The sequence below is a fragment of the Lemur catta genome, chromosome 21, assembly GCF_020740605.2.
Source record: "Lemur catta isolate mLemCat1 chromosome 21, mLemCat1.pri, whole genome shotgun sequence".
Classification (NCBI taxonomy): Eukaryota; Metazoa; Chordata; class Mammalia; order Primates; family Lemuridae; genus Lemur; species Lemur catta.
The window spans coordinates 18,974,184-19,096,079 of NC_059148.1; the positions used below are offsets into that span (position 1 = coordinate 18,974,184).

The 121,896-nt window shown below is 47.3% G+C and overlaps 4 protein-coding genes across 9 annotated transcripts; 3 read left to right on the top strand and 1 right to left on the bottom strand.

Moving 5' to 3' along the window:
- The first annotated feature begins 53,557 nt into the window (after positions 1 to 53,557).
- LOC123625913 (2'-5'-oligoadenylate synthase-like protein 2) lies at positions 53,558 to 66,614 on the top strand. Its single transcript, XM_045534647.1, has 6 exons — positions 53,558 to 53,969; positions 59,217 to 59,505; positions 60,518 to 60,693; positions 63,051 to 63,292; positions 63,767 to 63,908; positions 65,405 to 66,614. The coding sequence occupies exons 1-6, from the start codon at positions 53,772 to 53,774 to the stop codon at positions 65,876 to 65,878; spliced, it is 1,521 nt and encodes a 506-aa protein (XP_045390603.1). The 5' UTR covers positions 53,558 to 53,771; the 3' UTR covers positions 65,879 to 66,614.
- Positions 66,615 to 71,126: 4,512 nt separating this feature from the next.
- Positions 71,127 to 86,623, top strand: OASL (2'-5'-oligoadenylate synthetase like). Of its 2 annotated transcripts, none has more exons than XM_045534648.1 (6): positions 71,127 to 71,535; positions 75,526 to 75,808; positions 77,080 to 77,255; positions 79,882 to 80,123; positions 82,982 to 83,129; positions 84,814 to 85,937. In XM_045534648.1, exons 1-6 carry the CDS (start codon positions 71,338 to 71,340, stop codon positions 85,300 to 85,302), a joined length of 1,536 nt encoding a protein of 511 aa, XP_045390604.1. In that variant the 5' UTR covers positions 71,127 to 71,337; the 3' UTR covers positions 85,303 to 85,937. The 2 variants fall into 2 exon arrangements, with proteins under 2 accessions (XP_045390604.1, XP_045390605.1); XM_045534649.1 differs by lacking the exon at positions 84,814 to 85,937 and adding an exon at positions 86,217 to 86,623 and having other exon boundaries at positions 71,213 to 71,535.
- A 1,173-nt stretch (positions 86,624 to 87,796) lies between these two features.
- Positions 87,797 to 98,163, top strand: C21H12orf43 (chromosome 21 C12orf43 homolog). 4 transcript variants are annotated; one of them, XM_045534656.1, is made up of 6 exons: positions 87,797 to 87,966; positions 92,363 to 92,405; positions 92,588 to 92,686; positions 95,476 to 95,549; positions 96,053 to 96,143; positions 96,708 to 98,163. In XM_045534656.1, exons 1-6 carry the CDS (start codon positions 87,816 to 87,818, stop codon positions 97,063 to 97,065), a joined length of 816 nt encoding a protein of 271 aa, XP_045390612.1. In that variant the 5' UTR covers positions 87,797 to 87,815; the 3' UTR covers positions 97,066 to 98,163. The 4 variants fall into 4 exon arrangements, with proteins under 4 accessions (XP_045390612.1, XP_045390613.1, XP_045390608.1 ...); XM_045534657.1 differs by having other exon boundaries at positions 96,711 to 98,163; XM_045534652.1 differs by having other exon boundaries at positions 87,811 to 87,966; positions 95,439 to 95,549.
- HNF1A (HNF1 homeobox A) lies at positions 97,660 to 118,636 on the bottom strand. 2 transcript variants are annotated; one of them, XM_045534651.1, is made up of 10 exons: positions 118,086 to 118,636; positions 110,430 to 110,629; positions 105,669 to 105,855; positions 104,954 to 105,195; positions 103,415 to 103,566; positions 103,101 to 103,302; positions 102,183 to 102,374; positions 100,884 to 101,005; positions 100,650 to 100,794; positions 97,660 to 99,359 (listed from the first exon to the last, which is right to left on the bottom strand). In XM_045534651.1, the coding sequence occupies exons 1-10, from the start codon at positions 118,409 to 118,411 to the stop codon at positions 99,232 to 99,234; spliced, it is 1,896 nt and encodes a 631-aa protein (XP_045390607.1). In that variant the 5' UTR covers positions 118,412 to 118,636; the 3' UTR covers positions 97,660 to 99,231. The 2 variants fall into 2 exon arrangements, with proteins under 2 accessions (XP_045390607.1, XP_045390606.1); XM_045534650.1 differs by having other exon boundaries at positions 103,101 to 103,305; positions 118,086 to 118,507.
- Between the last annotated feature and the right edge of the window lie 3,260 nt (positions 118,637 to 121,896).

Here is a 121,896-nt window from a genome sequence, read left to right on the forward strand (position 1 = left end):
CGCCTAGGGTTTTTCTTCTCCCTACCCATCTTGCAGTATGGAGAAGGTCTACTCTGCGAGTTAATGGGGAAAATAGCTTCTCCCAGCACCTTCCCCATCTGTCTTAATTTTTTAAATTATACTTTTATTAAACCCTTAAGGAAAATGGACTTGCCGAGTCCTCATTAAACAGGGAACTATGCACTGCGTAAAACAGAGCGATGAATTCTGTTTGAAAGCTACCCTCACAATTTCCCTTAATGAATTCTCCCTCTGCTGCTATATTACAGAGAGTGTGCAAATAAACAGAGCACTTTGTGAGTGGTGGATGGGCAAATGGATATTTAAGTAGATAATCATAGTTCTTGTAGCCTCCAATTGGGATCTTTCTTCCCGAGAACTCAAAGTACTTGGTGCATTATGGCAAGCTCCTCTCTTCCTGAAGACTAACCTAAATGCTCAAGTGGGAAAGCAACACATCTCTAGAACCAGTCCTGGAAGAAGAATGATGCCCACACAACAGCCTCGGGGGAAGGTGTTCCAGGAGTCTGCTTTCTGGGAGAATACACAGTGTTCACTGAGCACCTGTGCTAACTTGGGTTATTGTCCCCAACTCCACAACCTAGCTCTTTGCCATGTGACTTGTCAGTGCCTTCCACTGTGGGTAGCATCTACTTCCTTGCCCAAGTGTCACTAAGCATAGTCATGTGACTTGCCTTGGCCAATGGGAGGAAGTGATGGTGTGACGGTTCCAAGCTGAGCTTAGAGAGGTGGCACATGTTCCAGTCTCATCCCTGCCATCACCATGATAAGGGCATGTCCCAGATAGCCGCTGGTCTCAGAAAGAGAAACACAGAGCAGACACACACAGCCTGGAGCCAAGCCCAGTGAATCAAAGCCTGACCCATCCACAGACATAGCAGTAAGAAAAATGTTTGTTATTGTAAGCTACTGAGATTTGGGAGTTACTTGTTTCATAGCATTATTGTGGCAGTAGCTGACCAATATATCAACTGTGCATCAACATCACTTGGGGAGCTTTCAAAAAACGTTCACGCCTAGACCCCATCCTAGAGATTCTGACGCAGTTGGTCTAAGGTGACTCAACGTGTCCCCAGTGAGTCTAATGTGCAGTCAGGATGGAAAGCTACCAATCCGCAGTCACATTTAATAATCTCTACAATCCTGTGAGGTACGGCTTGGCCACCTCACCTTACAGGTGAAGAAACTGAGTCTCAGAGATCAGTAGTTACCTGGAGGCCTCCCAGCCGACATGCAGCAAAGCTGGCACTCGAGCCCAGATCTAACTCAGAGAGTCTCCAAGTAACTGGGAAGGTTGTTAAAATGTGCATTCTGGGGCCCCACTATGCCTACTAAATCAATTCTCTGGGCTTTGGAACTAAGAAATGACTTTTTAAACTGAATTCTACGTAGGCAGAATTCTGAGATGGCCCCCAAGACCCCTGCCCCTTTCTGCACCTGTGTAATCTCCTCACCTTGAATGTAGTTGAGACCTATAAATATGATAGTTCTCACTCTTCTGATGAGTTTACAGCAAAGGGAACGGGATTTGTAGATGTAATTAAGGTTCCTAATCAGTCGATGTTAAGTTACTCAAAAGGGGATTATCTTGGGTGAGCCTGACCTAATCGGGTGGGCCCTTTCAATGAGGATCTAGAGGTCAGAGATGGAAGAAGTCAGAGAGATCAAAGTAAAAAAAAAAAAACTATTTTTGGCCTTTAAGAAGCAAACTTTTTGTTGTGAAGAGGGCCACGTGGCAGAGAACAGTGGGCAGCCACTAGGGACTGAGGGCCTTTGTCAAACAATATCAAGGAACTGAATTCTGCCACCTACCAGTGAGCTCAGAAGATCCCAAGTCCCATCTTGCCAATACCTGGCTCTCAGCCTGGTGAGATCCTGAGCACAGGACCCAGATTCCTGCCCCATGGAAATGGTGAGATAATAAATTTGTGTTGTCCTAAGCTAAGTGTGTGGTGATTTTTTTAACAAAGCAATAGGAACTAATACAGCTTCCCAGATAATTTAGATAAAGGCAATTGTCCTTGGGCCACACTTTGAAAAACACTGAAACTACCTTCCTCTAAGCCTATATACAAAAATGGAAGCCAGTGAGATTAACCAGATCAAAACTAAACTAGACCACAAACAAAGTATATCTGGATTAGATTTGGGGTTTTGCAAAAGCAATCATAAGCAAAAAGAACATATTGGGAGGCATCAATTTACCAAACTTCAAACTATACTACAAGGCTATAGTAACTAAAACAGCATGGTACTGGCACAAGAACAGAGATATAGACCTTTGGAACAGGACTGAGAATCCAGATATAAAACCATCCTCATATAGCCATCTTGTCTTTGACAAAGCAGACAAAAACATACACTGGGGGAAAGAATCCTTATTCAATAAATGGTGCTAGGAAAATTGGATAGCCACATATAGAAGACTGAAACAGGATCCACACCTCTCACCTCTCACAAAAATCAACTCACGGTGGATAACAAACTTAAAACTAAGACATGAAACTATCAGAATTCTAGAAGAAAATGCTGTAAAAATTCTTGTAGACATTGGCCAAGGGAAAAAAATTATGAAGAAGACCCCAAAGGCAATCACAGAAACAACAAAAATAAACAAATGGGACCTGATCAAATTAAAAAGCTTCTGCACAGCCAAGGAAACTGTCATGAGACCAAACAGACAACCTACAGAATGGGAGAAAATATTTGCATGCTACACATCTGACAAAGGGCTGATAACTAGAATCTATATAGAACTAAGGAAAATCAGCAAGAAAAAAATCAAACAACCTCATTAAAAAGTGGGCAAAGGACCAGAACAGAAAATTTTCAAAAGCAGATCAACTAATGACCAAGAAACATGGAAACATGCTCAACATCTCTAATCATCGGGGAAATGCAAATCAAAACCACAATGAGATATCACTTAACTCCAGTGAGAATTGCTTTTATCAAAAAGTCCCAAAACAATAAATGTTGGCATGGATGCGGAGAGGTAGGAACATTCATACACTGCTGGTGGGACTGCAAACTAGTACAACCTCTATAGAAAGTAATATGGCAATACCTAAAAGAGCTAAAAGTAGAACTACCATTTGATCCAGCAATCCCATTACTGGGCATCTACCCAAAGGAAAAAAAAGACATTCTATAAAAAAGACATCTGCACTAGAATGTTTATAGCAGCACAGTTCACAATTGCAAAGATATGGAAACAATCCAAGTGCCATCAATACATGAGTGGATTAATAAAATGTGGTATATGTATACCATGGAGTTCTACTCAGCCACAAAAAACAATGGTGATCTAGCACCTCTTGTATTATCCTGGGTAGAGCTGGAACCCATTCTACTAAGTGAAGTATCACAAGAATAGAAAAACAAGCACCATATGTACTCACCAACAAATTGGTATTAGCTGATCAGCACTTATGTGCACATATGGAAGTAACATTCATCACATGTCGGGCAGATGGGAGGGGGGAGGAGAGAATGGATATATACACACCTAATGGGTGTGGTGCACACCCGTCTGTGGAATGGACATGCTTGAAGCTCTGACTTGTGCAGGGCAAAGGTAATACATGTAACCTAAACATTTGTACCCCTATAATATGCTGAAATTTAAAAAAAGAAAAGAAAAAGATTAGGGGTTTTGTTGTTGCTGTTATCGTAGGTTCTCAGTTTCATTTGGTTTGAGGGTTGCTTATTTGTGACATGAAATGTTGATGACTGGGTGTATTCACAATGAAAATATCCCAAATAAGGTTTAGACCAGTGCTTCTTGTTAGGTCGGAGCCAAGAGGGAGACACCCAAAGCCTTGGGTGTAGCAAAATGCTGTTTATTTGAGCATCTGGGTGCAGATGGGTGGAGGCTGAAAAGAGTGTCCACCCTGAGGGAGAGGAAGCCTTGGGTTTTATAGAGGGTTTTTTTCCCAGGGGGAGCCGGGTAACTGGGCCAGAACTGCCATAGTAATGAATTCTTATCAAACAGCTAGTTCCTGGCACCACTGTGTTGGTCACATCCTGCAATTCAGCATCGGTTACTTGTTAGCAAGACAGTATATTTTCTCAGTCCACTTCCTTATCAGGAGGGACCTTTGTTCCCCTCTTGCATTCCATTCCTTTATCTCCCTAGAGGGGTCTGGCAAAGGTTATATGCCTGATACTTCTCAAACTGTCCGGGGTGAAGGAATAGCTTTTTTTTTCTCCTAATACATCATGGACCGATCGTGGTTCTACTAGGACCAGCTGGCACCACAAGCAACTCACCAGTGAGTTTCAACATCACTTGAATTGGTCTACACCCTGTTTGACAAGACACTTGGACTCCATGCAGTACTGAATTGCTATAAAATTTCTAAACAACAGTTCTCGATGTCTGACTGATCTTGTCCTGAACTTGTAACCAACAGCTCACAGACACACAGCTTGGAGACCACATTTTGAGAGACTCTAGCTTAGACTTGGCCGCAGACGATGCTGAGATGCTGAACACTCCCACATTGTGCACATCGTGCTTTTTTCCATTCTCAGATTTCTAAAAGTCCAGCTAACGTGGGAAAAGTCTTCTGATCTGGGGAGATTTGCATTCAAGGTGGGACCCCACAGGAGACTGGTAATCAGAGTGAATTTACCATGAAGTTTATGAGGTGTAAGTTTCAGGACCCCTTGCTTGAATGCACCTGCTAAAAAAAATATATACTTCCATATTTAAGTTTTATTAATAATTTTGTGTTTTTTAAGAAGGTCATCCTCATTATATGTGTCAGCCCCTCAAAACCTGATCTGCCCCTGTTGGGGACTTACACCTAAGTTCACCAAGCCAGTATCCGCTAAATGACCCTGCACACATTCTGCAGCTCTTCAGGCAGTGATGTTGTACCCTCACTCTACCTGCCTTCCCAAGGAGGAAGTTTGGGGTGTGTAGTCCGAGAGCCCTGGAAAGGAGCCTCAGTAATGCCATCTACTCCCTGAACTTGGACGAGCAGCTGTACTTCCCAGAGCCTCAGTTTCTTCATCTCTACAATGAGGACAAAAACAGCATGCTTAAATGTTTAGTGAGCATACAAGCTAATGGGCCCAGCGCAGAGCTGGTTGTTTAGCACAGGCCGTATGTAATGACTTAGCACTCAGTCTTTGGAGAAGAAAACCCGGGGTTCAAATCCTGACCCTGCCATTGACTAGCTGCGTGACTTTGCAAGTTACCCCGGTTCCCTCAGCTGTGAAATAGGGGCTGACAGAGAAACTCCATCCTGGGGTCACTCTGGAGATTAATAAGATGATGCATGAAAAGAATGAGCAGACTCCTTGAGTGAGTGATCGTCAATGGCAACTACTATTATTTTGCAAACACAGGTGATGGGTCTGGCCTGAAGCATATAGGGAATATAGCTGGGAGCAAAGGTTAGGGTCAAAGGATCCCATGACCCTGGAGCTGAGTTAAGCCAACAGGCCACTCAGGGCTCAGACCCATATCTCCAACTCTTTGGTACAGAAGGAGCCCACCCCACCCCTCAAAGCCAGCCTGCCACAGGCCACCAAGCCTGCCTCCCTCTGCAAAGACCTGGCAGCCACGTGCAGACACTCACCCGTTCTCAATCTGCTCCCGTATCATTCCCCAATATCTCCCTGGGGGCTGACTAATGGCGACAGGCAACAATCTATAGCTGTGCGACAGAATGTTTACTACCAGCCCTCTAGGAAATGATTACTTTGAGGTAATTTTGAACCTCTAGACTATGATGCAGTGTCTCATATATTAAACTGCAGCGAGCAGTGTATAAAAGTATTACAAGGAGACCTTGTATTTCACAGCTTATGGGAAAGGGGCAGGCAGGGGCAAATTGATTCCAGGGGAAGGCAAGCACAGAGGTTTTCAAATTCTTTGCATTTAGTCTTATAGATGCAACAGAGAACTAAGCTTCAAGTCTACACGGCCAAGGGCAATGCCCACTTTATACCTCTGGACTGGGGTATAAAATGGGGAGACACTATGGCCAATACCACAGAGGCCCGAGACACTCTAATTCATACCACTAAGGATCTAGAACCCTGCCAAAGCTACCTCTAGAAGCTGGGTGGATTTTTCTCTGCCTCTCCCACAACCATCACTAAAAATGGATACCTTGGGGGTACCTCCTGCTTCACAAACTTCTTTTTACAGGAAAGTTCCCTGGAGGTGAGATATATAGACCAATGGAACAAAATACAGAATCCAGAAATAGACTCATATCTATAGTCACCTGACTTATAACAAAGGTATCATTGCAAGTAGAAGGGAGTGGGTGTTATTTTCAAATATGGGTTCTGGGCTCATTGGATATCCATAGATGGAAAAAATTCACCTTGAACCCTGCCTCACACCATACACAAAAATCAATGCCAGCTGGATGATACATCTAAAAGTAAAGAGGAAAACAATAAAGCTTTTAGGCAAAAACATGGGAGAATATCCGAATGGCCTTGGGGTAGGCAAAGATTCCTTAAACAGATCACAAAAGTGCTAACTAAAGGGGAAATGTCGACAAATGGGACGGCAACTACAACTATTGCTAGAAATCAAACGATACAATGAAGGGAATGAAAAGACAGCCAATAGAGTAGGAAAGGATATTTGCAAAATCAAAAAGGACTTTTATCCAAAGTATAAAAAGAACTCCTACAAATTAATAAGAAAAAGATGGACAACCCAACAGGGAAAAATAATGGGCAGAACACATAAATAGGAAGCTCACAAAAGTCACTATCCAACTGGCCAATAAATACATGAAAATGTTCTTAGATATCAGGGAAATGCAAATTAAAACTACAATGTAATATCTTTCACTACCATCATAGGCTAAAATTAAAAAGACAGTAACACTAAATGTTAGAGCATTTGGAACTGTCGTATATTATTGACAGCAGAATAAATTGGTGAGTGCTTGTTATTCCATTCTTGTGATACTTCACTTAGTAGAATGGGCTCCAGCTCTATCCAGGATAATACAAGAGGTGCTAGATCACCATTGTTCTTTGTGGCTGAATAGAACTCCATGGTATACATAGACCACATTTTATTAACCCACTCATGCATGGATGGGCACTTGGGTTGTTTCCACATCTTTGCAATTGTGAATTGTGCTGCTATAAACATTCTAGTGCAGATGTCATTTTACAGAATCTCTATATAGTAATAACATTCATCAGTGTTGAGCAGATAGGAGAGGGGAGGAGGGGATGGGTATATTCACACCTCATGGATGCGGTGCGTACCATCTGGGGGATGGACACGCTTGAAGTTCTGACTTGGGTGGGGCAAAGGCAATATACGTAACCCATTTGTTGGGTTTTTATTTCCTTCTCTATTAAGAAAGTTATTAATTTAGGTGATGCAAAAAAGAATAAATTGGTATAAACACTTTGTAAAATGGTTTCACAGGATCTGCTAAAGCCAATCATGTACATAACCTATGACTCAACAACTCTATTCCTGGATATATGCCCAAAAGAAATGCATACATGTGTTCACCAGCAAACATGTATAAGCATATTCATAGCAGCCCTACTTGTATTAACTGAAAAATGGAAACAACCCAGATGCCCATCAACAGTTGAATGGGAAAAAAAACCTGTGATACAGTCATACAATGGAACACATACTTCACTGCAATGAGAATGAATGAACTTCAACCACAAGCAACAGCACGGATGGATCTCACAAACAAAATGTTGAATCAAAGAAGCCAGATGCAAAAAAAAAAAAACCCCACATATTGTTTAATTCCATTTGTATAAAGTTCAAAAATTAGCAAAACTAGCCTGTGCTTTAGAAGTCAAGATGGTAGACACTCTTGGTGAATCATAACTCAAGGGAGCTCAGCAAGGTCTTCTGGGGAGCCGGTAACGTTGTTTCTTGTTTTAGGCACTGGTTACAGGAATATGTTCACTTCACAAATATTTTACAAGCAGTATATTTATGCTTTGTGTGATTTCCTATGTGGATGCTATTCTTCAATAAAATATTTATAAACATGAAAAAAAAATCAAATCATCTGAATAGGGACCCAGTGTTGGGCCACAAGATGACCAGGGAGATGATAAAGCGAGTTTCTAGCTTTTTCCTTGGGGAGGTGGGACTTCTAACAAGGAAAAATTACTCCCCTACCTGGGAAAAAAAAACATAATGATGCTGGTTGGTCAAAAAGCATAAAAAAAATGTTCACTAGAGCGGATAGAGGGAGTAGAGGAGAAGATCTTCCATTACTAAGGGCCAAGCCGTGTACTAAGTGACTCTGCACACATTTCTTCAACCAAGCCTCACCTCGGCTCATGAAGCAGACACTGCACCATCCCATGTTACTGCTAAGGAAACTGAGGCACAGACGGGGGCCAGAACTCACACCTAGGTCTCAATGGCTCCAAACCTGCGTTCCCAACCTCTGTAGGTAGCCCATAGCACGGGGTAATGCATGCTGTGTGTGGGAAGCTGTCATTCCAGGGCTCTGTGTCTCAGTGACCTCCCAGCACAAACGCAGGGACCACAGCAGGCGAGAGAAGGCTCCGCTTCTCAGCAGGCTCGTAGGCACTACCCTCCTGCTCAACATCCTCTCCGCCTTTCATTGGCATGACCTGCTCCGCAACAAGGAAAACATTTACAGTGTTAACAAGGCAAACTGTTAATTAAGAGAGCAGTACCTTCCAGGGATTTTAATTTAGGGTAGGCACCAACTGGGATAAAGAAGATGTTCAAGCCATTGAAATTGTGCGGTTTCTACACCCAACTGACTGCAATGTGGAATTTAATAAAGATGACTTCTACTTTCTAATTATGACTTCCAAACGCCTGCAAATAAGGCCTCTGCTGTCTCAGAAGGGTTTGGAGCCTGCCCTTGGAGTGCTAATAACTTAGAAAGGGAGGATATGTAAGGAAATGAAGAGGCTGGTGGAGGGTTAAGCTGCCTGGTTCAAATCCCAGCTCTGCCACTTACCAGCTGTGATGACCCACCCAACCTCTCTGTGCCTCAGTTTCCTATGTTATAAAATAAGGACAATATTCCCAGCTAATAAGGTTGTCGAGATTATTAAATTAGAATATATATGTATATATGTGTCCTGTGAGAGGCAGGACAGCATGGCGGTTAAGTGCACTGGCTTTGGAGCTAGATGGTCTGGGTTTGAAGCCCATCTCTGCCACTTACTAGCTGTGTAACTTCAGGCAAGTCACTTAACCTCTCTGAGCCTCCACTTCTCCATTGAAAAATGGGGTAATATAGGATATACCTTATACGGTTGTTGTGAAGATTAAATTAGGTAATATAGGTAAAGCACCTATAACAGTGCCTGCCACATAGTAGTTATTTTACAGGTGTTTGGTCATATTTTATGTTACCAGAGGGCAGTTCCTCAGTTGTCGGCAGAGCCCTGCAGTGGTTCACATCTACTTGGGTGTAGATAAGGATACATCTGAAAATGCTCACAATCATCTCCTGATGCACAAAGGAATTGGGTATGTGTGTATTTATTAGGTGCCACAATGTGCTGGGAACTGTGCAAGTTGTGTTCACCTGTATTTTCTCATTTAATTCTTACAAAAGGACTGGAATATAGGTTTATTAGCATTTTACAGATGAGAAAACTGAGGCTCTGGGAGGCAAAGTCACTTGACCAAGGTCGTATAGGTAAGAAGTGGCCTGAATTTGAAGCCAGGTCTGTCTAAAACCAGAGCTGCCATGGCCGCCCACTACACTCTGCTGCCTGCTGTGAATCGGAGAGGCTGCCAACCCCACAGGATGCTGAAGAGAAGCAAGCCTTGTGTCCCTTTCACCTGCTGAGAGAAATAATCCCCCCAAATCCATGCCATCACACCCCCAAAATTCTTAAGAAAACCTCTCTCAAACCAAAATATCCCCTAGGTCCTGCCCAAAGCTTGCAGCTTCAAGTAGCAGCCGACACCAAGTTCTCTTACTGTAAGAGATTTAAACAATCAGAGGCTGCACTGGTTCATTCGTTCAGTGAATGGGTGGGTGGGTAACAGGAGCCATTTAGGGGGATCATAGGCAGGACAGTGACAAAGCAGTAGCCCTGAGGTCAGGTTATGAGACTTGTTTTACAAACCAAAAGACCGAAATTCCCAGTGAAGAGGTGACTTGCCAAAGGACACGCAGCCAGGGAGGGGGCAGGTGGACTTCACACCCAGCCTGTCTGCTTCGGGAGCCCATTCCTCACCACTCTGCGAGCTCCCCTCCCCCTTGCAACCCTCTACAGGCCCCTGAGCCCCTCCTTAGTCCCGTTCCTGAGTCTCCTGGCCTTTCTCTGAACTGAACCTTGACACCACCCACGGGGACGACCCCAACCTCCCTCTGCAGGCTACTGTCTTCAGACAGGCAAACTCAAGAACATTCCCAGGCAATGCATAAACACCAGCAGGCCTGGGAAGGATCCTGGCTCTGTCAATTGCCAGTTGGGTGGCCTTGGGCAAGAGACTTAACCTCTCTGTGCCTTAGTTTCCTGGGGACAATAATAGCATCTACTTTGTAGGGTTATTGTGAGGGTGAATGAGTTGATATATGTCAACTTAGAATAGTGCCTGCAATACACTAAGTGCTATACAAAATTTTGCCAATAATAATAATAATTGATCAGGAAGAAGGGGCTGAGAATGGTGACTCACTAAACAAATGTTTATTGGACACCCACATTGTGCCAGATCTGCCTGGGCTTTGGACACTTAGCAGGGCAGAAAACAGATGAGGGTCCCTATACTCTGGGCCCTTTGTTCTGGGGATGACACATCAATCCCCTATAACATGTCTCCTCCATTACTATGTGCCTGGTGCATAGTAGGTGCTCAATAAATATTTGTCGAGTGAATTGAGCACTTACTATATGCTAGATGCTGGCGAAGTTGGTACTTAACAAATAATGCTCTTGTTTTCATTATTCTTGTTGTCTTTATTATTTAATCTTCTCAACAACTCTATAAGCTGAACATGACTGTCTTCCCCTTTTTGTAGGTGAGAAAACTGAAGCTCAGGGACTTCAAGTCCACCATTCAAAGTTACACTGTTAGTAAATTGTAGAGCAAGATCCAAACCCAGGCAGTCTAAGTCCAGAGCCTGAAGTCTTAGCCCTTTGGATGTATATAAACCACAAAGCCCACATCAGGGCACACAATCTGGGCTCCCTTAATTTCAGAAGGCTCTCAGAGCCAGGCCTGGGCATCTGCACTCTTCCCTGTACATAACAGGAAGCCCCCAAAAAGTACTGATCAGAGAAGCAGATGTGATTTAGCAGATAATTTTGGCTCCCATGCAGGGCTGGGACCAGGGCAAACTTAGTGAGGTACTCATCTCAGGCACAAAACTTAAGGGGAAGCCAAAATCATCCCAGTTATCAAGACAAATGAAGACAGGATCAGAATTACTGATTTTTCTTTTTGCCTTAGGCTCTACTATGGCTCATCAAAGCACTGTTACTAGCCATGTCTTTATTTGGAATTTTGATATTTTGTTCCTCATAGGTTTTTTGCAGAACTTTAAAAAAATATTGCATTAAAATACTATTTTTCTTAATTACTGAGTTCTTGGATGACCCCTTAATATTGTGCCCAAGGCAAGTGCCTTACTTGCCTGACTTAGTCCACGCTTTTGTCCCATGACCTGTTTATTTACATTTGCTCAAGGCAAGAAATTGCCAGTCCAAGTCTCAGTTTCTACATCTGTGAAATGGGAATCATGACGCCAACCTCTCAGAGTTGCTGTGAGGACTGGATGCACTTCTGTAGGTACAGCCTGGCTTTGTGAATGACGCAGGGTATGACTCACACAGGATGTTCTCTGCTCTTACACAGCCAGGTCACCCCAGCAATACCCCTGACTCCCAGCTTGGCAGAACTGAGAGTCATTCAGGACTTTCCCTCTAAACCTTAATCCTTGGGCACACTCTTCCCCATCCTGTTCCCTCCTCCACCACCTTCCGACCCTACTGCCTCCCCTACCCAGTAAAGATAATCACACGGAGTAACTTATTCCTAAAAAAAAAGTTCTTGAGCCAGAAAAATCCTCCAAGAATTCACTGCAAAACGTGGCCTTGTTCTTTGGCAAAATCCATCCTGAGCTAGGCAGTTGAAAACAAACACTGCTTCTTCCCCCGGTGTCAGAAAACCATACATTTTGCTCCGGGGACTCCTGGAAAGGATTGAAATATTCTTTTTCTCGGGGGAAATGAAACTCGGCCTCATGCACTGCAGTTGGGACTGTTTCCAAACGCACTTTCAGGACATTTGCTATTCTGATTGTATAAGCCCCAGTCAGGTACACATGCTGGGATTTCTGAATATATTTACAAGGAAATCAGCATAATGCACAGTTAATATTCAGAATGTGATTAATCCAAAAGCCCCATTCCATATTCCAATTACATCCACTGCTCCCCTACGTGGGCTGGGTTTTGCTTAAATGCATATGGAGTCAATTGGAGCGCCAGATTTATGGAGGCTGCCGAAAGCCTGGTGCTCCCACAGTAATAAGTTATATTCCTATTATGTGGTAGGCAATAAAAAATCTGATATTTATTCTGCTGGATTTTGAGAAACTCTTGGAAAGAATCTAGGCTGCTGGAACACTGTGACATATTTCACAAACAAATGTCCCCTCTGCAGTTTGACTATTTGGAGGAGCTGGGGCTGCCTTAGAAACTCAGTGCCTGTTTACTTGAAGAGGTCAGCCAGTGACCCCACCACTGCTGGTAGTTTCTCACAAGATAGGTACCTGCTTCTCTACTCCTGGAAAAAGCACACGCTATGGGACCTTAGGCAAGACCCTCGGATGTCTCTCTGCCTCCTTTTCTCCATTTGTAAAATGGGAATAGCCATAGCAACCTGAAAGTCTGTTGAAAGAATTAAATGCAATAATAAGCATGCAAGTGCCTAGGCCAGTGCCTGACACATAGGAAGCAACTCATAAATGATTTCAAAAGAAGAAATCGGATTTACCAATGAATAAATGGACCAAAGTTAATTTTTTTCAACTCATGAAGGCACTACTTAGAACAGTGTGTCTTCAAAACGTGGTAACCACACCACTGGGGGTGTAGGGAATGATTTTTGATTATATATGATAGCGATTTTTATTTTTAAAGTTATGCACTTATTTTAATGTGTCTTGGGGGAAATAAAAAAACACATCTATCCCACGATTTCATGATTATTATTGCTTGGGACAAGGCCAAAGAGAACTGACTATTAGAACAAATCTTAAATTAAAAAATAATAAGGCATAACTAAAGACAGGGCAAAAATCTTCAAAGTAATATTAAAGGGTTTGGAAAACACTGTTCTAGAAGGAGAAAAATGGTGACATAAAAAATTGAGGGGCTAGCAAAGGCCTTTTTAAACATTTTTTAAAAATCGGGAACGATGAAGGGTCAGATCAAGTCATGTGGGTATTCCAGGGTTATGTGGAATTCCACAGATGGCGCCCACCGTCCATTCCTTCCCATCCCCCACCTACAGGAAAGCACATATGAAAAAATGGCATTGAAAACACTGTCATCACAGAGATAAACCTGAATGTTCTCAAGTTTATCTTTTAATTCTATTAAATATTTTTCTTAATGATACATAATGGATGAACATTTTTCAGGGTAAATGTAGTCATTTTATACATTCATATAATTTGTATATCATTCCTTTGTATATATTATTCATATAATTTGTATATCAAATCAGGACAACTGGGACACCCATCACCTTAAATATTTGTATTTTCTTTATGCTAGACACACTTGAATTATTCTCCTCTAGCTATTTTGAAAAGTACAATAGATTATCATAACCTATGGTCACCTGACTGATCTATCGAACACTAGGTCTTATTTCTTCTATCAAACGGTATATTTGTACCCATTAATCAACCTCTCTTCATCTCCCCCTTCCCTCTACCCTTGCTGGCCTCTGGTGATCACCAATCTACTCTCTATCTCCATGAGATCCACTTTTTTAGCTCCCACATACGAGCAAGCACATGCGCTATTTGTCTTTCTGTGATTGGCTTATTTCACCTAACATCATTATGTTCTGTTCCATTTAAGTCTTTAATCCATTTTTATTTTCGTGTGTGTGTGTGTGTGTGTGTGTGTGTGTGTGTGTGTGTGTGTGTGTGGTGAGAGATAGGGGTCTAGTTTCATTCTTCTGAATATATCCAGTTTTCTCAGCACCATTTATTGAAGAGACTGCCCTTTCCCCATTAGATGTTCTTGGTGCCTTTGTCGAAAATGAGCTGGCTGTCATGGATTTACATCTGGGTTCTCTATTCTGTACCATTGATTTATGTGTCTGTTATTATACCAGAACCATGCTGATTTGGTTATTATAGCTCTGTAGATTTGAAGTCAGGTAATATGATTCTTCCAGTTTTGTTCATTTTGACTTTTTTTGTCTCAATTTACATATTTTATATTGCCTATCTCTTAACAGGTTCCTGTAGCTATTACTGTTTTTGATAGATTTGTCTTTTGGGCTTCATACTAGAGTTATGAGTAGATTGCACACAATTACAGTATTAGAGTATTCTGGGTTTGTCCATGTATTTAATTTTGCAATGGTTTATATACCTTCAAATGTTTTGTTTTCGCACATAATTTTTTTTCTTTCAGATTGAAGAGCTCCATTTAGCATTTCTTGTAAAACAGGTCTGGTGGTAGTGAATTCTCTCAACTTTTGTTTGTCTGGGAAAGACTTTATCTTCCCTTTACCTTTGAAGGATAGCTTTGCTGGAGACAGTATTCTCAGATGGCAGGTTTCTTTCTCTCAGCACTTTGAAAATGTCATCCCACCCCCTCCTTCCGGTATGGTTTCTGTTGAGAAGTCTGTTGCCAGATTAATTGGAATTCATTTACATGTTATTTGATTTTTTTCTCTTGCTTCTTTTAAAATCCTCTCTTTGTCCTTGACCTTTGAGATTTTGATTTTATATGTATTGAGTTCATCTTATTTGGGTCAAATCTGTTTGGTGTTCTCTGACCTTCCTGTACCTGGATATTTGTCTCTTTCTCAAGTTTTGGAAAGTTTCTGGTATTATGTCCTTGAATAAGTTTTCTACCCATTTCTCTTGCTCCACTCCCTCTTGAACACCAATAATTCTTAGATTTTGTCTTTGGAGGCAATTTTCTATATCTTGTAGGCGATATTCATTACTTTTCATTCTTTTTTCTCTTCTGTGTATTTTCGAATAGGCTGTCTTTGAGCTCACTGATTCTTTCCTCTGCTTGATCCATTCTGCTGTTGAGAGCCTCTAATGAATTTTTCAGTTCAGTAGGTATATTTCTCAATTCAAAGATTTATAGGGTTTTTTTTTTATTATTTCAATCTCTTTGTTAAATTTCTCTGATAAACTTCTGAATTACTTTTCTGTATTATCTTGGAGACCACTGAGTTTCTTTAATACTGATGTTTGAATTCTTGGTCAGAGAGCTCACATATTATGATTTCATTAAGGTTCATTAATGGTTCTTTGCTTTGTCCATTTAGGAAGGTCATAGTTTCCTATTGTTTCTTGTGGATATACATCTAAATCTTTGCATTGAAGGATTAGTTATCTATTCCAGTCTTCTCTGTCTGGCTTATTTTGGTTTTTATTGGATACGTTTTCTTAGAGATTTTTTGTAATTTACCTGTTTTATTTTTCCTTCTAGATCACTGCCTTCTTTTCAGCACTAAATGGTGCCTAAGCCCAGGTTTTCCTTGGTTCTAGTTAACAATCAAAGTGCTACCTGCCCCAAAGGGGATATCCCAGTAGTGTATGAAGGCTGACTAGGGGTTTGTGCCCATGGGACTTGTGGAACAAACCTTCTTTCTATAGAGTGGTACTGCTGATCAGCTACTCTGATTTGGCATCTCCTTTTGGCCAAATTACAGAACAGAGTTTCGAGGTCTGCATAAGACCTCCCCCGACCTTTGTCTCTGCTGTTCTCAGGGATATTTCTCCCTTCAGGCATTCCCGATGCTTCCTGTGGGTTGAGACAGGGACAGGTCTGCTGCTAGGGAACCCAAGATGGTGGGGAAGCTGGTTGTCCAACTCAATTTCACTTTTTCCAGTGTAGAAACTGTGAGTTGAGGGGAGGAGGAATTTTCCATGCACTTGGTGCCACACAGATTAGAGGAGGGGCATCGTGGATATGGAAGTACAGTTCTCTTGCCATCTGATTAGAGTTTTCCATTTCTATGTGGCCCCAGGAACTGTCTCACCCTCATATTTGAGTTCCAGAATATTGTGGGTGATAATCTTGGTGCTATATATGTGTGTGTGTGTGTGTATATATATATGCGCTTTGGGTTTTCTGTGGTGGGGAATGAAGCCAACTTGCTTCTACACTGCCATTTTGGAACAGGAAGTCTCCTTGAATTTATTTTTTAATCAAATAATTTTCCAACTCTGGTATTTAACCAACAGTTCAAATTATTTTCCAACATCCATGATAACTAAGGGTCACTGTGCAATGACACAATGCAGTAGCTGAGAACTATTGGTCTCCAGAACCGTCCCATGTGGGTGAATTAAAACCCCCCTGGGTATCAAGAATCTGAACCTGGATTAAAAAAGGAGAGTTGGCTCCAGCTTTGTAGTTAGAATGCCAACAGCTAGAGAGCTGCTAAGTCCTTTGTCATCTGCAATCCTAATTACAGAGTTCTCTGCTCCCTGGAAGATAAAGCCATTTTAGGCTGGAAACTGTGCAGAAAGACAAGTTTCTAAAGCAGCAAGCATTGGATTTGGTTGGTTGGGGGTGCATCTATTTTTGCACAAATTTCTGAAGTTCTCTTATGCACATGGAAAAAGGGAAAGCTATTATGCTTTGGCAAATGCTAAGGAGCTGAAGGCTTTTTAGATGCCAATGACAGGAGTTCTCACCCAGAACTGTGGGTAAGATTCAGGAGGTCTGTGGAGCCCTTGAAGTTATAAGCAAACCAGTGAAACCTCTGTGTATGTGTGTGTGTGTGTGTGTGTGTGTGTGTATGTGTGTGTGTCTGCATGCACGTGCACTGAGCATATCTGGGAGAAAGCCCATAGCATTCATCAGATTGTCAAAAGGTCTAGTTTGTCACCTGTCTGGAGCTTTAATGACATAGAATCTTAAGAGGAAAGGGAAAGGAGAAAGGAAAGAGGTGCATTCATTAAGAACAGAAGAAAAGGTTTGGCATGAGGCTGGGATCCAAGGGGTTGGGAATAGCTGTGGTATGTGAGGGAAGAGGTAGCAAAGGTAAAGGAAATTTAAGAAATATTTCTGTTGGCCGGGCGCGGTGGCTCACGCCTGTAATCCTAGCACTTTGGGAGGCCGAGGTGGGAGGATCGCTTGAGGTCAGAAGTTCGAGACCAGCCTGAGCGAGACCCCGTCTCTACTAAAAATAGAAAGAAATTATATGGACAGCTAAAAATATATATAGAAAAAATTAGCTGGGCATGGTGGTGCATGCCTGTAGTCCCAGCTACTCACTCGGGAGGCTGAGGCAGGAGGATCGCTTGAGTCCAGGAGTTTGAGGTTGCTGTGAGCTAGGATGATGCCACGGCACTCACTCTAGCCCGGGCAACAGAGTGAGACTCTGTCTCAAAAAAAAAAAAAAAAGAAAGAAAGAAAGAAATATTTCTGTTGACTATGAGTCCCCTTCATAGTGTGGAATAATTATTATACAATAAGTGAATATGAGTTACTTCGAAGTTATTCCCAGGATTGCTAGACTGTGTTCTTCTGAGACCAACAGCTTCTCTAGACTGGGCCAAATGGATCCCCCACCCCCCATTAAAAGCACTACATAGACACTTCCTTTCAGGTGTCAAGTCTCCTACCAGATGCAAATCTCCTAGAGGGCAGGAGATTCAACATCACATCCTCCTCTACCACCAAAGGTGATACTCAGTAAATACTTGCAGAAGGAATGATTGCACCTGTCTTCGGGAATGATGAGTCAAAACAGCATGGGCTTTGCATCCAAAATGACATGGATTCAAACTGTTATCTCCATCACATAGTCAGAATGTTACCTTCATCACGTAGTCAGAATGTTTTCTTGAGCAAGTTACTTACCCGCCCTCATCCTCAGTTCCCCATCTGAAAAGTGAGAGTGAAGATTCCTATTTTTGATGGTTATTGAGATGATTAAATAAATAAGTGGGTTTCATGTGTTTAATCTTATTCCCAGCACATATAAGACATGTAGCCAATCATAGTTATTGCTCTACAAAAACATTTGTTTGAAAGACTGATCCTACTTGATTGTTTAAAAATCATTTAGGGTCAGCAGCATAAATCTCAAATCGCCACTAACTTCAACAAAACATCCCTTCGTGAAATAAAGATTTGCTGAGATCCTTTTATGTGCTTTCTATGTGGGGTTCCAGTGATGAGATTCTTACCTTCCATGAGAGGAAGGACATTGTCTGATTCACCATTTAGTGCTTAAAACATTGTTTTTCATTGTAGGTTCTCAATAAGTCCCAAATAAATGAATGAATGAATGAATTGTTGGTATGAAAACAAATGAATATCGACCAAATCTGAGGGGTGCTATGGCTGAGGATCTTCAGCCTCACAGCAAGTCTGACACCTGTGACGGGATCAGGTGAGTGTGCCCCACCCCACACCTTTCCCGTTCACTCCTTCTCTCAACTAAGCAACCCACTTCTATATTCATACAGCCCACACTGGGGCTCACCCTTGATATTGTCACCTCTCAATAAAAACAAATATGTCTCCTGAAATGGGAACGTGGGGGTCTATTAACTCAGGTTTACACACACTCGTAACTGGAAAAACGCAAGTCAGAGCCCTCGCTCTAGAACAGAGAGCACACACACGTGAAAAATTTTAAAACTCTGGTCATTGGCATCAACTCTGGTCTGCTGAGAATTTTGCACTGCACTCATGCATAGCGCAGGGCTGCGTATTGGAAAGGAGATTTATCTCATGATCTAAATGTTGATCCTTTTTTGATATGTCTCCTAAGCAGCTACAAAGAAAAACTGAAGTGAGAAAGGGGAAGAGAGACAATGGAGAGCTATTTTTCCCAGTGTTTTCAGGTCACTGATTGCATGTGGGCAATGAGTGTGAATGAGTAGATGTGACTCCTCCTCCATTCCCACTGTGTTTGAGTGAAGTATCTGATCCACAGTCTGGGTTTGAAAAACACATGCTATTTTATTAATAGAAACTTAGTTTTTCTGGTTCCCAATGACGGAAAAATACTGAAGAATAATTATAGAAAGGGTGCCAAAGTGGGAGCTTGCCTAGGTAAGTCACAGGCCTCAGGTGGGCTCAGTGTCTAGTTGAGACAAGGTCTGAGTGGTGGTGAGCTGCTACTGTCACTCTGGCAGTAGTGATGGTGGCTGTCTGACTGGTAGTCCACCACCCCCACAGAGTCATTCTCTGTATTTAAAAGGAAGAAGTCGTGTGTCCACAGACCTAATTTCTCCAGCCCACATGGTCTGATGGGGAGGAATGCAGTAGGGGCACAAAGTCAGAGGCTGATTCTCACCAAGAGACCCTTGCCATATTTTCAAAATGGAAATACTTAGTGTTCCGAATCAGACCTTTGTGTCCCATTCAAAGTAGAACTTTCCTCTCCTAACCTGCAGTTGCTACACTTCTCCAGCAGCATCAGGGCAGCCATGGCACTTGCTCCAATTGCTGTGGAAAACCTGATTTCTAATCCAGAAAATCACTGACTAATCATAAGGTCCAGGAATTAGAGATTCTGATTAATCAAATTTTCCAGTCAATTGAGCGCTCATCAGAAAATCTTTGGTTTCTCAACCCCTTTGGATGGTTATCTTTCAGCAAGTGCGATGGTTCACTCTTCTTCTGAATCCAGGCTCTGTCACTGAGGAATTACGCACTCCTGGGCAAGTTACCTAATGTCTTAGTTATCTGTCACCACATAACAAGTTACCTCGAACTTAGTGTCTTAAAACAACACATACCTACTACCTCACAGTTTCCGTGAGTCAGAAGTCTAAGCATGGCTTTGCTGAGTCTTCGTCTTAGTCACCCAACCCCATGATCAAGGTGTCAGTGGGCTCCTTCCTGAGCTCAGGATCCCCTTCTAAGCTCACATCGTTGTTGGCAGAATTCAGTTCCTTGCATTTGTAGGGCTGAGGTTCCCATTGTCTTGTTGGTTGTCAACTGGGGTTGCTCTAGGATGCTAGACAACATCCCTAGTTCTTTGTTAATGTGCCCCTCTCACGACATGTTAACTTACTCAGCATTAACTTGTTTAGTGTCCGCCATGATCTCTTGAAGTAGATGAAGTTATTGTTCCTACTTAGCAGATGGGGAAACTGAGGCTTAATTAAGTACTGTGATTGGTACAAGGACATCCGTCTAACAAATGTCTGAGACCAAATCAAAGTCAAATAGGTCTGGCTTCAAAGCACACGTGCATAACCACTACAAGATGCTGCTTCCTGTCTGTCAACTCAGTTGAGTTTTATTTTGTCTTTTTTTATTTCAGAGCATATCTCTTCCACAGTGGACATGGTGGTTCTTGGGAAAAGGAGCCACTTCTTAGGCACATGTGTGCCAGGTCCACAGCACAAGCTCTGGCACATAATGAGTAATTAATAAATGTTTGCTTAATGGATGGATGGAGTGGGTGGGTGGTAAATGTTTAAATGGATGGATGGGTAGATGGGTGCCTGGGTAGGGAATGGTGAATGGATGCTGAATGGGCAGGGTTGGAGGTAAGGTGTGTGGTTAGTAGATGGATGCATAGGTGGAGTGAATGGATGGATAGATGGGTTGATGGATTGGGTAGGCTGGTGGGTGGGTGGTGAGGAAATGGATGGATAGATGGGTAAAGAACATGTGGGTGGCTGGAAGACTGGGTAGTAGGTGGTGAATGGGAATTTGGCATATGGGATAGGTAGATGAATGGGTGGAATGGAGGTTTCATAGTTGATGGGTGGGTAGGTAGATGGACGAGGTGAGTGGATAGGTTCAAAGGGGAATGGGGTGGAGGGAGGAATGGGTGGATGAAGAATGAGGTGGTTAGTAGGTGAGAAATGGAGTGGACGGTGGGTGGAGGGATGAATAAGTAGCTACCTTGGTGGTGGACAGAGGTGGGTATGAAAAGTGGCTGGAAACAAACAGTAGCTTCTCTCCCATTTGAACAGCCTCCTAGATAGTCTCTGCTTGTCTTCTGCAACCATCTTATACTGTACATACATATCATTCATCGACAGGACTCAGATCCCAAATTCACAAATGAATTGATACATATAAATGTACACTTAGATTTAAGAATTCACAAATCTCAGGCTGTTACAGAGATTGGAAAATATCTGTTTCTCCAGAATGGAGTGAACTGAGCGTCTGTTTAATAGGTGGATGGCACCAGAACAGAAACCACCAATAGGCTGATCCTAGGATAACTCCCCTGCCCAGTACAGCTCAGCACCCTGGAAGGCTGAGGGATGCCTGAGCTTCTGCCTGTCTCAAAAGGAGAAGAATTTTGCTTCCCCAAGAGCTGATGGAATCCCACTGACAGAGCTGTGCACAGCATTCCTGATACCAGGGCACTGTGGCCCCAGCTAGGGCATTCCGTGCCCTGTCAGCCCCATTCTAGAGTCAGTCTCTCCCCTAACCTCACTTAGGAAGTGGGTAGTAACTAGTTCATTGAGCATCAACAAAGTACCATGCTAAGGGCATTAAAGTACATCCCATTTAATTCTCAAAAGTGGCCCAAGGATCTGGTGCTGAGATTATCTCCACTGATTCAGGAATTAGGTGAGGTCACCTGCCCAAGGTCACTCAGCTGCTAAGAGAACAAGTTGGGCTTTACAACCACTTTGATCTGACTTCAAAACTCTTGCTCTACACTTTTGTGCTAAACTGGTCCTGTCCAGGTCCCTTGACTAGCAAAAAGTGTATACACATATATACACACATATATATGTATATATATACGTACATATATATACAGGGGAGCCCAGAATGGAGCTGGATTCTTGTGAAAGATACCCTAGAACATATGGCTTTGCTAAAGACATTGGGAAGCAACAGGAGGAGAAAGTAAAGGGAACAGACTGAATAAAATATTCCCTGAATCTCCCTCTCAGCCATGATTATTTTGGGAACTCCTCCTGTTTGGCTGATGGATTGGGGAGGGCAAAAATTCTGAAATAATTGCAGGGTTACTCAAGAAAACTTGCTGGCTAACTCCACTGAGCTTCAGATCCCAAAGAATGCTCCCAATGACCAGGCAGGACGAGGGAAAACCAGGAGGCCAAGATAAGAGTTGGGCGGAAGATACCAAAGGGCTATAGATGGGGCCCCTGTGCAAAGCTCTTAGTATGGCGATTTGTTAATATAAGAGTCCTATATATCCTCCTTCCTTCTTAATTGCACTGTATAATTCCCGGTTACCCTTCCACACCCACTCTCCATCCTCCTCCACCATGTGCTGTGCCCCAGGGGGCTGGTCTTCAGTGCCTCTATCAGTGGCTCCCTTGCTCTCTGTTTCCGCTTGAGTTCAGCCAGTGGCAGCCCCAGGAGCAGAGAGAAGGGAGAGAAGGGAATACGGGTGAGCTGTTTACTCCCCTCTATGGAAAGCCACGGCTCCTCTCAGGCAGCCCAATCCAGACACTGCACCTCCCTATGCCCCTTCTAATCTGGACATGGGTATTAGTCAGTTTTCACCATATTACAACCTCAAAACCCCAGCGGCTACAGGAGCAAACATTTGGTTTTTTGCTCAAGGATCCATGGGTGGGTTTGGTGCTGTTGGTCTCAGCTGATCTTGGTCCAGGCTGCCAGTTGGGTTCAGATCTGCTCTATGGGTCTCCTCATTCTGAGGCCATCAGATCCCAGGAACATGTTCTTTGCATAGAAGATGACAGAGTGCAAAAGGGTGAGCCAAGCCATGCAAGCACACTTCTAACCTCTGTTGGAATCATTTCTTAATTCATATTCTATTGACCTAAGCAAGCCACATGGTCAAGCTCCAAACAAATGAGGTGGGGGATGTTCATTCTTCCTTTTCTACCGGGAGGTATTGCAAGGTCACGTGGTTCCAAAAGAAAATGCTGAAACAAACCTCTCGTCTACTCCACAGTGGTCATGGTTCCCCATTGGTGTAGCTCTGACATTCAGCACTTTCCATGTTGACTTGACAATGTCCCACCCACGCATTTGTAAATAGTCCCTGTAAGTACAAATTTTCTTGGCTATTTTACTATTTAAATATGTTTTGGTGTCATTAATTTTTTTTTATTAAGCTCATCTCAAATTACCCAATTTGGGGCTGTCATCTGTTTTCTGAAGAACACAACCCTTCAGGCAATTGAGCCAATATTCACTGACAGCCTCCTCTGTGCCCAGCTTGGGACAGAGGAGAATCAGATTCACAAAAATAATGACCTCCTCTTGCTGATCTCACACTATATTCTGTGCATTAGGCTAATTTATCTTTCTGTGCATTATCTAATTTAATGATAACAACCACCCTGGACAGCGGCTTCTGTTATTATCTCAATGTAAGGAAACTGAGGCTCCAAGTGGTGGAATGACTTGCCCAAGGTTACTCAGCTGGGACGTGACAGAGACAGTATCCCCACGGCCACCTGACTCCACAGCCCTTTTCTCTCAAACGTACTTGTCAGCCTCATGCTGCAGTAAAACAAGTACTTTGCAGATATAGCCTCTTTTTACCTTCATCTCTGCAACAGGTTATTTGCCCAGCTTTCAGATGAGAAAATCAGATCTCAAGGAATCGAGCCCAATTTCCCAGAGTAGAAAATTGCACAGGTGAAATACAAACCCAGTCCTACCCGATTCCAAAATGAATTCCCTTCCTACCACAACTCTCTGTCAGTCAAATCTACTCTCTCACCAAGACTCTGTCCTGAGCAGGTCCCAGTGGGAACCCTAACCCTAACCCTAACCCTAACTGGCTGGCTCAGACCACAGCGCACTGGACAGAGGTCAGCCTCTTCTACCCTCTACTTCCTCTCTCCTCCAAATTGGCCTCTCTCCAGGCTCCCAAGCTCTCCATTCCCATGTCAACTGCTTTTGGGGACTGCCTGTCACCCATGTTTTACAGCCCTCTCGATGAAGAGCAAATTCGTATTGATTTCAGAACAACTTGAGCTGTAAATTACCGGTCATGATCGGCTTGGTCACCCCGAGATGAGAATCTATTGACTGGACCAGGGGCCTAAATCTAATTATCATCCCAGGAAACCCATTGGCAGGGCTAGCCAATGTCTGTGTGGAAAACAACTATTAAAACGGCCACGAGCTACCTGCAAAAATACATAGCACGTAATGTAGAGCTGTCCGTGGTCTTTGTCTGACAGATCGAAGTCCAGTGGCTTCCTTGGCCATTGAGTTAAGTGTCTGAGAACTGGCCTTGAGCCATTGCTGTTACTAATAATTGCAATAATGATGATGGAGACACAACAACAACAGCTAATATTCACTGACCCCTTTGCATACCTTATCTCTCTCTAAAGCCTCCCAGTATCCCTGTCATTTACTAGCTGTGTGGTCTTGGGCAAGTTACTTAGCTTTGTTGTGCCTCTGTTTCCTCATCTGTAAAATGAGGAATAATAGTAACACCTACCTCATCACAAAAAAAATGGTAAGGGTTAAATGAAGTAATTCCATAAATTGATAAGCTCAGGAGCTAGATGTATTCTTACCCCCATTACTCATGAAGAAACAGAAACTCAGAGATGTCAAGGGACTTGTCCAGGGTCACACAGCTAACACAGGGTTCTGTCTGGATAACAGTGTATTGATTTTAAAGTGTTGCCTAATTGCCAGCATTTTTAAATGGAGCTGATTTTCTACTTCTCTTGAATATTTGAAAAAACCAGCAGCACTGGGTTCCCATTTCTTCCTATTACACTCACAGTTAACCAAATCTAGTCTCTCAGTTCAGCTGAGCCCAATGGTGCCAAAGCCCACCCGTAGACTCTTGAGCAAAGAAACAAATTCTAAGATTTTGACAGTAATGGCCTGGATCAAAGGCCACAGTGCCCTGGATCCGATGATGCAGACCAGCAGCCCCTATAAATGGGGTTTTTACTCCCTGGGTTACTGTAGGGCCCCCCCACTCCCCACTGCCCTGCACCTGACCCACGTCTCTCATTCACCATCCTGCCTGGCCCCTGTAGGCATCTGAGGCTGTTGGAGAGATTCACACACTCAAGTCTCACATCAAATCCTCGAGGGGTGTACTGCCATCATCCCCAGTTTACAGATACAGAAATAGTGTCAAAGACACAGTGACTTGCTCAAAGTCACACAACCATCAAGGGACAGAGCTGGGATTTGAACAGAAGCCTACCTACCCCCAGAACCAGCCTTCTTTGCCCCTCGCCGAGTTTCCTTCCCAGGCTCACAGGCTAAAAATTCCTGCTAGCAGAGACAAGAAAGAAAAATCCCCATCAATCTCTCGCACTGGGGACGAAGGATAAAAAGAGAGAGCGCTCACGTCTACTCTCAGGTCTGAGGGCTCCTCTGCAGCGACTTTGCCGTTTCCAGTGGCTACTGGCTCCATCAGCACCGGACCCTTAGGGGGGACAGCACAGAGCTTACAAGTGTCCCTGTTCTGTGACCATCACAAAACAGACCATCATTCTTCAGACCACCAGGGAAAAGCAAGAGGGAGGGAGGACTGTGGCCGGCAGCGACCCCACCCTGAGTCCCCAGCCCAATAGGTGACAGCACCGAGGCCCCACCGCCCAGTCGGCCACTGTGAAGACACAGTATCCCCCACCCCAATAAAGCAGCTGGGGTGGCCCAGGGAGAGAGATTTCATTTTCTCTCCCTCCTGCAGGGCTGACAGCTTGGACAGTAGCTTCCCAGAAACAAACTTTATTCTCAGGCAGACAGACATGTCTGAGCCTTGAACGTTTCCATGAATATTTACGGATTTTCTCCCTGCTCCTGCCTCTGCCTGGGCCATTGCACGGGGTTCCCGTTCGCTGCCTGTGGGGGCGTCATCGCTGCTCCACCGGCTCCGCTTCCCTGTGCCCCGCGCCGGGGGCCACTAGGTGGCGCTGCGGCCTCTGGTTAATAATGACGGTGCTTCCGGATAAAGTCAGACACTAAGCGCTTTACACAAATCAAATCATTCCATCATAACAACCCAAGACGGAGGCAGTGAGGCACAGACAGATAAAGTTGCTTATTCAGGGTCACACAGCTAGGAAGTATTGGAGACAAGATTCAAATCCATAAACCAATATCAGAAGTTTTCTGCAGCAAAATTGTTTCAGCGTAAGGCTACCAACTATCCCCACCAGCCCAGGGCCAGTTTTTGTTTTGTTTTGTTTCTGAAGTTATGTCCTTCCTAATATTTAGGTATTAAGCTGATCTTTCTTTTATGAAATGATGAAGATCATGGATGTGTGTATGTCATTTTTTCCTTGCCTTTAATAACCAAAAATAATAATAATAATTGCTATCCTGAGTCCTTCCCCTCCTCCAGCCTCCAAGCCCTTAGAATCCAAGATCTAGGACATTCCTCCTGATGATGAACATACAGTGGTGAACTAGGAAGAAATTCAGGTTCCTACTAATCCAACAAGAATTAGGTTGGTAACTTTCCATCTCTGGTAATGTTTTGTCCCATTCCAAAAAAAATTCAAATATATATTGAACACTTACTATGCCTCATGTATTCTAATAACAAGTACTTATAAAGCATCAACTTTGTGCTAAGCCTAATGCTAGCTCCCGGAAATACAAGGTCAAGCAAAAGAGACACAGTCACTCCCTCAAGAAGCTTATAGTCTACTGGGGAGAGATGAGAATGAATCACACACACACACACACAGAAGCCATTCATGCACTAAGACCTAAAGGGAGAGCAGGCATCAGTAAATAGAACAGGGGCAGGAAGAATATTACAGGCGTTAGGGAAGAACATGAGCAAAGGCCCTGTGGCCTAAGGGAAAAGGACAAGTTGGAGGCCAGAGAGAAAGCCAGAGGGGCTGGAGCAGAGAAAGTGGAGGGTACGTGGGGAAACATGAAGACAAGAAGCAGGCAGGGGCAAAGTTTTGTCCTCTGGGGCTTGTTCGGGGGTTTGCTCTTTATCTCAGCAACACTGGAGAGACACTGACAGGTTCAGCCCTGGGCAGCTGAGGGTTATTGATCAGATTTGCATTTTTAAAGGTTCCCTTGACTGCAGTGCGAGGGAAGAGGCCAGAGGGGCTGCGGTAGGTGAGGGGCAGACAGATCAGGAGTCCACTGGAAGATACCGACCTGACAGCCACATAGACAAGGACCAACATTTGAACTGAAAGCCAAGGTGCTCAGGGTCCTTCCAAGAAGAAGACTATCTGGAATAGACAAGAATCGGGTCTCATGCATAGTGCTCAGATGAGCTGGTGAGCAATTGTGATGCCATTTGCAAAGACCTCACCCACCTGCGCCATTTCAGGCAGGGAGACCAACTCGCCCCAATTTTCCCAAGACATTATCACTGAAAGTCCCAAGTCAGGGAAAACTCCTCTTGCCATCCCAGGCAAACTGGACGGTTGTCACCCTAATTTCAGGACCACATCTGTTGTATCAATCAGGATACAGCTGCACCTTGCTCTACTCAGCATGTCATTAGAATATACCAGGGGACCCTCATGAGCTGAACTTGAGATTTTTGCCTTTATCATGCCCTGCAATATGTCTTGAAATACGTTCTCTTTGCAGTGACGGGGGTAAGTAGAATTATAAGCAAGATGCATTATTACCAATAGGCTTTTCTATAAACTGGGAATAGGATGCTTGAATGAGTCAAATACTCCAAATAATATTTATATCATGTTTATAAAGGAATCCTACATGTTAAAGTATTCTATTACAATAAAAAAAAATCGCACTTTTATTTTTCTAAATGTACTTGGCAAGCTTTACGGTTACATACTTGAGCTGGAATGCCAGGCTGCCTAGGTTCAAATTCTGGCTTTGTAACCTTGGGCTTATCTTGACCTATCTGTGTCTTCGTTTCCTCTTATGTAAAATATAGAGAATAATAATATTTACTTCTTAGGATTATCATGAGAGAAGCCACATAAAGTGTCGGGCATTATGCCTGTCCCTACACTAAGCACTCCATAAATGCCACCTCTTGGTATGGGTCAGGGAACCTTAACTAGAGAATCGTATGAAATTGATTATACTAGAACTTCACTGTCCAGTAGTCACTCCCCACGTGCAGTTAGTGAGAACTTGAACATCTGAATTGAGATGTGCTATGCTATACAAACATTCTTTGAAGATCTATTAAGAGAAAAAGAATGTAAAATATCTCCTTACTAACTTGTATATTTACTGCATACCAAAAATAATAACATTTTGAACATAGGTAAAATAAACTATATTATTAAAATAATTTTGCCTGTTTTTAAAATATGGCTGCTAAAATTGTTAAAATTACATATGTGCTTTCCATTTGTAGGTCACGTTGAAGTTTAGAGGCCACGGGACAAGAATAACAAATGAAGAAGGAAGATACGCTACCACGCCGGAAACACCCTTCTGGAACCACACAGCCTGCGGTACCCACATTCCGCTGATGTAAAATTGTGCACTGCAATCACACCCTCCCCTCCTGAACAAGAAGATCCCTTTCATCACACATCAAATCATTCCATGTCCAAGTTTTGATTTCTTTCCAGAATGCTAGAAAGCAAAGGAAATCACAATAAATGACACCATGGAGTACAAAATTTTCTCTGGTGGTTGGTGGAAAACAATGCTGTTCTTCAGCCAAAAACAAATGTACCCTTTCACATAGATAATCCCATTTATGCTCTGAGCCTTAGGAGAGTGGAATCTCTCTCTCTTCCCATTTCAGTGGTGAGGAAGTGGGGACCCTCCAGAGTTTGTGGATGACTCCCAGGCCTGGGATGAGGACCTCAGTGGGAAGAGGCTAGGCACTGATTCTGTCTTTTGGTGCAACTCCAAGTCTCAGAGACATGCACAGCATATTAGCTGTGAACACAGATAAGGGACCTACTCTCTTTGGGCCTCAGTCTCCTCATCTGTAAAATAGGGATAAATATAGTAACTCAGTATGTTGTGGTAAGAATTGAATGAGACAATGTGTGTAATTTGCTTATCACATTATCTGGCAAACCATAGGTACTCTTTTGTGTCTGGTTTCTTTCACTATGAGATTAGTCCACATTCTTGCATACAATTGTTGTTTGCTCATTCCTAAAACTATGTAGTATTCCGCTGTGTGAATATACAGTAGTCCACCCTTTTCCATGGGGGATATGTTCCAAGACCCCCAGTGGATGCTTGAAACTACGATAGTACCAAACCCTATATATACTATGCTTTGTCTATACATATATACCTAGTATAATGTTTAATTTATAAATTAGGACAGTAAGAGATTAACAATAAATAATAATAAAATATAACAATTATAACAATACACTGTAATAAAAGTTGTGTGAATGTGGTCTCTTTCTCTCACTCAAAATATCTCATTGCATGGCACACACCTATTTTCAGACCAACGTTGACTACAGATAACTGAAACTTCAGAAAGCGAAACCTTGGGAGATAAACTATACCACAGTTTATTCTATTGTGGATGGGCTCTTGAATAGTTCCACGTCTGCAGCTGTTAGGAACAGTGATGCTATGGACATTCCAGTTCATGTGTATTTGTAGACACACGTTCACACCTGTAGTGGGGCTGTCCAGAGGGGAAGCTGCAAGTCCAAGGGTATGAGTGAATTCAGTTTTAGGAAACATTAATACATAGTTTTTGCAGTTTTGTATCAACTTATCCAACCACCAGCAATGAATGGATTTCTAGTTCCTCCACATCCTCAGGGACATGAGGTATTGAAAACTTTCACTTTAGTCAATCAGTCTGGTGAATGTGCGGTAGCATCACGTTGTGTAGTCAAGTTGCAATACACTGAAGACTAATGAGGTTGGGTGCATTTTCATTTTTTTTTTTTTTTTTAGCAATGTGGATATCCTCTTTTGAAAAGTGCCTATTTATGTCTTTTCCCCATTTTCTCTTGTTTTTCCTAGATACAAGGTGTTTATTGGATATGTGTATTGCAGGAAATTTTCCACTCTTGCTTCTCTTTTCAGGCTCTTAATGATGTCTATTGATGCACAGGATTTCTTCATTTTAAAGTAGTCAGGTTTTTTTCCTCCATGGTTACCACCTTTTATCCTAGTTATGTAGTCTATGCCTACCTTCCCCCCAAATCATGGAAATGTTCTCCTTTATTTTCTTCTAAAAGTGTATTGCCCTACCTTGCACAATTCAATACATAATAAATCTGGAACTGGTTTTTGAATGTGAAGTGAGTTCGGATTAAAGATGTCCACGTGGGAAACTGACCCAGAATCACTTATTGAAAAGCATGGCCAATTAATTTCTGAGAGTGGGGTATTTCAATTGCAGTCGTCTTTCTTGTTCTTTGCATTCTGACTTTTCCAGTGAGCTAATTCTCCCCAAGCTGCGAGGGTAAGAGAAAGCTGAGTCGGGGCGTACCTGGTTGCGGCCGTATGAGATGTATTAATGTGGCTGACAGTTACTTCTCTGTATGGTTAGGTTATTAGTCATCATCCCAGGGTAGGAATAATGTCCAGGAAGACTGCTTCAATTCACTATCCTGACTCTCCATGTCACAGCACAAAGGGGCAGGGCCAGATGCTGTCCAGCGGTGCTCTGTGGATGTGGGAAGTGGAGGAGAAATGAACTTTGAAACCAATGGCAGCAAAGGCTCCCTTTTTGTCCCCATATCATAAGATGTATAAAATCATAAGAAGCGGACTGTAATCTCATCCACGGTGAGTCAATTGGGAGTTCTCTCTATTGGAATCCACTTGATAAAGCAATGTATGTAATTACAAATGCACCAAACGATGAAAACTATAACAAAAGTTCTCCTACCATACCCAAAGCAGAAATTCGTGAAGAGGAAGAGACACATTTCAAAATAGAATCAAAGATTAGGCTCTTGGATGGTTTGATAATCAAATTAATGAAGAGAAATAAATCTTATCAACACAGTGCAGGGATGATATAAAGTTCTGACTGATTTAACGTGAAATGAAGATAATGTAAAACTCTTCACAAATTTATATTAGTGACAGATTGGCTAATGAGTGTCATTACTTCCAAGAGTATGTAAGTTTAACCAGTTCTCACACACACACAACTCAGAATCCCCAGAAATCTGACAGCTCACATTTGTGAGAGTGTTGATAAAGCTTGCCCGAATTTGACAACAATCCCAAAAATTAACACAATATTACAAATAACTATATGTGAAACCAAGATTTTTTTTTCTAAACTCTGATTAAGAGAGAACACATCTCTGACTGGGTGCTGTGGCTCACACCTACAATTCCAGCATCCGGCCTGTCCCCAGGAGTGTCATCTAGATCCTGGGAGTGGTGGCCTCTGCAGGCCCCGGCTGCCTGGTGGAATAAATCCTTTCTGTTTCTGCCCAGTCCTGCAAGGGGCACCTTCCAGCCTTTCTCCAGTAGGCTGTCCTCAAGGTTCCCAGGGGAGTGGACACATGACAAACTGCCCATGGAATGGGTCTGTCTTATTCATCTCTGTCCTCTCTAAGCCTCACCAAATACCAAGCATAGTAGGAGCTCAATAAATACCAACCTCTATGGGCAGCAGGATGATATTGTGTCACTGGCATTTAGACTTACACAAGAACCTTTGTTGAATCACAGCCTGTCCAAGTACCTGCTGTGTGACTCTGAGCAGGTCACACCACCTCTCTGAGACTCAATTTCCCCACATGTAGGATGTGAACTTACATTGTCGCATGGTCTTGTGGGGGTTACAGCAGCTAATCTGTGAAAAGAGCCCGGAACGTGCTAAGTGCTGGATAAGTTATAGCTATCGGAGTTATTGTCACCCTAATGTCAAAGGGCCCTCGTAAACACTGTTGTCTCCATTCTGCCCCCTGGGAAATCGGAAGGGCTGAGCTGCTCACCTGTCTCTGCCAAAGTAGGATGCAAGGAATGAGACGTGGTGGTGTCTTAGGTGGGTGTAGAGCAGCATCTAGTGGACCACAAGGGAAATTGATGCAGTGTCACAATGATGTTGGGAAGACGAAGTTTTAAGGCTGGCTGGGACAGAGGTTGGCAGAGAAGCTGGGGAGGTGGTCTGCATGTGCTGGGTGTCCCCAGCAGGGAGAGGGGGGCAGACGAGGTCCCTAAGCAGTAACCAGGACGCCAGGCCCCCATGTGCTAACTAACTGAGGGGGTCCCTCTGTCTCTCCCAGGCCTCCCTGGGTGCTGGGTCTCTGGGTCCTGTGGGTCAGGGGGCTGATTTCTCATGTTCTGCTCCATCTGTCTGTGTCCCACTAAGGGTACCACCTCTGTGGTCTTCAGTCCCCAGTGCTCATAGACCAGGGCCCTAGAGGGCTCCGTGCCGGGGCACAGCCACAGTGTCCTCCACAGCTCCGGGCCCCACGTCATCAGCTGGGCCCCACGTCCCTGTGACACCAGGGCCTGGGGCCTCCGGCTCTGCTCTCTCTGCTCAGAGGCTCCATTCCAACCACGCGGCTCAGCAGGGAGGGACACCAGTAACGGAGACCCTTTAAGGCTCATGTGTCCCCCCGAAACTGTCCTTTGGGCCTCAGAATGAAGTTACTGAGAGGACCCCCCGCCCCATGAACAACTTTTTAAGGGTTCATTCCCTCTTTCCTACGGGATCGTGGGGAAGGGGCTCACCTAGAAATAAGGGATTGAGGAGGTACGCCCAAATCCCAGTGGGGAGGGCCCCCCGGTTATGGGATTAATTTTTATGGGATGGTTTTTATTTTGTTCCTTTTGTACATTTGCAATTTCTATACTTTGTACCATGAACATGGATTGCTTAAATAATGGAGGAGCAAAACAACAAATACAGGCTGTATTTTTGCCTTTGCTCTTAGACAATGAAGAGCTTGGTCAATCCCGGGCCTCAGGACCCCGCGGGCTCAGCCCAAACCCCTGACCCCCTCACCCCAGGCAGTCAGCACCTCCTGACCCCAGCAGCAGATGCTATCCGGCCCCCGTGGGGGGTCGGAGTCTCCTTCTCATGCGGTGGGTAATGGGGAGGCCAGTTCCAGGACACTCTGGGAAGCTCCCAGGCTGAGAGCCTGCTGGGAGGCCCGACGAGGCGGTGCATAACCCCCATTGCCCAGCCATTTTGCTGGCTGCCTTAAACAGAAGGAGAAAATTCCAGCACAAAAAATTCAGTTTCAATTTTTGAACATCAAAATAGCAGGAAGTATCTGGCAGGTCACTTATGGCAGCCCAAGGAGTGAGGATCCAGCTGCTACCTAGAGGGCCCCCCCTCCAGCCCTCTCCACACCCCAAGAAGGGGAGGACAAGTCCCTTTCTGCCTCACACTGTCCCCTTCCCCTTCTGCAGTCCTTAAGCCTGCTGGAGAAAGGCTGGAAGGTGCCGCTTGCAGGACTGGGCAGAAACAGAAGGGATTTATTCCACCAGGCAGCCGGGGCCTGCAGAGGCCACCACTCCCAGGATCTAGGTGACATTCCCGGGGACTGGCCGGACGCCTTCCTGGAGCACAGCCTGCAGGGGAGCTGGAAGGAGGAAGTGAAGGACGCCGGGCAGACAATCCAGCAGTGTTGCAGGCCCTGTGCTTCCACGATGACGTTTGAAAGCAAAAAGCGTACCATTGTTTGGGGGGCCCAAAGCATGTAGATAGAACACACGTGACAGCCATAACACAAAGAGTGCAGGTTAAAGGAGTTTAGGTGGCTGTCAGGCTTTCACATGCTACCAGCACTGGTAAGATACTCCTCTAACTAAACTGGAAAGCATGGTTTACATATTGTTATCCCCAGAGCAACCACCTAAAAAGAATCCCAAACACATTCAAGAGGAAATGGAAAAACTGAAAAGCCCTGGGTCTAGGAGATATGAATAGAGCAGCTAAAAGCATTCGCATAGAGGTTCGAGGCGAATGAACATTCGCACAGAAGTTTTCATTTTACTTAGGTAAATACCTAGGAGTAGGATTGCTAGGCCAGAGGGATGTCCCTCCCTGCCCACCACCAGAGACCCCACCCTGGCAGGATCTGTGTGGCCCCCAGCTTGAATTCTGAGCAGTTCTCCCCAGTCCCCCTGGGGAAAGGGCAGGCCATCTCGAAGGAGCTGACCCCAAAGCTGCCGCCTCAGGTAGGTGCTGGGGAGCCGAGCGGAGGAGAGTCGGCTGCACCTCCCCATAAGCCTGCATCCCTCATGCCCAACGCCTTCGACCAGCAGCAGAAAGTCCAGAAGCTCCAGAGGGTTCTAGCAGCCTCGCTGTCCCTTTTCACCCAGGAGCACGTCCCTGGGGCGATCTCCGGGCACATGTGCCCATTCTTGGCTCACACGTTGCAAAGGTGCATCCCAGCCACAGGCCAGTGTGGGATGTGCCTTTGATGGAGTTGGCAGCCAAGGAGCACTCTCTAGCCTCGGGCTGTACCGCAAACACCTGACTTTACACAACCGCTCCCCATTGGCAATTACCTGAGACGCTGTGCTCCACAGCGCCTCCTGCAGGGGACAGGGACCTGCCAGGGGCAGCCAGCTGTGTGTCCCTGGGTGGGAAGTTTCTTGGCAGCCCCTGCCTCTGTCCCTGAATCAACTCCGAGGCCATCCTACCAGAATTCAATGACTTTACATTGGCTTTTCTTACAGCCTCTTGGAGACAACATCCTAAGAAACTGCAGACTCTTTGGAGTTCCGGGGTTCTTGGCCCCCTGCCACCTAAGTGGACTCCCCCTCTCTGTTTTCTTCCCAGAACCCTTGTGTGTCCTCCACATAACTTAAAATAAAGCTTTGTTATTGCCCCTGTGGATAATCCCCACGTGTCTGCACTTTGTAAATCAAGCGCAGAGAGAGTATCGACTTGTGTGAGTGGTGACAGATTCAACTGATTAAGTTTCCCGTGGCCTACCTAATGGAGCATGGAAAGTAGCACAGCTGACGGGCTACAAGGACTGAATATTAAGCGGTGTTTAAGTGATGGTTTGGGTATAAGCCCAGGGTCAAGTGGGCCCAGGGGAGGGATAGACAGGGAGACCCACCCCTGCCTGTTGGAGCTGCTGCTTCTCACCCGCCTCTCTCACCGGGGCGGGGCTGGATCACCACCACCACCACCCCAGCCCGTACTCTGCGCTAGTCCTTTTCAATGTGGCCTTAACGTTTTTCACTTTTGCTTTTTCCAGACTTAGGCAAATCACTCACACGTACTTACAGCTCACACAGAGAGCATGAACCTAGCACCAGGTGTCCTGGGCTGGGGAAAACAAGGAAAGAAAATTCACTTCTGCTCTGTCATCACTTCATAAACTCTTGCATGTGACACAGTCCTGATTAATTCTTGTCATCCTGCTAAAGAGAAGCAGAGGACCTCTGAGTATACATCTTCCCTTTTTCAGAATTAGGAACAGAAGGGAACGATTTGCAGAAGGGGGAGATACAATTCATTATAATTTAATTATAAAATAAAGCAAAAAATTTCACGCCCACCGTAATACTTTTACAAGTGAGGCACAGCCATATATATCTCAGGTAAGTTGCCTGAAGCCACCAAGCAGTTAATGACAGATCTTGGGTATAGATAAGCCTGACTCTAGTCTAAACCACTGCAAATATCAAACCACTAGTGTTACAGTTCCCCCAAAGGGGAATGACTCAAAGCCCAAACCGTGTGTCTCCACCCCACCCAGGTGCTGAAAATCCAACCCTTATAAACCATGTCACCTTGCACAGGGTGGGAAGAGGCAGCCACCAGGCATTGCTCTCTCCTCTTTGCATCACTTTATTAAAATATTTATTAAGGAATGACTCTGTGCTAGCCCGTGTGCTGGGGACTGGGCATGGACAGACAAAAGACAAGTCTTTTTCTGGAGGTGACTACAATCTAGTGGGGGAGATGGAACCAACAATGACAACTTGAGGCTGGGCGCAGTGGCTCACGCCTGTAATCCTGGTACTTTGGGAGGCCAAGGTGGGAGGATCGCTTGAGGTCAGGAGTTCAAGACCAGCCTGGGCAATAGCGAGACCCCATCTCTACAAAAAATTTAAAAAACTTAGCCAGGTGTGGTGGTGCACACCTATAGTCCCAGCGACTCAGAAGCTAAGGCAGGAGGATAGCTTGAGCCCAGGAGTTTAAGGTTGCAGTGAGCTATGATGACACCATTGCACTCTACCCAGGGTGACAAAGTGAGATTCTATCTCAAAAAAAAAAAAAGCAATGACAACTTGAAGAGTACACACTAGAGGGAGATCTAACCCAAGCCAGGGAAGTCAAGACTTTCCCTGGAAGTTAAGGAGGAGGAAGCCGCTTGGTGGTGAAGCTATTTTCAGGCCAAGTTGGAAACAGCCTGTGACGGGCAAGGAAGGAAGAGGGAGCAAGAGTCAGCAGGACCCTGCACAGAGCACTTTGGGCTCTCAACAGATACCTACTGAATGAAGGAAGGAATTGAATGTACAAAAACAAATGCATAGCGACCAAATCTGAGAGGTGCTGAAGCCTCGGTTCTTCAGCCTCACAGGGAGTCTGTCACCTGTGTTAGAGGCTCAGGTGAGCACTGCCCACCCGAGCTCCCTGCTTTGCTTCTTCCCCTGGAAGCAGCTCACTTCGACTTTCATATGCACTACACTGGGGCTCACCCTTGAAAGGTCACCTAATGGTTTAGGGCTCACAGGGCAGGTCCTGCCCACACAGATGGTCCTTCTGAGAGCTCCCCAGGAACAGAACTCTCTAGAGGGGACACAAGACCACTCTGCTAGGCTCACCCTTGGCCTTGTTGGAAAACCAGCCACATGTAAGAACGTGTCTACCTTCCAAAGAACTCTCATAACTCAACAACAGGCAACTCAATTTAAAACATAATTTTTAAAATAGACAAAGAGGCATTTCTCCAAAGAAGATACACACATGGCCAAGAAGTACACAAAAAGATGCTAAACATCATTAAAGAAATGCAAAATAAACCACAATGGGATACCAGTGCGCACCTACTAGAATGGATAAAACCAACATAACAGAAAAATAGCCCAAGTTGACGAGAATGTGGAGAAATTATAACCCTTATATATGGCAGGTGTGAATGTAGAAAATAATACAGTCGCTGTGATGAACAGTTTGACAACTCCCCAACAAGTTAAATATATAATAGGTATGACCCCGCAATTATACTCCTAGGTATATATCCCAAAGAATTGAAAACAGGTATTCAAACAAATAATTGTATAAAATGTTCATAGCAGTGCTATTCACAATAGACAAAAGTTGGAAACAACACAGTTACCCACCACTGCAAGACTGAATGAACAAAATGTGGTATATACATAAGATGGAATATTACTCAGCCATAAAAAGGAATGAAGTATTGTCTTAGTCCATTTGGGCTGCTGTAACAAGTGCCATAGACGGGGTGGCTTATAAACAACAGGAATTTATTTCACACAGCTCTGGAGGCTGGAAGTCCTAGACCAGGATGCCAGCCAGCATGGTCAGATTCTGGGCGGGGTCCTCTTCAGAACTGCAGACTGCTAACTTCCTCCAATTGTGTCCCCACATGGTGGAAAAATAATGAGAGAGCTCTCTAGGGTCCTTTTTAGAAGAGGACTAATTTCCTTCATGAGGAGTCCACACTCATGACCTAATTACTTCCCAAAGGCCCCGCCTCCTAACACCATCACATTGGGGGTTAGGAATTCAATATATGAATTTGGGGGGCAGGGGGAATTTAGTCCACTGCAAGTACTGACACGTTACAATGTGGATGAACCTGGAAATACCATGTGAAAGAAGCCAGACAAAAAATAATACATACAGTATTGTTCCGTTCATATGAAATATCCAGAATAGGTAAATCTACCTCGTCTGCAGAGGCAGAAAGCAGATTATGGCTGCCAGGGTCTGGGGGATACGACTGCTAGTGGGTGTGGGGTCTCCTCTGAGGTTGATTAAAGTGCTGAGGAACCAGATAGACGTGTTGGTTGCACAACACTGTGAATGTACTCCATACCACTGATTGTACTCTTTAACATGGTTAATTTTACTAATATGTGAATTTTGCCACAATAAAAAAATTCAACAACTTCAAGTATTGATCTTATTTCCAATGGTTGTCACAGAGTTTTGTTTACACCAGTGTCACCTTCTCCAAAACAAACTAATTGTATGGAGCAAAGCCACACAAACGATGTTACAGCTGGGGAAAAACCCCGGTGATTCCTCCAAAAGAGCAACACTTCATTCGAACACGATAATTTGTAAAGCAACATAATCTATTCTAATTCCTGAAAGGCTACTTTAAAATCAAAGCTATCAATCTATAGACAGACAGGTAGGAAGGTAGCTAGATAAATAGATGAATGAAGTGGAGGTCACTTAATGCAAGCATAAACCAAATCATAAGATCCAATTAGATAAGAACTGCATGCAGACAGGTCTTTCGCAAATGGCATAAGTCAAACAAAGTTTCTCACGGTTTGCAAAAGCAAAGGTGGACTCACAGAACCTTTTGTAAATTTGGAAGTTGAACAAACTGCCTGAAATCAGTGGAAGATTAACCATTCAAAGGTTTACCTGGGGCTTCTTAACTGAATTCCTCCATTTCTTTTAAGAAAAAAGTGTCTTAATTTATCCCTCAGTCTATTCAAAGGGGGAATAAAATCTCAATTCCAAACAGATGCGGTTCCAGTGTCTGGTTTGTTTAGCAAGCTATGGCTGTCTTCTCAACTGGTCTCCATAAAACACAACACTCAAATATCAAGCTTCTAAATGTTCCTTGCTCTCACTTAACAAATGAACTAAAAACGGAGTGCTGCTGTCATTAAGTTCAAGCCCCACTCCAAAATCATCATTAAGTCCACTTATAATAGTATCTGTATTAATCAGCTACTTACCTTACCAGCAATTGTCTCAGCAGAAGTGTTACAAGTATCCAAGTAGAAAATAAAATTTCAGCTTAATTAAAAGATTCTCCTCACATTTTGATCAACAACATTGCCAATAAGAAGACGCATTGGAAACACATATCAAACTTGTTCCCCAAAACATCCCTCTCCCAACTTCTGTATAACGTGATGATTTTATTGTTTAATATTGTATTGATTTGGCCCTTAAAGTAAAATTCAGAGGTTTAAAAAAAGTGTCATGAGTATCTCTAAAACACAAAAGAGTTGAAAGTTTTCCCAAGTAAAAAACACCAAAAGAGAATGGGAAACATTACTTTGACAGAAATCCACTTCACTGTAACCACTGTCACAATCCCATGGACCATTATGATGAGATGCACCCCTATGTGCACAGCTGGGGGGGGCATCCACTTCCCCCACTGTCTCTAGCAGAGTGGACACAGCTGTAATGTGACCCACATCTGCGTCTGCACCAGCACTGAGCCTCATCACTGGAGCTCAGGACTCACCAAGCTCACTTTCCTCCTAAAAGCTAACAGAAAACAACTGCTTCTGTGCCGTCTTCGTAGTTTTTTTCCCTTCATTATTTGCCACTCTGGGATTTTTTGATAAAGCAAGTGCAGATTTTGATTTGCAGGATTCATGGTCAGGCAGCAAAATGCACCAAATTCCTTTCTAATCTCCCACCTTGAAGCAGGCTCTTGGGGGATAAAGTAGAGAGAAGGGAGGACTTGGAAGCCCACTGAATTTGAACACACAGATCCACTTTCAGTAAAGATCCTTTATGTCTACCACTTGTCAAAAACCTAGGATTGTCCAGACTTCTTTTGGAACATTATCTCAAGCCCTTGTTGCATTAACTCATTTTTCAAAAAAAAAAAACCAAAAAGTCTCAATCCTCATGACTTTATACGCAAAAAAGAAAACATTATCTTCCATATTTCTACCCATTTAAAAATATAATTGTTTCTAAAACTTTACTTTGGAGCAAAAACATGAACTGTTTTTAAAACTGCACTCCGAAAGAAAAACTTTTGTGAAAAATGGATGATTCTGAACCAAATCGTAAAATTCCTCTGCCTGCCCGTGCTTACAGTGGCATTATAACAATCTTTGTCATCCACAGAGGGCAGGCTCAGAACAGACTTCACCACTGTGTTCAATGACTTCCTGCTAGAGAAACACTCAGGGGGTAAGCCTTATATGACACTCAACGTCAACTACATCAGAATGTAATGGCACCATCAATCCAACAGTTCTTGGTGAGTGGCCAAGCTCTAAAGTCAATCAATTATGGGAAAAAAATATATAGAGAGACTACCAGAGGGTGTCTAACAGAATGGAAGGTGAAGTTACTTACCTTGTGCAGACGCAGCACAAGGAACACTCCTCCTCCACTTGCTTCTATGATTATGGCAACAAATGTGGAATTGACAGCAGGAAAAGGAACTATCCCGGGTCACACATGAAACCTGGATGTCATCATAGCACTGGTCATTTTTCGCCTCTTGTCCAGAAACATGCTGAAACTTGCTCTGTCGTACCACTGGCCTCATCGTGTCTGCAGAGGAAGATGGAGAATTAATTATGTTCGAATTATGCACCAAACTGAAAGCTTTACTTTTACAAAACAAAAGCCCCAAGGAGGAAAAACAGGAATGGTACAGTATTTTTGTCTGCTCTCCTAAAAAGTAGCCAAATGGCAAATCCAAATTTCCTTGAATCGCAGATACCCAGAGACAACTGCAAAAGACATCAGGGGCAGAGTTATACAGAAACGGAAAATTCCTAGAAACAGCTCATCATTTTTAATTTCAGGAGCTGGATCAAGGGAAAGGATGGAGGCAAGTTAGCCTTTGAGAGCTTGGCAAAAACACAAAGATAATCTGCTCCAACCCTGTGCTTCGAAAGGTAAGAAAACTTCGAAGCTAAGAAGTTTTCTGGTGGATTTGAAGCTGAAGAAAGCCCAAACACCTGTTATGATTGTGTGACTTTTTCCCTCAGCCTGACAAGGTAAATTTTCAGTTTTTAAACATTTTTCCCAGTCATTGGCACTCTTCTGCCTGAGAGCCATGCCTGATCACCAGTGTTCCCACAAGAAAAATTACACTTCGTGGGGGTTCAAAAGAGACACAAGCAACCACTCTTGTCTTCAAGAGCCTTCCAGTCTTCTCCTAACATAGGGTGTCTGCCCTGCCTAAGTTTCCCATGAGGCCACACACGTCCTCAAACAATTGGGCCCAGTCCACTACACGGATAATTCCTTAAAGAGTGACAACTCCCCTCTAATTAGCAGTGAATTTCCCAAATCCATTCCAAATTTTAAACTCTCTCTTTTTTTATCCACTGCTATACTTTTGAGGCAATTTATCATCCCTATTTTTAGAATAAGAATTTTAAAATAACTCTGATTTTAATTACTAAAAATAATGTAAGACTTAAATTCCTTTTGGCTTTGGAATAGGGTCCCTTATATTACTTATGTCTACAAAGGAATATTTACATTAAAGCACTACTGAGGCTCATTTCCATAGTACAGTAGTGCTATTTGGCTTTGATTGTTCTCACTTGGGTTTTACCCAAAAAGGCATCACAAAAAAAAAAAAAAAAAAAAAAAAAAAAAAAATCCCATAAAAATGCCAACTAGAAAGTCATGAACAGAGCAAAGGCATCAAAAATAAAGTCAGGCACTGTCCAGCAAGTATCATAATAAATAGCTCATCTGCAGAAAATATTCTGCTGTTGTTCAGCTTCAAAAAGTAAAAACCTAAAGTCTAACTGGTCATATCCATAATACTTCACAGGCTCATCTAAGAAAATCAAACAGATCAGAAAGTTTCATTACATGTTGGGTGAACATCTCAACCAAAAAAAACAGTAAAAATAAGATCTTATTTGATGTAAGGACTTATTTCAGAAGTGAAAGCAAAATGTTTGCTAAAATCCTTCTCAGAATGTGATTTCTGTCTCACAGTTAATAGTCCTCAGCCTTCAAGGAGAGTGTAAAGCATGCTTCTTATGTACTGGCAAGTCAAGTTACATCTAGAAAATTTAATTTACAGGCCATACAAGAAATGTGTTGGGTCTTACGTAAAAATGTAGATAAAACAGAGTGTTTATATCGTAATAACCCAAGTAAAATACACTCAAAACACCGGAGTAAATATTACTATATTTTTCTTGATTTTTCCCTGGCTACTTCCATTAACATTAAAAATAAAATGATCATAATTTTGCCATTTTCCTGTTTATTGAGAAGTTATCTGTTTAAAGATTCTAGCAGATATACTTCTATGGTTCAGATAACCTTCAATAGGTTCATACAAAAGGACATGTATACATCCTGCTAGGAACACATACAGGAAAACCCCTACTAGTAGCAAAATTCTGCTCGGCTCATTTGCTGAGACCATTCCAGAGTGTCAATTACTCCAGTGCTCAGTGGGGCTAGAATGTTCCTTCAGCCAGCAGCAACCACAGGAAGACTCCAAAATGTCCCACTAGAGAAAGGACATGTTCCTTCTAAGCTGTTGTTCTTATGGCAGGCACTTTTTAATGAAGAAGAGATCAGATGTGTTATTTAACAGAAAAAGGCAAGCTAGATTAAGATAGATGAAGAGACACATGTTCTACAATCAGCTATAATGGCAATTTCAACAAAAAATGTTTTAAGTTGGAAATGTAATACGTAAACCTACATAGAATACACTTTTTTTTTAATGAAACAAAGTCTCACTCTGTCACCTGGGCAAGAGTGCAGTGGCATCATCATAGCTCACTGCAACCTCAAAGTCCTAGACTCAATCAATGCTCCTACCTCAGCCTCTCAAGTAGCTGGAACTATAGGCCCGTACCATCATGCTCAGCTAATTTTTCTATTTTTTGTAGAGACAGGGGTCTTGCTCTTGCTCAGGCTGGTCTCGAACTCATGGCCTCAAGCTATCTCCCTGTCTCAGGCTCCCAAAGTGCTAGGATTTCAGGAGTGAGCCATCACACCCAGTTGAGAATACATTTTCACCACAAAGCAGATCCCAAAGCAAATATGGAAACTATTCAGATTACACACAGAAATTCAGTATTCATCATTTCTGGGTATGATATGACTGAATGTTTACTAATTTTCTTAAATAAAAAATCCACCAGTAATACTCCAATATTTCATCTAAAAAAAAATCACACGTTTTTACTGCATCCACCTCCTTAACAGATTTCATACATGTGACATTTCAACAAAAGGAATTGCCTAATTTACCTACTTGAATACAAGCTGTTTAAAAAGGAAGAAAAAAAGACCACATGCAACATTTGCCATAAACCACAGCAGTAAGTCAAATACACGACAAACCTCCTCATACTCCACTGATAACATGGAGGTGTTGAAAAAAATGGGTTTTCTAGAAAACTTGCTGACTACCTGAGATGACTGACTGCAATTATGGAATCACCTGATGTTAGTTAAATTTATCTTAACACCAAAGATGGTAAGAATAAGAAAAAAAAATTCACATGCATTATAGCCTTCCAAATAGTTTCATCCTAGGTAACAGGTAAAATGCAAAGAATGAGGCATGCCAATAAAAAAAATTCATTTTGCTTCAATTCAATAAGCATTTAGTTTCAAAATGTTCCTAGAGATAAAGAGAAAATACAAATAAAGGCTTCACAGAAGCCTGGAGTGGAGACAGTTCCAAAGCTCATCAATTCCAGGCCCTTTATTTTTCAGCCTAGAGACATCATATGACTTGCCCAAAGATAAAGAACTCCTGGGAGAAACACAATGACCTCCAACCACAAAGTACAGAGCAGTTCAACTCTCTAACTCCTGAACTTTCATACTTTTCCAATGATAAATCCCACATCACACATACAATTCAGCTTCCCCACATCAGCCAACAGCTAGCACTCAGAGCTCTGTTACAGGGGTGCTGCCTTGACACCCCATGGGTCCACCTGGCCAGTTTGTATAATCTTTAAATACAGAATTGCCTTTTCTAAATGTAAGTGAATAATGAAAAAAAAAACTTTTTTAAAAAGCAGACACTGGTAGTGAATATTCCAAAATACTGAGACAAACATTGGAAGGAATTAGTTATCCCCGAAGAAGCAAATCTTTACTTCTGTTTGAAAACCCTTAGGCTTAAGCCAGAGGACTATGTGCTCAATTGTCCCCAAAGAGACCAACAGGAAAGAACGTGCATAAACACACACACACAGACACACACACACACACACACACACACACACACACACGTCCTCAATGCATCCCCCAAGCCTCTGCTGTTCCCGCCGTAACTCCCTGGTGAAGGAGTCTCTTCATGTGGGTCAGCCCTTCCCTTGTCCCCCACTCCGTCCACAGGCCCTGAGGCCTCACAGTCACCTGCACCCATGTCCCAGGTGGGTGGGGAAGGCCCGGCTGGGGGCCAGGTGCCTGTGAGGACGCAGCTGTTCGGCCCAGTGAGGAGTGAGCAGTGATTGCAATTATGGAATCACCTGACATTAGTTAAATTTATCTTAACACCAAAGATGGTAAGAATAAGAAAAAAAAATTCACATGCATTATCGCCTTACAAATAGTTTCATCCTGTTATTTATCCAGGTAATTGGTAAAATGCAAAGAATGAGGCATGCCAATAAAAAAAATTCATTTTGCTTCAAAGGATGAGGAACAAGAAGAGTCTGGGTCACTCCTCAGTGCACATCTCCGGCCCTCACCCCCAGGGCCCACCTCCTCACTATGCCCAGGTGCCAGAAGTTCTTGCCGAGAACCGGGAGACGCCTTCAAATGGAGGCCGCGGGAGGCAGGACGCGGGAAGCCGTCGCCCCGCCCCCGGGAACAGGCCCCGCCCCTGGGCCACATCTCGACCAACCAGTGTCAGAGGACGAGGGGTGGCCACGCCCACCGCTCCCCGCACGTCACTCAGGCTCCCCACCCGGTCTTAGGGTCCTTGTTGAGCAGCTCAGCTCCTACTTGAGGTCCTGGGGGAGGAGAGAGACCCACCCATTGCTCCCAGCCCAGCCCACCATGTCCATGTCCTGCCTGTGTCTGTGACTCTGCTGTCACCTCTGTCACCAGCCCCTGAGTGGGGGTGGCCCATCCAGCGTCTGAGCATCTGAGGAGGCCCCTCAGACGATCTCAGCCAGGTCAGCCCCACAGAGCAGCACCCCTTGCTCGGGGCTGAGAACCCATCCTAAGGGAAGTGGTGGAGAGAGAAGAAAGTGAGCTTGAGTTCTGAGTGGCCCAGAGGTAAAATCACTCAGAGAGGCCTGGGGTCCAGGCTAGGACCAGCTCCTGAGAACAGCCTGGCCAGGCCCAGACCCTCTGCCCATCTTCCCAGGCACAGACCCCTGACTTCCCACCCCTGCCTGCTCCCAGCACTACAAAACCTACAGTCTCACATTACACAGACCTTCACCATCGTCAGTGAAGCTGGACAAAGCCGGGCTGAGAATGGGCAGTGGCTGTGACAGCACTGAGTGGGCAGAGTCGCTGTTCATTTCTTCCTCATGTAACTTCAGAGTCTACTCTACAAACTCTTATTCCATTACTAAGCACTGCAAGGGAGGTGGACAGACTCCCTGAGGATCACCCAGACCCTCCTTCCCTCTGTCACCAAATGTCCATTCCACTCATCGATGGCACTGTCCCTTCTCACCACTCTCCCAGGCAGCAATCAAAGAGCTGAGTTCTATCCTCATCAACTCCATGGCATTGCCAGTAGAAAATCCCAATCTTTCCTTTGAAACCTCTCAGAATCAAGTTTGCCAGCGTATGGTGCTGGATTTTAGCAACACTATCCAGAAGAGCTGGGCTTTTAATCCACCTTTCTTATAATGCCTTTTCCTCAGTTTCGTATCATGATTCTCCTGAAGACAGGAAAGCAGTGTAAGTGTGTTTCCTCTCTGTCTAAACTCTGGAAGTGTACATGCAAGATTGGGCTTATTTACATTTAAAATGCTTGATAGACTCAGAGGGAAACAATGCATGTGGAAGTTTGCATCATGGAAAAATATTATTTGTACAGCTTTGTTTTTATCTGATGGCTTTACAGATTGCACAGTGCACTATTAAACATATGGCTTGCTGTATTCTTGTAAACACTTGTGTTGCCACCATGTAGATACACACTTCTAAAACACCCTGGCATCCCCTTTAGCCAGCTCTTAGTTACTAACCCCCAGGGGTATCCACTATTCTGACGAGGATGAACATACATTAAAGTATTTCAACCTGTAAATGGAAACATACAGTATGTACTCTATTGTGTCTGGTTGAAAACTAACTATATGTGAATGAAAATATTATCTGAATTTCACCTATGTTGCCTTGTGAAGAAATGCTTGTTATTTTACATGGCTGTATCAGTGTGTAACATTGTAAGAGGATAGCACGAGGTGACACCCTCTGCATTTTGCATTCACTCTGCTGTTTCTCATGACAGTGGCTTGGAATGACGCCACTGTGAATGCTGCAATGGGGCCCCAGGCAGGCATGCACATCCTTGTCGCTTGGACACAGGTGACAGGAGTGGGATTGTGGGGTTCACGGGTGCAGATCAATGTAACATATACTGGAAAACCATTGATCGTAGTGGCTGAAACAATGTATATTCCCACAGTAACCCATGACAGTTCCATGTCCTCCACATCCTCACTGACTTTGGTATTTTTATCCCTGAGAATGTGTCCATTCTGACGTGGTGTGGGAGGGAGGAACCCTAGTTTTCATATGCATTCTACTAATCATTTCTGATTAAGTGCATTTTCATAGGTTTTACTATGCTGAGCCTGCCAATGTTTCCATGACTTGGTATAGAAAAGTGATACATAGGTGATTATTTATCTTTCTCAGAAACCACATACCTTTAAGAGATCCTGCATGACTATTCAAAGTGTTTTGTTCAAAGAAGGATCCACTCGGTCAAACAGTAGAGGGATAGAGCACGGTGGAAAGATATTTGCAAGGACAATCTATCCAGAATTCAGGGGGAAAATGGAAAAGACAAATCAAACGGAAAGCAATGGAAATGGACAAATAACACACCAAAGCAATTCACAGAAGGTCAAATGTGAATGAATAAAAGCTACACGAGCTTTTGTTACAATCCATCGGAGGCAGGAGGAAGGGCATGAGCTCCACAGTGAGGAGTCGTGGAGGGAGCCCAGCGCGTCTGCCGGGAGGAGCTGCCCGGGAAGAGCCGGGCAGAGGAAGGGGCTCAGGGTGGAGCAGGACAAGAGGGGCCAGATGTTGGTGCCCCAGGGACAGATGGAAACATGATCTGAAATGGTTACATAGGTTAAAAAACAAGACAAACCTAAGAGAAGCGTCTAGGTGGCTGGTGATGAGGGCGCGGAGACTGTCTGATAAACACGCTGTGCAGCTGTGCTGACGCAGCTGGAAGAGAAGCTGCCGTGGCCCTTTGTAGTGAAAGGGACAGCCTTCAGCCATGGCCCCCGTCGTTTATAATTCCCAGCTGTGCTGAGAGCCTCTGGCATCATGAGCAGCTTCAGAACAGACGGTCAGGTGAGCTTCAGAAAAGAGGAACCCAGTGTCCCTCTAAGTGGAATGTCCAGGTGTGTCAGAGAGACAGGGAGGACTCGGGATCTGAGGGCAGGAAGGGAGAGTCAGGGACACTCCTGAGACGGCCCCACCCCGCTGGGAAACCTCTCAGGGCCTGCAGGGGGGCTCAGCCATCAGTGCCTTTGCTGCACTAGGTTGGGGCTGCAACACTGACCTGCCAGGACACGGGGGTCATAATGAACCAGGCCACCTCCACCCACAGGGTCAGCTCATCTCCTCTTCTCTTTGCCCTGCAGACCTGTGAGTGCCCAGGGCAGGGAGGCCCAGCAACAGCCAGAGGGGAAGGACTTCTTGGAACGCAGTGGCTCTGCTCCTGCGAAGGTTTGGGGAGATGTAAGGAGATGGGGGGAGCTCAGTCTCCAAATCGGAGCTTTAGGAACCAGAGTGTGAGTCTGCACCTGACCTGGGCTCCTCACCTGGGCTCCTCCCGCCCTCCTCACTGCACAGGTGAGGGTGGACCTTACCTGGGGGCCCCACACCCGGCTCAGTTCCACGCCCCCCCACTCTCTGGCTCAGGGGGATGTGACCCTGACTCACAGTCCTCTCTGTCCCCTGTACAGTGTCTATGGCCCGGGCAGAGCCGACTCAGCTGCCCTCAGCATCCAAGGGCTCTGGACAGAAGACACAATTATCTGCACCGGGAACAGCAACCACATTGGCAGTGGCAGCCACCAGGGCCAGCGTTATACCTGCTTCATACAGACACACTGGAAGTACTTTCTGTCATTCTGGGCTTTGCACAGTCATTTTCCTGAAGGGAACTTTTGCTGTGCAGACACTCTCAATATTTGTATCAACCAATTTCTATTTTTTTCTGTCTTAAGAGGATTATTTTTGTGTCTTCTTTAAGATAACATTGTCTATTCCAAAGACATAAAGATATTTGATATATTTTGGCTAGGATCTTTATGATTTTACATTTTATATGAAGAGCATGGCTCAAATCAAATTAACTGCATATGAGATCAATTTTCATTATTTCCATACAGTAGTCCTGTGATACATTTAAGGGGGGAAAAAAAGCTTTTGCTAAAAGTGCAACGTGTATTTGTAATTTTAAAAGAAGCTCTTCCTACATTAGAAATGAAAAGGAAATTCCTAAACCTGATGAGACACGTTTAAAAAAATCAAAGACTAAAAGGTAAATCACCCCAATGTTCCCATAGAAGAAGTGCTCCATTTCAGTAAGAACAAAACCAACCTCACTCATCAAAGGAAGACATCTGACAGCCACTGAGCTTACCTTCCTTAAGTCCTTGCCAGGGACTAGATGACAAGAGCTGGGCACAGACAGGAGCGCCCAAGTCTGTCTGTTCCAACTGCTGTTTTGGTTCCTGATGACGCTCTTCCTCATCCACGTGAAATATGAAAATGAAGCTTGTTTGCCTTTTTCTCATTTATTCATGGAGACCCTGCTTTTGTTGCTGTCGTCACTATTGTTTTGTTTATATGTTTTATTATTTTTGCCCTTTTTTGTGCTGCTATATTCTCATTACAAAGTTTAATTTTTTCTTTTTGTAAATTTTTCTTTCAGAAGGTTAACTTCACATGCACAAGCATTCTAGAAATGCACGATTTTTCCTTTTAAATCAAGAATAAAACATATAAAACCCCAAATGCAATACTTGACATTTATAATTCAATATTAGATTAGCAGAATATTAAAAATTTATAAAACTGTATCTTTCCCAAATGTTTGTAGAGCTACATGCAATTCTATAGAATTGACCAAAAAAAAAAATGGCTGAAACCTGGGAGAATGTTCCTTCATTCCTAAACACAAAATATGTCCAGTAGAAGCTGTGAAAATTTTTCAGTACACAAGAGTCTGTTTCAGTCCCAAAGCCTGACATTTTGCGCATGTGAGAACTTCTGCATGTGACGAGGGCTTGTCGCAGCGCAGTGAGGCTGCAGTGGGGGCCGATGGACGCTGCTCCCCTCGCTCTGTGGAAAGGTTGGCAACATTGACTGGGGGCCTTAACCAGCACAGTAATGGTTTTCTAGAATACCGTGAATGTTGATGTCATTCAGACCCTTGGGACTTTGTAACAATTCAGCCTCTTCAGAACCCATGGCTGTAAATGTCACCTGACTCATTTTGGGGGGAGTCACCTGCACTTTGGAAAGGACAGACGACCCTGCTCAGTTTGCACAGGACCCTTCCGTGCTGTGGGGGTGGAGTTGGGCAGAGAGATGGTGTCCCTCACAGCCTTGGCAACCTCAGCATCTGATGCCATCAGCTATCAGGATGTGAAGGAGCCAGGCATGAAACCAAACACCAGCGAGCAGGAAGAGTGGCCGGAAGATGACAGGGAGCCCCGAGGCTGCAGCCCAGTTCCCGTCTGGCAAGTGCCCATGAGCAGCGCGGGAGACAGCCGGTGGTAAAGCCTAGATCACCTGTGCTCAGGTGTGAACCTCAGGATTGAGATAAAAGACAGCATTAACAGATATTTAGTTATAAAAAGTCATAATGAAGAATATACTTATCAAACTACATTTTCATCGTATATACATATATGACTGTGCACTCTGTTCTTTGTCAAGCTCTGTGAATTCACGGAGGAATTTCTCTATTGATATGTATGTAAATGGCTGGCCATTCACGGAGTAATTTAGGGGAAAAATGTCACTGTATTTTCACCGGTGCATCTGCTGAAGAGTGAACAGCCTGGGTGAGTACCTATAATTAAAGTGTTTCTGGATGCAAAATTTTAGATAACTTTCAAAATGTAGAATTTGCTGGGTGTTCTGGCTGATAAATTGACGCACAGTCACACATATTCTTCTGATATGTTGAAGAAAACCAACCGTGGAAAGGAAAGTTTATGGTCAGCTTTTTGAGAAACTGAAGAACTCTTTTCGAAATTGGCTGTACCATGTCACATTCCCACCAGGATACACACTGATGACTACAACAGTGAACTGCAAGTTACAGGCAGTAAGAAAGAAAAATGTGTGTGTGTGTATATATGGGAAAGAAAAGAACGCACACTATCTGGGTGATGCGCACACCGATAACATTGACTCAAACTGTACAAAAGCAATCCATGTAACCAAAACATTTGCACCCCCATAATATTCTGAAATAAAAAAAAGAAAGAAGAGAATAAGATTATCATTGTTGTTAGTATTAGTACCCAAGTCACAAACACAAAAGAATCTAAGAATAAATTGCTGGAGTTAATATCTGTTTGACAAGGCAGCTGAAATTAGAATCATATCATGGTTGTATGTTTTTTTATCACCAACAATGAATCAGAAACTTTATTTGGAGAAATAACATTTTCAATAACGAAAAATGTTGAGAATGCTAAGAATAAACATAAATTTTCAAGCTACTTTTGACCATTTAGATGTCTGCACAAGGCTTTGTAGGCAAATGACAGTCAATAGAGCATTTTTTTTTTTTTTTGAGACAGAGTCTCACTCTGTTGCCCAGGCTAGAGTGTCATGGCGTCAGCCTAGCTCACAGCAACCTCAAACTCCTGCGCTCAAGCAATCCTTCTGCCTCAGCCTTCCGAGTAGTTGGGACTACAGGCATGTGCCACCATGCCCGGCTAATTTTTTCTATATATATTTTTAGCTGTCCAGATCATTTCTTTCTATTTTCAGTAGAGAAAGGGTCTTGCTCTTCCTCAGGCTGGTCTCGAACTCCTGACCTTGAACGATCCTCCCACCTCAGCCTCCCAGAGTGCTAGGATTACAGGCGTGAGCCACCGTGCCCGGCCAATAGGGCATTTTAAACAGGGAAGTGCCAAGGCCCAATCTGAGTTTTCAAAAGATCTCTGGGCTTACCATGCAACTCCATGGCAGGAGCACAAACCCCACGTGAGGAAGATCCTTAGGTATGTGTGCAGATGGTGAAGGGGTGTCAGCTTTCCTCAGATCTAGAGAAGACACGGTCCTGGTATGACCTGGAAATGCACAGAGGCTGAAGTTACTGCAGGTGAGGGCACTGGTGGTGCCCAGGGGCAGGGGAAGGACCTGGGCAGGCGTGTCCTGTGCAGGGTCTTCAGGGAGGAAAGGAGGTGGTACTGGGAGATGTACAGATGGAGCTGGGAGGGGCAGGAGAGGGAGTCCTTGGCCCTGTGGATCTGGGCTGGGGGCTTCGCCCTCCTCCTCTCCCCTTCCCCACTTATTTCTACCTCCAAGGCAGGCTTCTTTGATCTTAGTCTACAGCTGTCTCAAGGGGTTAAATCAGCCCTGGCCAATTCTCAGGGGAAAAAGAGGGCAGTTGGTAAGCCCTCTCTCCATTCTTGGCAGCTTAATTTTTTCCAAAAAGTTTTTTATTTGGAGATCATTGTACATTTACATGCAATTGTAAGAAACAGTAATTTCTATATACGCTTCCTTCAGTTTCCCTCAATGGCAGCATTTATATAATTATACTATAATATATCGCAGGCAGGAAATTGGCAGCAGTACAAGCCTTCAGCATTGTTCAGATTTCACCAGTTTTACATGCACTATTTTGCGTGTGTGTGTGTGTGTGTGTGTGTGTGTGTGTGTGTGTGTTTGGTTCTATGAAATATGTCCATCAGTCCAACAATACAATGGTTCAGTCTAATAATGAAATCTTGGTGAAATAATCAATGCATATAGGAAATGGTATACTAAGAAGATATCAAAAAGAATGTAACAGACATCTATGTATTGATAATGTGGCAAACACCAAGATATTTTGCTAAGTAAAACAAAGACTCATGCAGAACAGCGTGTCCAGTATGTACCATCTGAATCAAAAACTGATTACAGTCAGAATTCCATATCCGTGGCTTCCACATGCTCAGATTCAACCAACTGCAGATGGAAAATACTCAGGAAAAAAATGATAATATAACAATAAAAGTCATACAAAGAAAAAACCATACGAGGCTGGGTGCAGTGGCTCACACCTGTAATCCTAGCACTTTGGGAGGCAGAGGTGGGAGGATCACTTGAGACCAGGAGTTCGAGACCAGCCTGAGCAAGAGTAAGACCCCATCTTGCAATAGCAATATACATAACCTAAACTTTTGTACCCCTATAATATGCTGAATTTAAAAAAAAGTAAAACATGAAAAAAAAAAGAAAATAGAGTCAATCCTGAACCCTGGGACCCCTCAGGCTCAGCCCAAGCCCCCCACCCCGTTACCCCAGAGAGTCAGTGCAAGGGTCAGCCTCGCAAAAATACCAGGAAAATAACCTAATCCCACAATTTCCCCAGTAACACTTAAAGACCAATCCTGTGAGTTCTCCCACTAACAGGCACCCTGTAGGAGTTCCATTTTGCACAACTTCTGGAAAGAACTGAATGAACAGAAAGGAGAGGTAAATCTCTCTCTTTCAAAATTGTTTTTTGAGAATCCGCTTTTACAGAGTTCCAGAGTGAACAGCCGGAGAACGAGCTACAACCTCAACCATATGTCAAGGACACAGTCGCATCTCCTGGGATAATCCCTTCTCCAAGGAAGGCAGGAAACCAAGTCTTGCACCTTGACACCCTTGCAGCTTTTTTTATCTGCCTGCTGCCACTTTTGTTCTCCACTGACAGACTTTGTTATTTTTTTTTCTGTTTGTCCCCCTTAAATCCAGCGAGCCACTTGTCCTCCCTGCTGGCACTCCTTCTCTTTCTTTGGGATGCCACGCTCTCTCTCTCTCTCCCCCACCCCTCTCTTTCTCCTCTAAGAAGGATAAAATAAACTTTTTTACTTTGATATCTTAATCTCTGCATGAGAAATCTTTCTCCACCTGCGGTGAGCGCCTACTAGCCTTTCCACCCTGACAGCAGCTCCCCACACCAGGGGCACCCGCAGCAGGAAGCGGGAAGTGGGCAAGGCCAGCTCCAGGGCACTTGGTGAAACTCCCAGGCTGAGAGCCCACGGGGAGGCCCAAGGGGGCACTCGGCCCCCTCTGCCAGCCGTCTTTCCTGGCAGCCTTAAACAGAACGAGAAAATTCCTCTTTCCTCTTTCAAAGTTCAGCAATGTTCAGTTTCCAATTTGAAAGAAAGAAAAGCTCAGTTTCAGTTTCGTTTTCCTAGCGGCAGGAGGGCTGGGCTTCTGAGTTGCTGGCAGCTCAGGGAGCCAGGATCAAGCTGCTGCCTGGAGGCCCGCACCCCAGCCCTCTCTGCACCCCAAGAAGAAAATAAGTTCCTCTCTGCCCCACACTGTCCCCTTCCCCCTCTGCTGTCCTTTAGCCTGCTGGAGAAAAGCTAGAAGGTGCCGCTTCCACGGGGCTGGGCAGAAGCAGAGAGGATTTCTTCCCAGTCCTGCACAGATGGCGGCTGCCCAGGACCTGTATGACACCCCCGGGGACAGGCTGGACGCTTTCGTGAAGCACGGCCTTCAGCCCCAGGGGGCCTGGAAGGACGAAGTGAAGGATGTCTGGCAGAGAATCGAGCAGTTCTTAAGGGATCAGTGCTTCTATGATGAACTAATCCTGGACCAAGAAGTCAGGGTGCTGAAGGTGGTCAAGGTGAGCACTTGGCATGCCAGGGGTTCAAATCCCAGCTCTGCCCCTATGGGACCGTGGGACTTTGGGGGATGGGTCACTTCATCTCTCTGAGCATCAGTCTCCTCCTCTTTGAATCTGGTCTGTTATGAGCAATAAGAGGGATAAAGCATGGAAAAATACTCTTAAGCAGTAAATTGGTCTCCAGATCCAAAGGGTAATGAGGATTATCATTATTATCATCATTATTTCTTGGGTTCCAGCTCTCTGAGTGCCAGGAAGTCATGTGGAATATGGACAGCAGGTTTCTGTAAAATTTATGCTTTTTGTTTCTTGTTTAAGAAACCCCACTTTACACCCAAACTCATAAAGAGGATCGCCTATATTTTTCTTTTAAAATGGCACTGACTGGTTATGTTAGAAGCTATTTAGCAATTAAGTAACACCAGAAGGTACTTTGTGGGTTCAAAGGGTTTTTAGGGGGTGACCATGTAATTCAACACCTGCTTATAGCGTGGTTTCACTTGGGAAAGTACTAAATTGTAATTCAATATTTAGCATATCACCCTAAATCAAAAGCGTCTTGACCATAAGCCACAGATTTTGTTCATTTTGCTAGGATGAAAGACATCTATCATTAATTTAAGTAAATCAGGCTTTATCTGGGAGTGGGAACAGCTGCCAAGAATAAGACTGAAAAGGCAGGGTATGCAGCTTTACCGGATTCTTAAATAAACAGTTGAACCCAAATACTCAGGGGCATTACCACCACACTATGAGCTTCAAAACAGAAATTCAAGACATTCAAGCTGCTGCAGTTGCTTAAAAAGATACAACTTTGCACATCGGGGCTCTGATTCTTTCATACATTCGAGCTTACTATAGGGAACCTCTGCTCTAGAGCTATGTCAGCCTCTTTGCTTTCAGAATCTGCGACAAAAACCAAAAGGAACTTCCCGTGAGAACCAGAAATGGGATGTATATCCTCTTAAGGATGGGTCTGAAGGTGTTCAACTATTTTAACAGATGTTCCAAATAAAACTGTTCTACAGATTCAAATGTGCTGTCTCTATGGGAGATGTGTCATTTACGTGACTCCAAGTACCCATATCTTGAAGTCCCTATTCCCACCTTTACAGGTATATGTGTCAAGTGGAGACTGTTCATCTGTATAAGAAAAAAATGTATTTTACGTTTCCTCTTGCTCTCAATGATCTCTATTTCCAGAAGCTGAAACACCCCTAGAATAAACACCTCCACCTGTTTTGAGCAGCACAGAAAATACCCAGAACAATGTTGCTATGCAGCTAAAGCCCCTATTTGAATAAACATTAGTAAACAAGCAATAAGGTCACATCTGCATGACATTTTGTTTCTCTAATAGGAGGAAGAGGGTACATTGCACATTGCACATAATTCAACATTTGCTTTCTCTCTGCCTCTGTCAACCCTTTTAAGTGCTCAATTTTCTTAATTGCGTCCAGTTTTCCTGATTTCGTCTCTCCATATTAGGATGAGCATACTGTATTTTTCTAGAGTTAATTATGCTGATTCCATTTGATTTCTGACCATTAATGGCTGGAGAGTCTTCTAGGACCAGTAGTAACTTGTGCAGGGACATCTCTTCCAGGACTTAATCACCAATTCCATCTGACACCTATATTCTTTCTTTTCAACTATTCTGTGTCCTGTGATCAAAGAATCCAATGTCTAAATTAAGGATCCATAAAGCTCTGAAGTCGATATTGCTACATGATTCTTTTTTAATTATACAAGTAATACATTGAGCCACAAAAATATAGGAAAATACAAAATGAATAACCTTACTACTCATAGATAAATACTATTCACGTTTTAGTGCACTATTATCACATGTTAAATGTTTATAAATCACCAAAAAATCATTTTCTTTCATATGTTTGTATACGTATATTGATTTCAAAAGAGATGGTAAACTTCTGATGCCAGCTAAAATGATATAAACCCTTACGAATGACCTCTCTCACACGTTACAAGTAAAACTCTAGGCAAACATCACAAAGCAAGTCCTTCAGGACTTTGGAAAAGTAAACAATGGCAGGTAGATTGGGGACCAAAGCCAAACTTGAGTAACATGTAAGAAGATTATGGTAGAACAAAATGGTAAAACACAACATGAGGAGCCTGGGCGCGGTGGCTCACGCCTGAAATCCTAGCTCTCTAGGAGGGCGAGGCAGGCGGATCATTTGAGCTCAGGAGTTCGAGACCAGCCTGAGCAAGAGCGAGACCCCACCTCTACTAAAAAATAGAAAGAAATTAGCTGGACAACTAAAAATATATAGAAAAAATTAGCCAGACATGGTGGCGCATGCCTGTAGTCCCAGCTACTCGGGAGGCTGAGGCAGAAGGATCGCTTGAGCCCAGGAGTTTGAGGTTGCTGTGAGCTAGGCTGATGCCACGGCACTCTAGCCAGGGTGACAGAGTGGGACTCTGTCTCAAAAAAAAAAAAAAAAAAAAAACACAACATGGGGGAGGGAGATTAGAGAGAGGCTGGTCAACAGGTAGAAAGCTACAGTTAGGAGGAACAAGTTCATCTGTTCTATTGTACGGGGGTGACTATGATTAACAACAACATATCATATGATATATTTCAAAATGGCTAGAAGAGAGAATTTTGAATGTTCTCACCAGAAAGAAAGAAATGTTTGCGGTAATGGCTATGCTAATCATCATGCAATGTACACATGTATTGAAACATCATACTATACACCATACATATGTATAATTATTATGTATCAATTAAAGACACACAAAAAAACTTTTAAAAAAGACACCCCACAACACGGGGTGCTAAGTGGAGGGAAAAGGGCCAAATTCTCCAGGTCACATAACATATGATTCCAATTATATAACATTCTCAAAATGATAAGATAATAGGGACGGAAAAGAGATTGGTGGTTTCTGGGGTTTAGGGGTGGTGGAGGGAAGGGGGAGGGAGGCGTAACTCTGAAGGAGCTACTAATGTGTGAGGAAGATCTTTGCAGTGATGGAATAGTTCTATGTCTTGATCACAGCAGCAGTTAGAAGAATCTCCACATATAAAATGTTACAGAACTAAATAGGCACATTGCATCAATGTCAATTTCCTGGGTCTGATATTCGGCTATATTTGTAAGATGTGACCATTGGGGGGAACAGGGTGAAGAACATACCAGATCCCTCTGTACTCTCTTTGCGACTTCCTGTGAATCTATCATGATTTCAAAATAAAAAGTCTAGAAAATTTTTGTACATACACACAAGAATCTATACATACAAAATATATGTGTACAAAATATATACACAAAAATATGTTTGTCTAGGTCAGAGCCATCCAGTAGGACTTTCCACAATTATGAGAAAGTTCTATAAATAGTGCTGTCCAATATAATAGCCGCTGTCTCTGGTCAGCTATTGAGCACTTCAAACAAGGCCAATTCATTTCAATTGAATTAGTTCAAATTTATTTTTTTTAATTTCAGCATATTATGGGGGTACAAATGTTTAGATTACACGTATTGCCTTTGCCCTGCCCAAGTCAGAGGTTCAAGCATGTCCATCCCCCAGACAGTGCACACCGCACCCGTTAGGTGTGTATATACCCATCCCCTCTTCCCCCCTCCACCTGCCTGACACCCAATGAATGTTATTACTATATATGCCCGTAAGTGTTGATCAGCTAATACCAATTTGATGGTGAGTACATGTGCTGCTTGTTTTTCCATTCTTGTGATACTTCACTCAGTAGAATGGGCTCCAGCTCTATCCAGGATAATACAAGAGGTGCTACATCACCATTGTTTTTTGTGGCTGGGTAGTACTCCATGGTATACATGTACCACATTTTGTTAATCCACTCATGGATTGTTTCCACATCTTTGCAATTGTGAATTGTGCTGCTATAAACATTTGAGTGCAGATGTCTTTTTTATAGGTTGTCTTTTGTTCTTTTGGGTAGATGCCCAGTAATGAGATTGCTGGATCAAATGATAGTTCTACCTGTAGCTCTTTGAGGTATCTCCATAGTACTTTCCACAGAGGTTGTACTAGTTTGCAGTCCCACCAGCAATGTATGAGTGTTCCTATCTCTCCGCGTCCACACCAACATTTATTGTTTTGGGACTTTTTGATACAGGTCATTCTCACTGGGGATAAGTGATATGTCATTGTGGTTTTGATTTGCATTTCCCTGATGATTACAGATGTTGAGCGTTTTCTCATATGTTTGTTGGCCATTAGTCTATTTTCTTTTGAAAAGTTTCTGTTCATGTCCTTTGCCCACTTTTTGATAGGGTTGTTTGATTTTTTTCTTGCTGATTTTCTTGAGTTCTATATAGATTCTAGTTATCAGCCCTTTATCGAATGTGTAACATGCAAATATTTTCTCCCATTCTGTAGGTTGTCTGTTTGCTCTCGTGACAGTTCCCTTGGCTGTGCAGAAGCTTTTTAATTTGATCAGGTCCCATTCATTTATTTATTTATGTTGCTGTGATTGCCTTTGGGGTCTTCTTCATAAATTCTTTTTTTGTTTTCTTTTTGAGACAGAGTCTCACTCTGTTACCCTGGCTAGAGTGCCGTGGCGTCAGCCTAGCTCACAGCAACCTCAAACTCCTGGGCTCAAGCAATCCTTCTGCCTCAGCCTCCCGAGTAGCTGGGACTACAGGCATGTGCCACCATGCCTGGCTAATTTTTTTTTCTATATATATTTTTAGATGTCCATATAACTTCTTTCTATTTTTAGTAGAGACGGGGTCTCGCTCTTGCTCAGGCTGGTCTCGAACTCCTGAGCTCAAACGATCCACCCGCCTCAGCCTCCCAGAGTGCTAGGATTACAGGCGTGAGCCACCGTGCCTGCCCATAAATTCTTGAATTAGTTTAAATTTAAATATCCACATGGGGTTCTTGGCCACCATATTGGATAGTGCAGGTCTCGGTGTAGAACATTTATATTAATAGAAGACTATATAAGAAGCTGGTAACTGTGGTTGCTTCTGGAGAGGGGTTGAGGCCTGGGAAGAAATGGAGTTCCACGTTTCATTTATATCCTTTGACTTGCTTACCAGGTATTTAATTTTTCTAATCAATTAAAAGATGTAGTAATACCCATAGCAAAGGCTACCAATATATGGTGGAGACCAAGGGCTCCTTTGGGACCTATGTAAACAGCCTCACATGGGTGCCTCCGGCTTCAATCTCAACCTCAAAGCATCAGATCTCAGCGGAGGTGAAGCTTAACATTGTTGTCCTCCACAGGGTGGCTCCGCAGGGAAGGGGACCACACTGAACTACAGCTCCGACCTGGACCTGGTTCTGTTTCTGAGCTGCTTCTCCAGTTTCCGACACCAGGCACAGCTCCGAGGAGTCATCATCAGCTTCATGGAGAAGAAATTGGTTCACTGTAGCAGAAGCCTAGCCTACAAAATCACTGTGGCCCCATACAGGGGAGGGACCAGCGCCCCTCGCTCCCTGTCCCTCCAGGTCCAGTCCAGGAAGAACAGTGGAGTCGTCAGGGTGGACTTGCTCCCGGCTTTCAATGCTCTGGGTAAAGACAGCCATGGGGTGGGCTAGAGAAACTACTGGGACCCCTTCACCAACCTGGCCTCCAAGGAGGTTTGGGGAAATGAAAACCAGTGAGGAGAGAGTGGAGGTTGCTCTTTGACAGGGAGATGGGACTAGAGCAGTACCCTGAAGATTAATCCTCCCGTAAATGCATGTGTTGCCGTGTCCCATTGTGGCCCGAGGAAAGGGGACTTCTCCCAAATCATGGATTCCCACCCAACCCAAGAAGGCGATTCTTCTTTGAACCTCTGGGAAACACCAGGTCAAACAAGTTCTTCAGGGTCTCTGGAGTCAGACAGAGCTGGATTGGAATCATCTTTAAGGCAGGGCTCTTGCCAGCCATAGTGGCGTACACCTGTCCCATGTCCTAGCTACTTGGGAGGTTGAAGCAAGGGGATCACTTGATTCCAGGAGTTCAAGGCTGTAGTGTGCTATGATCATGCCTGTGAATAGCCACTGCACTCCAGCCTGGGCAACATAGTGAGACCCTGTCCCTAAACAAAAGCGGGAGAGGCCCTTAATGACTTCAAATTTGTGCTCTAAGACTTACTAGTTACACGACCTTGGGCAAACTATTTAACCCTTCCAAGACTGAGCATACCAACTTGCTGAATGGGACAATAATCTTAAATTTGAGTGACCCATAGGAAACTGACAATATTTGACCTTGTTTGATGCACAAAAATGGCAATTTCCTGTGGTTCCACTTAAGCGTACCTACCTCACGGAGGTGTTCTCATTCCATGAGCTTAGCCCAGTGCCTGACACATGGTAAGTCTTTGGTCAATGTGAGTTTTTAAAAATCGATGTGACATTTGAGTGTACTACCAAACCATCTAGGCCTCCACTTACTTAGTTGTAAAATGGGTAAAATAGTGCTACAGTGAGGATTGCATGGGATAATAATTTATGCATATTCTATGCTCAGCAGTTGTTTTGCCATCTTCCCACCTGGAAGGGTAAATCTTCCTAACCATGTATTTTTCTCCTCCCAGGATCCTTTTGCCCAGACTCTAAACCAGCACCGGAAATCTATGAAAATTTAATCACCAGCGCCGGCCGCCCTGGGGAGTTCTCATCAAGCTTCACACAGCTGCAGAGACACTTTGTGAAAAGCCGTCCTCCTAAACTAAAGAGCCTCCTGCAGCTGGTAAAGCACTGGTACCTGCAGGTGAGAGTGTGGGTGCCAGGCTAGAAGGTACAGGGACACGGGACAGGGGAGAGTGGGTACATCCCATCGTTTTAAGAAGAAAAAACTGGAAACAACCTGGTTGTCTAAGGATAAGAGGCAGGTTATGTAGCGTAGGTGAAATAGCATAATTGCAAGCTATTTGTAAAGTCTAGAACACTAGCCAGTGTTAGGGATGGCCATTATTGGTGGTGGTGGTGTTGTCACTGCTGTTTTGTACTCCGTTGTTTTCTGAAGCGTAGTGTCCTGCTTAGAGCCTCCTGGCTCCAATGACACGTTCCTCAAGGGCAATGAAATGGTTCCAGCAGAAGCATAATTTCCAGCAGGCTTCAGGCCTCAGGCGTTCCAGAGGATAATAAAAACAACAATAATAGTAATAAAGCTACCATTTACTGAGTGTTAATTATGTTCCATGATCTATGCTAAGCACTTCTGCATAGTTTTCCTCATCCAGTCTTTCCAACAACTGTATTAATGCATGTATTATTCATTATCCCCATTTCTGAGATAAGAAAACTGAGACTCAAAAGCTAAAGCGGAGCTGAGATTTGAACACAAAAGCGTCTGACTTCAGAACTTGTGCTCTTAACTGACAACACTATTTTTCATAATAATAATAAATTGTTTTTTCTGATTATCAGAATATTAGAATGGACTCATTATCAAAACAAAAAAATTCAGAGCCAGTTGTGGTGGCTCATGCCTGTAATTCAAGCACTTTGGAAGGCTGAGGTGAGAGGATTGCTTGTGGCCAGGAGTTCAAGACCAGCCTGGGCAACACAGGGAGACCCTATTGCTACAAAAAATTTTTTAAAAATTAGCTGGGTGTGATGGTGCAAGCCTGTAGTCCCAGCTATTTGGAAGGCTGAGGCAGGAGGATCACTTGAGCCCAGGAGTTTGAGGTTGCAGTGAGCTACGATTGTGCTGCTGCACTCCAGCCTGGGCAATAGAGCAAGACCCCTATCTCAAACAAAAAAAAAATTTAAACAATACAAAAAAGACATAAGAAAGATGGTAAAATTTACATGAAATCCCTGAGACAATACCAATAACACTGTTTTCTCATGCCTCTCTTTACATTTATATTCATATAGCTCATGCACAGAGCTTACATAAATAGAATCATGTCATAGTGATTTTGTAGACTACCCTTAAAAAAATAAATTTGCTTATTGACCTTTGAACTTGAACTTTTGGGAGTCTAATTTACGTATTTTCCCACTGTTTGATTTTTTTTCAATTATAAGACCTCTTTGTAAATTGTAAGTATTTACTATTATTTCTCATATTTGTTGCCAATATTTTTACCAATATATCATTCATCTATTGACCTTAATTATACTATCTTTGGCAATATAATGATTTCTAATTTTTTACAAAGACGAATATGTCTGACTTTGTTTTATAGGTTGTAAGTTTCCTATCTGACCTGCTATATATATATTATATAGATAGATAGTCTCTTAATTTTTTTCTAATGTACTTAATAAATACTTTAATTCCATGTGTAATTTATTTTGGTATGTGGTGTGACATTGAGATCACTTTTATTTATTTTCTTCCAAACGGTAAACAGGCTACGCCAGCATCATTCATTGACTTATGCATCCTTTTCCCTCTGAACCGAAACACCACTTTTATCAATTATGAAGTTCTCCTTTCCACGGGGAGCTAATTCTGGGCTACTGGTTCTGTTAATAAATGCTTTATACCACTTATTCCTATGCCAAAAGCATAGTGTTTTGGGTTACAACTGTTTTATACAATATATCTGAGAAGACAAATAATCAACCTCTCTTTTTCTTTTTTCTCATTTTGTTGGCTTGTCCTAGGCATTTATTCTTCGATATGAACCTTAAGATAATTTTATCCCATTAAAAACATCACTGGGATTCTAATTAAGATGGCAATAAATTTCTAAATCAATTTTGGAGGAAGTGAACATTTCACATTATTACTCTTTCTCCTTTGTCTTTCAATTTGTTCTGATTTTGTTTTACATTTTCATTGTGCAGATGTGTTTTAGTTTTCTTTGGTTATTTCCTAAATTCACTATATTATATTGCCTCCTCCATTCCAACTGAATAACGTGGATTGATGATGCTCAGAATGTTCATAAGACATCCCAGTTTCCTCTTTTTTGAAATCTTGATGGCCTTAGGACATAAGTCTGTTTAGACCCCCAGCCATTTCATGGCTTCCGCTACATAATGCAGCAAAGTGACCTACATAATCCAGGAAAGTCCCAGGGCATCAAGCATCAGTCTCAGTTTCTCTTTCCCTCTCTCTCTCTCTCTCCCTCTTTCTCTCTTCCTCCACTCCCCACCCCCTTTCTCCAGTGCTTGAAAGGTAAATATCGAGGAGTGGCATTACCTTCCAAATATGCACTGGAGTTACTGACCATCTATGCCTGGGAAATGGGTACAAACGAAAGTGAGAACTTTGACATGGATGAAGGGCTTGTGGCTGTGATGGAACTCCTCAGAGATTACGAAGACATCTGCATATACTGGACCAAGTACTATAATTTCCAAAATGATGTTGTCAGGAACTTTATCAAACTAAAGTTGAAGGAATGCAGGTGAGTGTGTTGGTTGCATTATTTTCAGCTTTAAGAAACAGAAAACCCAACTCAAACCGCTTAAACTATTAAGGGAACTGATTGTAACTTTTGTAGCTAAAAAAGTCCATGCATAAAAGCAGCTTCAGGTATGATGTGATCCAGATGTCTGCTATGTCATCAGGGTCCCGTCCTATGAATTCCTTAGCTCTGCCCTACCCAGGGTTTTACCATTGGATTCAGGATAATTCCTTCATGGCTGCATCAGTTTTAGGCTCATCGGGGCACATATTTTCCAGTACATAATGAAACTTTCCAACCAAAATCTCTGATTCACTCTGATTGGGCCTGCTTAGGTTACATCTCTGATCATGAACAAGAGCTCCATCTTGCAGGGAGGCCTCCCTATACAGAGACATGCACAATCCCGTAGGCTTGAGTGCCAGAGGCCAGAGTCCTGAGTGTGACGGAGACCCACTCCCCTTCTCTCTCCAGGCCCATTATCTTGGACCCAGCTGACCCCACCAACAACCTGGGAAGGCAGAAAAGATGGGACCTGGTGGCCCAGGAGGCAGCTTACTGCCTGCAGCAGGCTTGCTGCAGGACTGTGGACCCCCACCAGGGCTGGGACGTGCAGGTATGAGCCCCTCCCACCCCATAGTACTGACTCAGTGCTGACCTCCTTTTAACCCCACATGAACCCCCCTCCCAACTCTTGCATCGCATCCATAGGTCCTGGGGACAGGAAACCCCTTCCCTTAGACATCCCCGCCAACCAGATGTGCAGTTCTTCCCCTTCTGCTGTAAATGTCCAGGCCTCAGTTTTTTCACCTGTAAAATGGGCAGGCAATTTCTACCCTGCTCTGCAGCCATTTGAGGTATATAGCAAAGAATGTACTCACATACACATGAATTTTCCCACACAGATCACAGTTCCAAAGTCTGAGCACTAAGTGGGAACCCAGGGACCAGAGCTCTGCTTGTGAGAACTCCCTGAAAGATCTAATTTCCCCAACCTGGTACTCGTGGAGAAATCTTGTCACCAATCCTGCATGGAAAGTCAGAGTCTGGCCTCAGAGGCTACCCTGGAGCAATTGAAGCAAGGCAGATAACTAAGACATCAGAGGGACCCACCACCTAGCCATGTGCCATTGGCTGGGAATGTCCAGTGTATCGGGGGGGTCTTGGGAAGGCAAAAGAAAAAGCAAAGCAAATTATTTAAAAGGATATACAATTAAAGTAAGTGTCCCTCCCTCCTATCCTGGCCCCCGGTCTCTCAGTTCAACCCCCTCCCAGACATCCACTTGTCAATCACTCCTGTCGCCTCCTGTGAATATGCTGTACACACAAAAGCGCGTGTCTGTGCCTGAACATACACCCTGGGGGCTTTTTGCATTTTTACTTCATTCACTCAAATTATTATTCAATGGGTTAATCAATTACTAAATTAAATGATCTTAAAGACAATTCCATATCCACACATGTAGACCTCATCAGCATCACCATATATAACGTAAAGTCCAAATTGGGACACTTCCGAGCATAAAATGGGGTGGTGTTCATCATGCCAGCACAAGGGACATGCACCAGGACTGCCCTGGACAAACTGGAACATAAAATCACCCTAGATCCAATCAATCTTTTCAACAGTCTATCATAATTCAGTGAGAATGAAAGTCCTTTAGTGTGCACAACCAGGATGCTTTCAGACTTTTGCCATTACAACGAATACCCTTGAACATACATGCTGGAGCCTGAAATACGTTAAAGCACTGGAGCTCCCAACAGCACTGTGATGCGCCTATGGGGTAAGTCTAATGTTATCACCAGACGACAGGCAAGGACTCTGAATAGGTCTACACAGGAGGAGTATTATTTGGAGAACTGTCGCCAGTTGTTACTCCAGTTGGGGTCAGTCAGAGGACAGTGTGACCCGATGATTCCATAAGCCGAGGATGACCAAGTAGTCTCCGTTCCCTGGGACAGTCCTGGTTTATGCGTGTCGTCTCGCGTATTAGTTTTAGAAGTATCTCAGTAGGCGATACATTATATTAGCAGCAGCCAGAAGGGAGGCTTTGGGGACAACAGATAGGACCGCCCAGATAGATAACCTTATCTGCTCCTCCCTTCCAGCGAGCGAGGGACGTCCTGGTGACAGTGAAACAGACAGGGGAGGAGGCCTGGACACTCTCGGTGAACCCCTACAGCCCCATCTGGAAGATGAAGACAGAGATCAAGAGAAAGTATGACTTCAGCGGGCAGCAGCGGTTGTCTTTCCAGGAGCCGGGAGGGGAGCGACAACTTCTCAGCAGCCAGCGGACCCTGGCGGATTATGGGATCTTCTCAAAAGTGACCGTCCGGGTGCTAGAGACCACCCCTCCCGAGATCCAGGTCTTCGTGAAGGACTGTAGCGGCCAGAGCCGGCCTTACGCCATCCACCCCGATGACTCCATCCGTGACTTGAAAGAGAAGATCGAGGAAGCCGGAGGACCTCACGTGGAGGATCAGATACTGAAGGTCGAGGGGCGGAAACTGGGGGATCGTCGCAGCCTGGCAGACCTGCAGATCGAGGACTGTGACACCATCACGCTCATTAAGAGAAGCTGAGATGGTGGGGACAAAGACAGGACAAGCGACCTGTATTGGGTGCCTGTGGTCAGGTTGCCCATGACGGTCCTATGGTCCTGTTCCCCGCCCCTGCCCCTCTCTACCCAGACAACTTTGCTCTTTCTGAAGCATAAATATGAACATACCCCCTCCCTTGCTTAAAGTCCTCGGATGGCTCCCCATTGCCCACAGACTAAAGTTCAAGTTCCTTTGCTTGGCATCCTGGATCTTTGACCGTCTAGCCCTTGTTCATCCCTCCGTCCCTTCCCTCCATGTTCTCATCCTTCAATCCTCAACCTCCTAAGTCATTGATTCTCAAAGCATGGATCTCAGACCAGCAGAATCAGCATTCCCTGGGAACGTCTTAGACGGGAGAATTCTCAGCGACATTCCCAGACTTAACCTGAGTCAGATTCTCAAGTCGTGGGACCCAGAAGTTTGTCTTAACAAGCCTCCCGAGTTGATTCTGATGCACATTGAAGTTTAAGAACTACTGTGCTAAGCCTCATACTGCTGCTCAAGTCATCTTCTGCCCTACTCTCTCCCTACACCCCCATCAGGCTTCTGTGCAGGCACCTGGAACCCTCGTTGTGTCTCTTTGTCGGATCATTTACCTCCCCAGTCTAATGAGACTTGACAAAAATTATGCCTTATTCCTTGTGTCCCCATGGTCCAGAATGGCACCTGCCTGGTGCAAAAACTTGGCACTTGCCTGTTGAATAAATGAATGAACCAATGAATGGCTTTGAATTCTTGACTCTTACATTCATGAAGGTCTCAGTCCAATGCCGTTTTGGAGTCCATGTTGTTTGGCGGGCCTCCCGGCCTATGTCTCGTTCTCTGAAAATGCCCACACTCGCCTACGCAAGCCCCGTGCTGGCAGAGTAGACCTGGTCCCCATGCTCATAGGCAATACCTTCACCCCTGTGTCCAAACGTTGTTAGACCAAAGGTAGCCAAGAACTGGTAGAATGGGTTTCAGGGCAGGGCAACAAGAGTGGACGCTCACTTTAGAAGGCTGTTGCAGTCATCCCAGGAGAAGCGATGGCGGTTTGGGCTGGAGGTGGGAGTGGAGATGGGAAGAGGTAGATGGATTCAAAAAGCCTTGATGGTGGGTGGAATGTGGGATGTGAGGGAAAGAGGGACAACCGTGTCCCAGTTCTTACCTTTAGGGGGTTGTTGATCAGGAGAGGATTTAAGGAGCCTGCTGGGATACTAGAAATGTTCTGTTATCTTGATCTGGATGGTAGTTACAGGGGTATATGCAAATGCAAAAATTTCACCCAGATGTCTCAGGCTGGGTTCCCAGGGAAGCAGATTCAGAGATGGAGCTCACGTCATCGGAGCATCATAGCAGCGTTAGTATGTAGGTACTATCATCAACCATATTTTATAGGTAGGGAAACTGAGACACAGTTGGTTTAAATGACTTGTACATTCACACAGCTAAGTTCAGATTCGAACCCAGCACTCTGGCTCCAAAGTTCATGCTCTGACCACTTTGCTGTTGTTAACTCAGCAAGGATGGAGGACTCTGTCTTATTCACCACTGTCTCCCAGTGCCTGGCATAGGGGCTAACACATAATAGGTGCTCAGTAAACATGTGCTGGATGAATGGACAATTCTAATAGGGATTATCTAATAGGGATCATAAGGACCTTTCGGATTGCAAGTGACAGGGACACACTTCAAACTGGTTTAAGCAAAAATAAGTAGAATGTCATGGCCCATGAGAGTCCAAGGCAAGCTAACATCAGGCACAACTAGATTGTATTAGTGAGGGTTCTCCAGAGAAACAGAACCAATAGGATATAGAGATAGCTACAGAAGCAGGGACTTATTATGGGAATGGGCTCATGGGATTACGCAGGCTGAGGAGTCCTGTGATATGCTGTGTCCAAGTGGGAAACCCAGGGAAGCCAATGGTGTGTTTCAGTCTAAGTCTGCACATGTGAGAACCAGGGCAGCCAGGAGTGTAAGTCCCAAGAAAATGGAGTTCTGATGTCTGAGGGCAGAAGATGAATGTCCCAGCCCCAAAGAGAGAGTGTGAGTCACCCTTCCTTCACTTTTTGTTCTTTCTAGGCCCTCAAAGGATTGTGTGATGCCCACCCACATGAGTGAGAGCAGATCTGCATTGCCCAGTCTACTGATTCAAATTCTAATCTCCTCTGGGAACATCCTTACAGACATGCCCAGAAATAATGTTTTACCAGCTATCTGGGCATCCCTTAATCCAGTCAAGCTGCCACCTGAAATTAAGTATCACGTGAATCAAGGAGTCCAAACGATGCCAGTGGGTGTGTCAGTTTATATCACTTAATGAACCACCCAACAACACCCATTTATTTGCTCAATGAGTCTGTGAACCAGGTGATCAGGTTTTCTGGTCTGATGTGACTTACCTGCAGCTGGAGGTCTACACCAGCCCCACACACATGTCTGGCAATTGGTTCAATATCAGCTGGGAAAACAGGGATGCCTTAACCGTGTGTTTCTCATGATCCAACAGGCTCACCTGAGCTTGTGCACATGTCTACTGGGTTCCAAAAGTGGCAAGAAGAAGGCCAAGTCCCAACAGGCATGCACTTTTTAAGCCTCTGCTTGCATCATGTCTGCTAGTGTCTCTCATTGGCCAAAACAAGCTGCATGGCCAAGCCGTGATTCAAAGGATGGGGAAATCGTCTCACCCCTTGGTGGAAGGAATTGTAAAGTCAACATGGCAGAGGAGTGTGCATACAGGGTCGGGGAGAATTTGAGAGCATCGTTGTATCCATTGGTATTATGCATTTTCTTTGATAATCTCCCTCCACATGGTAGGGGAAATGTCCCTGCTTTCCACCTAGGCATTCTCTGCTTTCTCATGAGCATCTGTGGGCGCCTACTTAGCCCCTGATACATGAGCAAACCTGGACGTTCAAGGGAGTTACCACCCCATGGGGCAACCCTTAACCAGTGGAAAGGCAGGAACCAGCGGCCCCTCTTCCACCTCTCAGGTGGACAATTTTAAGGCACATTCTACACAGCTTCTCTGAGGGTCCCCACGGGATTGAGCCCCAGTTGCCCACAGTTGTAATCAATGTAATGACGCTCCTTGAATTGGCTTTCTCTCCTTCCCATACCCCCACACTTGTGCCTTGGGATCATTTAGAACAAACCACCTTCATGCAAGGCCTTCTCTCATGCCCTGCATTGCAGGGAATCCAAGCTAAGATAATACCCATCTTTATGTACCTTCCTCCTGCCCAAAACCTAGCTCACTCCCTTCTGATCCCCTGGCCCTTCTCCCTCCCTACAGAAGCATGCTCCACTGGGTGGTATTTTGACAAACTATAATGCCAACACATTACTGACTCCATGTTCCCTTTTAAAATCTTCTAATGTTATCCATTGTGTTAAGCGATCAAATAATTGAAAGCTGCTTAACTCCTAGAGATTTCATGAAGCTGAATAAAAAACTAATATGGAAGATCTGAATGTTCGTTGTTTGAATAACTTTTCTATTACCTTGAAGTTAATTGTCTGTCCTCACAAACATATGGCAAATGGGTGCGGTCTTACCCTACCATTGACTTAGCTTTGCAAAACTGTCACTGCTCTTTAAACTGTCATAATATGGTATTGCTTGAGGACCAGGTACTACCAAACACTGGAAATCGGGGGACTTTTAGAATCTAGGTAAGAAAAAAAATGTGATGGTTTCCACTTAGGGTTAGCCAGTTTGATAGTTTAAATTAGAATGCAGCGTGGCTGATGAATTTCTTGAGAGGGTTAGCTACTCTCCTGGTCTCCACGCCCCTCATCTCAGACCTACATTTCTTAACTTCTCAGAAGCACTAGGCAATGTGGATGACTTCATTCTCTGGCTTTGTCCCCACCTGTTTGGCTGGTACTGCCTAAATGTCTCTTCCTCTGTTCATCACTTAAATTTTGGTGTGACCAGTTGGTACCAATGGCCACCTGTGTGCTAAGGAAAACCAAATTTGTCTTCACGTGGAGCAGCTCATCCCTCCTTAACATCCATGGGTACCTCCAAGTTGTCATCAAAGATACTCCTAAATATCCCCACACCCACACCCTCCTTCTCTCTGTGTTAACAATGCCACCACTGGAGTTTCCCCCTCTTAGACGCATGGCTCACTCTTCACCTCTATGTCTTTGCCCAAAAGTCTCCTTTTCAGGTAGGTCTTCTCTAGCCACATAACGTAAGACTGAACACCTGAACACATGCCACGTGCGTGCACACACACACACACACACACACACACACACACGGGATGTCTGAACCCCTTTTCTTGCATTATTTTCCTGCTTAGCACTTACCACCACCTCATTTACTATAATTGTCCTTATTTATCCTGGTCTCCACTACCAGAGGGCAAGCACTCTGCAGGCAGGGATTTCTGTCTGTGCACTGATGTATCCCCAGCACGTGTCTGGCACAGAGTAGACGCTCAATAAGTATTTGTGGAATGAAGGAATGAATGAACGAACGGCACTCCAAGATTCAACTCCTGCCCACCTGTCCAGGTACACCTCTCACCTCTCCCCTCCTCGCCTTCCAGGTATATAGCACACCTGAGTCCCTGGCTCGCACTAGCTTTTACCTGTGCTGTGACCGCTCCCTCCCCTCATCTTAAGCAGGTGTCTGCTGGCACCACGTGAAATTCTTCCACCTGGCTTCCAGTTTTCTATGCCCTTTTTTCTACTGAGCGCACATCGCACCTGACTCTTAAGAGTCTCCTTTTTTATTTTTCTCCCCCACCGCTCTGGGAGCCCCTCGGGACAGGAATCTTGTCTTACTTTGTCTTCTTAGCACTATGTCCAAGCACCCAGCAGGCACTCGGTAAACGTTTAGCAAGTGGCTCATACTCGTTGAACCCACTTTGTGAGTAGTGAATGCGGGGGCTTAGACAGGTCAGGGCCTGGCAAAGGGCAGGCTGGAATTCAAGGTCCGCTCTGTCCCATCCCAGAGTCCTCCTCCTCACCCCCACCTCCTCACCCTCACCGGGAGCAAGTCCCTTCTCTTTCTGAGCCTCAGTTTCCTTACAGGAGTTGGGATGACTCACACCATCCAACGCCAACATGCTGGGCGAGTTGCCTCCTCTAGGGTCAAACACGAGCCCGTTTCAGTTTCCAAATGTCACGAAAGGGAAACTCTACAAGTTGAGAATCGAAACCAATAGTAGAAAAGTTGACGAGACGCCAGGCGTGTTAAGGTGGCTCCGGACGGTCCAGCCTCAGCCCAGTGTCTGTGTGCACCCCTGTCCCAGCAAGGGGTCTCCAAGAAGGAGAACCCCAGGTCAGCTCAGTCACGCCTGGTCGCCTCTCTGCTCTGGTCCTTTAACCCCCAGGGTGCTGGCGGTCAGCGGAGGAGGAGGTCCCTTAAAAAGGGGGTGTGTGCCGGGAGCTGGGCCAGTGCCTGGCTGTGTATCTGTGGCAGTGGAGCTCTCCAGACAGAGATGGCAGGGACGCAGGAGCTGTTTGATACGCCAGCCTCCAGCCTCAACTCCTTCGTGAGTCAGTGGCTGCAGCCATGCCGGGACTGGAAGGAAGAGGTGCAGGAGGTGGTGAGGACCGTGCAGCAGTTCCTGAGGCAGGAGCACTTCCAGGGGGAGCACGGACTGGACCAGGAGGTGCGGGTGCTCAAGGTAGTCCAGGTGAGCCTGGGCCCCTCCACCACCCCTGCCAGCGTTGAGCCCATGTTCCTGAGGATGCTGGGGACCCCTGGGCTCATTATCCCTAGCGTGTGATGCTGACACACGCCACCCCACCTAGCTCTCTACCCCCCTCCACACTGCTGCCTTGAGCAGAACAAATCGAATAATAACAGCTCACATTTGGGGGTGCACTAGCCTAACCCCTTAACGTGTAGTACCTCTAATTCTTGGACCCCATAGGGCAGGTACTTTTCTTTTCCCAGTCTACAGATGAGCAAAACGGAGACTCAGAGGGTTAAGATTTATATCGGACAAATGTAATGCAAGGACTTTGACTGGATCCTGGTATGAATAAACCACCTGTAAAATACAGTTTGGCGGCTACGGGGGAAATTTTAATATGACCTGGATTTTAGATAATATATAAAGGAATCATTGTTGATTTTGTTAGGTAGAATAGTAATTTTGTGATTACAGGAGAGAATGTTCTTCTTTTATGGACACAAACTCTAAAGTATTTAGGGACAAAGTTCCTTGGTGTCTGCAATTTACTTTGAAGTGGTTTAGATGAAGCAAATGTGGCAAGCAATTTAGATTTGTTGAATCTTCCTGGTTGGGTACATGGGTGTAATAGTGGTCATTGTATTTTCTTTCTATTTTTCTATATGTTTGAAATGTTTGATAATAAAAAGATTTTTTAATAGAGGCTCAGAGAGGTGAGGTGACTGGCCCAAGGTCACACAGCTAGTGCTGAACCTGACTCCGCAGCCAGGGATCCAAGCTCCCACTCTGAGCCTCCAAGCCTGTTAGAGCCGGTTCCTCTCGGCCCCGGGAACAGAAAGACAGAGTCACTGAGGCTGCAAAGGCAAAGGAGTTTTATTTTGACTAGCTCGAGCTAGGGTCTAGGTCCCAGAGTACCAACGCAGTGGTCTCTTTACGAACCAGGACCCCGACCTGGGGTAAAAATAAAGCTTTTATATATATATATATTTTTGCTGGAGTCTGTTGCTAGTTATTTTTGATAAGAGACTCTTTCCCAAGAGATTCCCTCCCAGGAGATTCTCTCCCCAAGGACACTCGCCCTGCACAGCCGCCTCCCTATCAGGAAGCCACCTGCGGAGCGGGTTTTTGTTTTTTTTTTTTTTAACTGCATTTGAGCATGGTTTTAGCTCTTTATCGTAATCAAGCAATAAGCAAGCAAGCTTTGTGCACAGAAGCGGAATTTGGCTGTTAGCTAAGAGCAAAAAAAAACAAGTCATCATTAAACAAACTAAAATATTGTTTTAGTCCTACTCTACAAGCCCTTCTTCCTTCAGCTGCTTCCTGCCACCTCCTGTGCTAGACAGGGTCGAAACTCAAGAGAGTCAGAGCTAGAAAGTCCCTGGAGAATCAGTCTCAGCCAATCCCTCTCTTAAATATTAAGAAAACTGGAGCACAGAGAGGGTGAGAGATGTTCCAAGATCGCACAGCAAGTTGGTAGCAAAGGCAAGACTAGAATTAGGACTCCTGACTCCTAGCCTGGTGCTCCATTTGTCTCTAGGGGCAAACCAGTCACAAAGGAAATCTCTGAAAGCCCCAGGCCCCCATCTCTTCTTCCGCACCTAACCCCAGCATCTGGAGCCCGAGGCTGCGTGATTGAGACGTGAGAAACCACAAACTTTGACATCAGACAGTCTCTTCACTTCTCCCCTCCCCTCAAGCTGTGTGGCCTTGACTTTACTACCATCCTCCCTTTCAAACCCTCAGTCTTCTCATCTGTGATCGGGGATGCATCACTGTCGCCCTCATCATTTCTCCCTCAACAAGCAAAGGGGGCCCTACAGGCTAAATGACCGGTGCACGGTAAATGCTCAAAAACCGGAAGCATCATTGCAATTCGTGCCCAAGCTTGCTTCTGGGCCTGGGGCACCAGTCTGACTCAGGCAGACCCTCCCAGACCACCCTCCCCCACAATAACCCTGAGAATAAAGTAGACATCATGGGGGTGTCTAAAAAGAGGAGGATGCTACAAACAGAATGAGATTTAACGGCAGGAAATGATATTTTACTCAAGCCTCAAATTCTCCCTGCCGACTCTAGTCACCTCCCCCCCTGAAACCACTAAATGTAGTGATACCCATGTGCGATGACTCACGAGGAATAATACAGTGTATTTAGATTCTGAACTCTCCCTCCTCCCTCCCCGCTGACGATCGAGCAAGCTGAGCTAGTCGGCATGAGTGAATGCTTGTCTTCAAATGAAGTGGGCATAAATAGGTTCAAACCAAAGCAAGTCGGGAAGCCTGTTCTGGATTGTTCTTTCCTCTGTGCCTGGATCTTACCCCTGGGAAAGGCAGTGTAGACTCAGCCTCCAGGGGGATGTGCCCTTCACCCACACACAGGGTGCCGTTCCCACCCCTCCTGTGGGCTAGACACGCTGGGTCTGAACGCTGGCGGGGAAGAGAATAGGAAAGGAAGGGAGAATGTTGGGGGTCTCCTCCCCCTTGGGAGCAGACTGGGGTCACAGGGAAGAAAGAGGCGTAAGAACCACCCATTACCTGCATTCTGACCCTTCCTCAACTCTGAGACCCTGGCGAGCTGATTAACCCCCGACTGCCTCAGTTTTCTCATCTGTATATGGGGGATAATTATCCCAGCAACCGCCTCAATGCGGGTGTGAGGATTGAAAAGGATAATATGCATAAAGGGCTTCCAGGGGTGCCAGACACTGGGAGTGCTCAACCTGTGACGGCTGGATTATAATGTCTGTGCAGGGACTCCGCCCCCCAGGAAGGGCAGCCCACCTAAGGTCTGATACCTGCCTGGCAGGTCCACCTCCGACACAGAGTGAGTCGTGGGGCTCACCGTGTCCCAGAGGCAAAAGGGCGTGGAGAGCAAGTCTAGGATCCCAGAACATCCAAAGGTCCTCTTCAGATCAGATGTGTCCAGGCTCAGGCTCCTGTTACAGACGGGGACACTGGGACCCCGGCAGCAGGAGGGATTGCCTAAGTCAACTACATCAAGAGGAGGAAGAGAAATATATTGCTGAGTTGCCTGTGTGCCAGGCGCCTCGCCAAACTGTTGGCACGTGTTATTTTGTCTGATCCTCCCAGGAACCCACTGACTCACGTTCCACCGTTACTTTCATTTTACAGATGAAAGACTTAGGGCTCAGCTAAGAAATGATTACTCAGAGGGCCGGGCGCGGTGGCTCACGCCTGTAATCCCAGCACTCTGGGAGGCCGAGGCGGGCGGATCGCTCGAGGTCAGGAGTTCGAGACCAGCCTGAGCAAGAGCGAGACCCTGTCTCTACTAAAAATAGAAAGAAATTATATGGACAACTAAAACTATATATATAGAAAAAATTAACTGGGCATGGTGGCGCATGCCTGTAGTCCCAGCTACTCGGGAGGCTGAGGCAGTAGGATTGCTTGAGCCCAGGAGTTCGAGGTTGCTGTGAGCTAGGCTGACACCATGGCACTCACTTTAGCCCGGGCAACAGAGCGAGACTCTGTCTCAAAAAAAAAAGAAAAGAAATGATTACTCAGCTAAGGAACAGGGCAAAGGGTCAAGATCAAAGTCAGGCTGTCCCCATTCCACAGCCCATGGCTCTTGTCCACCAGGCAAACCTACTCCCCGCTTTCTAATGTCATGAAATTATTCAGACTCCCAGGAATCCTTAAACAGCCCCATGGAGTAGGCATTGGCATTGGCATTGGCACTGGCATTGGCATCACACTGTGCGTGAGAAGGCTGCCCGGAAGCAATGCAACGTGGCAGACAGGAAGCCTGGGCTCTAGAGTCGGGCTGGAAACTGTGGGACTACAGGCGAGTGACTCATCCTTTCGACGGCTCGGTTTTCTCACCTGTAAAATGGGGCTGTTATGCGATCCACCCATGTCTCAGGGGTTGGTGAGCATTCAGTGGGATGATGCGTGTGAAGTGCCGCGGGGAGCGCGCGACTCGTGGGTGGCAGCGGGCCTCAGGGTGACGCGGCTGTGTGTTCTGCAGGTGGGCTCCTTCGGGAATGGCACGGTTCTCAGAGGCACCAGGGAAGTGGAGCTGGTGGTGTTCCTGAGCTGTTTCCGCAGCTTCCAGGAGGAGGTCAAGTACCACAGAGACGTTCTGAGGCTACTACGGGAAAAAGTGTGGTGTTCCCAGGACCTGCTGGCCCTTGGGCTCAAGAAGCCAAGGGTGGCCCAGGGAGTCCCCGATACTCTCGTCTTCACCATCCAAACCAAGCAGACCCTGGAGCCCATCACTGTCACCATCTGGCCTGCCTACAGAGCCCTGGGTAAGGGGACCGGACGCGCACCCAATTCACATACCCGCCCTCCCTGGGGGACCTCTCTCACCTCTCACCCATGGGCACACCTGCATTCACTCCTTCCACCCGTGTCCTGTGCCGAGGGCTGGGCCGGGGCAGCGCACGGGACTAACTCAATCTGGCCATCGTGTCACCCAACTTGGGAAACAGAAATTTATCAAGGAATCACACAGATAAACACACGATTGCAAACGGCAGTAAGTGCTCAGAGGAAAAGAAGAGGGTGCCCGGGGGAACCGCAGAGAGGGTGCTCAGGAAGTGATTCAGTGCAAAGGACATTCAGAAGGAGATAAGACCCAATGAGGTGAAGGAGCTATGACGGTAACCACAAGTGCTTTTATTATGTGGCACTCACTGGGGGCGCAGTGGGGGGGTGTCTGTCACTGCTGGGGTTTTCCTAGAAGACCCTGAGACAAGGATGCGAGGACAAGCAGTTCACCTGGGAGGTAATCCCAGGAAACACTGGTAGGAAGCAGGGGATGGAGACGGGGAAGGGAAGGATTCAACATGAAGGGCATCAGTGAGCGAGTCACCACTCTGAGCAACTGGGCTTCATGCCCTGGAGAACCCCAAGTGACAATATAGAGCACACGTCGACCTTACCCGAGGTGGGGTGATGGGGTGCTTAGTCACCAACCTCCCATCGGTCCTTGGCTGGGGACTGCTTCCCGGGGCATTAGCTCGCTGGCATTTGTTGTTTGTCCTCGGGCAGAGTCCCAAGTGTTTGAAGTAAATCGTATCTGCTGCAAGCCCAGATGACACAGGTTTCATCTCAGGTACCAGCTCCTATGACCTGCAGTGGCTGCGTGGAGTTGCTCTATGGGGAAGGTGTCTGAGGTGGGATCCGATCTTAGCAAGAAAGAGAGTGCTCAGATGCCTGGGTGACGCCCACCGTGGAACTGGTTCTCCCCTGTGCGCATGGAGGAGTTCCAATAAATGACCCAGAAAGAGGTCCGAAACAGACATGAAGGAAAACTGTGGCCATTGGGGACATCCAAAGAGGACGACAGCCCTGGAGTGGCCCGAGGCATGGAAAGCCCAATGTTGGTTCTCCAGAGTAAGAATGTCCCAGAAAGGACAGTCACACAAGCCAGATTTTTGGTTTCTGAAGATGTGAGGTCTCCAGCTTCCCTGGAGGGACAACTCCAGGGAATAAGCAGGCTGTCCCCAAAAGATCACTTATTCCCCCGAGTGCTTCCTCAATCCCCAACCTCTCTCATTGCTTCCTCTCTCCTCAGGGTCTTCTGTCCTCAACTCTGAGCTACCCCCTGAGGTCTATGTGAGTCTGATCGAGGCCTGCGGTGACCCTGGAAATTTCTTCCCATCCTTCAGCGAGCTGCAGAAAAACTTCGTGAAATACCAGCCAACGAAACTGAAGAGCCTCCTGCGCCTGGTTAAACACTGGTACCAGAAGGTGAGCGGGCTGCTGAGGCGGGAGGGAGGGATGGAGGAAGGTGGAGATGCAAAGCAGAGGCCAAGTTTATCATCCCAGGAAACTGCTTCGTGGGGAAATAGAGGAAGAGGAAGAGAGAGAGAGAGAGAATGCTGGTCTTTTGAACTGTAAAGTGAAACCACCACCAAAGAAAATGGAAAAAGAGAAGACGGAGAGGAGAAAGAAATAGGGAAGGAAGGGGAAAATCGGTAACCTAGGGTATTTCAGTAAGCAATGCTCCAATTACAGTCGAGCACTGGCTGATGTCAACTTCCCTGGGCACTGTGCAGTTAATCGTGGCAAGTTAAGGACTAACAAGAGGAAAGATTCATTTAATTCCACCCTAGGAGTGGAAAAGAGGGCGTGGCGCAGTGTAAACAACCCATGAGGTGCGTTTCTCAGGCAACAGTTTATTCAGCTGGGGAAATAAGCTTTCCCCCCCCGGACAATCTCAGTGGAACCTCCAACTGCAAAACAAAACTCAGAGACATAAATCATTTATTAAATAAAACTTGCACAGAAGTTACAAGGGAATCAGACTGTAGAAGCAAAGACTTAATCCAATTAAAAATATATAGGCCAGCACAGTGGCTCATGCCCGTAATCCTAGCACTCTGGGAGGCCGAGGTGGGATGATCGCTCAAGGCCAGGAGTTCGAGACCAGCCTGAGCAAGAGCGAGACCCCGTCTCTACTAAAAATAGAAAGAAACTATATGGACAACTAAAAATATATATAGAAAAAATTAGCCAGGCATGGTGGTGCATGCCTGTAGTCCCAGCTACTCGGGAGGCTGAGGCAGGAGGATTGCTTAAGCCCAGGAGTTTGAGGTTGCTGTGAGCTAGGCTGACGCCACGGCACTCTAGCCCAGGCAACAGAGTGAGACTCTGTCTCAAAAAAAAATGTATACATATATGTATATATAAAAGGGATTTAAAGAAAAAACAGTTACCCAGATGACTAGATTTATGGACAATCTCTGTTCATGGTGGACACACAGCGACTTCGTCACATGCTTATCCTATCTAAAAAGGTCAGGGATAGAGTTGTTTTTGTTAGTGAGCCAATCACTTATAGGAAAGGCTCAAGGTTTCATTTATTTGGGGGACTAGAATTAGACAAGATAACCCTGTTTTTGTTTGTTTGTTTGTTTTAAGGTGAAAGTGTTGTAGTTCTCTGACTGTGGGATGTGATATAATATTTATTTTTAATGGCCACATGACAAGATATCCAGTCTGCTTCCACAAACTAAACAGCTGGATATTTGACAGAAATTTTCACTTTCTAGCCGACTATTAGAAAGATTCTTAAGACAGGAAGTGACTGGTATCAGTTAAGATTACTTAAAAGATTACTTTCTTTTACAAGTAACAGAAAAGCAGAAAAACCAACCCAAACTAGCTTAAACAATAAAAAGGACTCTCAGTTCATGTGTGAAAGTCCCCAACAGTTGGGAGGGAGCTTCAGGAATTGTTTGGTGAGGATTCTAACTCCATTTCTTTGTAATTCCCTCAGCTTCTCTCTCCCCTGTACGTCAACTTGGTCCTCAGGCTACTTTCTCTCATGGTGGCAAAATGGCCACAGATGTTCCTGCCCTCACATCCACACAGGAGAGGACTTCTCTTCTTTCAACCACTGAACGATAGAACTAGGCTTTACTCTAATTGAGCCAACTTAGATCACATGCCTTATCTTTTTTTTTTTTTTTTTTTTTTGAGACAGAGTCTCACTCTGTTGCCCAGGCTAGAGTGAGTGCCGTGGCGTCAGCCTAGCTCACAGCAACCTCAAACTCCTGGGCTCAAGCGATCCTCCTGCCTCAGCCTCCCGAGTAGCTGGGACTACAGGCATGCACCACCATGCCCGGCTAATTTTTTCTATATATACTTTTAGTTGTCCAGATAATTTATTTCTATTTTTAGTAGAGACGGGGTCCCGCTCAGGCTGGTCTCGAACTCCTGACCTTGAGCGATCCACCTGCCTCGGCCTCCCAGAGTGCTAGGATGACAGGCGTGAGCCACCTCGCCCAGCCCACATGCCTTATCTTGAACCAATACTTGCAAGGGGGAAAAACTTACACTGATGGGCCTGTACCAGTTAGAGCCCACCCTGCAGCTGAGGATGGGATCAACCCATCCAAACACCATGTCTCCCATACAACAAAGAAGGAAAGAATGTCTGGTAGAGAAGCAGTCCCAATCTTCACCACAGAATTTCATTCATTACCATTTTTTTTTTCTTTAGCTAAGAAGCCCTTTCTTCAAAGAAACCTTTTTCAGAAGCTCAATACATTAAAATAGATTAAAATACATAGGGCTGCTTAGGCTGGAATGATGGTGACAGAGCCCAGTGTGCTCACTGCTTGGGCCACCTCTTCCTAACCCCACTCAGGAGTTCCACTGTCAAACACCTAGTGAAGCCCAATGGACTAACCCAGCCCCTTAATTCTAAAATGGGGAAACCAAGGCCCAGAGAGGCAAAGTGATTTGAGCAAGGTCACACAGCCAGTAGGCGGCAGGGCTGAGACTAGAATTTGGATTTCCCAGTTTCTGGTCCAACGCCATCCTTACTTACCCTGAGTCTTGGAGTCTCCCTTCTCGTCTGTCTCCACAGTACGTGAAAACCAGCTGCCCCAGAGCCAAGCTGCCCCCTGTCTATGCTCTCGAGCTCCTGACAATCTACGCCTGGGAAATGGGGACACAGAAGGATAAGAATTTCATGCTGGACGAGGGCCTCGCCACTGTGATGGAACTGCTCCGGGCGTATGAGCACATCTGCATCTACTGGACCACGTATTATACGTTCCAGAATCCAGTCATCAAGGACTTTCTCAGAAAACAGTTCCAAAAACCGAGGTACTGGACCACGGCTTGCCCACAGGGAAGCGAGGGACACGTGGCATAGAGTTTCACAGGCTGGCTCTATTAGGTCGTGAGGCTGCCACAGTGCCATACGGACACAGTAGGCGGCCTACCAAAGTCTCGGGGAGCGTTGAGGGGTATAAGCCTTTTCCCAGTTCCCTAAGCCACCCCTCCACCCCACCTTCGCCCTCTTGCTCTCCGAAGGCCATTTCAGGGCTTTTTCGAGATAGCATGGGAAAATGGAAACCATCTCAGGGACTCAAGTTTAAATCCCAGCTCTGACATTTTCTCACCACTGTGAGCCTTGGTTCTTCATCTGTAAGACAGGAATGAATGGGTCCCCACAGTGCAGGGCTGCTGTGAGAGCCAGAGAAAATATGTCATGGATCCACAGAGCCTAGCATGCAGTAGGTGCCACATAAATGCTCACTGCTATAGCACATGCTGCCAGCACCCCACTGATGCCTTTACTGTTCTGATGAAGGATGGCTCCACTTCCAGCTGTTAGCCCCTGCGTCCCTTCGCCTGGGACTTCTCCTGTAACCAGCAGACCCATGCTGAGTGCAGCCCTCCCCCAGATCCGGCAGGGGTTGGTGGACAAACACCCCGGCCCCCTCGCCCCTCGGGTGCAAGGACCCTCGGTCCCGTCCACACTGTTTCCCGGAGATGCCCTCCGGCCGACCACGGTGGTCACTACCTTGACACTCACCCTTGCTTGGCTGCCTCCCGTCCTCTGTCTCGCTGTCCCGCTCCCTTATTAGCGCCTCCTGGAATCTCCTTCCAAAGAAACCAAATCCTTACCTGGGGGTCTGCTCCGCAGAGCCCACCCTAGACAGCTCTTTACGTTAGAAGCTCTAGGCCAGTGCAAGCGATGTCACAAGAGTTTTTGGTGTTCAATTATGTGAGCGTTGGGTCTTTTTTTTTGCAAGTGAGAAAAGATAGGTCTCCTTATGAAAAGCGCATTTATTATAAGGATGCCCAAAAAATTGACGTTGGGGAATCATCAGGGCCTGCGACGCCCTCTCTCCCCGTCACACTCTCTCGCGGCCCACGAGCTCTTCTCTCTCCGCACCTGTCCTGCTCCCTCTGCCTCCCAGTGGATGAGGGACCTCCATCATCCCCATGTCCAAACCCCGGAGGAAACCAGTGTGATCCCTGGACACAAGTCCTGTTCGCTGGGTCACCTGGTGGGTCATCTGCCTGCCAACAGAATAGAATGGGCCACACTGGGCCAGGTGACCCCCACCCCACGGGACAGTCTGGTTTTTTTTGGTTGTTGTTGTTGTTGTTGGTTTTTTGTTTTTTTTTTGAGACAGAGTCTCACTCTGTTGCCCCGGCTAGAGTGCCGTGGCGTCAGCCTAGCTCACAGCAACCTCAGACTCCTGGGCTCAAGCAATCCTCCTGCCTCAGCCTCCTGAGTAGCTGGGACTACAGGCGTGCGCCACCATGCCTGGCTAATTTTTTCTATATATATTTTTAGTTGTCCATATAATTTCTTTCTATTTTTAGTAGAGATGGGGTCTCACTCTTGCTCAGGCTGGTCTCGAACTCCTGACCTCAAGCGATCCTCCCACCTCGGCCTCCCAGAGTGCTAGGATTACAGGCGTGCGCCACCGCACCCGGCCCCCCATAGGACAGTCTGGCGCTGCCCCCTGACTGTCTCATGCAGGACTATTCCAGGGAGCAGGGTAAGTTGGGAGGAGCAAGCCTGGAGCCTGGTGTGTCCAGTTCACTCCAGTGGCCTGTATCATGTTCTGTCATGTCGATAAAGTCGCAGCTCCCTCCCAAGCCACAAGCTCCTGGAGTGCAAAAGCTGGGTCTCAACCGTGGGCTTGGCATCCAACACATGCAGTCGAGCCAAGTGGCCCAAGGAGGTCAAGATACCCCCTTCAAGCCAATATCCTTTAAAATATTCATTCAGCATTTTATCTAGAGAAGAGACACTTGGAGGCAGCCCAAACTCTTCTCCGTTGTGGGTTAGAACTCCATTTACCGCTGAGAGAACTTAGGGAGGTCTGTGCCTCAGTTTGCTCATCTGTTAAATGGGGATGACAACAACAACAATAATAATAACAGTCCCGGCCAGGTGCCGTGGCTCACACCTGTAATCTCAGCACTTTGGGAGGACGAGGCAGGAGGATCACTTGACCCCAGGAGTTCGAGACCAGCCTGAGCAAGAGTGAGATCTCGTCTCTACAAAAAATAGAAAAATTAGCCAGTTGTGGTGGCACAAGCCTGTATAGTCCCAGCTACTCAGGAGGCTGAGACAAGAGGCTCTCTTGAGACCAGGAGTTGGGGGCTGCAGGGAGCTATGACGATGCTACTGCACTCTAGCCTGGACAACAAGAAAGACCCTGTCTTAAAAATATATATAATAATAATAATAGTCTCTATGTTATAGAATTGTTTAAGGATTAAAATAGATTAATTCACATAGGGTTTGGCCCAGTGCTTCAGTAAATTTCAGTAGTCAGTGGCGGGGGTCTCACCACTATCCAAAGCCGTTCTGCGGCTCTAACCCCAAACTCGTGTAGCCTGCTGTGAACTTAGAAGGCCCCCTGCCTGAGTGGGCATCTGTTATTGCCCCAGTTGCCTCTTAGACCTCGCTCTCCCCAACCCCCAAAATTCCTTGCAAACACCTCGTGTGCTCTCCCTGAGACAAATTCTTGGAAATATGATCGTCTCCATCCTGTTCCTCCGCAGCTGTGTTTTGGAGCCCTCCTGGACTGACAGCCCTGGGCTCTGGGCACAGCAGATGCTCGGGGGCTTGAGTAGATGACGGCTGAGGTTTCACTGTGGCTTGCAGGCCTCCGCGCCAGCAGGAGCCTGGGCACACTCTCCCTGTGTTGCAGGCCCATCATCCTGGATCCAGCTGACCCCACCCACAACGTGGCGGAAGGGTACAGATGGGACATCGTTGCTCAGAGAGCCGCCCAGTGCCTGAAGCAGGACTGTTGCTTTGAAAACAGGGAGACGCCGGTCCCCACCTGGAACATCAAGGTAACGGGGTCCTCTCCAGGGGGTCAAGGGCTTGCAGCTCGGAAGGAGCTAAATGCATAGTGTTCACTTATTCACATCTGTGCCGAGGGAGGACAGGACGTTAGAGTCAGACAGGTTGAGGCTCGGCTGCACCACCCACCAGCTGTGTGAACTCAGGACAATTCTGTGGCTCTCTGAGCCTCAGGTTCCTTATCTTTAAATTCTTGTTCTCCTTTCCTTTCTTTTTCCTGTAACCTATTGGAGAATCAATTCTGCGCTCCTGAGCATCCTTTGCATGAGCTCAGCCCAGTGGCGTCAACTCCATCGCTGTTTTGTGCCAGCACTGAGCTTGGGGCTGGTGGGGGTGGGGGCCTAGGGACAACACGGGTGCAGAAATACTGGGACATGGCCCTGACCCTCAAGGAACTCACCCTAGGTTGTTAGGAAACAAGTCCATGAAACAAATTTGCACAAAACTGCTACAGAGAAAACAAGATGCTCAGAAAACAAAAAAATGCCCAGTAACATTATGTGATGCCAAACCTACGGTATAGACAAAGATAATAATAATCTATTTTATTCACCTGGCACTTTATAATTTGCAAAGTGCTTGTCCAGGGACTGTCTCCATTGATCCTCACAGACAATTCTGCAAAGTAGGAAGGTCAAGTGTTATCATTATGTTTATTATTATTATTATCTTCACTGTCATTTTACAGAAGAGGAAATTGAGGTTCAGAGTGGTTAATTTAATTAACTAAGGTCACACAGCTAAGAGGCAGCAGAATCAGGATTCATACCCAGGTCTTTGTGGGGCTCTGGAAACAGAAAATAAATGTTTTCTGACATCACCAGAGAAGATTCCTTGAAGAAGTTAGGGGTTGAGGACAGAGAATAAACGTTTTCTGAAGTCACCAGAGAAGATTCCTTGAAGAAGTTAGGGGTTGAGGTGAGAGCCCGAAAGGCCGGGGAGGGGGATGTAGATGCTCAAAACAGTAGACACTCCAGATCGAGGGCCGGGGTGGGGGCTCAGGGGCACAGGATGGCAGGTGGAGATAAGCAAGGCGTGTGCAGGAACAAGAGACCGAGCTGCTTGGAGCAGGAGGCAGAAGGAAAATCAGAAGTTCTACACTAAGGTACACAGATTACAAACGGGGGACCCACCGATGGGCTCTGGATTTTTCCCAAATATAAAAACCATTGTGCAAAGATTTTTACTTGGCAAATCAGAAGACTTGGCAATGCTAGGCGCGAGGCCCCACCCTCCCCAGCATCTTCCAGGCGGTGCCCTCCAGCCACCTGGCACTCTCAGGCCCTGGGGGGCGCCGCCTCTGGAGGTGGCAAGAATGCAGACTTTGGAGTCTCACCGACCCCACTTCGCACACCTGCTGTGCTCCCCACTCCCTTTGGGACCGATTGCTTAGTAAGTTACTTAAACCCTGGTCAACCACAATTTTCTCATCTGTAAAATGGGTATAGTAGTAGACCCAACCTCCCAGAGCTCCTGTGAGAATAAAATGTGTTAAGAGTATGGAGGTTGCCCAAGATGGCCCCGGGGAAGTGGGTGGCACTCTCTAAACATTCGCGGCTGTGGCTGCTGCTGCTGCTGCTGCTGTTGAAAGGATGAGGACAGGTGAAGGGAACTTTTGCACATCAGTCAGAGAAGTGTGGGCTGAACCCGTCTCCCCGTCCCTCTCCCTTCCAGAGGGCACGAGACATCCAGGTGACAGTGGAGCAGTGGGGCTGCCCAGATCGGACCCTCTTGGTGAACCCTTACGAGTCCATAAAGACGATTAAAGAGAAAATGCAGCGGGGCCCAGCCTACCCCGGCCAACAGCGTCTGTCCTTCCAGGAGCCCGGCAGCGACAGGCAGCTCCTCAGAAGTGGCAGCTGCTTGGCCGATTATGGGATCTTCTTCAACATCCGCATCTATCGGCTGCAGACTGTGTCCACCGAGATGCAGGTGTTTGTGAAGAAGCCCGATGGCGGGAGCCACGCCTATGCCATCCAGCCCAACAGTTTTGTCTGGGCTTTGAAGCAGCAGATTGAATGCCGGCAGGGGCTGCCTGAAAAGCAGCAGCTGCTGCAGTTCCAAGGCGAAGTCCTGCACGACTGGTGGGGTCTGGGATGCTACGGCATCCAGGACAGCGACACCCTCGTCCTCTCCGTGAAGGCTCAGTTTCCAGCCAACTAGTTTCCTCTGGGAAACTTCTCTGTGCATTGCTCTGCAGAATTCATGCTATCAGCCACCCTGCCAGTTCTCTTCTGGGGAGGGCCCCGGTCTTCACCAGCCTTAAAAATATTTATCCTCGCCTTGCATGGAGGGGAATAAGGAACGGTATGAGAGACTAAATATGCAAATATGCAAACAGACCATGGCCGGACCACATGCAACAATAGAATTCTGACCCACAATCCTCTGCAGCAACCAACCCCAAACCATCAAGACTTGGCCAATAACTGCCAGCTTCTCTAATTGCCCACCCTAGCCTTACCCCGCTTCCAATTTAGGAACAACCAAAGAAAGCCAAATAAGCGCCTCCAACCACCCACAGGATTAGCCCAGCTTCTAGTAAGCATGCTGACAGCTTCCCTACACCAACAACCTCGATCAGGGGATACTTGAAGCCTCCCTCATTTTCTGCTAGAAAAACTGCCCATTCCCCTGTCTGCCTTTGAGTCTCCCTCCAAGGCAAGGGATGGTGACTGGTTCCTTTGCAAACAGCAAGTTGGACATAAACAGCCTTTGTTGTGGCCAGACATGGTGGCTCACACCTGTAATTCCAGCACTTGGAAGGAGGATCACTTGAGGCTGGGAATTTGAGATCAGCCTGGGCAATACAGCAAGACCCCACTTCTAAAAAAAATTTTTTAATTAGATGGGCGTGGTGGCACATGCCTATAATCACAGCTACTCAAGAGACTAAGGCAAGAAGATCACTTGAACCTAGGAGTTCAAGGCTGCAGCGAACTATGATCACACCACTGCACTCCAGCCTGGGTGACAGAGGGAGACCCTGCCTGTAAAAAAAATAAAACAAACAACAAAAAAAGACAAATTTTATTTGCTTGTTCTCATTTGGGTGCTCTCTTTGTTTATTTCCACAGGTGCTAATGCTGTCCTAGTGGTTATTGCATAATCATTTGAGCCTCTCAACTCTGGGAAACGAGGACTATGGGGAAACTGAGACCAAAAGGGCAAAATCTGGGAGATTGAGGATGATGCAGTATAAAAATTCCCCTCAACTCCTAAAACTCACGCACAAACAGTACATAATAGTCCAGAGTCTTCAGGAAGATAACAGCATCTTTATTATTGGACGATGTCATGTAATCAGGTTTACACCAAACAACCTATAAAAAGTTTCCTTTTGCCCTCCTGTTTTGCCCTGCTTTCTGGTGGAGCACGATTGCAATTCCATGCAATTCCCAAATAAACTTTTTTTTTTTTTTTTGAGAATCGATCTCCCTGTCGTTTATTTTACATTGATAATTTCAACATATGATTTTTGAGAGGACACAAACATTCAGACCATAGCGGTCAGCTCCCTCTTTTTTGGAATAAAAAAAAGCCCAAGGCCAGAGAGTTTATTTTAATAAAGTTTTTTGTTTGTTTGTTTTTAGAGTTGGAGTCCGTGTTGCCCAGGCTGGAGTGCAGTGGCTACTCCCAGGTGCAATCATAGTGCACTACAGCCTCAAACACCTGGGCTCAGGTGATCCTCCTGCCTCAGGTTCCCAAGTAGCTGGGACTATAGGCACATATCACCTCGCCTAGCTTTAATAAAGTTTTTGATACACTCATCTTCAAAGAGAAAGCATGAAACAAAGCATTCCAAAGACAAATAAAAGTAATTTTGTCCATTCTTCACTGTGGAGTATCTTAACCGTAGATTCTAATGTTTTGGTCTTAGATGGGTCCTAGGAGTCAGTAATTTATTTTTTAAAGTTCCCCAGATGTTTCCTATGTGCAGACAGGGTTGGGAAGTCCTGGGCTAGAAAACTAGAGTGTTTCGCAGACCAAACTGTGAATCTGAATTACCTAGGACAGTGCCTCTCAAACTTTAATATGCACACAAATACCGCAAGAGCTCGTTAAAATGCAGATTCCGATTCAGTAGTTTTGTGGCGGAGCCCAGCACTCTGCACGTCTAACAAGCCCCCAAGTGTCACAGATGCTGCTGGTTCACGGCCTGCACTCTGAGTGGCAAGGCCCTAGGGCTGGGCTATTCGAGGAAATACAGATTCCTGGGTCCCACCTGTCAGAGATTCTGATTTGGTTAGTTTTTTGTGAGACCCAAAAGTCTGCAGTTTAACAAGCTCCCTAAGGTGTTTCTGATGCCCGGGTAGATTTGGGAATTACTAAAATCCCAAATGAATAATGTCTAAACTATATCGTGTTAAAATCTGGAAACAAATTGTGGTTCTATCATTAACTCCTTGTGTGATCTTAGGAGATTTCCCTTCCCGTCTGTAGGGCTCTTTATCAAGAAAAAAGTGGAGAGGTCGATCTCTTACACCCTCTAGTCCTCACCTCTGAGAACCGCCCCCTCCCCACGCCTCACCCCCAAGGCCGTTCATGACCAATGGCGGCATGAGTCTGCGAACTACAATGCCCACAATGCCCCGCGCTCCTCCGCTTTCCCGTAGGGTCGTGCGGTGGGGGTCGATAATGGAGACATTCCCCACAATCCTTTGCGGCGGCTCAAGATGGCGGCGCTCAATGGCGCCACGAGCGATTCGGAAAACAGCGGCAGCAGTAGCAGCAGCGATGCGGAGGAGCTGGCTCGGTGTCGCGAGGCGGCGATGCCGGCCTGGGGCGTGGAGCAGCGCCCGCGGGGGCCGGAGAAACCAAGAGCCGGTAGGGGACTGTGTTCAGGGAAGGCCGTGGGATCTTCCCCTGGGACTTGAGTGGATGGATGGGGCAGAGAGAGTCACGGGGACTCTCTTCCCCGAGAGAGCTCCAGGAGACTGGGCGGGGTTCAGACAGGTGCAGCAAGGAGGGTTGTTTCATTGTCTCAGTCGAGGAAACTGAGGCACCGAAATGTCTCTTGACTCTGCTTCCTTCGGTCTGTTCTCACTGCCACACACTGGTAAGACCGCCACCTCTCCGAGATGACTGCGACAGTCGCTCGCATTATTCTGGCATCCAGACCTTTCCTGCCTTCAACACATTCTCCTACCCTGAGGTTGCCAGTGAGTTGTGTCCATTGCATAACTCTTGACTGTGGCTCCCTAGTGCCCTGGGAATAAATCCGAAACCCTTCAACATCAGGATGCCTAATCATGGATAGAACCCGGTGGGTCCTTGAATTCGGAATGGGGAAATAATGCATCTTTACTTTTCATTACCCTCCCACTGAACTTTAGCATCTCTTTCCATCATGCTTGTGAGCAGCAAGCCACAGTAGTTTGGGCAATACCTGTTACTTTATCCCAAACGAAAGTCACAGATTTTCCTACCTTGTTTACAATCTTTGCAAATATATCAATATATCATTTTATTGATAATAAGATATCGGGAAAAAGTCAGTTTACTCTTATCGCTACTTTAAAATTGCACTAATTTTAAGATCCATCTCTAGATCTTATTTAATGCATTAATAAACAAGCACACATATTAATATGTAACTAAATTTCAGTATCATTGGTTTTCTTTGCAATCCTATATGTTGCATTTTATGCACTTAAAACATTATTCTAGGCCGGGCGCGGTGGCTCACGCCTGTAATCCTAGCACTCTGGGAGGCCGAGGCGGGTGGATCGTTTGAGTTCAGGAGTTCGAGACCAGCCTGAACAAGAGTGAGACCCCCGTCTCTACTAAAAATAGAAAGAAATTAGCTGGACAACTAAAATATATACAAAAAATTAGCGGGGCATGGTGGCGCATGCCTGTAGTCCCAGCTACTCGGGAGACTGAGGGAGAAGGATCACTTGAGCCCAGGAGTTTGAGGTTGCTGTGAGCTAGGCTGATGCCACGGCACTCTAGCCTGGGGAACAGAGTGAGACTCTGTCTCAAAAACAAAAACATTATTCTAAGAAGGAAACCAGGCTTCCCTAGGCTGTTAGAGGTGAACATGGCAAAGAAAGGTTAAGCACCTCTGTTTCCGTCAAAGGACCCACAAGCCTTTTGATGTTCCATTCACTGCCTGCCTCTCCCTTCCTGCTCTCCCGCCACAGTGCACCTCCAGTAAGTAGGCTCCAGACTCTGCCTTCTCACCTCTGAGCGTCATAACTGCAGTTTTCTCTGCAAGTTCTATATAGATCTGCCTTTCCATCTCGATCACTCACTGGCAGTGAGAACTTAGGCATCTGTACGGTGGGGATAATGGTAGTGCCTACCCCATAATGTTGAGAGATGCATCTGCGGTGCTTGATGTATATTAAAGGCCCAATAAATGGCGGCAAATATGTGCTTGGCCTCTCCACATGTACTGCTTTCCCCCTCCTGCCTAACGTTTGCTCATCCTTTAATCCAACTGAGGCACTACCTCTCTGGGAGGTACTGAGTGAGAGGTTATGTCATGTGAACTTCATGAAGGCTAGACTCTGCCCTATCTCTCCACCACAGTATCCTCAGGGCCTCGCAAGTACTCAGACAATAGTTCTTGAATGAATGAACTTGCCCAAAAGGCACCTCTAATGAATGAGGGGACCCGGATTCCAGCAGACTCCCAGTCCAGTTGCTTCTGCCTTGACAGAATGGATTCCTATGTGGCAGTGTTAGGAGAACTTGATGTTAAGTGCTGGTCTGGGACAAATAACATAACTTTTGGGAGCAGCAGTTTCCTCATCTGTAAAACTCCTAAGGGGATTGTGAGTCTCAAACATGAACCAATATGTGCAAAGATACACACATGAGAAGTGGCATCCAAGGTACTGGCTTTACAACTCATTATTTTTGTGACATCGTAAATCCCCTGCTGATCACAGTAGATGTAGCTGCTGATAATAAGTGCTGCTATTTATCAAGCACCTACTGTGTGCCAGGCAAGATGCTGGACATTTGGAGTACATTCTTGGGTGATTCTAATAATAGCCACCAGGAGTTGAGAACTCGCTGTGTGCCCTCATTCTAAATACTGCATTTGTTGTCTGGTTTAATCTTTCCAGCAATACCACAAAGAGGGTATTATTAGCTCCATTTTACAGATGAGAAAGCTGATGCTCAGAAAGGTGAAGTAACTTGGCCAAGGTCATCCAGCTTGTAAGTGGTAGACCCAGACGTAAATCCAGACCTGTCTGACTCCCAAGTCCACACTCTTCATTGCTGTTACAGCACTCCCTGGCATGGATAAGTGTCTACTGTAGGCAAAACTCCCACCCCTTGGTTTATGACTATGTGCAAATAAATGTAGGTCACTATTTTATTTATAGACCCTCTAGATACAGCTCTTAAATCCACTGTTGAGGAACTGGTCGCTTGAATTTTAGGGCAGCATGTACTTTGATTTATTTGTCCAACATTTATTTCTTACTGAGGCACTTTGCCAGAAATTGGGGATACAAAGATAAAAAGAGGGAAACCATGTACCCAAGTAGCTTCCATATCCAGGGAGGAGGTGGACGTGGAAACAAAGCATCCAAAGCACTAACTCTGGAAAGTTGGTAATCTTAGCCCTGTTTTATAGATGAGAAGACAAAGGCTCAGGGAGATAAAGTGCCTTGCCCAGGGTCACACAGCTGGTCGGTGGCAGAGCCAGGACTCAACTGAACTGTTTCCCTCTGGGGTCTAATACTCTTTCCGTTCCATGACAGTCCCTCCCATTCATTGCTCAGTAGTCATGATGGAGAAGATACCTTCCTGCTTGTGACTATGTGCTCAGGGAGAGAGACCAAGTCTTTAAGGAGCGTCCATGCAGTCCCCCACGTTAGGCAACTCCGGGAGCATCAGGTGCTTTTTGCATTGTTTATTGTGCTCTAGAGCACATTGACATAGACCACAAGGTACTAGGACACAGATGCAATGTGTATATACGATGGCATAGACCCCGCAGTGCCCCCTAGAGTTGTTTAATACACCGGGGCCCTCCACTGAGCCCAGGTTACCAAGTGTCCATTTTGTTCAGTTGGCCCTTTAAATACACAGGCCCATTTTATCCTGTTATTCAAGTCAGAAACCTCAGAGCCATGTCTTTCGTCATCTCTCACGCCTGCCCTGCAGGCAGCCCACCAGCGGATCGTGTTGACTCAAAATGCATCTATCCAGAATCCAACACGCCTTACCTCCCCAGTTACTGCAGCCAACTCCCTGTTTCTGCCCTTGGCTCCCGATGATCTCGCTCCACACCACAGCCAGAGATGTTCTATGAAAACCTAAATCAGTTCATGTCCCTCCTCTGCTCATCTTCCTCAAAGCCCAGGTCCTTCCATTGGCCCACACGTCGGGGCCGTCTGTGATCTGGCCCCCATGAGTTCTCCATCTCTACTGCTCCTCAGTTGTAAACCCACCAGGCAGGCTCCTGCCACAGGGCCTTTGCACATGCTCTTCCCTCTTCCTGGAAGACTCTCCCAGACAGCAGCTGGGCTCACTCCCTCACCCAAATTTCTGTTCATCGCTGAAGCCCTCCCTGCCCACCTTCATACAGGGATCCTCCAGCACTCCCCACCTTCCTCCCCTGCCTTTTTTTTTTTGTTTGTTTGTTTTTTCATATATTTTCTGTTATCCAATTTTATACTTTGTGTGTGTGAGAGAGAGACAGAGAGAGATCTCCGTCTACCAACTGGAACGTAAGCTGCATGAAGACGGGGATATTTGCCTAGGTTGTTCAGCGTCTAGAGCACCTGGTTGCTAATAGACATCCTGCATGTAGCTGAATGAAGGTCCACCAGGCCAGGCGTCCCCAATGTTCTGGCTTAGAAAATGTGATCAGCGTAAAGAGTCACCTTCTCTCTCTTTCACAGCATTTAGCACACAGCCGGGCACACCGTAGACACTCATTAAATTGTGCAACCAGGTTACACTTAGACTTGCCTGTTCGGCATCGAGGGTCAGAGGGGGCCCTGGAGCCAGATGCCCTGAATCCTTGTCCCCAACTCTGTTGCTTAATAGCTATCTGACTCTGGCCAAGTGATTTTATCTTTCTTTGATGTTTCTTCTTCTGTAAATGCGGACAATAGTAATCCCTCTGATGGCGTTGTTGGGAAGATTCACTGAGTTATACATGTAAATTGCTTAAGATAGTGCCCGGCACATGACAGATGTGGTCATCGTTGTTGTTTCCTCTGTAAATGCCTCAATTTTCATCTTTCCACAGGTGCTGCAAATAACCAGTTGCCAACCGCCCACCCGAGCCTCAGGTACCGTACACTGTGGGCTCGAGTTTTTTTTCACTCATTCAACACATACTGATCCCCTGCATGTGCCAGATGCCAGGCTAGAGCCCTGGGACATCCCAGTGAACAAAGACACACATAGTCCCTGCACTCAGGGGACAGTCTGGGAGCCGGCAGGAAGTGAGGGCCTTTTGTGTGTGTTGCAGGCATAAGGTGGATGAGCACGAACAGGATGGTAACGAGCTTCAGACCACCCCTGAATTCCGAGCCCACGTGGCCAAGAAACTGGGAGCCCTGCTGGACAGGTAACCAAAAGCATACTTTCTCTTCTCCCACCCTTGTTAATTCAAACAGCCGTGGGCCACGTCAGCCAGGAGTTCGGTGTGTCCAAGCAGGGACTGTGGCAGGCAGGTGGCACACGTCACCTCACCGCATTCATAAAGCACACATCACGGTAGGTCCACGTCCGTGCTCTGAACCCCCAAGAAGCGAGAGCTCATTCCTGCCACCAGAGGGCAAGGGAGGGTCAAGTTCTTCTTTCTTGGGTGCCTTGTGTGTCCCAGGCACTGCACCAGTTCTCTGCCTCACATTCTTGCACAGCTTGAAAATACAGTCTGTAAAATATTCAGGTCGGCGTTCCTAAAGTAAGAGCCAGGGAACACTACCTGCTGGAGTCCATTCGGGCTGCTATAACAAAACACCGTACACTGGGTAGCTTATAAACAACAGAAATTTCTTTCTTACATTGTGGAGGCCAAGTCCAAGATCAAGGCACCGGCAGATTCAGAGTCTAGCGAGGGCCGTCTTCCCAGTTCGTAGAGGGCGCCTGCTCACATCCCTCCACTGTACCCTCACCTGGTGGAGGGGCGAGAGGTCTCTCTCGGACTTCTTTTATAAGGACACAGATGCCATTCATGAGGGCTCCACCCTCATCACCTCTCAAAGGCCCCCCCCCTTTTAATACCTTGAGGGTAAGGATTTCAGTATAAGAATTTGGGGAAGACACAAACATTAAGAGTTTAGCACTAGCCCAAAGCGTGCCTCTAGGGAAAAAAGGGGGGTCCCACCAGCAAAGTTTGAGAAACACTGCAATCTACATACCTCCTTGTGCCCCTGGAGATTGAGGTTTGTAATAGTATATTCAAGGCTCTAAAAATGGCTGTGGTCAAGAGACCTGTGTAACTGTTTATCCCAGCGTTTTCCAAACTCTTCTGGCCACAGTGCCTTTGTTTCATGGGAAACCGATCGGTTCACCATGGAACATGTTTTGGGATACACTGATCGAGATCCATGCCGGACTGCCAGGGCCCTAGCAGGTTTCGGAAGGGAGAGTAGGTTTGGGGGCCATCGTCCTTGCATTCGAAGTGGATACCAGAAAAGACTAATGAGTCTTCCCAAAGCATAAACCCACTGTTCTTCTAAGAGACAGAGTATCGGGCCAGGGCCCAGTGGCCTGAACCCCCGCAGCATTAGTGCCAGGCCCCCAGCTCAAGAATGGGAGAAGGGTGTTTAGGAAGATCGGCTGCATTTCAGCCTGTGGGAGCACAGTTTTTCTTCACGACTCTTTGACTTCTGGGTGGACAGGGCCCACCGGGCACTGCAGTGAGCCGCCAGGGGCGTTTCTGCAGTAGGAATCCAACAGAATGCCAGTCGGCCATGGTCGGAATATTCCCTGCAGCGCTCTCACATTTCTCTGCAAGGAGACTTAAATGATAACTGTAGTTGGTCCCTTGCTTTAAATCAGGGTCTCTCCATCTCAGCACTGTTGACATTTTTGACTGGGTCATTCTTTTGTCATTGAGGTCTGTCCTTCCCATCACAGAACGTTTAACAACATCCCTGGTCTCTACCCACTAGGTGCTAGTAGCACACACCCCACCAGTTGTGACAGCCAAACATGTCTCCAGATATTGCTAAATGCCCCTGGTGGGCAACATTGAACTGTGTTGGGGCAGAGACAGGCGCCTGGACAGCATCGTCCTCACTCCCTCCCTCTCTCCGGGTTGCCCTTCCTAAACAGGGCTTTAGGGGACGGCTGTGGAATACATGGAGGGAAGTTAGGGACAGCGCCCAGTGCATTGGTGTGTTTGCTGCAAGGACATGGTTGAGGGCAGCTCACAGTGACTTGTCAGTCAGCGTTTACCAGAGACATGCTTCCTGGTCTCTCTGTGCTTCTAGAGAGATGTCAGAGGTCCTGGGAAGCTTGTTGCATTTTTGATGACCGTAATCATCTTTGTCATCACCATAGCTACCATTTACTGAGCGCTTGCTTGTGGCCAGGCTCTGTGCTAAGTGCTCAATAGCCATTTCTCTCATTGCATTATCGTGACAACCCGAAGAGGTAGGGGCTATTATCATTCCTAGTGTATAAATGGGAAACAGTCACTTGCGAAAAGGAACACAGCTAGTTAAGTGACAAAACCAGGATGCAAAACCCAGGTCTCTGAAGTCTGAATAAGGTCAATGAATTATATCAATTTCAGTTTCCTCGTTATAATATTCTACATGGTTACATAGTCACCATTGGGAGAAAGTAGGTGGAGGGTGTATAGGATTTCTGTATTATTTCTGGCAACTGCATATCAATGTACAATTATCTCGAATTTTTTAAAAATTTAAAAACAAAACAAAACAGGTCTGCCCTGCTCTAGAAGCTGACTTCTGAATCAATTCTCTCAATGGATCATATTTCCCTTTTCATGCTTGCTGCTAGGAAGCTCAGAGCAAAAAGTGTGCCCCCTTTAGCAAGCATATAGGATTTCCTGGCCACACTTACAGCTCTCTCTGTCCCTCCTACCCTCATTTCTCTTTGCCCTGTTTGAGGTTGTATTCATTTTGTTGTGCCATGAGTATCTTTAAAACTTCTTCAACACTTTCTGGAATAAAGTGGGCTTTAAACAAATGAAGCACTGCAGTTTGAGTGGGTGGGGGCTGGGTGTGTGCGCCAGCCCTCTTACCAGGCCAATGTGCTGTCTGCTTTTGCATTTAAGATCCCTTGGCCCTATCCCCTCCACTTAAAAAAAATTTTTTTAATTTTTTAAAAAAATTATTCCCTAGAATGTCATCCTAAATCAGCCATCTCCTCTCCACTTAGCGTCATTACCATCTCAGAAGTAGTGAAGGAGCCAAGAAAAGCTGAGGTACAGAAAGTCACCTCGGAGGATGATGGTGAGTAGTTATACTATTAATAACAGTTTTTGTTTATTAAGCACCTACTATATGTCTGTAGCTGGTCAATACAGTTTTGGTCTATTCTTCCATCTGCTGAGCCCCTGCTGGGAGGCAGGTGTTATGATGAGACTCCCATTTACAATCAAGGAAACTGAGGCTCTGAGAAACGATGTCACTTGCCTGAGGTGACCTCGTCTGTCTAGCCCGGAGCGAGCTCTTTACTGCCACACTCCACAGACCCACCCCCTCTGGGTCCGTCTGTCCCAGGCCACCTCATTTGCCACAGTGGAGGCTGCCTTAGGTAAGAGGCTCAACTCTGACTTCCAGAAGCCTCTGAGGGCTGGCCAGCCTGATGTGTCCCCATCCACTGGCACGATCGGGTATCAAGCAGGCCCCTGGTCACAGGGCGTCATTTTGCAGCTAGACAACTGGTTCCCGAGTCTGCCTCGGGAGGCGGGGTTGGCGTCTGGCGGTGCTGACTCTGCCCCTTGGAACCTCAGGTTTCCGCCTTTTCTTCACATCCATCCCTGGAGGCCCTGAGAAGGAAGCTTCCCCCAAACCCCGCCGAAAGCGCCAGCCCTCCAGTTCCAGGTGAGAACTCACCCACTGTCCTCACGTCCCCTCCTTGTTGCTCCTCTCCTGTCCTGGCTGGTCCCCCGGAATAGCCGGGCAGACTCCAGGCAGGTCCAGGCCAAGGAAGGGCCCTGGCAGGTGGCTCAAGAAATGGTGCACCCAGCAAGAGGTTGGGGGTGGCTTTGGCTGTTCACTGCTTTTTGGGCACCCATCTTGGGCCAGGCACCTCACTTTGTCAGGGCACTTGAGGGGATGCCAGCTGCCAAGTCAGGTCAGAGGCTTCTGGAAGGCAGCAGTTGAGCCTCCTGAGACGTCCCTGTGAGGCCTGGGCTCCGTTTAGATGCCCCATTTTATAGATGAAGATACTGAGAGTCAGAGAGGTTAAGACGCTGAACGAGGCCACAGCGCTGGCAAGCAGAGAAGCCGGGGTTGGAGCCCAGGTCGGCCTCCCTCCCAAGCCGGAGCTCTCTCCCTGCCTCCCTCTGCGGCCTCTTTCCGGGGCCTGGACCGAGGGAGGGCAGTGAGAGGCCGCGCTGGGGTCCCTTCCCTACGCCAGCCAGCCAGACTGCCCTCCCCTTGCAGCAGCGAGGACAGCGACGAGGAGTGGCGGCGGTGCCGGGAGGCAGCCGTGTCGGCATCCGACATCCTGCAGGAGTCCGCCCTGCACGGCCCTGTCGGGGCGGAGAAGGAGGCGGGAAAGAAAAGGAAGTCGAAAAAGAAAGCCAAGAAGGCGGCCGGTGTCGACCCTGCCGTAGCCACCTCCACCAGCACCGCCAGCGGGGCCACGGGCCGGAAGCAGGAAAAGGAGCCAGGCGAGCTCAGTGGGGACCACGTGTCACTTGGGACCAAAAAGAAGAAAAGGAAGAAAAAGGCGAGGAAGGCCGGTGAGCCGTCTCCACTCCCACCAGCAAAGAGTGCTGCGGCCGAGCCCGCAAACTGACCCCAGCTGTGGGCGCAGGGCCCAGCTAGCTCCACGGACACGGTGCCCACCGGGGTAAGGCGTTTCCAAGCCCCGCCTCTCTCTCCAAGTTCAAGGGCTTGGCTGGCAAGTCCACACTCTGCCCTTGAGATCCTGTGGTGATGGGGGCTTGCTCCAGCGTCGGGGCAAAGATGTGGCTGTAGGGTGAGAAGCCTAAGCAAGGCCTGCCCCTCTGTGCTGCCACAAGGGCTGGGGCAGACCCGTTGTACCAGAACATTCTGTGGGAATGTTCGGGAAGAAGGAGCCTTCCGGTTGTTCAAGACTAGTGGCCGAGGGGCACAGCTTACATCTCCCCAGAACTGTCTGGGGTGGGCCAGCGAAGGGCCACCGTTCTCCTCCACGCACCTCCTCAGCCGGGAGTGAGAAGCCGTCTGTGGAAAAAGGGGGAACGGGTCCCCACGATGCCACGGCCCAGAGAAACTTTTGTTTCCTCCCCTCAACCCACATAGACTTGATAGAATTGCCTGAAAAAGAAGAGCGATATTCCTCCCCCATCCCTTGGTTTTCCAGAATTTTCTTTCTCCACATTTGTGAATTTACTGGGCACAACGCTACTCTGAGGCACCCAGATTATCGAAAATAAATTGTCAAGGGACCCACAACAAAACTTAGCGTGATCTGAGTGCTGCCTCCCTGCCAGTGCCCACCCGTAATGAAACATTTGAAATAAACATCCTCCTCCTGCCCGTGCCCCCGGGCCACGTTCCTTCGCCCCAGCTTGGCAACATCAGGACGTGTGACAGCACTTGCAGACTCGGTTTCACGAACAAGGGTCTTCTGCAAGGAGGAGGAGAAGCTCGAGGTTAAGGTGGAATTCTGGCTTCACCCTTCATCGTCAGACTTTGAGCAGAGCAGGAGCAGCAGAGACACGGGGTGTGTGGGTGTGTGGGCTGGGGCCCGGCTGCCGTCCCCAGGCCCCAGGCCTGCCCCTCAGCCACGCTCTGCGGTCCCCAGGCCCCATCGGGGTGCTTTGTGGACAATTACGAAGTTTCTAGTACATTTCTTATTGACGTTACTAAAAGTTAAATAAATGTACAGGTTTGCCTTTTGCTGGCTGCGAGCTGTAGGGGGCGCTGGTTCCCCCCTTTCCGCAGTCCCAGGTGCCAGCCATCCACCGAGTGCCGGGTCCTCGGCAGCAGGCCCGAGGAGACGGGGTCCTGGGCTCACACAGCTGCTCTGTCCTTCCGGTGGTGCTCACTCCGCCGGGTGGCCGCCAACAGCCGGGACCCCAGCCCTCAGCCAGCCAGGCTCCCAAGTCCCCGAGCGTCGGTCCTGTCCACGCGGGTGGCTCCTTGGCGCGGGGCTCACCTGGCGCGAGCCGCTCAGACCTGGCTGCCTTCTGAGCCCGGCAGCTGCTCCCATAAACCAGGCAAGGACCCGCAGGGCCTGGACTCCCCACGAGGCGCGAGGCGCCCACCGGAGCGAGGACAGCGTCCTAGCCCCGCGGCAGCCTTGCAAGTAGAGGCGAGAGGCTCCTGTGAACGCATGGCCGGGAGAACGAGGTCCCACGGCCAGGGAGGGGATCTCAGGACGCCTCCCTGAGGGCGCCAGCCCCCCAGGGCTTGGGCATCAGAGCCCCGACGCTGGCCCAGAGTGGCCACTCGGGAAATGCCTGCGTGAGTGGGTGACAGGGTCAGTACAGATGGGCATGTGGGTCACCAGCTGGAAGGGACTGGGGCAGGGTGGAGTGGCCTGGTGGGTACACAGGTGCCAGAACAAAGCCACGCCGATCTCGGGCCTCTTGGAGCTCAGCAAGTCACAGCCCCCCGGGCCTGTGTCCTGAGAAGTGTGACTGCCAGAGTGCCCCAGGGGTCCCGGGCTCTCCCCAGGCCCAGGCTGGGGGTGCCAGAGTCAAAGGCTGCCCCTTCTGCTCCAGGTAACGAGGTTTTATCCCAAGCAGCAGTGACAGTCCCTCCCAGGTCCTGCCAGGAACAGGCTCTGGTCCCCACCGCTCCACGCCCCGGCTGTGTCGGAAGCAGCCTTGGGGCACCTCTGGATCTCCCTTCCTGATGCTTCGGAGCAGGGGGGACTGGGGCAGCGCCCCGTGCAGCAGAAGTCTGACAGGCTCCGATGTCCTGCAGGCAGCACTGGCTCAGGGGCCCAGGCATTGGGAGGTGGTTGCCATGGTTACTGGGAGGAAGAGGCCATCTGCGTGGAGATGAAGGTCTCGATGACACTGTGGTTGGACGGCAGCAGGTGGCTGTGGCCATTGCTGGAGTCGGAGCTCTGGTACAGCACCAGGCTGCTGGACGACACTGCGGAGACAAACGAGGCTGCTGGCCACCCGCCAGGTCCCCCGACCCCACCCCTGCCTGTCCCTAGGGGTACTCAGGCCTCACCTCCTGAGTCACAGCAGATGACAGGAACCCTAAAGACAAGCCTCTACCTCGGTTCTTAGCAAGGGGAACCTCCCAGCCAGGCTCACGGGCCACCCAGGGGGCGGCCTCCTCAGGACATTTTGGGGGGAACCTTGGAGAAGCCCTGGCGAGATGGTGTGGCGGGTGGTTCTACGGGTCAGCGTGGCTAGGCCGAGCCGAGCGCCAATCTAGGCGCTGCCGTGGGGGTGCTTTGCAGCCGTGGGTAACACCTGCAACCAGTTGACTCTGAGCAAAGGCGCTCGCCCTGTAACGCAGGTGGCCCTCCCCCAATAGATTGAAGGCCTTAAGAGCAAGAAACGGAAGCGTCCCAGGGAGGAAGGAATTCTGCCTCAAGGCTGCAGGGTCAGCTCCTGCCTGGGTTTGCAGCCTGCCCTGCAGATTTCAGACGCGCCAGCCCCCGCCTGCACGAGCCAGTCCCTTAAGGTGAGCCTCCCTCTGTGCAAATCCTGTGGGCTGTGTGTTTCGGGAGGGCCTGACGGATGGGGACGGGCTTTGTTTGAGGTCGGCCCCGGGTTCGAGACCAGGCCAGTCCCTCACCTCCTTGAGTGTTGACTTCCTCATCTGTGAAATGGGATGATAACGTACGTGCCTCATGGGGCAAAGCGTGGAGCGGGACACGGAGTGCCCTCCGTAGCTGTCACTACAGCCACCAGGGCTGGGTCGAGGAACCCGAGGCTTACAGAGGGGGAGCGACTTGTCCGAAGTCTCAGAGTTCGCCCTGGCCGCCCCAGGCCTCGGAGCCCGGCAGGCTGGTTCTCCGGACCATGACAGCGTGCATTGCAAACTCGGGGCCCACGGGGGTTGCTGGGACAGACATGAGTCCCACCAACGGGGAGGTTGGGGGCCATTATGTGGGATTATGAGTCTTTCCAATTTTCTAAAAGAAGCCAGAAATCTGGATTTCTGTGGGAAAGCTCCCGATTTTGCACTGTGGGCAACTAATTCGAAGAATGTTAGGCACACCCACGACTCGCTTCTGGCCACAGGCTCCCTCGTGATCACCCTGCGCCGCCTCTGCCCAGTGACTTAATCTCACTCCTCAATCAAGTCAACGAGGGGGTCCCATAAGACGCCTGCCTTCGTGCGGTTGTCCCGCTGCGTGGCGCTTCCTGGGCACACAGGCCATGTGTCTGCAGGGGCGATAAGGAAAGGGCCAGGGCCGCTCACCCGTGGGGCTGGTGCTGAGCCGGTGAGCGGGCTGCAGGTGCTGGATGCCAGCAGGGTCCTGGCTGGGGACGTGGAGGGTGGTGGCCTGGGAGGCCGGCGTATGAAGCCCAGACTCACTGGAGGCCTCGGTCTCGGAGGTGAAGACCTGGGGAAGCAGAGCAGCCTCCTGAGCCCCCAGGGTATGGAGGGGACTCTGGGGCGGGGCCAGGGTGGGGGCACAGGCCTGGGCCTTACCTGCTTGGTGGGCGTGAGGCTGGCCAGGGCACTGAGGTTCGTGGTGTCGGTGATGAGCATGGTCTGCGGAAGCAGCCCCGTATGAGTGTACTGGGCCACCTCCGGCTTGTGGCTGTAGAGGGCTGGCGGGGCGGGGAGGAGACAGTCATGGCGGACGTGCCGGCCCAGGCCCCTCCCGGGAGGCCTCAAAACCGGGGGCACTGGGAGAAGTGGGGCGTGGGGCCTGCTGAATGGCCCGACGGGGCAGTGGCTGGGGATCCCGGGCTGGTTTCTAAAACCGGGGGCTCCAGAGAGGGGGGTAGACCTTCCCCCCCACACACTGCAGGGACCTGCGCAGCTGGGATGGAGGGGGAGGCCCCTGGGGGAGGCCAGGAACCAACGCCAGCTCTCTTGTCACCTGGACACAGCAGGTAGGTAAGGAGTGGGAGGCACAGGTGCCACTGTAGGCGGCACACGGGCAGCTGTACTCGGGGCAGGTGCTATAGCAGTAAGCACAGAGCCCAGGGGAAAGGCAGGTGGCCCCTGTCGGGGTGAGCAGGGCAGAGGACAGCCACCTCTCCAAGATGTAACCCAGTTTTTCGCATACAGCACCCACCCCAAGAGGCACACGGACACCAGCAAAACACACAGAAACCACGCATGTTCTCAGTGACTCGGATAAAACGTAACACTTTCCACCACACACGCACAGACGCATACAGGCCCGCAGTCTGTTACCCCAAACCCAAATTCCAAAAAGGTCTGAAACCAAAAGGGATTTGTAAGGCTGGCAGTAGAGCTCATTTGGTGGCAAAACCCGGCCAGAACCTGACAGGAGATGATGTGAGTCTTTCACTTAACCTGGTGGGATCCCTGTTTTTTGCTGCAGAAATAATCGTGCTTTGATCACAGGGTGCTGCCCCAGACCCTGCTGGGAGTGTCATGTGATGTGTGTTACATCCGCCAAATGGCCTTTCTCAAATCTGGCGAATAGTGAATTGTGAAATACGGATGGCCCCAAGAGTTTCAGAGAGAGGACTGTGACCTGTACTCCCACAAACGGGCACACACACACACACACACAACTGATAAACACCCAGGATGCGCACGCGGAAAGGCACTAGGGATGTGGTCACATAAGCGCGTGTGTGTGCGCAGCTGCACTCATTCGTACGTAAACACACTGTGGCCCACAGACACGCTCCATCACAGAAGCACTCACACTTGTCCCGGACACACACTCAGACCACAACACCTTCCCGTGCGCCCGTCGACAGCCAAGTCCACCACCTTCCCCAGCGTGGGGTGTGGGTTGCTCACCATGGGGGCTCTGCAGCTGGGCCATGGTAGCCATGAAGGGGCTCTGGGCCACGTGGCTCTGCACGGGCGGCATGAGCGGCTGCTGGTAGGAAGGGTGCAGTGGCTGGGAGAACTGGACAGGCTGCAGGGTGGTCAGGCTGCTGCCCATGCTGTTGATGACGGGCACACTCTGGGCCTGCGTGGAGGCCAGGCCTGGAGCAGGGAGGGCAGGAGTCAGCCTGGCCTCCTCCCACCTCCACCACTTCCCCAGGCCCCCGGGGTACCACCCTTCTTCCCTCCAGAGCCCACGGGCTGGAGGAGGGCACAGGGCCATCAGGAAACAGCCCTGCACTGGGACCTGCCACTACCTTAAGTGGCCCTGGCAAGTCACTCCCCTTGTCTGAGCCTTTAGGTCCTTATCTGGGCTGGTGGGAGAGGTGGGCAGTGAATACATCAATGGTTGTCAAACTGGGTTCCCTGGAGCCCTGGTGTTCCAAAGCAGTGCAAAGGCCCTGGGGCTTAGCGCTCTGCTCCCCTCTCCCAGCAGCTCCAGATCTATCTTATGTACTGAGCTTCTGCTTAATGGTTCCTGCAAATGAAGACATTCTGGGCTTTTAAAACAATTTTTAAATAAAACAAAAAACCCAGAAAACATCAATCCGCCTTACCCTGCTCTATTGTGCCCATATTTTCCACCTTCCAAGATGCTACATGATTAGTGCATCGTGCTTACTCCCTGGCTCCCCACGTGGGTCACTGAGATTTCGGTCTGGTCCACTCACACGTCACTGAGATTGCACAGTGCCTGGCCCAGAGCAGGCACTCAATAAATACATGTTGTATGAATGGGTGAAGGAGTCCCAATGGCTCTTCCAGCTCCTGGATTCTGCAGTGGCCCCACGAGCCCCCACCCGGGTGCCCCACCTGTCCCCAGCTTACCAATGACCAGGGTGGAGGCGCCCGTGTTGGTGAACGTGGGGCCCAGGGAGGCGGGCTCTCCAGGCCCAATGGTCATGACCCCGGGGAGCGAGGCCATGATGAGGTTCTGGGGCTGCTGGCTGAGGCCTGGGGATGTCTGCTCCAAGCTGTGCAGTGCTGTCAGGGTGCTCACCGGGGGCAGGGGGCCCCCCGTTGCTGAGACCTGCTGAGAAAGCCAGGCTGAGTCAGGGTGAGACCCCACAGTCGCTCCAGGGTCTCCGTGCTAAGGAAAGATGGGGTTGGAAGGGTTGTCCCCCCAGGCAGGGGACACTCACCAGCTTGGCTTCAGTGCTCAGCAGGCTGTGGCTGGGCTCCAGGCCCGTGGGGGACACTTGGTGCAGGGCTGCAGACACTGTCACCAAGGGGCCGCCACTGCTCGAGGGCACTTCTGCCGCCTCACTGGCTGCAGGCTGTCCGTAGCGCACACCTGGGGTGGGAGCAGTGTCCAGCCTCAGCACCCCACTTGCCTGTCCTCACCTGCCTCTATAGCCCTTGTCACTCCAGATTGCATCGGTTTCCTTAGCCCAGTGGCCTCACCTTTCTTTACGCAGCTGGCAAACTCTGCCTGAGCATCCAGCTTCTGCCAAGCCCTGGGCTGGTGGCTGTTCCCAGCTCCTTGAAGGCTGAGGCTGCATCTTATTAGCTCCACGCCCCCCACTGCCTAGTGCTGTGCCTGACATGCAGTAGGTGCTCAATAAAAGACAATAGGACTGATCTGAATTGAGGCTAATGGGGTTAAACTGCAGTGAACTGAGCTGCATGGGACAGAATCTAGTTGAGTTGAACTTGAAATGAATTGAGCTATATTGACCCTGATTGAGTTGAGCTGCATGAAATCAAATCGAATTGTTTCAGTTGAACTGACCTATGCAAAATTAACTGAATTGCATTGAATTACATTTAGTTTGAACTGAATGGATTGAATGGGACTTGGTTGGATTAAACCGCACCGAAGTTAAATGAACTAAATTGGATTATAAGGAGTTGAACACAATTGAATCGATATCTGAAATGAATGAACTGAAGTAACCCAAATCGAGTTAGGTTTAATTGAGTGGAATGATGGAGTGTAGCATGTGGAGTGGAGTGGAATCATAGTTGGGCAAAATGAGTGGAGTGGTGCAGAGTGAAGTGGGTGGAATGGTGTGGAATAGTTTGCAGTGGATGGAATGGAGAAGAGTGGAGCGAGGTGGAATGAATGGGGTAAATGGAGTGGAAGGGGGAGTGGTGTGAACAGAGTGGAATGGAATGGCATGGAGTGGAGTAGATGGAGTGCAATGGAATGAGGAGTCAAGTGGATGGAGTAGGTGGAGTAGCATGTGTAGGTGGAGTAGCTGAGTAGGGTGGAGTAGCTGAGTAGAGTAGCATGAGTAGGTGGAGTAGCGTGAGTAGACTGGAGTAGCTGAGTAGAGTGGAGTAGCTGAGTAGAGTAGCATGAGAAGGTGGGGGTAGCTGAGTAGAGTGGAGTAGCTGAGTACAGTAGAGTAGCATGTGTAGGTGGAGTAGCTGAGTAGAGTAGCTGAGTAAGGGTGGAGTAGCTGAGTAGAGTACCATGAGTAGGTGGAGTAGCTGAGTAGAGTGGAGTAGCTGAGTACAGTAGAGTAGCATGAGGGTGGAGTAGCTGAGTACAGTGGAGTAGCGTTAGGACGAGTGGAGTGGATGGAGTGGAGTGAGTGGATGGAGTCAAGTGGTGAGAGGTAGAGTGGAGTGGAACCAAACAAGTGCTGAGAGGTTTGGGTGGCTGCCGCCACTGGGGCAGTCCTCCTCAACCCTCCCACCTACCCGCATGTCGCCTCTCCTCACAAAGCACTCACCGTGGACCTTACCGGGGGAGAGGGCGGGTGGCGGCAGGCCAGGGGAGCTGTGGGCAGGCAGCACAGATCCCGGGCCTGGCCCCGGTGGGGGCCCGCTGTACGTGTCCATGGCCAGCTTGTGCCGAAAGGCCTCTTCTTTGCGCCGGTTGGCAAACCAGTTGTAGACACGCACCTCCGTGACGAGGTTGGAGCCCAGCCCCTGCGCCTGCGATGGTGACACCCCCCTCTGGATGCACTCCGCCCTGCAGAAATGGCCACCTGTGAGCCTCTAGGCCAGGCGGGGTCCGGGGAACCCTCTCTTGGGCATGGCGGGGAGGGTATTGAGAAGCTGGGCTCTGCCTGAGTATTTGAGGCTGGCAGATCTGGGTTCCAATGCCAGTTCCGCTATGTGACCTGGGCAAGTGACTCAGCCCCTCTGACCTCAGGCTCTCCATGCATAAAGTGAGCGAAATAGCCATAGGGTTGTGGAGGGGATGAAACAGGTGAGCAGCCACCGAAGGGGCTGCTTTGGTGGGTGGGGGCTGCTAGGAGTGGAGTGAGGTTCACGACGCTGACCAGGAGTTGGGTATTTGCAGCTCTCCGGGCCAGACCAAGCCAGCAGCAGGAGCTCTCAAGGAGCAGGGGCGCCTCCCTCAGGACCCAGAGTCACCTTCCCCTTCCCCACCCTTGCTCCAGCCCACGCCACACCGGCCCTGCCACCAGCCAGCCGTGCTACCTGTTGCATTCCTCCACCAGCGTCTCTCGCTCCTCCTTGCTGGGGTTCTTTTGCCTCTCGTAGGCCTGGAACAGGATCTGCTGGGATGCTGGGCCCCACTTGAAACGGTTCCTCCGCCCCTTCTTGGTGGGTAGCTCGTCACCTGTGGGCTCCTCGATCAGCCCACCCTGCCCTGCATGGGTGAACTCTGTAGGCACAGAGAGCCGTGAGTGTGGCACCAGCCACGCCCACCTGCCTACATCAGTTCACCTGGCCGTGCCCCTGATACTTTCTCATTCCCACGGCGCTGAGCCAGAGGAGCCCCAGAAGGACAAACACACAGCACATGCGCCACCACGTTCTTAACCTCTGTCCAAGGCAGACATCACTAATCAAGCCCCGCACGCTTTTCTACTCTGCTTCCTGTATGCCAGTCTACAAATTTCATCTTCAGGACAGTCCCTCTAGGTAGATACTATTTTATCCCCATTATATACACTGGGGAGCAGAGTCACAAGAAGGCTAAACAACTCACCCGAGCTCACACAGCTGACGAGTGGCAGAGCCAGGTCTTGAACCCAGGCAGTCTGGCTCTAGAACCTTCCATTTAGCCACTGTACCACATATCACCTTTCATAATCGGGACGTGTTTTTTATACCTGCTGCTTCTCTGTTCATGCTCCAGACAGTAAGTGAAATGTATTCATTCTCTGAGAATTCCGCTGTAGCAGGCACCTGCCTTTGCCTGCATAGTGTCATTTTTTTCTCCGCCTTCAGGAAACAGCACCCTGATTTCCCCTTGAGGGTCCTCCCTCCTCCTCCTCAGCCCATCTAGTTGAGGTGGGGTGCCCTTACTCTGGCCAACAATACCATGTCCCTCTGGCCACTGTGATTGGTTCATGGGTCTTCTTTGGATGTGGTTCTAGGTAGTTAATTACATAGAAGGAAAAAAAATTAATTCTGAGCACCAGTAGCGCCCTCTATAAGCTAAGAGGGTTAATAAAGTCAGAAACAACTTGTAAAGAAAAAATGAATCCTGACTTTCTATCTCTCGCTACACTTAAAAGTCAGTTCCAGCTAGATTATAGCTCTCAATAGGGAAAGTAAAATAAAACTGTTAGAATATAGGAGAAAATGTTCATGACCTTGAGTTAGACAAAGATTTCTTAAACAGGACACAAAAAGCCCTAACCATAAAGAAAAAAATTAAGACCTTCTGCTCATCAAAAGACGCGATTTAGGCCAGGCACAGTGGCTCACGCCTGTAATCCTAGCACTTTGGGAGGCTGAGGCGGGAGGATCATTTGAGGCCAGGAGTTTGAGACAAACCTGGGCAACATAGCAAGATTCCCATCTCTGCAAAAAATTTTTAAAAACTAGTCCTCCGTGGTGGCATGCACCTGTTGTCCTAGCTACTTGGGAGGCTGAGCTGGGAGGATTACTTAAGCCTGGCGAGACCCTGTCTCAAAAAAAAAAAAAAAAAGATACCATTTAGAGAGTATAAGGAAAGCCACAGAGTGGGAGAATATATTTGCAATACATATATTTGAAAAAGGACATATGGTCAAGGCATATTTTTTTAAAAAATCTTTAAAATCCATAAGCAAAAAGCAGGCAACTGTTTAAGAATGGGTGCTTCCTAAAGAGGGTCTCCAAATGTCCAATAATGTGTGAAAAGATACTCAACATACGAGTTAGCAAGGAAATGAAAGTTAAAACCACAATGCAATACCACCGCACACCCACCACGGGCAAAAAGAAAAAGTGACATTACCAAGTATCACAAAGGTTCCGGAAGCACCAGAAATGCTTAAACATTGCTGGTTGGATTACAAATTGGTAACTATTTAGCAGTATCTAGTAAAGCTGAACTTGAGTATGCTCTTGACTTAGTGATTCCATACCCAATAGAAATGTATATACACGTTCAACAAAAGACATGTTCTGAAATGTTCCTAGCAGCGCTGTTCACATTAGCAAAACATCAGAAGTAATTCAAATGTCCATCAAAGAAGAAAGAATAAATGTATACACACGATGGAATGTTCACACACAGTCAATGAGAATAGCCAATCTACAACGATATGGAACCACATGGATGAATCTCACAAACATAATGTGAAGAGAAAGAACCCATTGTACGGTATGATTTAATTTATACGAACTTCAAAATCAGCCATAATTAGCCATGATGCTAGAAGTCAGGATCAGAGATTACTCTTATCTCTGAGAGGGGGCTTCCGAGAGCTGGTAATATTCCATTTTCTATCTGGTTGGTAGTTACATTGGTGGGTTCACCTTGTGAAAATTCATTGAACGGTATGCTTAGAATTTGCATACATTTTATATGTTAGATTTATTTTATTTTATTTTTTTGAGACAGAGTCTCACTCTGTTGCCCAGGCTAGAGTGCCATGGTGTCAGCCGAGCTCACAGCAACCTCAAACTCCTGGGCTCAAGCGATCCTCTTGCCTCAGCCTCCCGAGTAGCTGGGACTACAGGCATGCACCGCCATGCCCGGCTAATTTTTCTATATATATTTTTAGCTGTCCATATAATTTCTTTCTATTTTTAGTAGAGACGGGGTCTCACTCTTGCTCAGGCTGGTCTTGAACTCCTGACCTCAGGCGATCCTCCCACCTCAGCCTCCCAGAGTGCTACGATTACAGGCGTGAGCCACCACACCCGACCTGTATGTTAGATTTAAAAGTTTACATTATTGAAAATAAAAAGAATCATTCAACTGAAGGTAGCTGAAAAGAGAAGCTCTTTTCCCTCTGAGGTTGCTAAGCTGGTAGGGCGGCAGTCCAGAGCTTCCAGGACCCACTTTTGCCTATACAAGGGGAGCCTGCCTGAAAATGAAGCCAACATAAAACAGAGCCAAGAAATGCCATGTGGACATTATTTGAGTCCCTGGATCTAGCCATGCCTGAAGCAGGCATGAACTCCTCACATCCTTGAGCCAATAAATTCCTTTTTACTTAGATCAGTTTAAATTGGGGTTCTGTCCCTGTTCCTAAAAGGATCTCCTATCTTGAATGTTCTCGTATCTCAAATTCTCCAGTTTCTCCTTTAAAATTACAAATTCTCAGGGGAAGGCAATTTGGGCCACAGTTTGCTTCATTTTTCTCAGCTCTAGGCTGAAATCCTTGATTACATTTCTAACTGTTAGACTTAAAAAATGCATTTTGTTTCACGTGGGAAAATTTCTTCCAGCGATGGTTTTGGGAGAAGACATTCAATTTCTCTCCGAAGCTAAACCTAGTTCTAGCAGATGTTGAAAATAACTCTTTATGGTTTCTTTTCATACAAATTAAAATAGTCCAAAGATGTACTGTTTTGTACTGTTTTGCCAAGTGCATATTATAGTATAGTAGAGAGTAAACACCCTGACAATTGGGATGAGAGCTAGGTGTAGTGTAAGGATTAGAGATGTCTATTATAACATATACATTATTTTTTTCAGTAGTGATTTTGACTGTTGGTGGAAGTGTACATTGGTACAACCTCTTTGAAAGGAACTATGGCATTATCTAGCAAAGATTTTAAAGTATCTACTGTCTGACCCAGCATTCTACTTCTAGGAAATTTATCCTACAAACACACGTGTGAGCATGAACTTATATAAATACAGATGTTCTTTGCAGCAGTTGGTTGTATTAGTATATTGGAAAAACCCTAAAAGTCCTTCAGTAGGGGGCCAGTTAAATGAATAATACTTCCAAACAATAGACAGCAGCCTTTAAAAGAATGAAATCAGTCCATCTCTCAGTGCCGATGTGAAAAGATGTACAGAATTTATTGCTAAGAGGGAAAAAGCAAGGTGCCAAAATAGTATGTATTGTACGTTCCCATTAACCAGAAAAAAAGCAGGAAAACAACGTATCTGTAGCTAGTGTATGCATAAAATATCTCTGGAAGGTTACGCAGGAGACTGGGAATGCCAGCGGCTGCTTTAGGGAAAGAACACCTAATTTTTATTGTAAACTTTTTTCTTCCTTTTTTAACCAAGTGCATGTTGCCTTTTTAAAAACCTGGATAATTAATTTTTTAAAATTCAAAAAAAAATTTTTCACCTAGACAGAGGCTCAAAACGGTGACAGTCCACTTGGGACGTGGTGGGTTTAAAGCCTGCATAAGGAAACCCACCATTTCCTGAGTGTAGAGTGCTCAGGTCTTCCTGGGTTTGCGGTGGAAGAGTCCCTGAGCATGCACCTCACGTTTGAGCCTTGACTCATGCTGTTCCTTCTGCCGAAACACCCTTCCCTGCATCTCTGTGAGTCAAAACTCAACTCACACTTTAAAACCTAGTCTAAAGGTTACACTTCCAGTGTGAACCTCCCTGATAGCTCTGCCTCCCTGCGGAAGAATAGATCATTCCCTCCTCTGCAGTCAGCTCGTCACCCTGAAACACTTTGTGCATACTCTGCACTGACCAGATAAACGCTTGATAAACACTAGCTATTATGGTTGTCACTATTGCTATTATCACATGTCTCAGTGGATCGCAATGACCTTTTCTCCTGCTTGTGCACTTAACAGTGAGCTCTTGTGAAGTCAGGGACCCGGAGCTTCATCCATCTTTGGTTGCCCAAGACCAGCCCCGGTCCCCTCCCCCACACTGCCTGGTGCAGAATAGGAAATCAATGCGGGTTGAACCCCACGACTTCCTCTCAGTCTATGTCTGTATAATGGAGCTAGGGAAGCTTCCAGCCCCCACCTGTGGGTCGGGGAGAGTCCTGGACCCTGCCAGGGAAGACATGGGCTGGGGTCATTACTTACGCTGGGCCACCTCTCGCTGCTTGCGGACGTACCAGGTGTACAGGGCAGCCCGCTTCTGCGTCTTCATGGGAGTGCCCTTGTTGAGGTGCTGGGACAGGTGGGACTGGTTGAGGCCAGTGGTGTCGACCACCTCGCGCTGTGGGATGTTGTGCTGCTGCAGGTAGGACTTGACCATCTTCGCCACGCGCCACGGGTCCTCCCTGGGAGGAGGGCAAAGATGGGGACAGGGTGTGCTCAGCAGGGGGTGTCCCCCTGTAGGTGCGACTGGGGTCCTGGGTGTCAGAACGCCTGTCAGCCCTGGGGGGTGGGGATTGTGGCTTAAAGCAGTTATGAAGCCCAGGGGCCTCTGGCACCTGGACTCAGAGAGAGGGAGGTGTGGCCATCCATGCCAGGACACAGGGACACAAACACACGGACATGGGGCCAGAGACTTGTAGACACAAACACACAACAGACATGTGGACATAGGCCCATGGACAGACATTGGAGCAGGTAAAGGTTTAGAAACATGGACACAGATTAGACACGAGCAGACTCCCCCCCAGAAGCGGCACAAGCCAGATAAGGAGGGTCCTCGCCTTTGTGCCTCGTTTAACGCTCCTCCCCTCATCCTACCTGGAAATGTTATTTGTGACTGTGTCTTATCCACCATGACAGACTATAAACAGCTTGGGGGCAGGAACTGACAGGTTCTCAGCACCCAAAGTGGGCCTGATGCAGAATATGCCATCGATGGATAAAGGAGTGAATGAGTGGATGGATGGATGGATGGATGGTAACGTGGATGGATATGTGGATGGATGAGTGGATGGATGGATGGATGGATGGTAGGGTGGATGGATGGATGGATGGTAGGGTGGATGGATGGATGGACGGACGGTAGGATGGATGGATGGATGGTAGGGTGGATAGATGGATAGATGGGCAGTAGGGTGGATGGATATGTGAATGGATGGATGGACAGATGGCAGGGTGGATAGATATGTAGGTAAGTGGGTGGATGGATGGATAGATGGGCAGTAGGGTGGATGGATATGTAGATAGGTGAGTGGACTGATGGATGGATGGTAAGTGGTTGGATGGATAGATGGGCAGTAGGGTGGATGGATATGTGAATGGATGGATGGACAGATGGCAGGGTGGATGGATATGTAGGTAAGTGGGTGGATGGATGGATAGATGGGCAGTAGGGTGGATGGATATGTAGATGGGTGAGTGGACTGATGGATGGATGGTAAGTGGTTGGATGGATAGATGGGCAGTAAGGTGGATGCATACATAGGTGGGTGGATGGATGGGTGGATAGATGGATGGATAGATGGATGGTCGAGGGAGACCTACTGGAAAAAGAAAAACATTAAGTCTGAAAACAGGGAGAGAAATACGGATTCTCCCATTTTACAGCCAGGGCCACTGAGGCTCGGAGAATTTGCATCACTTGCTTCTGTTGTCTGAGGTCTCACGGCCGGCCCAGCAGAGTCACATCCTGCCTGGAGGGATTCGGTTCTAAGTCAGCCTGTCGGGCAGAAGCCACACAGGGTCAAGACGCCTCCTGCTCGTCCGCGCTACACCCTTGGCTGTGGCCGGGCCGGCTCCCCACAGTCCCGGGTGAGGGGGGTGGCATTTAGAGGCCTCATTGTACCAAAAGTGTGTGTGTGTGAGCACCAGAGTCCCACTGCGAGGGCTGAGATTCTCCCGCTAGACAGACTCAAGGGACCCGATGCCACTGTGAATCATGTCCCCGTCCTCTGCCCCCCGTGGGTCTCCCTGTGGACAATGGAACGGGTCAGACTGCCCGAACCCTGTGAATTCTCTCTCGTCCTCTCCTTCCCTGCCTCAACCCACCTCTCTTTCCCGCTCTCCTGAGCCCATAATTACAAATTCACGTCGGATAAATATAGCTCAGTGCAACAGCGCCGGAACAGGCAGACGGGGATTTGAACCCGGGTCTGCGTGATTCCAAAGCGCGGGCTCTCCCTGCTTCACTCAACAATTCGCTTCTAGCATTTGAGCCTTCCAACATCGGCACGGATGACAAATGCCGCGTGGAGAAGGCAATTCGTTGCCACGTTGCTTGCCCCAGCAAACGACTGGAAACAACCAGGGCGCCCGGCCAGGGGACACTGATGAACTGAACTGTGGCGCATCCGTTCAATGGGACCGTAAAATCCCACGGAGGAAGCTCTGTGCGCCCAGATGGAGCAGAGTTTACCTGGTACGTCTGCTATGCTGTTATTTGTATAAAATTAGAAGTGAGGTAAAGGGGGCTTTCTGCATATTTGTGCACGTGTGACATACCAGGGGCACACGCGGAATTGGCGACACTGGTTGCCGCCAGAGGAGCATGGGCTGCTGGGGGTAGGGCTAAGGGCACAGTTTTCTCTGTTGCCCTTGTGCACCTTTTAAAGTATGTGATATATGATATAATATACTGTATATGCTTATGTAATATTTAAAATTGAATTGTAAACAACTCAAATCAGCCCCCTGCACTCTGAAGCCCACCCACCCTGCCTTCCTCAAAGAACCAGCCCCCGGCAGCACCCTTCTCCCATGGGAGGGCACAGAGCCCTTCACCAGCCTGGGCCCTCTGACTCCCTCGTCTTTTATCGGCGGTTCTCAGACAGGCAGGGATGAAAAGAAGGTAGGGACAGATAAACTGAAACCAGTCAGCAGTAGAGACAGCAAAGTCCCATTTGAGTAAAGACCTGAGAGTTCCCGTTTCTCGAGGCTTCGCTGGAAGCCGGGCACTGTGCTCAGTGCTGGCCATTCAGATCTTATGCCATCCCCAGGAAGTAGGTGCTACTTGTATGCCCATTTCACAGACGAGAAAACTGAGACTCAGAAAGGTGAAGTCGCTTGGTCCAGGTGACCTAGTTGGGACTCAAGAATATTTCACATTGCTGGGACCCCTCCCCCAGACCTCTCCCCAGCTTCTGGTTCCTTGGATCCACTCTTCTCCACCGGCCTCCCTTCCCTGGGTGCAACTCAGGGCTGGGAGGGAAGGGCAGGGCAAAGTCCAGCCTTGTGCTTCGGTGGCAAACATGTTTATCTGATCCCAGACCTGGGCTGCCCGATGGCCTCCCCTCCCCCAACCACAGTCATCACCCTCCCGTGCGTGCCCCCCTTCTCTCTCCCCCAGAGAACCGGGTCAGTCTCCCTCGGAACAGGGCCCCTCCTGGGCTCAAGCTAAAGGTTTGCTATCTGTCCCTACCCACCTGATTCCCTATTCCCCCCTCCCCCGTTCTCTCACCCCAGGTCAGATTTAAAGTGAACTTGAAAATAAAACAAAGGCCAGGCACCCTTCACACGTGCGTGTGCAACACGTAGAAATAGACAGAACTTGAACGTGAAAATGGACGGCAAACGGGTTACAGCGAGCTCGTGTGAACTTTCTGTTTTTAGACAATTCCTGGTAGGGTTGGACACTAAATTCACAACAGCGAAAGTGAATTTAAAACGCTAGTTAGGAGACAGAGAGCTGAGAGGGCCTGGCTTTTCCTTCTGGGGGACAAGGTGCCTGTGCCACTTTTTTCTAGAACCTACTGAATCTCTCTCTCTCACTCATTGTGTCCGTCTGTCTGTCTGTGCGTCTCTTTCTTTCACACACACTCTCGGTTTCCTAGAACCTGACTTTTCCCAGGACAGCTGCCCCAACTCTCCCAACTCAGAACTAAGAGGCCAAATCTCCAGGCATCTTCTGCTTCGATTCTAATGGGTTTGAGAGTCAAATCAACCCGGGTTCAAATCCCGCCCCTGTGTCTTAGCCCCGTGTCATCTTTCCTGATCCGCATCTGCCCTGTAGTGTGGGGTGAATCCACACCCACCTCACTCTGCTACTGGGGAAGGTAAATGAGCTTCAAATAGCGGGGAAATACTTAGAGCAGGGCCTGGCACATAGTAAGTGCTCAATAAGTGGAACAATATTGTCATCATCATCATCCTCATTGTTAATAACATAGTCATGGGGACTCCCGGACCCACGGCAGAGCCCAAGGCGGGTGAAGATCTGCCCACGTCTCCCTCCTCCCCATTCCAGGGGCGATCAGACAGCCAAGGCATTGGGCCTTTATTCTCTGGCACCCAGGGTTTCGGGACATCCCAGGTTGCAGAACGGGGTGACCAGCCGGAAGTGCCACTCATCTAGAGGGGGAGCTAACTTCTCTGTGGGGGCTTTAAATCTGAGTTTGAATCCCAGCTGTGCCACGCACTGTCCGACTGGCCTCGGGTAGTTGCTTAACCTCCGTGTGCCTCAGTTTCCTCACCTGTGAGATGGGGCGAGTGATATTTCACACTCCAGAGATCGTAAGGAGGAAAGAATGAGTTTAGTGCATTTCTAAGCCCTTCAGGAATTCGGAAACACTGCGTGGAAGTGAGTCGGTCAAGTTCAACAGCAAGAACAACCAGGGAGGGGAAGGCAGGAGGTAAAGGTTGTCCCTCAAGGTTGCTGTGCAGAGTGTGGGGTAGGAGGACTGAGGTCCAAGTCCTGGCCTTACTGCAGAACTGTGGAAGAGTTACCTTGGGTAAGTCACTGCCTCTTTGAGCCTTAATTTGCTCATCTGTAAAATGGGACCACTACTAATAGCTTCTATGTATTGCACTTACTACGTGTGCGTGCTACAAGTATCGTGTGGGTAAGTGTTATCATCTCTGCCTTGCCAGGGAAACTGAGGCTCAGAAAAATGAAATCCCCTTCCTGAGCTAGAAAGGGGCAGACCTGGGATTCGGATGCAGGCAGGCTGGCTTCAGGCAGGGGTGACAGACCCTTTGTCCTACCTTGGCTGCTGTCCTCCTGGGTCTCAATGCTCTGGTGCCACCTGATGAGGAAGACCAGAGAGCTTCAAAGCTGGGGTTTGAGCTATTCGGAGACAGAGAGTACCTGGGAGGACATCCAGGAAGGAGCCCGGGTCCCAGTTCCTCCCGGGGCCATGCCTCAGTCTGCTGGGCCCTGGCCAAGGGACAGCAGGTATCCTCAGGGCCTCAGAAAATGCGAGTTGCTCATTCATTCCTGCTGTGTGTCTGCCACTGGGCTGGATGGGGGGTGGATACAAGTGGTGAGTAAGGCAAGGCAGGCCTTGGCCTTGAAGAGCTTCTACTTTTATGGCAGGAGACAGAAAACAAACAGATGAATAAGATAAAAGCAATGACAAGGGACAGGAAAATGTAAATGAAAGTAGTAGAAGGAACAGTGACTAGGGGTGGGGCCCACCTTTGGAGAAGGCCATCGGGGAACTGAAGGAGAAGGCATGGGCCTTGGAAAGATCTGGAAAAAGGCTTTGCAGCATATGCAAAGGCCCTGTGGTGGGAGTCAGCTTGCTGTGCTGAGAGACAGCAAAGTCAGGGTGAGGTCAGGGAAGTTGGTGGCGTGGAGGAAGGGGAACTGATTTTATTCCTCGTCCAGGTAGGGAAACTGAGGCGGAAGGAGAGGAAGACATTCGCCCAAGGCCACACGGTGAACTAAGGGTGGAGATTTGAGGCAAGAGCTCAGGGTCCTGCTGTGGCCTCAAACCCGGGACACCCCAGCAGGGCCTGGGACCCAGGGCCTACCCCGGCCTCTGCCCTACACAGTGTCCTCTCCCGAGAAAGCTGCCTCTGCACCTCCAGCCTCCACCTCCCCTCGGCCTTGGCCTCCATCGGGGGTCCCCGCCTCGCTACCCCGGGCTCCTTCCCCCCAACCCTGACTAGAGGCCCCACTTTTTTCCCTCAGGGCGTTTTCAGGTCCCTTTTGTTCCCTGAGCAATAAGTAACCCAGGTAGTTAGTTATAAACTCTGCAGGAACAAGGAGCGGGTTGATAATTTATAGCAACATCTCAAATTTAAATGGAAAGTAAATAGCATGCTGTTAGCATTAAAGAAAACCCAATCCAGGCAGGAGCGAAGCACTCCAGCCTCCTCACAGCTTGGGGCGCCTCACTCTCTCCCTGGCCCCTTCTCCCAGCTGGGTCTGAGCCCCTCCACCCTCCCGACTCCTTTGCTCCTGGCTCTGCGGGCATCTCTCGCCATCCCTCTCCCTCCCTCCCTGGCTCCTGTCTATCCCTCGGCCTCCAGGTCTCTGCTGGTCCCCAGGAAGCACCTTGACCTCTGCATCCTCCTCCAAGGCTGTGGATCAAGCCTCCCCCCACCCCACCACCCCACCAAAGGGACTGCCAACCAAGAGACCCCACCCTGCCAGGTAAGAGAGGCCCTTGGCACCCCCTGTCCCCCACCCTCACCCCAGAGCCCCCGGTCCCATCTGGGGCCCTGGGCAAGTCAGGCCCTGCCCCACCCCATCCAGGCTGCCCTCGCCCTGGGTCTGGGAGGCCTGACTCTTCGCCCCTCCCCTGCGGGCCTGCGGCCCTTTGCCCTATTCTTCCTGCCAAGTCAGGGGGCCCTGACTGCTCCCCTGCCCCCAGAACAGGCCCTCGGGAGGCTCCCTGAGGCCTCTGGGAAGGCAGGGATCCACCAGCCCTCCCCCACCCCATGCTGGGATCAGGACCTTGGACAGAAAAGGCATGGCCCCCTGCGGAGCGTCTTGGGGGCTCTCAGCCACCCCTAGCTGGCCCCTGGCCCCCAGATATAGCAATTGAGAGCACCAACCAGCTGGTGTGACCGTAGCCAAGCCCCTTCCCCATTGTAAGCCTCAGTTTCCCCATTTGTAAAGCAGAATTATCAACAGCTTCTTCTTAGGGTTTGTCTTAACATTAAGACGCGTGAAACCTCAGCACAGCACCCTGCAAATAGTAACCATCCGTGAGCAGGCAGCTGTTAGGATGGGGGTCACGGAGCCTTTGGGAGGGGTGGTCCCTGCAGCCCCTGGGCCACTCTTTCCTCACCCCCGCACCCCCATCCCCCACCCCCACTGGGTGGGAGGTGGGTTGGCCCAGGCCTCTCCAGGCCACCATCCCGACAAGTTAATGATCACAGGCCTTATCAGAGCCTTTTGCCGTTTATAAATTTATAAAACAAAAGAGAAATAATAAAGCGTGTGGGTAATTAGTAACCAGGTCAGCTCTGCTGAGGAGAGGGGAGGCATCGAGCTCGGGACCCACCCAGTCCTCCAGGAGATGGGGAGCCGGCTGGCGGAGGGGGGCCTCTAATGGCACCTGGTGGCGACATGGGGTTCCTGTGCCGCCCAGGAAAGGGGAGCAACTCCCACCCCGGGGCTCCTCCTGCCTCAGGTAAGAAAGACCTGGGCTTCCCCAACTGAATGCTTGGGTCCCCAGGTGGCCGGGGAAGCCCCCAAAACCCCAGCCTCGGCCCCTGTCCCGGGCGGGAGTGCCTTCTGGCCCCCGAGCCTACAATCGGAGGACTTGCCGTCCAAGTTAGGGCCTGGGAGGTGCAAATGGGTCGTGGTGGCTAAAACCTTCCGCCACCCCCTCGTTCTCCAGGCATTTGGATTGTGGATTCTCCTGCTGTCCCCTCATGGCAGGGCTCCCCTGGGACACATGTCCCGTCCCAAGAGCTGGGCTGAGGCCATGGCTCATGGAAACCGGGGGCTCTGCGGAAGGGCAGGTCAGGGGCTGGGGACTCCAACCTCCGAGCAAGGACCCCCTCCCAGGGCTCTCGTGGGCCCTGTCCCCCTTCCCGACGGCTACACTGAAGGCCACAGCTCCCGGGGACTCTGGACCCAGAAGCGGCGCTGAGGGCGGAGAGCGGGGACGGGGAAGGGGTCCTTACTGCAGAAGGGTCTCCACCACGGCTTTCTGGTGGGCCGCCTCCTCGGGGCTGAGGTTCTCCAGCTCTTTGAGGATGGGTGGCGTGAAGTCTTCCCCATCGTCGTCCGTCTCGTCCTCGGAGCCCCGAGTCTCCCCCAGCCCGTTGGGCAGCTCGGCCAGCTCCCCCCGGCCGCCGCCGCAGGGCTCCCCCTTGTCCAGCGGGCCACCTCCGGCCACCAGGTAGGGCCCCTGCTCGTCCAGCGCCTGGATCAGCGCCTCTTTGCTCAGGCCCGACTCGAGCAGGGCGGCCAGGAGCTCGGTCTGCAGCTGGCTCAGTTTGGACACCATGGCTCCGCCACCGCGGGGCCACGCGGCCTGGGGCCACCGCGCCGGTCGCCTCCCCCACCGCGTGGGCTGTCACTTGCCGGCCAGTGGCAGACACGAGCCGGGCTCCTTGCACCCACTGCCCCCCCAAACCCCACTAGCCAAGCCCCGTGGGCACCCCCACCCCCCAACCCTGGCCCCAGCAGCCAGTGAATCAGGGCCCCTGCCTGCTCTGTTTACATTGGAGCTGGGGAAATTCTCCAAGGTTCATATTTATCCGTGTGCTTAGCGAAGGGACTGAACTTTGGACTTCAGCCCTGCAAAGTGCAGGCCTCACGGCAGCGTGGAGGGACGGGGAGCCATGGCCTTCAGTGGGAGTGGGCAGAGGGGAAGGTGGGGGAGGTGGGGGCGCCTGGGCAGCTGGGATGGAAGGTGCTGGCAGCCAGGGAGGCCATGGGGTAAGCAGCTCTGGGTCCCACCCCCAAGGCAGGAAAGTGAAAAATGCAAGTTTCGTTTGGGAACGGAAGCAGCAGGGAGCCCAGGGCAGCTGGGCTAGCTCCTTTCAAGGGCAGAGCTAGGTCATGTCCATTTTGGGACCCTCCACGGCCCCACCCCAGGCCCGACACCTGTAGGAAAAAAATTATTGAGAGCCTACTGGGTAATGTGTGTCTTTCCTTCATTGTATCCCGCTAACAACTGTGCGTAGGTAGGTGCAGAGATCATCCCCATTTTACAGAGGAGAAAATTGAGGCTCTGAGAGGTTAAGCAACCTGCCCGACATCACACAGCCAGCAAGGCACAAGACTTGCGAGGCAGAACTAGGTTGAGGTGAGTGAGGCACTTGGCCCAGGTGCGAATTTTAAGGCGGCGCCAAAAAACCCCAGTCACCAAGATAAATGACATTTTTGTGCGACATGTTTTAAAAGTTAAAATTCATGCAAAACCCAAAAGAATGAAAACCAGACGTCGACACAAAAACTGATATGTGAATGCATTATTCACAGTAGCCCAAAAAAGTGGAAAAACTATTAATGTCCATCAACAAATGAATGGTGAAATAAAATGTGGCACGTCCATGCGATGGCATATTGTTTGGTCACAAAAAGCAATGAAGTTATGACACATGCCACAGCATGGTTGAACCTTGACGACATTAAGCTAAGTGAGGCCAGACACAAAGACCACGTAGCGTATGATCCCGTTTATATGAAATGTCCAGAGTAGGCAAATCCACAGTGACGGCAGGTAGATTAGTTGTCACCTGGGGATGAGTAGGAGCAGGGAATGCAAAGTGGCTGCTTCGTGGGTACAGGGTTCCTTTTGGAATGATGAAATGTTCTAAAATGGATCATGGTGATGTTGCACAACTCTGTGAATATACTAAAAACCACGGAATTGTTAGATTTTTAGAAGGGTGAATTTCACAGTATGTGAATCAATAAATTTTTTTTTTTTTTTTTTGAGACAGAGTCTCGCTCTGTTGCCCGGGCTAGAGTGAGTGCCGTGGCATCAGCCTGGCTCACAGCAACCTCAACTCCTGGGCTCAAGCAATCCTCCTGCCTCAGCCTCCCGAGTAGCTGGGACTACAGGCATGCGCCACCATGCCTGGCTAATTTTTTCTATATATATTTTTAGCTGTCCAGATCATTTCTTTCTATTTTTAGTAGAGACGGGGGTCTCACTCCTGCTCAGGCTGGTCTCGAACTCCTGACCTCTAGCGATCCTCCCGCCTCGGCCTCCCAGAGTGCTAGGATTACAGGCGTGAGCCACCACGCCCGGCCAAAAAATGTTTTTAATTAATGTAAAAATAATATGAGATGAAGAAAATAGCAAACTTTTAAATAAAGACAGGGCCCGCCCTCACTCACCTCACCATACACCCAGCCCTGGGAAAAACTTGTCCCTCACACACCCTCCTACCTCTTTCTTCTTCCAGCCAAGAGCCTGGAAGACATTTCCCCAGTTTGCCCCCTGGGGCAGACCCAGGCTGGCAGAATGAGGGGCACGCACCGTTTCCTGGAGTAGGTGTGTTGGGGGGCTGTGCCCATGCTCAAGCTGGGGCAGCTCCAGGGGGCCTGCAGAGTTCAGGGGTCCACAAGGCCAAGGTCATGCTGGAACGGAGAAAGGGAAGGAGCCATTGACCGGAGAAGCCTCCCTGCTGCAGGCCAGCCAGGAAGAAAGGGGCCAGTTAATAATGGTAGTCACTCCCGGGCACTCGGGAGGCTGAGGCAGGAGGATCGCTTGGGCCCAGCAGTTAGAGGCTGCAGTGAGCTATGATGACGCCACTGCACCCCAGCCTGGATAATAGAGCGAGACCCCGTCTCAAACTAATAATCAGCAAGCCGTTTGCCCCGAGTAAGCTCAAATCCACCTTCTCAGTCCTGCTCCTTCCAACACCCGGTGTTCTGGTCCCCCTCAAGTGACTTTTTCATTTTTGCACAGAATTTATCACCTAATATACTCAGATCAACAGTGCCGTCTGATGCAGTCACACGCGGCTACTGAGCACTTGAAACACAGCTAATGCCACTTGTCGAAATGATAGTATTTTTGATATACTGTGTTAAATTTTAAAATTAAAAAACGTTGACATTTAGAATAATTTTGAATTAGATGTAATTAAACTCATATCAATATATTGATTATATTATGTTTCATTTGAAATAATTTTGATTTAAAATTCTTTTTGTTTCAATTTTTTTTAACTTGCTCCTTTTTACTTTTTTGATGTTACTGAAAAATTTGAAATTACATACATGGCTCGCATCATATTTCTGTTGGATAATACTGTCCTATAATTCACTTATGTACGGATTAGGTTTATTGCTTATAGTCTGTCGTCTTCTGCTAGAATGTAAGCCTATGCCCCTGTCCAGGTGGGCAGGGATCTTTTCTTGTTCACTGCTGTATTCCCAGTGTCTAGTATGTTGACCCATAGGTACATAGTAGGTGCTCAATAAATATTTCTTAAATGAATAGTTCGATTTCATTGCAACTAACCGTGTGTAATGAGCTTTGCACAAAGCTTTCTCTTCCCCCTGAGATGGGGTCTTGCTATGTTTTCCAGGCTCGTCTCAAACTCCTGGACTCAAGTGATCCTCCTGCCTCGGCCTCCGGAGTAGCTGGAATTACAGGAGTGGGCCATGGTGCCCAGCTCTCTGAACTAGGCGTTAGTAATGTGCTTCATTCTCAGAACAACTCTCTGAATTAGATAGAAACTGGTATTATTCCCATTCTGCAGGGGAGGAAAGAGAGGTTCAGAGGGGTTAAATGACTGCTCAGAGCTCCTCAGAGCTGGGATTTAAGTCCCCCTGAGCCAGGCAATCTGATGGTGCATGATGAGCTGGCTGCACCCCCAAAAGATAGCGGGACCCCCTTTCCTCCAGCACTCTTTTCTTAAAACACAGTGCAAGTTGCTTTGAGGTGAGGCAGCATTCTCAAGTCTAGGCTGAAAGGCAGTGAAGGTGCCGTGTGCTCTTCCTTCGTGGTTTCAAGGTTCCCGTGTATAT

Bases quoted from the DNA above. Each gene is read 5' to 3' on its own strand.
- LOC123625913 (XM_045534647.1), top strand. From the start codon at position 53,772: ATGGCGGCTGCCCAGGACCTGTATGACACCCCCGGGGACAGGCTGGAC. The intron at 59,506-60,517 runs GTAAAGACAGCC...TTCTCCTCCCAG, and splicing joins CCCGGCTTTCAATGCTCTGG to GATCCTTTTGCCCAGACTCT. The intron at 60,694-63,050 runs GTGAGAGTGTGG...CCCTTTCTCCAG, and splicing joins TAAAGCACTGGTACCTGCAG to TGCTTGAAAGGTAAATATCG.
- HNF1A (XM_045534650.1), bottom strand. From the start codon at position 118,411: ATGGTGTCCAAACTGAGCCAGCTGCAGACCGAGCTCCTGGCCGCCCTG. The intron at 105,196-105,668 runs GTAGCACGGCTG...CCATTTCTGCAG, and splicing joins CTGGTGGAGGAATGCAACAG to GGCGGAGTGCATCCAGAGGG. The intron at 102,375-103,100 runs GTAAGCTGGGGA...TCCCTGCTCCAG, and splicing joins CGCCTCCACCCTGGTCATTG to GCCTGGCCTCCACGCAGGCC.
- OASL (XM_045534648.1), top strand. From the start codon at position 71,338: ATGGCAGGGACGCAGGAGCTGTTTGATACGCCAGCCTCCAGCCTCAAC. The intron at 71,536-75,525 runs GTGAGCCTGGGC...TGTGTTCTGCAG, and splicing joins GGGTGCTCAAGGTAGTCCAG to GTGGGCTCCTTCGGGAATGG. The intron at 80,124-82,981 runs GTACTGGACCAC...CCTGTGTTGCAG, and splicing joins AAACAGTTCCAAAAACCGAG to GCCCATCATCCTGGATCCAG.
- C21H12orf43 (XM_045534652.1), top strand. From the start codon at position 87,829: ATGGCGCCACGAGCGATTCGGAAAACAGCGGCAGCAGTAGCAGCAGCG. The intron at 87,967-92,362 runs GTAGGGGACTGT...ATCTTTCCACAG, and splicing joins GCCGGAGAAACCAAGAGCCG to GTGCTGCAAATAACCAGTTG. The intron at 92,687-95,438 runs GTAACCAAAAGC...ATTATTCCCTAG, and splicing joins CTGGGAGCCCTGCTGGACAG to AATGTCATCCTAAATCAGCC.